General features: G+C 40.1%; 1 protein-coding gene across 1 annotated transcript; it reads right to left on the minus strand.

Annotated features, from left to right (window-relative positions):
* Positions 1–16125: 16125 nt before the first annotated feature.
* Positions 16126–77907, minus strand: AGPAT5 (1-acylglycerol-3-phosphate O-acyltransferase 5). The gene is made up of 8 exons (XM_032413719.1): positions 77689–77907; positions 62043–62112; positions 56810–56925; positions 54580–54669; positions 42688–42778; positions 27783–27944; positions 20819–20942; positions 16126–18704 (listed from the first exon to the last, which is right to left on the minus strand). Exons 1-8 carry the CDS (start codon positions 77905–77907, stop codon positions 18479–18481), a joined length of 1098 nt encoding a protein of 365 aa, XP_032269610.1. The 3' UTR covers positions 16126–18478.
* Between the last annotated feature and the right edge of the window lie 66272 nt (positions 77908–144179).

Consider the following 144179-nt stretch of genomic DNA (forward strand, 5'->3'; position numbering starts at 1 on the left):
CTTTAGGAAACACAGTAACTCCTCCTGTATCCCACCGATGATGTTGCAGGGTTCTGACCTATCTTATCGGATAAGTGGAATCGTTTGACATATACTCACAAATGTTCTTCAAATTTGTTCTCATGGTTTCCGTAATCCTTTTGCAAATCTGAACCTTACCAACATGCTAGCCCTTCCCCTCCCACATTATATCACAAAACTTCACATTCCTGGGTTTTATTTTTCACCTGCTAACCCTGTTAGTTTCTATTACCTCAACTTGCAGATGAATACACTGACGCTGAAAAGGAAGAATGCATCAAGATCACACAGTTTGGGAATAACCGTTAGGGTAGCATGTTGCCCATGCAAAGGCTAGCTCCTGTTCATCCTCCGAGCAGCGGCCGCGGCACCAAGAGACATCACACTACCATCAGTGTGCTTTCTAACTTGAGTCAAATGGCTGTGGCTGGGGAAAAATTCGAGTTCTAGCAGATGGACTTTCATGTTTCCAACAGGGTCAAGCCTTCTGTGGTCAGACTCCGGGGAAATGAGCTAGGAAATGCTTCCGGCATCATGACGGGCAGAGGACTCCAGGGCTGTGATCTCTCCCAGTAGATGCGTTTTTTCCATGTGGAAAGAAAGCAGTCACCTAGCCACTGGGCTCAGATTGGTCAGCGGCCAGTGGGAACCATCCTCACAGCATGGTAGAAGTCACACGTGGAAAATCGGCCTGCATCATTTTGTCCAGTCCCAGGAAGGGCATTCTTGAATGACTTGGTGGGCTGGAGCGATGGAACAATGGGCTTCCACCCTGTCCCAAGGGAGGCCTTGCGATTTAATGACTACCCACAACTGTAAATTTCCTTTAGTTCATTTGCTAGTTTACGTTTGGGAAGAGAGCTTTTTTTTTTTTTTTAATGGAAAACCAAGCCAAAAGGAAAATAATTTTTTTTTTTTTTTTTAGCCTAAAGATGATAGTTTCCTATTCATAGAAAAACATACTAGCTTAGAATTTGCATTGATTTCCTCGGACTTCTTTCAATGAGTTCTACTGTCTTCAGGTAATAATAGCAAATATTTGCCAAGCACTGTTATGTGTCAGCTGGAATGTAGAGCTTCGCCTGATCCCCCCAATAATCCAATGGGAAGGGAACTGTTACCTTTCCCCATGCTGCAAATGAGGGAACCCAAACTCAGAGAGACTCGTACCCAGAGCCAACCAGTAGTGGCCAGAAGCCCATGTTCATGTGACCACAGGACATGGGAGAGAAGGTCCACCCTTCATAACCTTCCTGTCCATTCCAGCTTCACTTAAGCTGGACACAGCCATGTCTTAATAGGAACCCTAAGAATTATGGATTGTTGCAGGTTATACATGGGCCCCAACCCAGTTTTCGTAACATTCCGTAGCATTTTCCTTCCCATGTGCTTTTGGGGACAGGACTCTCCCCTGCTCTGGGAAAACAAAGGGGTGACTGGACAGGCTGAGGCCGAGGCTTCTTTCCTCTGAGTCTCCGGCCTCCGAAATGCCCATCCACCCCAGGACTCCAAGGCCAGGCTCTCTGTGATTCCCCTCTTTGCAGCTCTCGGAAATGGTCCCTTTGCTTTCAATTTCTGACCAGTATCTTTCCCCTGGTGTCCAGAGAGAAAGCAGAACTATCTATTTCTAGGTATTTTGCACAGAACGAAAACCTGCCCATCCCCCACATGTCAGCGGACCCCAACCAGTTGTCCCTGCAACGACCAGGCTCCTGCTGAGAGATCAAAGCCCTGTGCCACCCGAAGGGCAACCCTCCTACCCTCCATGGAAGAGCTGGTGCCAGGTCGCTGGGTGCGAGACAAGGGATGTGGGTGGCTGGGGCAGAAAGTGTGGGGTGGACATACACAAGCCAAACCCTGTTTACCCTGTGGTCTGCCGTTGGGGGCCATTTCCCTCCTCCACAGCACCTGTGTCGGGATCACCTGGCAGGAGTTTCTGGGATCCTCCCAGACCGACCGATGCAGCCTTTGCAGGATGGACCTGGGACATTCAGTGACCAGACGGGGATCAACGCCTACTTTATTACTCCCAGCTCAGCTTCGGCCTCAAGCAGCCGAAAGCCCAAAGTGAAAGGGGCGCCTCTCACAGGCCACCGGGTGGGGCCTGTTCCCCGAGGTGCGTGACCCCCATCTGGAGAGGGTTGTGGGTGAGAAACAAGAAGGGACATCACATCTAGAAGCGATTTTCAGCAGGAACAAGGGGAAAAGGGACAAATACAAATGCAATGAATCTGGAGGCCAGTCTGGGAAACAGTAAGGAGCCCAAATAATGAGTGGGTCACAGAAGTGGGAATGCTTTCCGTTGAAGGTCAGCACAGGCTTAACCACCCCCCCTCCCCACCCTGCAAAGTGCACAAGAACCGGGGCGCCCCCAGCCCAGGCCCTGGGAACCGGCTCCTTTCTGTCCAAGGGCCGCACTGGGAGTCGCGCCACTGGTTTTTGTTTTTCTCTGGGCCTGGCCTCTGGGGCACCACGTCCCCCGCAGGAAACCCCGAGCTGTTTATGCCTCTGGGTCCACGGGAGGAGCTTTTTCCCACCGGACAGGCTCGGGCACTGTGTTTATGAGGCTGGTTGTAAATCCTTCAGAGCCAGCAGGCCAGGCCCTTGCAGGGCAGAAGCCTGCCACCGTTTTCATGCGCCCCATGTGCCCTGTCCTTCCGGGCATGCTGCTGTGCTTTCCCCCTGGGCCAGTGCCCGGGCCTAGAGGCTGTGACTCCACATCCTGCAGGAGGCCTGTGGGCCCAGGAGAAACAGGAAGGCCTGGGGAGAGGTATAAAGTAACATCGTTCAGCTACCCTGACCTTTACTCTGATCCCCTTTGATAACGGTCTTCTTATCAAATAAAGGATAGAGGCTTTTCCTCGCCCCCTAGAATACCACCAGTTTGTTCTCGGCGGCCGCTGAAGTGAAACGAGCTGACACAGTAGCACACACAGTTTAAATAACATAGCCCCTAGGTTGCTTCAGGCCTGTGGGGTGGCCGATCGCGGGCATCCTGGCAGCTCGGTCACCCCCCTCCTGCTAGGTGCCGAGTTCCGCCCAGTGCTGCCCGCAGAGCCGAAACCCCGCTCCCCTCCGCGGGTCCCTCCTCACGGGACAGCGAGGAGCCGGTGTCTCAGTCCGCTCCAGCCGCTATCACAAAATGCCACAGACCGGAGGCCTGACCAGCAGACATGTGTTTCTCTAGTTCTGGAGGCTGGGAGTCTGAGGTCAAGGTGCCGGCAGATCCCGTGTCTGGGGAAGGCCTGCATCCTGGTTCAGACACTGTGTCTTCTTGCTGTGTGTCTTCACAGGTGGGAGAAAGCCAGCTCTGGTCTCTTCTTCTTCTGATCAGGAAGCTAATTCCATCACTTGAGCCCTGTCCTCATGCCGTCTTCTAACCTAATCACCTTCCAAGGGCCCCACCTCCAAATACCATCACCCTGGGGTTGAGGGCTTTAACATTAATTTGAGGGGGACACATCCAGTCCATAGCAACCTGGTCATGAGGTTGTTTAACAAAGAGTGATCCTGTTAAGGAGGGGCTGGTCAGCTCAGCCTGGGGAAGACAAACCTCCTGAATTGGGTTTTGAGACATGTGTAGGAGTTTGTTAAGGATGAAGTACATTACAGACCAAGGGAAAGGGGATCCCACCTTTAGGTAGTAGCAGTTATTCTTAATTGTTCAAAGAGTAAAACAATGAACAAATCCCTCCAATAAATCACTCTTCCTCAAAGCATTTAACTTACTCAAATGGTGGTCCCTCAGTGAACAGCACTGAGAAGTGAGTCCTTGGACACTTGCCAGAGTGACCATTCTGCTATAAGGGACCTTCAGAGATCTCCAGACAGATGGACAAGTATTGAGTTGTTTTTAGAATGTCAACACTACAAGGTATATAGGTCTCAGTGATTTTAGGATGGCAGGGAGATTTAAAAGCCTCATGGCCATCTCAAGTCACCTCCGTCTGGCACAGGCTCAATGCATATGTGCTCTGCCTGCAGGGATGTCCTGAACTGGGAATTAAATACAGGTGTGGAGGGAGCACGGCGGGGGAGGCACGGAGAGGGGCAGGCCGGTCCCGCAGGGGCCCCACCAGTGTTCAGAGATGACGGGGGCAGTCCACAGGGAAAGCATGGTACTTTTCTGATGGAACACATACATTTAGGCGTGAGTCCCACCTGCCAGATTGTGAGTCCTCTGAGCCCGGGATGATTTCTCATTGATCTAAAATACCACAGACCAGCAGCTTCAACAATGGGAATTTATTTCCTCCCAGTTCTGGAGGCTGGAGGTCCGAGGTCAAGGTGTTGGATCTCCGGAGGCCACTCTCCTTGATGTGTAGATGCCACCTTTTTGCTGTGTTCTTGCTGCGTGCCCGCTCCCCGCCCCCCCCTCCCTCCCCCGCCGCCGGTCCACATGCATCCCTGGGCTCTTTTCTAGTACTTACAAGGACATCAGTCAGGCAGGATTAAGGCCCAACTCTGATGACCTCATTTTACTCCCGTCACCTCTTTTAAGACCCTATCTCCAAGTATAGTCACATTCTGAGATCCTTGGGGTTAAGACTTCGATATATGAATTTGGGAGGACACAGTTCAGTCCATCACAATCCCAATGATTCCAATGCCAAGCACAAGCACCTGGCACGTAGGTGGGGGGAGGGCTGACACGTATTGATTCACTCAACTAAAACATCTTTTTGCTTCCACTGGACTCCCCTAGTCTCTAGAAAAATGGTCTAACTTGTCAACGGTGGATTCACAGAGACTACACAATAATAGACACTTTGAGAGCAGGAGGATCTACGAATTAGGCTGGCCTGGGCTGAGAATTTGGGCAGGTCTGAGTGCCACGGAAGGAGGTAGTCAGGAGCTCTTCTGCAAACAGCTCCTTCCTGAAGAAAAGCCTGCCTAGCGTCCCACCCGTGGGCTTCACCTTGACCGTGCACACAGAATAAGACCGCCCAGCGGACGGATGCCCCAACCGGAGCAGGTACGGATGGACTCACTGTCCCCCAAATCAGTCTTTGCCCCTAGTGTCACCTGTGGCAAATAGACAGAGCCAGCTGTCTGCTCGTTGTCCACACTGGCTCTCTTCCTTATACACACAACCCCCCGCCCGCCACGGGAGCCTGCCTGAAGAAGCCGAAGCCATGGAAAGCGCAGAAGCACTGGAGGAGAATGTGAACGGCACAACCTGTCCTTTCTGGGTTGCTAGTTGAGCTGGGACAATGAGGTCATGCTTGTCCCAGTCACAGCTTCCCCGAAAGAAGACACTTTGTAAACAGGAAGAACAAGTAGAAAGCAGGATGAACCGGCACCAGGAAGAATCCGCTGTTCTTGGGGGCCAATTTCGGTCCTGCCCCGCAGGTCCACTCTGTAGAAAGGAGAAGGCGAGGCTGTGCTTCTCCACCAGGTGTGTGTGGGTGATAATGCAGGTCACCTTGCCCACACTTACTCTGTGGGCCGAGCACAAGCTCACATGTCCAGACAGCTTCTCAGTTACGTGTTGGTTGCTTTTACAGCCGAAGGAGAGCTTGCAGGGTAACTGAGCTATGTATTTTGCATAGATGCAGGAACTGACCCAGTGCAGGGGGTGCCTTCCAAGGTGAACCAAGGTGGGGGTAGATCGGCCTCTCCTCACGTCCAGGAGGTGGTGCTTCTTGAGGCCCCATCAGAGGCCCTGGGGAGCACGGGGAAAAGCCCTGGTTGTGGGGTCAGGCAAACAGATGTGGGCCGTGCCCCCCCCACCCCCCCAGACTCTTTCAGTGACTCTCCTACATTATTAACCTGTGCAGGTCCATCCACCTCCGCGGTAAGACTAGGATGCCCTTCTGTCCCCTTGGGGTCTGGTGAGGGATGAGCAGGAGAGTGCCCATCAAGCGCTAGCCCAGGGCCGGGCATATGCCAGGCATGAACGTCATTTCCTTCTATTTTCTCTGCCCCATGCTCCCAGCGGCCCTCTCCTCCCCCACACCCCTACCTGCTGTGACTGTCATGGGCATGCTCTCGCCTTTCCTCCCGTATGCCCCGGCCTGAACCTGCCTTCCCACTCTGCTCTCTGCCTCCTGAGACTCTGCAGAAGGCACGCGTGTCGTCACGGGCCGCAGCTCTCCCAGCGGCTGGTTGGGCGGCAGGGGGGGCGTCTTGGGCCCGCTCTGGGGCTCACTAGTCTTGGTTCCGCAGCGGGAGCCATCCTGCCTGCTTTGTAAAGTCGTGCGGATGAAATAGGCAGAGCACCTGCCATGCCGGGGGCACTCAGGATACCATGACCGTCCGCTGGTGCTGGGACTGCTCAGGCTCAGCTCAAGCTCCACGTGCTCTGCGGAGCCTGATTCTTCCCTGGGAGTTAGCAGCCCTTAGATGCAGCTTGACACTTACCCGGTCTCGGGTCCTGCGCTCGGCTGGTCACGTGTCACCCGCTGGGCTGTGCTCTGTGTGCAGAGATGGTGGCCGTGCTTTGGAAACGTGAGGACGTCGCTCCTCTGGGTCACGACATGCGAGATTAACCGTAGCCCTCGGCAGCTGGGCTGTCCCAGCCAGCCCCACGGGACAACGCCAATGGCGCGTTCTTCCGAGAGCCTCACTTGCAGCATCACCGTCCTTTCAGGTGGGCTTCAAATCTGGTGAGGGGGCGTCGGTGCTGTGTTCCTCCTATTACTCAGGAAGACGCCGGACACTGACCTCCAAGTTGACAGGAGTGTGGCTGAGGTTGTCCCTCAGGGAGGACACGGGCAAGGTCCAAAGCTTCGGATGTAAAGGGCTAAGCATGACGTGGTGATGTCCCTGTGCCTTCCCCTCAAGTTTAACACAAATATCCGTGTAAGCCTTGGGGGAAACCAGCCGGGGGACAGCCTGGAGAAGGAGGACAGTGTGGAGGTGGGGAGGGGAGCTGTAGCCGTGGCCTACGAGGCCCGGGCCTGGATGCCCCAGCACCCTCTGCGGACCGCCTCCCGGACAGTCGTTCCAGCTCCCAGCGGCTCGGAGCCGGGCAGCGGGCTCGCTAGCTCCTGGCTGGACGATGGGCGAGGAGGCGGGAGGCCGAGGCAAGTGTGAGGCAGAAAGGGCCTGGGCTCTGCCCTCACGACCGCCCACCGCTCCTGCGGGCCTGACCTGCGGCGCACCGTGTCTCGGGCCGCGCCTGGCCACCCGCGAACAGTTGGACAAGGCTGTCCCGGCCGAGGCGGGCAGCTTGGCATGTGTGCGGGGGCCTGGGGCTGCTCCTCGGAGGCCACGGGGCGGGAGGCCCGACTGGGGCGGCGCCACGTCCACGGCCCGGCCCTGTGCCCGGGACGCACCGCCCGCTCCGTTCTAGCGGCCGTGTCAGGGCCGGCCTGGCGCCGTCCCACACGGGTGTGCAGAGCCCCCCGGAGCCTGCGGGTGGAAGCCATGAGGACGTGTCGGGCCCGGGATGGGGGAGACAGAGCCGAGGGGGGCAACGCGCTGGGGCGTCAGCCTGCTCAGCATGCCGCCACTGCCACTAACGGGGACCCTGGTTCCAGTCCCCTGAGAGGAGGGGACCCAGGCCAGGCTCTTCTCCACTCTGGCCTCGGCCTGCCCGGCTCCGAGACGTGGGGCTCCCCCCTCGGCAGCAAGGCCTGCCTGTCACGGAGGCGCGGCTGGGTGGCGGGGACAGAACAGGCCGTGCCGGCTCCACGGGAACGTCCAGGACCCCCGTGGGTACCGGGGTACCGACTGGCCTCAGGAGGCGGCAGCCTCCCCCCACTGGGGGACCGAAAGCTCATCTGACCGAGGCACTGATCAGAGCCCCTCTGGCCAGCTCGCTCCCCAGCCAGAGCTGACTAGGATATGGGGACTGCCGCTCCCAAGGGCTCCAAGGGCGTCTGCAGCTGCGATTGGGCTCCCAGTGCCTCAGGTGACCTACGAGAGAACGCGGCCCGGCGTCAGGGACGCGCACTGGGCAAGAACGGGCACGCCCCGAGCTGAGCCGTGGCTGTGGGCTTGCCGTTTGCCGGCAGGCGGCACAGCCTGCCCCGTGTGAGGTCATGTTTATGGCCCCATGACAATGAAAGAGGCTGACAGGTACATGTGGCTGCAGATGAGGCCCTGCAGGTGGGGACCAGGGAAGAGAAGATGCCGGCAACCTTTCCTGTGGCTCCCGGGATCCTCGGGTTGCAGGACGTGTGCGGTTTTCCACGGGCCGGCCTGATTTCTCCCCAGAGGTCTGTTCCTCTTCCTGAAGCACTTTGCTGCCATGAAGTGGCCACCAGGGGGTGGCAGACAATTGTGGCAAAGACTTGGACCCACACTTGATTTACTGCAACCACACCACTCCCCACGCGGCCCATCGAGACAGGCTTCAAAGCATGAAAACCTAAGATGTGTTTGATCCCACCTGTTAGCCAGGCCTTTTCCGCTGATGCATGTTTATGGTGTCAAAGGTTTGTGGTTTATGGTCTCGGTGGCATCTTTTACTCTTTAAAGTCCTAAGCCTCCCAGCAGCAGGGGAGGGGTCCTTCCGTCCGTGGCCTCAGCAGACATGTTTCATCCTCTGTGTGGCAGAAGAGCAAATGTCAGGCATCTCTTAGGACTCGGCTCTGCTTTGGGATATTTTTAAAACAAAGTAGATATTCACTGAAGGACATTTGGGGATCCGTCTCTACTTCATGAGGTTATCAAGAGAAAGTAGAATATGTGAAGCACTTTGCACGTTGTCTTAGGTAGTAAGTAACATAGGATGGCTCTTCTATTACGATGGAGCTTTTATTTGAACACGGATATGGCTGATACTTTGAGAATTTGTCAACTTTAAAACTACATTATCCATCACACATTGCTACATAAAGACCCATTGCTGCCCTAGTTCAGCAGAGACAGATGAACATGGCATGAATATGCATATAAATGTAATATGTTGTAGTAAGTAAAGATTTCTACAAGGTACTAAGAGAGATGGTAATTGGGCATGTGTGGAAATTAAGGAACGCAGGGTAAGTCACATGTCAAAGTCAGCTGTCTGCAAATTGACTGAGGCTTCAGGGCAGAGGGTGGTTAAAGACTTCACCGTGCCCTTGAATAGAGTAGCAGGTCACCCACCTACAAAGCATGGAGGGACTCTCTTCAGAGGTCACCTAGACCCTGGATTCAAAATAAAAATGTGAAGACAGGTAATTCAGCAGTCTGAAAAATCCTTATCAATGGGAAACATTTTCTATACCTATGTATACATATGGACACACATGTATATTTCATATATTTGAAAGCATATTTATATATCATGTATCTTCTCTTATACACATTATATTCCTGATAATAAAGTCACATCGATACTTGGTGATTACAGTTCAAACTGGTGAGCACCAGGAAGAGCAGGTTCTGTCTCTACCACTTACTCCCTCCACCTGTGAGATCTTAATCAAGTTGCCATACTTCCTTCTGTTTGATGGTCGTTTCTGCATCTGGAAAGTGAACCAGCTGTGCTTGATGCCCCTCTACTTCTTTTCCCTCAACTCTTCAAGTTTCCCAACTGTATCACGGCATTGAGCTATTATAAACTGATTTTATATGTCACTACCAGTCTTAACCTACAGTGCCAAAATTATTTACCAGATAAAAAGAGCATTCTTTTAGCAATGCAAGGGGAATCATCTGGTTTCCTATGCACTTCTCGGAGTTACTAGCTGCTGCCTTGTTAAAACTCTCATTCTTTTGCTGTCACCATTTTTAATGTGTCTTCAGAGGCCACTATAAACACTCTGTTTTTCAACACAATTCATCCCAAGTAATTTCCTTTGGGAAGAATAAAAGGAGCAGACAGAAGTAACAAATTTTAGCTCTTTATTATAAGCAGATGCAACTGCAAACAAATATTTCCATTAATTATTTGGTATCATAGTACCAGGTAACATTAACTGATTACATCATTTAAATACGGCAGAGGAATTTTCAATTATTTGCAGATTGTTACAGTTTACTGATTCCATTCATACTTGGACTAGCGATCAAAGAAAAGTGGTAACTTATTTAACTAGTGATCAGGATACAATATGGAATCACCTTCAGATAATATTGCTTAAACAAAATAACCTATGCCTAGATTGAACATTTTTCAATTTGGTAAAATTTAAGGATACAAAAACAACAAAGAATAGTATGACATAGTGTCCATTGTAAGCCCAATCCATAATGACACGACTCAGTGTTGTCCTATTTCTTCTGATTTTGTTTCTTGGTTGTGCTTTATTGTCCTGAACACCAATAATTCCTAGATGATGCTTCCAAAGCATGACTTCCATATCACTTATTAAATATTTATTGCATATACCATTTACTTTTAAAAGGAATTTGTTGGCTTCAGGCTGTAAAGTTAAAACATAACTGCTTTAGAGAATCTTCAACTTTTAATCATTGAATCTGATAATGCAATTAATCTAATCATAAAATGTCTAGCTTCCATTTTTATCTATTGAATAAACAAACCCTGTTGAGTGCCTAATATGAGCTGGGAATTATGGTCGAGTCTCAGGATAGAAAAGTCCAGTAGAAATATAATGCCAGATGTCTATGTAATTTTTAATTTTCCAGTAGCCACATTAGAAAACGTGAAATTTTATTTTATTTTTTTTAAAGATTTTATTTATTTATTTGACAGAGACACAGCGAGAGAGGGAACACAAGCAGGGGGAGTGAGAGAGGGAGAAGCAGGCTTCCCGCAGAGCAGGGAGCCTGATACGGGGCTTGATCCTAGGACCCTGGGATTGTGACCTGAGCCGAAGGCAGACGCTTAATGACTGAGCCACCCAGGCGCCCCAAAGGTGAAATTTTAATATATTTTATTGAACACCATATATCCAATGTTATTACAATATGTAATCAATATAAGTATTAATGAACTACATTTTTTTAAAGTAATTAAAAAACAATCTGGTATGCATTTTACCCTTACAGCACAGCTCACATGTTGAGGGCTCTGGGGGACATGGGACTATGGTCACCACCTGGGAAAGAGTAGGTGTGGAGGTGGGGTGTGACCCCCGCGTTGTCAGAGGGGAACTGGGAAACTGTGTCCGGGCCTGGGATTTAAGGGGCCGTGGTGCGGGGGGTGGCGGGGGGAGGGCGAAGAGAGAGGAAGCTGCTGGAGGCAGGAGGGAGAAACCAGCAGGTAGACTGGCCCCAGGAGACAGGTGGAAGGTGGCCCATGCATCAGGCGCAGTGGGCTGGGAGGCCGCCCGGGTATGAGCGAATGACAGACAGGAAGATGGAAAGTCTCCGGCAACTGGACTCCGGTCGTGGAAGTGACCCACTGTCACAGATTTGGGACCTGGCTGCCTACATCTCCAGGTCTCCTGACTCTCAGACTAACATTTTTGTGCACTGCCTTGAAGCCAAGTCCAGTTTGGGCCTGTTGCTGCTTCAGGTTTTATCAGAGCTTGAGTCAGTGATAAAATAGATCGGGAAACAAAGCGACACGCTAGGGAAAGTTAGAAGACCAGCAGACAACCAGAGTGGGCGCGGGACAACCAGAGCCAGGAATTACTGGACACATAGACACGTGGAGGGATGCTCTGCACCGGATTTACTTCTGGTCTAAAATCCCTTTTTTATCTCAACTTCTAGAAAAAGAGAGAGGAGAGGAAATACAGAGAAAAGCCTGAAGATGTTGGCACATGAGAACAGAGGGAAACAGTGTTCGGGCTTGATGTAAACATACTTGATCTCACTTCACAGTGTCCAGCGTGCGTCTGTCCCCTGCCCGCGTGGAGAACATACCCCAGACCCGCAGCAGAAACGTGAGCAGCCCTAGGGGAAGGCAGAACGCGCGGACGGCGGGCACGACCCAGGGCCGCACGCGGGCCGGTCCAGGCCGGTCCAGGCCGGTCCAGGCCGGTCCAGGTCGGCCTCGCGCGGCCCGCTGACGCCGGCAACCTTGCCCTCGTCTGTGCTTTGTGCCTAAGGGATCAGAGACGGGGGACGAGCCCGAGTCCCCTCAGCCAGCGGGCGGCAGGAGAGGGCCTCGGACCCCAGGGGCCTGACACAGTAGGAGAGAAAACGAATTCTACAGACCCTGGTTTCCGCCCAGGACAACAGAAGCCACGCCTGCAGGACACACGGGCTGTGTGACCACCAGCAGGGCCGGTGGTGCGACCGAAGCGCCTCCGGCGTCGGGCTCACGTCGATCAGAGCAGCCGTGTCTGCTCGTCCCGAGGCGCCTAGAAAGCGGCAGCCAGCGGGCCGCGGCGCGAGCAGCTCTCGTCCGCATGGGTCCCTCGGGCGCCGTGCCAGAACTGGGGGGACGGCAGGGCGACAGGTCCGTCCGAGCGTAGAGCCAGCCCCTCCTCCGTTCCCCGCCCGGCTCTTCAGCTCACTTCCCGGGCGCCCCGCGGACGGCGGCGGAGAGCACCTGCCGCCCCGGCCGGCCCCGCACGCACGGTTTGCGCCTCGGGGCGCCGCGCAGGCTGTGCTTCCCCCGGGGCGGCCCGGAAGCCCGCACGTGCGCAGAAGGGACCAGGGCGCTGCTGCCAGCCCCTCCGCCGGACTTCTGCTGGAAGGTCGGACTTCAGCTCCCGCCATTCGGAACAAAATCAAATCAGCCAGAGCAAACCCCTCCGTCCCCACCCCCCAGGTGTTCCACGGACGCGCTTCCTCCCGTGTCCCCCTCACGGCCGCTGCACTGGGACTGCACAGCTTCTCCTTTAGGTATGGTTCTCTTCGATGGATACTTAAGTCCAACGTGCTCTGCCTTCTGAACTAGGCTCTTCCTTCATCCCTGTTTCCGTTACACAGACAAGAGATGACCTCCCAGAGTGGTCCCCGGCCTGCCCCATTGTGGCCCGTGACAAGCAGTGGGACGGGGTGTTGATGAGAAGAGCCAGTCTCCTCTGCCATCTTTCCAGAGACCTTCCTCAAGGTGGGGCACGAGAGAGAAAAGACGGAAGGCGCTCACGGACTCGCGAGCACTGGTGCGGTGTCCGGAAATCATTCAGAAAGTGACCTGGGACCCCAGCAGACAGTAACTCAAGTACGCAAGGCCAGGACGCTGAACGACTGTGAACACATTCAGTAATAAATACTGCTAACAATCGGGTGTTTGAATCCCAAAATGCACCAGGCGTAACAGACTATTACTTATTCACACGTCCTAGTCAGGAAGTAGAGCTGAAATGATTTAGGAAGAATTAGGATAATCTCTCACATTTATATTCAACTCTATATAAAAATGCATTTTTACAACTGTCATGTCCTCTGACTCTCACTAATCTCTGTGAGGCAAAGAAGTGGTCTCCTTATTTTATTGATAAAGGAGGGCTCAAACAGGGACATGGTGTGCTTACGGTTATACGGTGTAGTGATACAGCACGGACCATTGATGGTTTGGGGCTTCCCACAGTAAGTGAACTCCAGCGGGATCATTTCAAGTAGGACTGTGGTCTGTGCCACCACAAAGAAAGACCTTTGAATCTGCCATTCCACATCACCCTTTGCCAATGTGGGGACTCCGTGCTACCAACATAAGGGACAGACACCCCCTCAGCCCTCAAGCCCACCATGGAGTCAGTTTGGAGACCATGACATTTTCTCATGAAAGATGGAGAATCTTTCCTTTTGTAATTCTTTGTTGTTTTAGATTTTAAACAAAACATCTTTAAGCGACTACGATTACAGTTATGACCATCTACTTGTAAAGGCACTGAGGTAGTAGGAAATACTGCATTACATCTTTGTTAAGCAGAAAAGAATGGGCACACGTTTTTCTCCTGGAAGTATTAGTGTGACTTTGGTACTGTCTTCAAACTCGCTGAGTCTCCGTTTCCTCCTCTGTAAAACTGGGAGCAAGAGAAGTTGAAGAACAAGATTTACTCAGCACCTGCCACACCCCATGTGCCACAGCCAGGGCTCTGATAACCTACTGAGTCACCAACAACCCTCTGAGGTAAATACAGCTACCATCTGTAATGTACAGGTGAGAACACTTCAACAGAAACATCAAAGAACTTGTCCAAGGTGGAATACCAAGTGGTAGCACCAGGACTCACTACCTGGCGGTCGGCCCGCAGCTGTTAAGTGTCCAGGCTGAGCGACGCTGCGGCCCGGGGTCCACGTGTGAGGAGATGGGACACCACGCTGAGGAGGTCAGCACACTGCCTGGCACGCAGTAAGCACCCAACCAACCTTAGCAAGTATCAGAAAAAACATGATCATAAAATAATGTATTCTGTAGCTACTATTTGGCAATAAAACATACACATATATAAAATATACATACCCATTATCATAAACATGTGAAATAACCATCACCCAGTAGATATTTTATCACCATGTATCCCCAAGTAAATTTTGAGATTTATATTTTCCTTTTTTTTTTTTTTTGCTGGATTAATGAAGCACCAATAAACTCAAGATAAATCAGAATTTATTCTGAACATACCATAAGGAGACAAGACAGTCAAATATTCTTTCCTCCTGAACAAAGAACATCAGTGGCATCTTTTTTTTTTTTTTTTTAAGGTGCAACGATTTATAAAAATGAAGATAAAATTAGAATAGGCCTTTCTTACATATTCACATATAAAATCATGAACCACTAATAATTTGGATGGAATAACTGACCATCAATAAACATTTACTGAGAGTTTGTTCAACAGATCATATTTTTTTTTAATACAGAAATAACTGAGCTTTCTATTTGGAGAGGCTTTCTGAAAAATAACTTTTTTCTCCCCCTGCTCGGGGTAAGGTATTTATCTGATCTCATGCATGACTACACTGAGAATAACTCCCCAGTTGGCAAAAGTAATGGATTTACTTTCTTGTCCACAAATTGGAGAAGGTGTCAAATGAAATCTTGGGGATAATGTTGAGTCATAACTACTCTAAACTGAAATAAGTCAGTAATTGTATATCTAGCTCTTCAAAATATCTGAGTGAACTTTTAAATTCAATTACATGGATATTTTACCCATATAATATCAAACACCTGAATGTTTCCAAATTACCATTTTGACTAAGTACTAATTTTCATTCTAATGTTTGACTGTTAGGTTAAATTAGTCTGTGTATAATGCCAAAATGCTAAATGGTAACATAACATTCCAAATTAGCCAATCTTTAAAAGTATGTGTAACTCATAATAAAAAACAAGTCTAGGGGCACCTAGGTGGCTCAGTCGTTAAGCATCTGCCTTCAGCTCGGGTCATGGGATTGAGCCCATCGGGCTCCCTGCTCCGTGGGAAGCTTGCTTCTCCCTCTCCCACTCCCCCTGCTTGTGTTCCCTCTCTTGCTGTGTCTCTCTCTGTCAAATAAATAAATAAAATCTTAAAACAAAAACAAAAACAAAACAAAACAAAAAAACTAGTCTAACTCCTCCCTCTCCCCCCCAAAAATCCTACTTACAAAGATATGTAACTTACTACAAGGAATATCTGCCAAGACAATCTTTTCTTCAATCTAATACATTAAGAACAAATACTATTGTGGTTCAAATGTACTATGCACTTGCAATTGTACACATGAAATATCACTATGACAGACATTTCTCTGTCTTCTTAAATGTGAGTCTGATAGGTATCTGGCAGTTACTTCGTGTCTCTACCTGATGGGCAAATTTTGTATATACTGTATTTTCATAATGGTCCATCTATTTAAAAGATCACTTTATTGACACAGATCTAATCAGTGAATGTAATAATAAACCACGTAACATTACAAAGGAAAAATAAAGCTTACGTCATCTGGATATAAAGGAAAATTGATTATCACTGTACAGGAAACAAAATCACATGGAAATGGAAGACATGAAAGAAATCATTAGTATGTACGATGCAGGGATTAGTCAGATTGGTACTTTACTGACTGACCTGGCTAATCTTAGGCACTGGACAAGGCTCAGTGAGGTACCCTAATGATCACAGAATTGTCAAGCAACTAATACTTGCTATATACATTGTATAAGATACATAGATGAGTTTATATAATGAAACTAATACATTGCTTCACAATTTTGAGTATTGTAATGTATTTTTAAAAACTTGCTCAATATTTGAGAAAAAATATTATAATTTTATAAGTTCAGAATGTAGGACCAGCCATAAAGCCTATTCAATGTAACTGAAGACCGTCGGGGAATTTCTGGGTCGCAAAATGTTAAATAGCACAGACATTAGAGACAGTGAAAGATTTTATTTTTTCTTTTACTTTCATCCAAACACACCCTTTTCTGGAAAACATAAAAGCATGCACTTTGATGGCATTCTTATAAAGAAAAACTAAGTAATAACTAAGCTGCAAATCAATAATAAGAATAACACAAACAAAGGCTTAAATGATATGTGAAAAGATTTACAGGTAGATACAGGGCTCTTAATTTTAGAAAATAATAATTCAAATCATATCAACGCATGTTAAAAAGAAGCTTCTAATTTTCCAAATATTTTGATACAAAATTTTTAAACTAACAAATATGTCTTATAGAACTTCTGTGAGAATATAAGTATGTTCATAAGAAACATGATGTTCAAAGTGATCTTATGCCGTTCACTGTGACTTCTTAAAATCAGTTATAATCAACATAATTCCAATGGTACTACTTCTTAAAATTTAAATTTAGAGCATATCCATGATATTCAAGGTAAGTTGCACAACTTACATTTACTTTGATCTAATTAGAAAAAGGTTCTAACTTTAGGGTTGTTAAAAAAAGTATTAACAAAGACATGGGATTGATTTAACCTTCACTTTACAAGAAAGAGAAAACGACAATTTGGCATGAGAACACTTTTCAGAAGTGTGACCTACGCCGCCGTGCACAGTTAGGCCGACCGTGTCCTGTGGGGATGTGCACACACATACTCACGCTAACGTACACGGACAACTCACACTGCCCAGCTGTGCCAACGTGCTGTCTGACATGGCCTGCTCTCTGGGTCTGGAGAACCGGTTAGACAAAGTTTCCCTTCTTTATTATTTTCATTTTGTTCATCATGATTCAGCTGGTGTGTTTCATCGGGGGCATGGGTACAATTTTACAACCAAAATCCATTAGGCAGAAATGTTATCTTAAAGGGCTGGTAGGCAATCAAGTTGAAGTTGTAACATAAAAATAGAGCAGATCCAAAAAGGTCATCCTCTTGCACAGGATAAATTTATTATTTCATGACTGCAAACTGAATCGTGCGATTTGGTTCCGGAAACACAGCTCTTGTTTTGAGGTGATATGGATTAATTGTGTAGCCCCATTAAAACCAATGAGAACTAAACAAATTCATTCAGGCCTGATGGATTAAATCTCCCTGGCTTGTGGAAGGTGAACTTGACATGAGACAAACGCAAAACGCCTTTCCCGCAGCTAGCGAGGCTGGCTCACAAGAGCTTAAACGAACAACTTTGCAGCAGGACAAACCCTGGCCGGCTACAGTTCTTCCCTGTGCACGTACGGTACCAGGCACCGAGCAGCACACTGCCAGTAAGCCAAAGGAAAAGAATCCAAACCCAGTGGAAATCGACCGTGATGACATAAAAAAAAATGACTTCTGAATTAAATGCTGTGCTAAACTCAATAGTAACAAGCAAAGGCACATGCTAGTAAATCTAGTCAGATGTGTGAAGGCTCCCATCACCTCAAATTATCTGTGGACTCAGGCCCAATAAAGGTTCACACTTAATTATTTTGATATAAAAAATAATAGCAAACCTGAAGGTTTTCAAGTAATTATGGCACAGATGCTGGGAAGTACTAAGAGCTTAGCATAACTCTTCAAAAAGCCGGGCAATGTAAAGTTCTGCTATAATGAATCAGGGTCACAATTCTAACTTAAACTTAATTCTCATATTTTGTACATTATTCTTTTGTATACAATACAGGGTGTGCAAATTAAGCTGTTTCAATAAATATTAGAAATGTTAATTACTTTGCAAATATAAAGTAAAATCGGCTAATAATGCAATACAATAAAAGCATGCGCTAACCAGAGCTTCCTCCCCACGGACAATTTCTTGCCCTTTTCCTTGGTATGCCTCTTGACACTTAAATACAATTTCTTTCACTCCCTTGGAGACATTAAGCAAAAAGCAAAATATTACATAGCTCCAAGATACTAAATACTTTAGTGATAAAGGTTGGACTAGTCAAGTTGTAAAAAATTAAAAATAACAAATACAGTGAAATATACTGCAAGTTAATGTTCATGAACGCAGCCATCTGAATTACAAAACAAGAACAAATTGTACAATCCTAAGAGTCTTCTGAAGATGACATTAGTTCATAGGAAATGCCAAGTATAGCATAAACTGTTTAGTTTTTCCCTTTCCAGCAGCTTCTGTTCTAAAGTTGTAAAACCATGTATGTTTGCCCAAGACCCACTGCATATCGGCTTTAATCAGAAATTCTATTTTATCCAATGTTCAATCAACAAGGCTTTATTTACACTTCTTACTAAAATCAGGAGACAATCTGACGTAAGGTGTGGCTGCCAGCACTGAACCACGGAGCACGTCCCGCTGTCTGCAGACAGCTACCTGCTCAAGCTTTTATACTGACCCACAAGCAGCCAATTAAGGTTCCATAAATCCACGTTCTTACATAGAGTTTCCTTCCAGCCTCGGTCATAAGCATACCAGCAGTCAAACCACTTAAGATCAATAATGATGGTAAAGTCTTCTTGAGACTTAATTTAGAATTAACACTTTCCCCAGGAAATTTGTTTCTTCTTTCTGGATCCAGTGAATCATAAAACTCTATAAGCAACCTATGGCCAGAATGGAAAAAAAAAAAAAAATTAAAGTTTCAGGTTTAGTCATTTAATAGTCTAATTTAATAAATAGCTCTGGATGCCTATTACATGCTGGAAAAGCTATAAGGTCCTTGGGGAAAAAAGATGAATGAGGAAATACCTAGAGACTTGATTTAATTGGAGTTTCTAGACTTTAAAAATATCTTTATATGCTCATGATTAGTGTAGATGAATTGTATTATATGTAATTTTTTAAAAAGATGGTTTTAAGTAGTTTCATGGGAAGATTTTTTTTAAACTTCAGATTTTTAATAATTTTGCAACAACCAGACTCGCTCACACATGGGTAATAACCCATCTCACTTCGTCTCCATCTTCCCCATCTTTACTCCTTCTTCCTACAGCTCCCATCCTATCAGAAGTCAAAGAGAAGATCAGCAGTTCTTATAACATATATGGAGTTTCCCCCCAAAAGCCCTCATTCACATGGGATTATAAAAAAAGGTACAAGAATGAAAAAATAGCATAGTTAATTCATTTTCCTATCTTATTTAAAAAATGTAAAGTTATAACAGCAGGACAGACTGAGCATAAAACTCTCAAACACAAGTACAAAGCAGAAAATCCTTCCATTACCTTAACACGTTCCCTAGCGATAAGCACTGTTTTAAAAGGTCCAGACTCATTCTAAGTATGTACTAGCACCTATGACACGAAATACATTGGATATTAAGCATATTGTTCAGGCATTTTTTTCTTTTCTGAGAACTGATTTATGTATTTTACTTTTGAAATTTCTTCCATAACCCAAGTGTGTGGCAGTGAATGGTTGGTGAAATAAATTATGTCATGTACAACTGATGGTCAATGAAATACGGAAATGTAACTACTTGTCTATAAATTTTAGAGTCTCATTTTCAATGCAGCACACTTCTAATAATTTTCACTTTTTAAAGTTAACTCAAAAGAGTTAATGAGGAAATAATTTTATTGTAATACAACAAAGAAAGGAACAGAGCAGTCTGCTGAGAAGCGTATCAGGAGAATAAAACACAGGTAAAATTTCTGAACACAAACCTAATTTTGGAAGTCTTACTTTTGAGTCTGTAAGAACGCCACACTTTTCAATGTGGTTTTAGTAAACAATGCATCCTATAATTAATGGATCTATTTTTTTTTCAAAAAGAAGATAAAAAGTAGAGATGTTTAAAACATATCTTTCAAGAAACAGGGCATGCATCAGAAAGGATAAAACTCTCATTGACAGCAAACAAACAGTAAATAATATACCCTGAAGTTTTCATCCAAGAGAATTCAGTTTCTAAGTATCATATCAAAACCTGACATCCACTTTTTATCTTCCTAAAAAGAGAAGAAAATTCTAATTTTTTTTCCTTTAGAAAACTGTATGAAATCCAAGGTGTCCTGTTACCCGCTATGGAGGGCACCTGCTCCCCCGGGTTCGCCCGTCAGTAAGTGGCACTTCACATTCCCTCCCTTAGTTCGACCTCACTAAGCTGTGCCTCACCTGGGAGGTATCTAAATACACCTGTAACTTACTGACAGGCAACGCTCAGCAAGGGTCAACACTGTTGTTTGCTCTGAAGTGATGTGATTAGCACGGATGAGCACAAGGTCAATCCCAGAAACTGTTTAGGCCCCAAAATACTAACAGCAAAAGACATTTTGGTCAGAACGTCACCTGCCCCTTCTTCTTCCAACAAACATACCCATGTCCTTTCCACACGTACATCAGACACAATGCTCTATCCCACAGCTTCGCTTTCTGGGCATCGTGGGCATGCCAGCTAGTTCTCAAACACACCACCTCTTTGTCTGACCCGGGAATGCACACCTGGGGCATCTCACAGTGGAAAGCTGGTGGGGGGGAGGTGTTTTCTAATTTTACATCCCACCACAGAGTGCCGTCTAGGAAATATTGTGAATGAAAACAGGGAGGCCTCCTATAACAAGTTCTTTCACAGACAATGTAACAGTAAGGTTTAAAACATGAACAGACTGGACCTGAGTTTACAAAAAAGCATTACATTAGTTTCAAATTGTTTATTTACTACAGTGAAATGTAGCTGAACCCAAGTTTTTGAAGTAGGAGAACTGCTGTTACTCACTTATCTTTAATTTCAAAACGCTCATGAAGCCATCTTCTCATAAATGCTTGTTCTTCTGGGACATCTTTTTTGTCTATACGATCAATGTGAATATGAATTTTTGGACATTCTTTGCAGAGAAATTCTAACAAGAAACAAAAAAATTTCATTTTTTGTTATTTTACAACTCACGGTTATATAAAACAACTGAAAACGAGGTAAAAAATATTTTTAAATGATGAAAAAGCAGATTCTTCAGCAAAAAAGAAAAAAGTTAAAAGAAAATAAGAATTCTACACTGATGGTTTTAGGTTTCAAGCTGAAGTAGAAGAGTGTGTTATAACATCCCAGTCTACCGCAATTACCTGAAGTCACTAAGCTAAATGGATAGTACCAAATGTTACTTTTCATAAAATAACCTTCAATTCCACAGGCGACCCAGGAGTAGAAGCTGGACTCCACTGCAAGTCCACACCCACCCTCTGAAGGGTGCCCAAATGCCAGCCACCCTCAGGCTCACGAATAACCTGCAGGAGACCAGTCTGCTGTTTCCAAGCATATCACTCATCACACACTGTCGCTTCTGTTCCCACGAGGCCATAAGTCCCCGAAGGGCTCAGATGAAGTCTGTCTGGTTCACTCTGCCAGAGCCCTGGGAGCATGAAGCACTTAAACCCCTGAATCCCTAGTGCCTCGGCCGGGCACATCAGCCTGTCACGGAGTGTCACACACCCAGGACAGATGTGGGAAAGGGAGCTCCACTCCTCTAGGACTTGCTACTGGTTTCCACTCACTGGTACTCCCAGCTCTCCTGGCCTTTGCCGTATTTTCACACATCATATTTGGTTTAGGAACCAAAATTCTTTCTGTGGAATAGCTATGAGCTTGTAAGTGACTACAGTTCCTAAGACAGGCTAATTTGAACAAAGCAGGCAGTCCTCTTTCAGCCTGGGTTGCACAAGCAATGAGGCCAGGATTTATTCCAAGACAAGAAGTAACTCTGAGCTGGGAAATTCCCCTTCTTGTGGATGGCTTTTGGTGAAAAGGTGAGATTATGAACAGATTGAAATTCCCTGGAGAACAAGATGTTCCTAAGAGATCTAAGAGGACACTATGTTCCCTAGGTGGATGCAAGGAGGAGGCTGAGACCTGTTATCTCAAGTTGAAATGTGTTCAAAGACAGCGTTCCAAGAACATGCTCTGTGGTGGAAGGAAGAGTTTCAGCTTCAAGAAATCTCTAGTCTTCGGACTCTGCACATGTTTGTTTTTTGTTAGGTATCTCTACAATTCTTCTTCTTTACCACTGGTGTCAAGCCTTAATAACACGCGGCATTTCCGTCATCAAAATTATCTTGCCGTTATATACTTTCAGGAGGGAACTGGCTTTGATGATAAAGGCACAAAAAGCACAGGGGGAAGACTGGACTCTTCAGAATTTTTGTCTTAGTTTTCTCAAGTTCTGTTGTCGGTTACGGAGCCGAGGAACTGCAGAAGGATTTTAGCCGCAGAACCATGCAGAGGTTCAGAGCACGGACAGTGAGTCAGGCAGCCTGGGTCTCGATCCCTGGTCAGCCCCGGGCAGACGGGCTCGCTCTCGGTGCCTGCCCCCCAGTCTGCAAGGCAGAGATAGGGGGGCAGCGCCAGCCTGACAGGGGCGCCGCGAGGGGTCCGGACTTCGAGCTCCGAGAGCAGCGCCAGCACACCGTATGCCCTACGGGTCGGCGATTCCAACTTTTTAGCCTCATGTAACTTCTCATCTCACCCTCTCATTTGTATTTCTGATCCATAAAAATGCAGATCCCAACACCAGTTCTCCTACTTTCATCTAATTATCAACATCCCCTGCTCAACATCGCCGTAATTAAACAGTAAGCCAGCTGACGCCGCAGGGACACGCACAGACACAGGCTGTGAGGAGGTAAAAGTGAGCAGACTTGAACTTGTAACCGCAGTGCCTGGGAAGTGAGTGTGTTTCATGAGACATCAGCTGAGGAGGGAAGAGGCACGTACACTGAGAAGGACTCCCAAATTCATATGGGAGTAAAATTTACATGGTACCCTGGTGTTTACAACACAGTTTTGTGTACATTATTTCATCCAACCTCCAGGAGTCCCTGTAGGCAAGTGCTACTACCCTTGTAGGGCTTGGAGAGGACCAAGAGCCAGCGTGGATGGCAGTGGAGCCCCATCAGCCCAGTCTCTGGGGTGAGGACCCAAATGAAAACCATGAGAGAATCATCAGATAAACACTAAATGACTTTCAGGAGACAAGAAAGAAGTGACATAAAGGGGGACGCCTGGGTGGCTCAGTCGGTTAGGCGTCTGCCTTCGGCTTGGGTCATGGTCCCGGGGTCCTGGGATCAAGTCCCGCATCAGGTTCCCTGCTCAGCAGGGAGCCTGCTTCTCCCTTTGCCCCTCCCCCTGCTCGTGCTCTCTCTCTTTCTCAAATAAATAAATAAAATTAAAAAAAAAGAAGTGACATAAAGGTTTTCTTCAATATTTAATAAAGCTTCATGTATCTATACTTGTAAAAAGTATGTTCATTGGAGCTTATTTCCTATTGCATGAACAAAAATTTTCCCATAATATTTAGAAATATACAGAAAAAGTATTCTAATTAAGGTATAATTTTTTTAAAAAGATCTATTTATTTGAGAGAGAGAGGGAGGGAGGGAGGGAGAACATGAGCGGGGGCTCGATTCCAGGACCCGCCACCCAGGCGCCCCGAGATATAATTTTTTTCTAATTAGAACTTCCCCTGTAGAGCCCTAGAGTGTATATATGCCAGGGTTACAGGAGTCTTTCAAGTATTCATACTTGTCACAGGACTAGTCTCTGGAGAAACTAAGTTCCATTTGCTCTGTGCCTGGGGAGCAGGCGAGATGGAGACAGGAGAGAAGAGCAGAGAACGTGCATGTGCTGAACTGGAACAACCTCCACCCTGGCACCTCACCCAGCTCCCACGTGCTGCCTTATAACCCGCCCCCTTTCCCTCTGGGAGGAAAAAGATGAAGTAAATCCAGGAGTAGAAAACTGGGTAGATAAACCATTGTATAGTCACATCAATGGATGTTATGTAGCATTTTTAAAACATTACAGAAGTGTATATACTGACGTATAAAGATGTTTATGATTAAAAGGATATAAAAGAAAACATATACAAATGACCTCACCTAAAAATATCCAAAGGCACAAACATACTCTATCACAATGACATTATAAAAAGGAAGATTTTGAGGAAAATATCCAAATTGTTAAATGCATCTGGACAGGTGAGCCTATGGAGTTTTCTTCCTTCTTTTGGGTTACCTGTAATTTTCCCCTCCAAATAAGTTTTCTTTTCATATAAGAAAATATTAAACAGGAAAAAGTAACCTAGCACCATATTAAATGGTTAAACAGAACATCAAATGTTATCCTTAACTTCACAATTTATTACGGTATACCACCCACTGTAGAAACGGAATTTAAATAAGTCTATAATCAGACTGGCCTGTCTCTCCTCTGCCCAATGGACATCGTCCAGAGAAGACAAAGACCCTGATGACAAGACCAGATGAACCACAAAGTGCATGCCCAGGTGGGCTTTGATCACTATTCACCTTATAACGAAAGACACCACGAAACAGGAAGCACAAGGGACACTACCCGCTGCCTAGCTCTCTAACATGAGGCCGCATTAAGGCCCAAACCGTAAGACTCCTGATCACAAGAGTTCAAGAGTTCATTCACACCCCCCCCCCCCCCGCCCCCGGCAGCTTCTGCCCCCACCTGCAGCCAATCCATGCTAGCAGCCTAGAGCGAGCTGAGGCCCTGCACGGTCAACAATCATCCCAGGTGACTCGAGAGAACTGTGATACTCCTACAACGCTTTGAGAAGACAGGCCTGCGGCATATAAATGCACAATCTAGCAACTATGGAAATGTTTTTTAATTGGGCTATCAAATATGAGTACTGAATGATAGTCCACTATGTATGGAGATAATATTTAATACTAATCACACTCAACCACCAAGTACTTATGATATTCTAAGTTATGGAATTTTATACCTAACTCAACTTACATCATAAATTTAAAGTGCATCTTAATCTACACCAGATTAAAGTAGAGCAGAATAGCAATCAATTTATATAATAACGAGAGTGGGGATTCTCAAGCTACAGGTCCTGGCCTCACGATTAAAATCAACTTGTAAATACCGAAAACCAGTTGTCGCCTCTCATGTGCACAGTGTACTGGTAAAATCTCTCAGCAGCGGTGATGTACGTGCATTTGTGGAGCTGGCAGACCCCGCCAGGGCGGCTTCCATGGAGGCTGTGCAGCGCTGCACCCCTAACAGCAAAGTACGGACGTGACTTTTATACTTGAATTTCACCCACGGGCCTGTTACCAAACCCGAAACTGGGATTTTTGCCAATCTGATAGTAAAACATGGTATCTTGCTAAAAATTTTAATTTGCACTTTTCTTATTATGAGTGAGATGGAGCATTTTTTTCTGTGAGCTACTACTGAGTTATTGATCATCTTCTCATCAATTTGTAGAAGCACTTTATATGTCAAGGAAATCCGGCTTTTTTTTCTGTGATCTAAGTTGCAAATATCTTCCCAGTTTGTCTTCGGTCTTTTGATTTTACTCTGGTGTATTTTTCCTTGTGGAAACATTCACCCTTAATTGATTGAAATGACAGATTTATTTTCCACATGGCTTCTGGGTGTGATTGTTAGAAAGGCCAACCTTCTCCAAGAGAGACAGTTTGTAAGGACAACACAAAGCCGCTGTCAGCTAATGTGTATGCAGTAGAGAAAGCAGAGCAGTGGGGCAGGGTGGGGGGGGCTGGGTTGGAATCTAGACAATGCAAGTCTAAAATGGTTTTCTTCCTCAAGGCTTCTCACCCTGTTGCCGGAAGGTAAAGAATTACCATATGCTGAGCACTAACCTTGTGGCTTAAGCACTTAGTACCACCAGGAGTGCCAAAGCAAGAGAAAGCAAATGAGCTAGGGAAGAGGAATGTTGTGGGAACAGCAAAGCTGGGGGAGGGCAACAGAGGGGAGGGGTTTCACTTGGAAAGGAGGCCTGGCCTACACACAGCCTTCCATTCCAGAAGGCAAGGGAGTGAAAGAGAGGGACAGCTAGGATACAGAGTCCTCAGAGGGCAGGCTAAAGAGGGTGGGACTTGGCCTGTGAGCACTGCCGAAGCCAGGAGCTCTTATGACCAGGACGTGGCATAATGAAAGCATTTTGCAAAGGTTATTATGGGAATTATATCTGTTTCTCATAAACAATTAAAACATGTTCAATAAATCTCATTTTTTAAACAACGATAAACTGGTGATAATATTGTTGAACAACCAAATGCATGTGTTTTCAAATGTAAAAATAGGTCAATGACTTCTTTGATGGTTAAAAAAAAGGAAGAAAAAATATTAACACATTGCCTTTTTTGATAACAAGGGGAGGATTTCTAGAGTAAGAATGTAGACTTAATTTTGCACACATGATACACAAACAATTAAGAAAAGTGGTTACCTCTGGGCAGGGAAAGTTGGACCCCGAGGGGAGGGGGACGTGGTGGAAAACAAGCCATTTCACTGTACACTTTATAGAGTTGTGGTTTTTAAACTGTTTGATGTATAATATATTCCAAAAAATTCCATTTAAAGTGAAAAAAATCTTCAGCTTCCAACGTGACAACTGCTCTGTGTCAAAGGCAATTGTGAGAGTAATCAGTCTTACTACTTCAGATTTGTTTTTTTTTTTTTAAAGATTTTTATTTATTTGACAGAGAGAGACACAGTGAGAGAGGGAACATAAGCAGGGGGAATGGGAGAGGGAGAAGCAGGCTTCCCGCAGGGCAGGGAGCCCGACGCGGGGCTCGATCCCAGGACCCTGGGATCATAACCTGAGCAGAAGGCAGATGCTTAACGACTGAGCTACCCAGGTGCCCCACTACTTCAGATTTGTATTTCCAGCCACTATGACCGATTTTCACCCCATTCACCCCCCCCATTAGTGCTTCATCCCTTGGTCCTCTCTCCCAACTTCCTGCTCCGGGGAGCTACTCTGTCTGTCTTCTGGACAATCTTCTGAACACCAGCCTTCAAGAGGTCCCACTGACACACACACTCTGACAGGCCTGGTATTTCGACCTTCAATAGCCACCGATGTGACATAAAAAGCTCGTGTTCTACCTCTCGATCACAGCTCGAATGGACATTTCAGAAAGGTGATGGCAACACTCTGCACTTCCTTGTTGGCCTAATCCCGTATTTAAATTTCTCTATCCGTCAAGAGTGTCTTTAGTCATGTTTAACTAAAATATTCTGCTCACTTAAAATTCTGTTTTTTCTTGTTATATCTGACATACGCAGAGGCAATAGCTAAAAAGTCTTTATAGGGGCGCCTGGGTGGCTCAGTCAGTTAAGCGTCCGGCTCTTGATCTCAGCTCAGGTCTCAATCTCAGGGTCGTGGGTTCAGGCCCTTTGTTGGGCTCCACGCTGGGCATGGAACAAAACAAAACAAAACAAAACAAAAACCCAGCACAGGTTTGAAAAAACAAAGAGTCGTATTTAACTGTTTCTTCTTGCCAAAGATACTAAATTTCACAAGTATTATATAAATGTCCATATAAAGGTGAACGCTGGCCATCAGTATACCTCAGTACCACTAGGTTAGCGCTCTCCTCCACATTCCCTTCCTTTGATTTATGTAGCCTTCCATTCTTATGTGTGAAGTCTGGGTAGAAAGAGGCTGAGTTAATGATATCGGGCAAGTCCAAAGGACTAATATGGCAACCAGGAAGTACCAAAATTAGCAGGACTCATGAAATTCAAACTGTTATGGATTAATAAAAAAATACCTGGAAAATAGATAAAGTATCTACCTAGAAAATATATCAAGTAAATGTTATGAAGTACATGTATCCATTAAAGAGAATAATTACACACTCACAAATATATGACATAATTGAAAATATAAACTCACCAGCCATGGACGGTGCTTCTTTCCGCTGCCCTTTATCATCAATAGTCCCTTCAAAAGCCACTGTCACATCATAAATTGCATCTAAATAATTCTTCATAGAATCAAAAGCAACGTGAGTTGCCTTTATTCTTGGTGTCAGCACATGTTTTAATACTGCAAAGCCTAAAAGAGAAGTTGATTCAGTGTGGCCATAAGTTAATTACAAAACACCTCAGCACAATATAATATCCAAATTGTCTTTAAATTTGCAGGAATAGACCAGGATATATTAAAGCCATAATCTCATATATACGGACAGGGCTTGAGGCTTAGAAAGCACTCTTATGACTTGATGTATTTAAATCAACATTCATTTAATACATACTTATTAAACTTCTACAGGTACAAGATGCTGGGGAGAACTGTCAGAACACTGGCCCTCAGGAAGCTTATGCCTTATCAGGAACCTGTCAATCTAAGCCCTGACACAGGCGGGACTACCATCCTTATCTCTGGCCACAGAATAAGGGTAGCAGCATCCTGCCCGTGGTCACTTCCAATTTAGGAGTACGATTTATAATTCTGACTCCTAGTCCACGATTTAATTTTATTTCTATTCAAATAGGGACGCAGGAGTGAGGGAGCACCTGAATGACCCCTGCTGTGTCGAGTGCCTGAAGGAAGAGCTGCTGTGGTCTAGCTCATGTGGAACACTGGGCTTGATACTTAGAAAACTGTTGTTGTTGTTTTTAATTAAACCGAGATTCAATTTACATACCATAAAATTAATCATTTCAAACTGTGCAACTCAGTGGTTTTTAGTAGATTCACAAAGCTGTGCAACCATCCCCACTATCAAATTCCAGACCATTTCCGTCTCTCCAGACAGACACCCTGGACCTTCTGCAGACACTGAGCATTCTCCTTCCCTGGATCTGCCTGTTCTAGACATTTCACATGAATGGAATCACAGTGTTGTGGACTTTTGTGTCTGGCTTCTTTCACTTAGCATAGCGTTTTTTTTTGTTGTTGTTGTTGTTGTTTTAAAGATTTTATTTATTTATTTGAGAGAGAGCTAGCAAGAGCAGGTGCACAAGCAGGGGGAGTAGGAGAGGGAGAAGCAGGCTTCCCGCCAAGCAGGGAGCCCGATGTGGGACTCGATCCCAAGACCCTGGGATCATGACCTGAGCCGAAGGCAGATGCGCAACGACTGAGCCACCCAGGCGCCCGCATAGCGTTTTTGAGGCTCATCCATGGTGAGGCAGGTATCAGAACTTCAGTACTTTTGGTGGCTGAGTAATACTCCACTGTATGGATCTACCACATTTGGTTTATCTATTGATCAGATGATAAACATGTGAGTTGTTTTCAACCTTTGGCTACTATAAATAATGCTGCTATGGACATTTATATAAAATGTATGTGAATGCTCAATAAGTTGCTATATGAACACAGAACTTCCATTCTCTTGGGTATATTTGAAATACACACACACACACACACACACACATATTGTATACACTGTACTTGAGAAAGCACTGCACTTTATACTGGATAATCAATCATATCCATGAGTGTTCCACTAATGTTTAGAATTTATTCTCCCCCCCTTCCTATTTCCCACTGCCTCCCTTTCGCTTGATTAGAATATTTACTGACAATTTAACAGAAAAGAGTAGCTTTCTGAAGTGACATGAAAATAGACTAGACAAAACTTGATTTGGATCTTCTCCTGCCTCTCTCCAGGGAAAATTAGCTGCATAAGGAAGAACAGCTATAGTATGTTGGGATCTTCCTGCAGAAGAATTTTTAAAATGTGAAGCGGTGTGGGAAAGAAAAAGATTCCCACAACCACATATCTGACTGAAGTCCCTAGGGTAGAAGCAGCTCAATTTATTCACAAACTTATAACACAAAGCTGAAGAGTATACCAGGCTGGGAAACATTCATTTGTTGATTAAATTAGTTAATACTTTCTTCTTTGCTATTGGAGCTCATCCAATTTTATTAAGTACAAAGTTCCACAGAATCACCCTGTGGTATTCACTGAGAACAATTACTAGAATCTATTAAGTTAGAAGATAGAAAGACAAAAAAATAGTATTAAAATAAAAAGTTATAATGAAAGTCTAAAAAAATCAGCTTTGTGACAGATGAATAAGAAATGCCCATCACTAATATGTAAGAAAAGTTAAGAAAAAGATCTTCTCGCTGAGGAATGTACCAGGAGCAGCTCAACCACCCTAAACACATTTTCTAGATCCATTCCACATCCTGCATCTTCCAGCTTTTATCTTCCAGCTCTTGAAAGAGAACAGTCAAGGAGGAAGCAGAAAAACAAGGAGACTGGGGTGACACCGAGGCCCTGAGAAGAAAACATCTCAAGAAGGAACTGGTCAGATATGCTCAATGGAAGACACGGAAAGATCCAGAACTGAGAAGTGACCACCTCGCCAAACAAAGGTCATGTGTTACCTGGACTGGTATTTTCCATGGAGTGGTAGGAACGGAAGCTTAGAGAACGGGTGAAGTGAGGCGAGAAAACACCAACAGCCCATTCTTTCCTGCATGTGTTTATTAACACACAGTCTATTGATTTTGTAAGGCTTAGAATAACATAGGCCACCCTTACTGTCACAACAAATAGAAGCCAGCCCTTCTTGGATGATTGGAAGGCACTTCACGATCCTAAATCCGAGCCCATGAGCTCCTCCGATCCATGTGGGGAATGATCTACCATCTCTGACCAAGTGGTCTTCAACTCTAAACAGTGAGGAGGGCGCTCACTATCCCCAAACACTGGGTCATTATTATAAAACCAATTTCGTAATAACAATATGGAGACCAATTACAATTTCAATTGAGAGTGCCAAAAAACAGGTACTTATAATGAACTGCTGGAGCTTGAGCCCACTGTATGGAGATCTAACTCTGCCTCCAGGAAACTATAGAAAAACCCACAGCCCCAGAGGAAAGTGGTAGTTAATTAAGTTAATTCTTCTTGGTCAATATCTAGTCTCTATTTTAGTCTTTGCTTTGCCCTGTTTCCATTTCCAGATCTCCTGAACTTCTACTTGGTACTACTAATAATCTACCTTGCCATCTGAACCAGCTTCTCCTTGAGGGCCATTATGGTGGTGGCTGACATAATGGACATTTTGCTGTATTACATTTTGGAAACATTATAAGTAAATGATAAACCTACTGGACAGAAAACCTTTATTGAGCCCTACAGGAAATTTTACATTATATGTATATATTATTGGCTCACTTGACTCCCAAGAATTAATTTAACTAAGGCACAAAGAGGTAAAATGACTTGCTCAAAATCACATAGCTAGGTAGCAAGACCTTATAATGTCCTGTTCAGTCCTTTTTCTATTTAATATATATTAATAATCTAAAACTATAAGCCTGTAGGTTAGAGATTAATGAGGCAATAAAATAAACTTAAATGGCCCTAGTATATGGTAAAATGTTCTAGAAGAGATATAAAATATTCTCAAAATATAAAAGAATTACTCATACTTAAAGATTTTTTTTTTTTAAGATTTTATTTATCAGAAAGAGTGAGAGAACATAAGCAGGGGGAGCAGGCCCAGGAAGAAGCAGGCTCCCGCTGAGCAGAGAGCCCGATGCGGGACTCGATGCGGGACTCGATCCCAGCACCTCGGGACCATGACGTGAGCCCAACGAAGGCAGATGCTTAACCGACTGAGCCACCCAGGCATCCCTTAAAGATTTTTTTCAATCACTCATACGTGATTGGTGAAAGCTTCAGGATAAAGAGGAGCCTGGAGAGAGGCCAGGAGGGAGGGAGGTAGCATACCAAGGGGGCAAAGACAGAGAAACCAGGTCAGAGTAGGGGCCGTAAGGTCTGTGGAGCACAGGTCAGAGCTCGTGAGGACAGGACTGAAAGGGACACTGGCATCACGTGACAGAAGCTTCACATCGACAGGCTGATGTACGTCTACCGGCCTGGGGGACTCCACGGATTTCAGACCAGAGGAGAGACATAATCCAGGTGCTGAGGAAAACATACAGGCTTCTGAAACCCCTTAGGGCAGTAAGTCATAGGCAATGAGCTACTGAAGTAGGACTGAAGTAGTGTAAACTTGAAAAGAGAAAATGTAGACAAGAGATGTTATGAAAGCCAAATACACATTGATTCAGCCACGCACTGAATGTGGTAAAGAAGGAGTAAAGCGTAAGCGGGCTTCTGGCCTGGAAGACACGGTCAGGGCGGTGCGGGAGACACAGAGACGGCCCGGGGGCAGAGCGGCGGGAATGTGTGCGTGCGCATGCGCGTGTGTGTGCGTGCATGCGTGCGCGCTAGTGCGTGCGGACACCCACCGGCCCGGAGTAGGAGCGCGCGAGCGGAGGCGGCTTAGGATTTCAAATTGGGCACTCTGAGACTGATGCTGGAAGGAACACTCTAGAAGTGTTGAGAAATATGGTCTGTAAAATGGCAGGAACCAGCCAGAGACCAACATTTGAGAATCATCTGCATGGACATGACAGCGGAAGTACTGGCTGTGCTGAGACCGGAAGACGGGAGGGAAAAAGGCCGCCATTAATAATGTCGACGCTGCACGTACGTGAACAAACACGAGGAGTGATCAAAACGCTGATTCTCTGGTAAGTCAGCGAGAGCTCACTGGGAAGCTGGAGGGGGACAGCTTCTGGGGAGTGGATGGAGTCAAACAGGAGAATGACGGGGGCCCAAACCTCTCCTTCAGGACGAAAGAGGGAGGAGCACAGGAACGCCACAGGCGGGCTGTGCGTGGACGCGCGAGCGCGCACAGACACACGCACACAGACACACGCACACATACAGACACGCGCACACACATACAGACACGCGCACACATACAGACACGCGCACACACACATACACGCACACGCACACATACAGACACGCACACATACAGACACGCACGCACACATACACGCACACACACAGACACGCACGCACACAGACACGCGCACACACACAAGACACACGCACGCACACATACAGACACGCACGCACACATACAGACACGCACACGCGCACAGACACACGCACACATACAGACACGCACACGCGCACATACAGACACGCACGCACACATACAGACATGCACACATACACACACACAGACACAAGACACACACAGACACACGCACACAGACACACGCACACATACAGACACGCGCACACACATACAGACACGCACACACACACAAGACACGCACGCACACATACACACACAGACACAAGACACACGCACACACACATACAGACACACACATACACACACAGACACAAGACACGCACGCACAGACACACGCACACATACAGACACACACAAGACGCACACGTGCACACACACACAGACACACGCACACACACACAAGACACACGCATGCACACATACAGACACGCACACATACACACACACAGACACAAGACACGCGCACACACACATACAGACACATACACACACACAGACACAAGACACGCACGGACAGACACACGCACACATACAGACACACACAAGACGCACACGTGCACACACACACAGACACACGCACACATACAGACACACACACAAGACACGCACACACACAGACACAGAGACACACACAGTTTGGCAAACTGGGGGAACCGAGTAGACAAGAGCGTGGGGGTGACATATGCAAAAGGAAGTTATTAGAGCAGTAACAGTACAATCTTGAAATAAAGAAGGATATGCGTGAGTGTAATACGCAGTCTTGTCAGAGAAACAAAACTCCTTCAAGGCAAAGACACCCTGAGATGTGAGGAGAAAAAATCTGGAAAAAAGAAGAGATAGTCCAAAAGGGAAAACAGAACTGCTCAACGTTGCCAACTGGTAAGAAGGGAGGAGGCAAAGCAGGTTAGGCCGGGCCGAGAACCGGCAGGGTCCAATCACAAACACAGGAGTGGGACTGAGTGGGCACCGCAGGGCAGTGGCAGCCTAGGGCCACTTAAGGCCTAGAGCCAGAGAAGGGCCAAGGAAAGAGAGGTTAGAATCAAGCCGAAAACAAGGCTCAGGGGAAGGAAGAGCAAGGAAAAGGCAGAAGCAGAACCATCGACATAATTTGCAAGGCCCAGTACAATTTCAAGACTGTGAAAGCAGAGCATCAAACCAAGCCCGGGATCCCGTGCAAGAAAACGGATATTCCCATAAGCCTCCAAAAAGGACCGCAGCCCTCCGCACACTTAGACTCTAGCCCAGTGAGACCCATGTCAGACTTCTGGCCTCCTGACCTGTTAAAGAGCACATGTGTAGTGCTGTAAGACACCAAGTCTCTGGACGTGCTTCAGCAGCCACGGGGAGCAAACATGCCACCTCAGCTCCTCGCTGAAGGAGAAGTGTGTCTGTTCCACCAAATCTGGGTCAACACTGGGCAGTAACTTCCTTTTTTAACGTTTGCCAGGTTGACCTTCGGGGAGGAAGAACATTTGTTCAAGTGTGGATCATTTGTATCTCTTTAATTTCCTATTCATGTGCTTTCCCCATGTTTCTAGTTTATATCTTTCTCTTAACTAGCAAGTGCTCTTTTTATACTAAGTTTATTAATACGCCATATATTGCAAATACTAGTTTAGCCTGCCATTTGCCACCTAAATTTGTTAATATGGCATTGCAAGGTATAATAATAATTTTTATTTAGGAGCGCCTGGTTGGCTCAGTCATTAAGCGTCTGCCTTCAGCTCAGGTCATGATCCCAGGGTCCTGGGATCGAGCCCCGCATCGGGCTCCCTGCTCAGCAGGAAGCCTGCTTCTCCCTCTCCTGCTCCCCCTGCTTGTGTTCCCTCTCTCGCTGTGTCTCTCTCTGTCAAATAAATAAATAAAAATCTTTAAAAAAAAAAATAATAATTTTTATTTAGTTTACAAAGGAACAAAATTCTTTTTTTATGTTTTAAAAGGACAAACCTACACAATAGCCAGTGTTACTCATAGATAAAAGCTAAAGTCCATTAATCCTAAGGAGTTTTGAAACTATAAGGATCTTTTTACTTGCTCAATAATATGAAAATTCAAGGTATTCGGTTTGCCATTATAGATGTGTCCCTAAATTCCTCTTTTCTATGACTAGGGTTACTGAGTCTAAATACGGCATCTTGCCAGCTGCCATAGTAAAAAAACAAAACACCATGGGACTCACTTTAATAGGTTTAGGAAGGTTAAGATACATTAGGTTCCAAATTCCTTAGTACACTGAAAAGTGATATATCTAAAATGACCCTAAAGGAGCTTAGTCGAAGTGAAACACTTGCATGAGGGGGAGAGGCGGAAGCTATTACGCAGCAGTGCCTGGCTGTTGGCAGAGCGTCCCAGTGCCCGCCTCCACGTCTCCTACAGTGGGTAGGTAACTGCCACCAAACTTGCCTGTTCCTTAGTGAGGCCTAAGCATAAAATGAAGGCTCACTCACCAATAAATATTAGATCCATATGTTCTAGAAAACACAAAAATCTGACCCAACTAACCTGCTGAGCACATGACTAATCTTATTTAAACGAGTGGTTCTAAAGCTTTAGAATGCATCAGAATCATGTGGAAGGCACAGCCCTACTCCTGGAATGTCTGATGTAGGAGGTCTGGGGTGGATCCTGAGAATCTGGACTTCGAGCAACTTCCAGGACAATGCTGATTCTGCTGGTTCGGGTATCACTTTGAGAACCACTGACTCAGAACTTAGGACATGGCTTGAACAGATCAAGGATTCACAAATGGGCTGGTGAAGGAGTGAAAAGGCTGGAGGAATAGGGGTAATATTTATTTTGGTAAAAAATTATAAGTAAATGGTATGGAAATGGCCTCAAAGGCATAACACCAAAGTCTGGAAAGTCACTGGACATATGCTATGTCCAAAGCCCTACAGAAGCATTACAGTGGTGACTTGATCCTCCCAACAGTACTCCCCTAAGTGCTCCCCGCTGTCGTCCCTAAGGCTGTGACCTGACCTAGGCACCAGGTGGAAACATGCTACAGAAACAGGGAGGAAGAGTAGGCCAAAGGATGAGAATGAGATACAGCTGTAATTCAAACGCTGATGGAGAGGTTGATACGCAAAATCAACCAACCAGTTTCTTGAGAATCACTATAAATATAATTTAAAGCTTTCTCACTCCCTTTATTCATCCCTACTCTTTTCCAAAAATGCCTAGTATACAAGGATAAAACATTCTAGACTGGGAATACAAGTCCGATGTGATTCTTTTCTGTTTTTATATCCTGAACCATCTGTGGTGTGATCCTTCATTTGATACTAATCGAGGCCCATGAGATTCATTCTGTGGCCTTCCTAGAAACAGGCAGAGTCCTACACCTTACAAATCACTGCAAAGATTAACAGAAACTGCAATAATAGCTCAAAAACTGACAAAGAAATGAACTGCCATGGGAAGTCAGAAGAGGAAGAAGTCATTTGTTGACCAGTTTGTTGGATTTAAATTAAAATGATCTCATTGGTCACTTAACAAACAAACATTTTAGAAACATAATTTTAGAATGATCACTTTTACCTATGATACCATTTTATTTATATTTATATGATACTATTATATAATATTGTTATATTTACATATTCTATTGCAGTTTTTCTTACTAAATGTTTCATCATTGATTTTTTTCTTTTATTTGAGAGAGAGAGCAGGAGCAGAGGGGAGGAGGGACAGAGGGAGAGGGAGAAGCAGACTCCCTGCTGAGCAGGGAGCCCAACGTGGGGCTGGATCCCAGGACCCCAAGATCATGACCTGAGTCGAAGGTAGCCACTTAACCGACTGAGCCACCCAGGTGCCCCTCACCATTGATTTTTTTAAATGGCAAGTTCAAAGCTAGCCTTTCTAAAAATAAAATTCTCTTTTCCCTAATTTACCATTACAAAATGGAGCAGCTTTCAATATATACCTTTCAATATATACTTGACATTTAGTAGTTTCTTGAAGACTCTATCTGTATTTCAGACCTCTCAAAATCTTAATTTTTGTCTTGGAGAGATTGTAAATAAAAACAAAATCTTGACTAATTTATTTAGAAATATGAATAAGTCTTCTTTAAAGAAATAACTAACGTTCAGTTGGAAGTGAGAAGGAAATTTAGAAAGCATTACAATGACAGTCTCTGAAGTGAACAATAGAACTCATGACACTATAACACAGGCATTATCTTAAATAACAACCCTAATACTGAATGGCCATAGTTTGTGGGTAACAAGTTTTTTTTTTTATATTTTATTTATTTATTTGTCAGAAAGAGAGAGAGAAAGAGCACAAGCAGGGGCAGTGGCAGGCAGAGGGAGAAGCAGGCTCCCCGCTGAGCAAGGAACCCGATGTGGGACTCGATCCCAGGACCCTGGGATCATGACCTGAGCCGAAGGCAGACGCTTAACCAACTGAGCCACCCAGGTGACTGGTAACATGTTTTTGAAGTAAAACACTTCTAGGAAATAGTAATAACCAGAACCTCAAGATACTACACACCCATATCCATCAGTCATACTTCTTAAGCCAGCCAACACCAATGCCAACGGAAAACTGAAGAGTAGAAGGTATAATTATTTAAACACATGAGCACATCACATTTAAAAAATCTAAATTAAAAAGGTTGGTTTTGGTCTTTCTATTTATTTTTTAAGTCAGATTCAAAGGAAGGTACTTTAGGAGCAACATTAATAATGTTTTGAGTATCACAGACTAACAAGTGCTATTTTCAACTTTCTTGAAGAAAAATTAGGTTAACAGATGGAGAAACAAGTCCTTTCATTTTTATTTTCAAGTAATCTCAATTAGTTGTGACCTAAGAAGAAAGAAAACAGGAAACACTTTTTCTAGATATATGGTTCACAAATCAATTTCTTTTGTGTATTGTGGGAAATAATTACCTTTATAGTCACAAGAAAATCCAGTTCTAATAGACAGCAATAGTTTTTCCAGTTGTAGAATTTAAAGAAAAGAACAATCAGCAATTAAAAATCATATCTATAAGACAAATTATTCATTTTTTCCCCTATTGGTAACTTTAAGAAAGATCTACAACTCAGAGAAAAAGGACAGACCAATAACTGATCAATTATGGGAGAGTGAGTTATTATTAGATTAAAAAGCTAGAGTATATATCATTATTATGCTATTTTAAGAATTACTTAAAAATACTTGATCTAGCATTACAAAATTAGTGTGGATTCTTAAAACTAAGTAACTTTTAGGAAATATATTAAACAGTCATCTCAGTGAGATTTTTTGACCCCTATGTGACTGTATTTGGAGATGGGGCCTTCAGGAGGTAGTTAAGGTTATGTGAGTTCGTAAACATTGGGCCCTAATCTAATAGGACTGGCATCCTTATAAAAAGAGAAAGAGAAACCAGAGACCTCTCTCTGTGAGCACAGAGAGAAAAGGCCATGTGAGGACACAGCAAGAAGGTGGCCCTCTGCAAGTCAGAGCAGTCTCACCAGAAACCAACCCTGCTGCCACCCTGATCTTGGACATCCAGGCTTTGGAACTGTGAGAAAATCAATGTCTCTTGTTTAAGCCCCCAGAGGGGTGTCCTGGTATGGCAGCCCAAGGTGATTAACACAGGCCCGAAAAGCCTGTACTGAAATTACAACTCTGAATAAATATCACATAGTAAATACACCTATTTGCATATAAATGCTTGTTTTACCCAACTGAAAAAAGTATGGCAATATTTATTTTTTTAAAGATTTATTTATTTGAGAGAGCGAGCGAGTGGAGAGAGGGGCAGAAGGAGAGAATCTCCAGCAGACTCTGCACTGAGCATGGAGCCCGATAACGGGGCTTGATCCTATGACCCATGAGATCGTGACCTGAGCCAAAACCAAGAGTCAGACACTCAACCGACTGAGCCAAAAGTATGGCAATATTTAAATAGGAACACACACACAAAGGTAAATTTTACAAAAGAAATCAGAAGTCATTGAATAAATACTAAAACACAGAGTAATTCTACGTTACTCTTCACATAAAGACAAAAATCTGGGACTATACTCATTCTGTAATGCAAATTTATTATACCTCAACAACTAACTTGTGATTTGCCCAGTGACAAAATATAATAAAATGTTCAGGTCTAATTTTGTCTTGCTTAACATATTTAAAATTAAGGAATTAGTCCATCACACATTATAACAGAATTGAAAGAGGCTAACTTGTTGAAAAATAGCATACTGAAGTTTCTGGAAATTGGATCACTACTGTGAAGCAGAATCTATACCTCAATCATTTGGACCCTCTTGCTGAGTCTTGCTCAGGACCTCTCTACTATTAACCAAAAATGATGAGACGTCACTTCCAAAATTAGGTTACAAGAAGACTGTGACTTCTGTCTTGCCCAACCGTCCTCTATGTTACAGCACCTCTTCCATGTTGTCTCCCCACCCCCTCTCTGCTCTGTAGATCTGGGGGAGCAAGCTGTTGTGTCTCGAGGAGCTCTATGGAGAGGCCCAAGTGGCAAGAAATAGACTCTCCAGACAAAAGCGAGTGAGGACCTGAGGCCTGTCAACAGCCCTGTGAGGGAGCTTCTAACAGATCTTCCCGGAGAGCCCTGAAATGACTACAGCCCCAGCAGACACCCTGATTGCATCCTGTGACAAGTCCCTAAGCAAGCAGCCCCCAGCTAAACCACACCAGGACTCCTGGCCCACATCAACAGTGAGACAGGAACTGTTTGTTTTAAGCCACTAGGGTTTGGGATAATTTGTTACACATTGATAGATGATGAATACAATCCTGTTTCATTTCTCCTATTGAATTATAAACTCCTAGAAAACATTAGAGTTAGTTCTTCCACCTTAGTGAAACATTTTATATATTAGAAATCTGATAAAGATTTGTTAATATTTAAAGGTAGAATATTGAACTATTTTAACATAAAATCAGCAGACTCTGAGGATCTGAGGCACTCTAGTAAACTTCTCCCAAGGCCAGCTCTCTGTTCAACTCATAAAAAACACACATGTCTCAAGATATAATTGATTATTTAATGATAATAAAATGTCTCAGATTCTACAATACACATGAAAAGTAGCAAAAAAAAAAAAATCCCCCACGTTTATTTCCTTTTCACCTTATTTAATCTCAAACTGTAATTTTAAAGTGGCTGTAAGAGCTAACACACAAGAGTAGTTGAAAATTTATATAGTTTAAGGTCTACACTCAAGTTTATCGAGAATTCCCCTCCACACACAAGAAAATCCCAAAACTGATTCATCTATAGACTATTTTAAGCTTCAGAGTAAAATACACATTTTGTTAAAGTCAGAGCTCAGCTATCTAGAATCTTTAGAGAGGAATAATTTTGGAGAGACATAATTTTCTGGAACCCTAAGGATTTACCCCCAAAACCCCCAAATTTTATTTAATAATTTTAGATCACTGTTTTCTAATATATATAAAATTAGAAAACAGCTCAACAAATAAAATCAGAGATCTTTACGACAGAACTTTTCTGAAACATACATAAATGTGAACTGTACCTCCCCAAGGGAAGAATATAAAATGCAACATTCTGTAAATACTTTTGGAGATAAGATAGTTTTTTTAAAAAGCCATTTTATGGTTTCTGTTGTAGAATATACTTTTATTTTTTTTTTAATTTTTAATTTTTTGCTTTCCCTTGAGATAGTTCATTTTAAGTTTTTATTTTAAGGGTGCCTGGGTGGTTCAGTTGGTTAAGCATCTGCCTTTGGCTCAGGTCATGATCCGGGGGTCCTGGGATCGAGCCCACATCGGGCTCTCTGCTCAGCGGGGAGTCTGCTTCTCCCTCTGCCTGCCGCTCCCCTCGCTTGTGCACTCTCTCCCTCCCCCTCTCTAATAAATAAATAAAATCTTTTAAAAAAAAGTTTTTATTTTAATTTCAGTTAGTTAACATACAGTGTGATATGAGTTTCAGGTGTACAATATAGTGTTTCAACACTTCCATACATCACCCAGTGCTTATCATGATGCACTTCTGAATCCCCATCACCTATTTCACTCATCCCCCACCCACCTCCCCTCTGGTAACCATCAGTGTGTTCTCTATAGTTAGTAGTCTGTTTTTTGGTTTGCCTCTCTTTCCTTTGCTCATTTGTTTTGTTTCTTAAATTCCACATATGAGTGAGATGATACGGTATCTTTCTCTGACTTATTTCACTTGGCATTATACTCTCTAGCTCCATTCACATCTTGCAAATGGCAAAATTTCATTCTTTTTATGGCTGAGTAATATTCCATTGTATATATAGACCACATCTTTATCCATTCATCTATCAATGGACACTTGGGCTGCTTCCATCATTTGGCAATTGTTGATAATGCTGTTATAAACACTGGGGTGTATGTATCCTTTTGAATTAGTGTTTTTGTATTCTTTGGGCAAATACCCAGTAGTGCAACTGCTGGATCATGGGGTAGTTCTATTTTTAACTTTTTGAGGAACCTCCATATTCCAGAGTGGCTGCACCAGTCTGCATTCCCACCAACAGAGCATGAGTGTTCCTCTTTCTCCACATCCTCACCAACACCTGTTGTTTCTTGTGGTATTGATTTTAGCCATTCTGACAGGTGCGAGGTGGTATTTCATTGTGGTTTTCATTTGTATTTCCCTGATGATGAGTGATGTTGAGCATTACTGGCCCTTGGGCCAATCAAGTGAAGCTCTCTCCCGGGCAGCTATACCTACAGGTCTAGAGTCAAACAGATACGGGTGGAAGAAAGCTTTTTGTGAGCCATCAGCAATCAAATAAATGGTGGCTAAAGCTATGGATCTGGATGAAGGCCACAAGGAAAAACATGAAAATGAAATGAAGGAAAGAGCAAAGTCAGACAATAGAAACAACATATGAAACAGGAGAGTATGAAGCAGAAGGAGGAGGCTAGAAAGGGGACTGACCAGGAATCACCAGAGAGGGAGGGGGAAATGGAGATAAGCCCTAAAGAAGTCTAGGGAAAGAATTCCAATAAGGGAAGTATCAAGAATTTTGTATCAGATCCCAATGAATTTATTAAAATTAACAAAATTAAAAATGCATTTCCCTTGAGGCACTATCACATGTGGGTAGGAGCTACCATGCTGGTCAGAGCAGATACAGACACTACTATTGCTCTAACAAGTTCTCCTAGACAGTACTGCATAGACCCTGCGATCACATCAACAACAAGGCATTTGCTCAGTAAGGGCCTGGAGATCAATGTATGGAGATCATGTACTAATTCATAGTCAGTCTTCAAGGGCAACTTTGAGAACACAGCATAGCCACTGTTTTCTGTTTATATCCCAAATTGGTGAAACTGAATAGCTTATAAGTGTATTAGTTATCCAACTCTCTAAAATACGGACACTAAGAACATTCCTGTTGTTGGGGACACTCATAACTTCCAAGTACTGTGAACCAACTTTGTGTCACATTCCCCGATACTTCACATACTTCTAATGTAATTCTTCCACAGAGGCAGGCATAGGTACCTATGAGGTACAAATGTCTTAAGAGATGAGTAGACAAGCTCAGTCTGTGAGGCACCTTGCACCCACACAGCTGACAGACATCAGAGTTTGGATTCCAGTCCAGGTCTGTCAGCCCACAGAATGGAGACTCTTTCCGTCACCCACAACCCATAATGGAGAAAAAGGCTCCACAATCCGGTACCTAGCCAGATTTTCACTAAATCCATGGCACTGGAATATGTATTTTAGCAAGCACTTGAATTTAACCTCTCAGATATATATAATAACATGCATATGAATTAATGAAGAAACTTCATTTCCTAAGAGATAATACATACATTCCCTGAAGATGAATACATTTACTCATTTCCACTACTGTAAAACATAAATATCCTCTCCAGGAACAAAAACTGAAAAGGTATTTATTTTTAAAAATTATTTTTTCAAGTACAGTCAAATTTTTACTTACCTTCTTGAGCAGCAAATGTTTGACTAGCTGAAATGACTTTCGTTAGTTCTGGATTATACCTTGTTCCCTCTGGAAAAATCACAAGATACATCTGTGAAACATAGAGAAATTTGGTTTGTTTTGTGTGAGCTTTTTTTGTTGTTCTTGTGAACTTACCAGTGCCAACCCTATTAATGCTAAGAGAGTATTTTCTATGGTGGGAAAAATGTTTATTCATTTTACATGTGACCTTCATTTCAAGCAGAGCAACCAAAATGCAAAAATGCAATTAAATCTTAACATGAATTATATTTAAAACGCAGTCATACATTCACTAGTAGGTCAATCATTAAGACTCTAACAACGTTTCTAATTACACACTAATATTCATTAATTAAAAATTTGCTCATAAAATTCTCCCTCATTTAAAGCCTCAATTAATTAAAGAGCTCTTTTCCCCTAAGATTCTGAAAAATGACATTTTTAAATGGTGCAAATTTTAGACATCAGTGTCCCTGAGTATCAATAATAAAAGCATATCTCATCTGAAGCAATATCTAAATTTCCACAATATAAAATGTAGTAAGTATTCACATTTTGAAAGATTCCCATAGTATTCTTATTTTACACAGCTCCCTTAATGCATTTAAATAATTCAATTTATAAGCAGCTTCATAAATTGAAATGATGCACTTATAAAGAAGAAAGCTGGATGTTTACTAAGTAATTAATTAGTCTAAGCTTTTACTTTTATCTGTTTGGGAATATAAAGACAGAAACAGTGAAACTATACAATGAGAAACTCCTAACTTTAGAGGTAAGTTACCCAAACTACACCAACATGGTTACTCGATAGCCAGAACACACAACTAAGGCATTCGTATCAAATCTTTTCAAATACAAACAGAATACAGGGAACATAGGGATAGGAGGATAGCAGGAAAGAAAATGATGTTCATTTTATCCAACCTCATCTGATCCCCGGTAATGCTGTCTATATATCTGGTACAGAATCATTCCCTTATCTGAATGATCTATGATTATAAAACTCCTACATAATAAATCTATGTGACAGTTCACATTTTTTCATTAGATAAACTCATGATTAATCTCTTCCAAAGCTTCACCTGAAAAACTTGTATTACTGGTTGGTCTACAATTCTGCATTTTCAGCTTCCCTGAAAATATATATACTTTTTATTCATCCATATAAATTGTCTTTAGAACCCACTATCTTTGCCTAACTTGGAAATTAATAGATTTCTATATATCCTAATGAAAGATTAACCACAGCTGCCATGAAAACGTAGAAAAATGGGTAAAATTAAGAAAAAAATTTAAAATTAGTTCCCAAACCCACAAATTCATTATCATGAGGACATATTTTAAATCAGCTTATGGGGCAACTAGCTGGCTCACTCGGTAGAGCACACGACTGCCCATTGTGGGGTCATGGGTTCCAGCCCCACACTGAGTGTAGAGATTACTTTAAAAAAATATTAAAAAAATAAAATCTTTAACATCAGTAAACTTTGTATTCAAAGCCATGAAAGTAATTACTGATGATTTTTAGCTTTTAGTTCAAGTATTCAAAAATAAAGTGATTCATGATTTGCAGGGTTATTAGTAATTCATGTGGTGTTATTTTCCCATCTCTTACACATTTCATTTAAAAGAACACTGATGGCCGACAAGAAAGCAAGAATGAACAATTCTTTCACGGTTCATTCAAGAAGTATTTCTTATATATCTATTATGTGCCAGGTGCTATGTAGGATAATGAAATAAATCTGGTCTTTAGAGACAAGTGAGAAAAAAGTACATTAAACAGATTTTACAAATATAATTACACTTCTATGACTGTGAAGAAAAAGAGCAAGATGTTATGAAGGAGAATAACAAGAGGGTAACTGGAGTGGATGATGGGCCTAAGACCTAAAGAATGGTAAAAGAATGAGTGCTTTCACCAACAGATGGGTAACAAGGCAAGGACGCCCACTCTCACCAGTGCTAGTCAGGGCTGTCCTAGAGGTTCTAGCCAGGGCACTTAGGCAAGATAAAGAAACAAAAGGCATCCAGATTAAAAGAAAGAAGTAAAACTGTATTTATAACACAAATGACATAACTGTCCGTGTAAGAAATCTAAGAAACATTACTATTTTTTAATGTTGCTAAATAAGTCTAGTAGGGTTACAGAACAAAAAATCAATATACTGAATGTTTAGATACAACAATCATAAATTTAAAAAATGCCATCTACAATAGCATCAAAAAACATGAAATTAAGAACTTATTTTGGCAAATGTGGATACCTTTGGCAAAGGATGTGTAAACCTGTACAGTTAAAAACCACAAAATGCTGCTGAGAGACATTAAAGAAGACCTAAATAAAGACTGTGTTTTTGGATCCAAAGATTCAATATTGTTATGATAGCAATTCTTCCCAGATTTATCTATAGATTCAATGCAATCCAAATAAAAAAAACCAGCAAGCTTTTATGCAGAAACTGACAAGCTGATTTTAGAATTTATATGGGAAATGCAAAGGACCTAAAACAGCCAAGTGACTTTGAAAAAGAACAAATATATAAGATTTAACTACACCAGATTTCAAAACTTGTAATAAAGCAAGAGTAATCAAGAGAATGTGGCATAGGCATGGGGATATCCAGGTAGATCAGTGGAACAGAATAAATGGTTCAGAAACAGACCCACACGTACGCAATCAATTTATTTCAAACGATGGGGAAAAGAATAACCTTCACAGTAAGTGGTGATCGACCTTGACCTTACACCGAATACAAAAGTTAACTCAAAATGGGCCACAAACTAAAACTATAAAACTTCCAAAAGAAAACGAGAAAATCTTAGTATCATTGAGTTTGGCAAAACCTTTTACAGTAGGACAGAAAAAGCAGAAATTTTAGGAAAGATCAATAAATCAGACGTAGGCAAAATTTTTAAAACTTTTGTTCTTTAAGACTCTGTTATGCTATGAAAAGGCAAGTCACTGATGCAAAGAAAGATTCGTACAGGAATATTCTGAGAAGTTACATTTTAACAGCCCCAAACTGGCCATTACTCCACAAAGCAGATGATCTTCTATAGGAAATCATATATACAAAGACTGTAACTAGAGAAAGAGTATAGAACAGTCTGAACACTTGGCTTCAAACCCCAGACTCCACTTACAGGCCCTGAGAGCTGGGATAAATTCCTTATCCTCTCTGCGCCTGGAGCTTCTTGTCTACAAAAGGGAAGGATGGTTGTACCTCCACCTGATAGAGATACTGTAATGATAAAGGTGATAATTTATGTAGTCTAATTAACATGGTGTTTGGCACAAAATAATACTGCAATTTGCTGTTGTTAAAATTAAAACAGATGTGCTTTCGAAATGTGAGATGACACACTGGGGGCAAAGAAGAGCGACAGGACCTGAGCAGTGGCCAAGAGCCTTCCCCAGAATCAGCTCTGCACGCTGCATTCACAAGGACAGCAGCCTCTAAAGGCTACACGGCCAAAGCAGGTCTCCTTGTTCTCTCTAACGACAGCTGAGCATGACACAGAGCACAGATGTAGAGTCAAGATTTTAAAGTAAAACTTTTTTCCTCCTTCAGCTGTTCGCACCTGATAACTTCCTCACCACTGCTTTCCCACTGCCGACCAAAAAGGCAGCTCTCTTCTCAGTTCCCACTGAGATGGAGAAGGTGGCAACAGAGGGAAAGGACTAAACATGGAGCATCAGGGCAAGAAAAGAATGACTCCGGGGCAGGGTGCCACCTCTGGACCCACTTCTCAATTAAGGAAAATCCCTGCTCGAGGACAGGGAAGCCCCAAGGATGACAGGAAATAACTGGCAAACAGTCACAAACAAACCAAATTACGTACAAGGTTATTGCTACTGTTCATAGAAATCTTTTATTCTGCTAAATTTTCATTTGGAAGGAACCAGAGATTCTGTTTTCTTTAATGAGGACTGACTTTGCATATAAGATCTCTACTCAAGATGTGAGGTACCATTTTAAGCTTAGATACTTCAGACTCTAGTGGAAATCAGCAAGCTATTTCATATTAAAGTTCCATTCAAAAAGAAAAGAGCTATTTAAGAGTTTAAAATATATTCACACTTCAACCAGTTATGGAACTGATGACTTTCTGCTAAAAACAGCCTTTTCTCCATGCTTTGGATAAGTTAATTTACTTTGTGTGTGTGTGTGGTTAACAGGTTGTATTTATTATTTTCTATAGTTTCTAAAAAGTAGAATATATTGTAAGACCATGTTAAAAATAATTCTTTACACAGTTTTTGGAAGGTTAGTGCAAACATGATTTACAAGTAAAAGATACAATTTTCAAACTAAAATCACTTAATGGTCTTGAATTTATAGAGGCAAGTTAAGGTTAAATTTAAATATCTGAAGCAGTTTCTATATTAAAGCATTTCCAAGAAATAGAAAACTAAGAAATTTAGATAAAGCACCAGCTGTCACCATGTCACCAAGTTAACACTAGTTCCTCATTGGTCCCCATCACATGATGAATGGGAAGGAACTTACAGAAAGAAACAGAACCCTGAAATTACATTTACTTAAGGGTTTCCCCCAAAGGTATCTTGATCAAGTTAATACATTTCTGAGGAGCAGAAATAGATTATAATAGTTAAGACTCAAGATCATGCATTCATAATAAAATACAGCTACTGACATTTAAGTGATATTGAATGCATTTAAAGTTTGCCATTTAAGTCAACAGTATACATATTTTCTTTCTGAATCCTTTAGGATTTTGTAGGCACACTGAAATCAATCTTCATACAAAGGGAACAAATATCAGAATCTTGTACTACATGGATGCAAGTGGCTGCATTTTTTTAAATTTTATTTTATTATGTTAATCACCATACATCACTAGTTTTTGATGTAGTGTTCCATGATTCATTGTTTGCTTATAACACCCAGTGCTCCATTCAATACGTGCCCTCCTTAATACCCATCACCAGGCTAACCCATTCCCCCACCCCCACCCCCCTGCCTCTAGAACCCTCAGTTTGTTTCTCAGAGTCCATAGTCTCTCCTGGTTCGTCTCCCCCTCCGATTTCCCCCCTTCATTCTTCCCTTCCTACTATCTTCTTCTTCTTCTTTTTTTTAACATATAATGTATTGTTTGTTTCAGAGATACAGGTCTGTGATTCAACAGTCTTACACAATTCACAGTGCTCACCATAGCACATACCCTCCCCAATGTCTATCACCCAGCCACCCCATCCCACCTACCCCCACCACTCCAGCAACCCTCAGATTGTTTCCTGAGATTAAGAACAACTCATATCAGTGAGATCATATGATACTTTGAGTCTCAGTTTCATTCCCAAATGAAGACTCAGGATAGCTGTGAGCATAAAAGGAAGTATATGAAAATACCAAGCACTGTGTGGCAGGCTCTTTATATTGTTTCCTTCCCCTCTGGTTTTTAAAAATTCTATCTAGCTCACTAAAGAGTTTCAAAGCAGGCATATTTATATGGAAATGATATCTCAGAACTTAATAAACTTTGATTAGCTAGACATCTTTTAATTACTGCTTTCTCTTTAAATAAAAAGCCATTTCATATTTAGATGTACAGAATATAAACAAGATAGTTCATCTCTGCTTTCTTTCCTCCAAATTAATCCAGTCTAGCAAACCACAACTGTTAGAAAGGGTTTTTCTAAAATTACAATCAGAAACTTTCAACTCATTAAAAATTCCATTATACATTTACAGAGGGAAAAAATGCAAAAAAGTGGTGGATACAAAGTAACAATCTCCTTCCTCAAAGAGCTTATTATTTAAGTATGGAAGTGCTACAGGTATGATCAGAAAACAATTACAAAATCACACAAATGCATACATGAATGTGGCAGGCAGAATAATGCCCCCTCCCCAAAATGTCCACATCCTAATCTTTAAGAATCTGTGAATACATTATAGAACATGGCAAGGGGGAGTGAAGACTGCTAGCAATGCACTGAGGGATAATGAGATCAGCCTAGAATGTCCAGGTGGGGCCAATGTCAACACAATGGTTCTAAAGATGAAAGAGGGAGGCAGAAGACTCAGTACCAGAATGATGGCTACAAAAAAAGACCAGCTATTGCTGGCTTTGAAGACAGAAGCCATGACCTAGGGAATGCAGGCAACCTTTAGAATCCAAAAGAGGCAAGAAAATGGATTCTCCCGTACAGTCTCCAGAAGGGACCTCAGCCCCAGTGACACCACGATTTTAGTCCAGTGAGACCCATTTTGCACTGCTGATCTCCAGAATGGTTAAGATAAATGTATGTTGTTATTTTTCCTAGCTTTTTAAGGGTATGATTGACAATAAAAACTGTATACATTTAAGGTATACAATGTGATATCTTAATACACACAGACATTGTAAAATGATTACCACAAAGTAATATACCTACCCATCACCTTGCATAGTTACCGTATTTTTTGTGTGTGGTAAGAACACTTAAAATCTATTCTTTTTAACAAATTTCAAGTATACAATATGGTATTACTGACTGCAGGCATCATGCTGTACCTACATCCTCAGAACTGACTCCTCTGATAACTGCAAGTTTGTACCCTTTGACCAGCACATCCCCACTTCCTCCACTCCCTAAGGCCCTGGTAAACCACTGCTCTACTCCCCAGTCCTGTGAATCCAACTTTTTAAAATTCCACATGCAGGTGAGACCATGCGGTATTTGTTGTTCTATGTCTGGTTTATTTCAGTTAGTGTAATGCCCTCGAGTTCATCCACATTGTCATAAATGACAGGACTTCCTTCTTTTTTAACATTGAAAAATATTCCGTTGTGTATACATACGTTTTTTTTTTTTACTCACTCATTTGTTGATGGACATTTAAGTTATTTCCATACCTTGTTCCTGTGAATAATGCTGCCGTGAACAGGAGTGTGGGAAATAATCCTGTTTCTTTTGAATATATACCCAGAAGTGGAATTGCTGGATATGATATTTCTATTTTTAATCTTTTGAGGAAACTCCATTCCATTTTTTGTAATGGCTGTACCAATTTATATCACCGCCAACAATGTCTAAGGGTTCTCTTTGCTCTAAATCCTCAACCAACCCCTAACTTCTGAAAACTGTTTGAGAACAGTCATTGTAACAGGGGTCAGGTATCAATCTCATTACCGCTGTGACCGGCATTTCCCTGCTGACAAGTGAGGTTGAGCACCTTTTCATATACCTGCCGGCCATTTAACTGTCGGTCTTCTTTGGAGAAATGTCCTTTCAAGTCCTTTGCCCATTGCTTAAATTGAGTTATTTGGGTTTTTTTGCTGGTGGGCTGCATGTTAATCTTGAAAATTAGCATTGGATATGTCATTTGCAAATATTTTCTCCCTTTCTGCAGGTTGTTTTTTCATTTTTGTCAATTACTCCCTTGGCTGTGCAGAAACGTTTTAGTTTGGTGTAGTCCTACTGACTTATCTTTGCTTCTGCTGCCTGTACTTTTGCGGTCGGTGAGTTTGTGGTAATCTGTTACAGCGCCATCAGAAGCTACTACAAGAAGCATAACTTTCAAACATGTTATTTAATCCTAGCTACCAAGTGAATTATTAATAGATTTAACATATAAAAAAAATAAGCTTAGAAAAGTTAAGTGACTTGTGCAAAGTAACAAAGTTTAAATGGCAGACCTGAGATATGAACCCAAATCTGATTTGGCCTCAAAGTGACAACCACTCATGGCACTGCCAGTCTGTAATTCAGCATTGTTGCATGAACATCCAAAAGCTACACTTCTGCCCTTGAAAAACAGAAAGTTCTCCGGTAGCCCAAAGTAAAAGACTAGGTTATTTGAACAAGCCTTTCTAATGAAAATTTAAAAAGCTGGATATAACGTCATTTTAAAATTATCAAGGAGCTGAAAAGATAAAAATCAAAGCCCCGTGGACCTTCTATTAAGAGTGAAAAGAAGTTGGGACGCCTGGGTGGCTCAGTCGGTTAAGCGCATGCCCTCGGCTCAGGTCATGATCCCGGGGTCCTGGATTGAGCCCCGCATCGGGATCCTTGCTCAGTGGGAAGCCTGCTTCTCCCTCTCCTTCTGCCTGCCACTCCCCTTGCATGTGCTCTCTCTTAATCTCTCTCTCAAAAAACGAAAAAAAAAAGAGTGAAAAGAGGTAAAGGGAACACCAAAGGCTATACTCTTAGGGCAAAAGTAAACCAGAAGTCAGTCAGTCTCACATGGATTTGCAACTTTGGTCCAGTTAACCTCAAGTTCAGAATTCGGTTGGGTGGACTCACACTGAAGAAGCTTTAAGGGGCACAGCTAAACAAATGCAAATATTCTCTGGAGGAAGGCACTTTCTACTCTTTGAGTTGATTTCTACAGATAATTTTCCAAATAGAATCGGGAGCAAATAAAGATAACCAAGCACATAAGGAAAGAAAGTACGATGAGCAAGAATTGGCAGAAAACGACAGGGCTTCACATACTGAGATCACTAAATACATATTTACTTAATACATCTTTTAAATGATGCCTTCAATATTTAAAGAAACAAAGTTTGAAGATTAAAACAAAAATAACAGATTTGATAATAACCATACAGTACAGCATACCATGAAAAACACCATATATTTAAAACACAGGCATTAAATGGATTTGTGGTACAGTGGATTGCATCTTGAAACAAAAAGGACATTAGTAGAAAAATTTGAGAGATCTGAATAGTCTGTAGTTCAATTAATAGTATGACACCAATGTTTCTTTCTTAGTTTTGACAAATGTACCATGGTTTTGAAAGATGTTAATATTAAATGTTAACCTTAAAACTAGGTGACGAATAAATGGGAAACTCTGGACTATCCATGCAATGTTTTTATAAATCTAAAATCATTCCAAGTTTTACAACACATTAACAAAAAAACAGGAGGAGGCTTCCACTTAGGACAAAGAATATTACAAGAGTAACGGGGAAAACAACAAACTGAACCCTTCAGAGTTGAGGTTGCATGGCAACAACTCACCTGAACATCTAAGGAGAGAGGAGATGCATGCACACATTTACCTGGGGCAAATGCCAACAGATGGCAATAACAAGATTTAATTAAAATTTTAACAAGCTGCAAAAGGCTGAGTGTGGGCTAGTTCAAGAGAACTCCCGGGGGCTACAGACACAGGATAATTTACCACAACTTTGTACAAACATACACACACACACCCCACATATACATGCAAACCAAAAAGAAGAAAAAGAGAAGTAGAAAAAGAAAAAAAGGCTGGGCCAGGGCAGTGTCTTGCGAACTCATCCTCATGATGATGATGATGATGGTGCAGGCTTGGGGGAGAACAGAGCCAGTGCTGGGAAGGCACAAAGCCCAGCAGAGATCCTTCCCCTCTATCTTTCCTGTGGAACAACATTCTTACACTCTCAAGTTGATGAAAATCCAATGCAGCTGGGGGAAATGAACAGAAGGTTAAAACTTTCTGCAGGGGATGAGCAAGAATACATCCTGGGCACAGATTTAGAGCTGGGAGCAAGGCAGGAGAGAAGCTGGGAGAAGCCTCCACCCCAAGACCCTTCCTGAGACTTAGACAACAAACCACACCTCCCCTCTCTGCCTCCCCACCAAACTGACAAGATTTCAGTAACAAGTACCAGAGGACGCTGTTGGGGGAGGTGCAAAAAGGAGACTCTAAGTGTAATGCAAAAAACTCAGTGTGGAACAGGCATTGAGAAAAACTCTCTAGCAAAACATCTCCCACCCTATACACAAAGTAAAGATTGCTACAGTAATTGGAAGTCTGTGAGAAAAATTATCGCAACAGTAAAACCCAAATCTGGTACAACTCCTGACTCAACTGACTCAAGCCCTCACTGAAGGTCTTGCAAAAAGACAGGCGTAGCCATTCTCAGGTATCAAAACTACTTCAGTCTCCACTGTCCTACTCAAGAGGCCCAACTTTCAACAAAATCGTAGCAGGTATAAAAAAGGCAAGATAAAGCAGTCTGAAGAGACAAAGCAACCAAAAATTTCAGAATCAGAGATGTTGTAATTACCAGATGGGGAATTTCAAACAACTACTAGCAACACAATAAAGGTTTTAGTAGAAAAGGTGGGCAATCCTCATGATCAGATGGATACGTTTAGCACAGACATGGAAACTAACAGAATCAAAGGGAAATACTGGGAATGAAAAACAGGAACAGAGATGAGGAATGCCTCTACCTGGCACCACCAGCAGACTAGGCAAAGCCAAGGGAACAATCAGTGAACAGGAAAATAGGTCAGTGGATATTACCTACACTGTAAGACAACAGGGAAAAAGAGAGTGAAAAAAACAAAGCAAAACAAAAAACAGAAAAAGACTGTGGAACAAATAGCCCCAAAGATGTGTAATTGGAGAAGAGAGAACAGGGTAGGAATAACATTTAAAGAAATAAGAGCAAGGGATGTTCCAAAATTAATGACAGACATGAAACCAAAAGTCCAAGTTCAGAGAAGACCAAGCAGGATAAAGAGGGAGGAAAAAGAAAAAGAGCACACTAAGATGTATAATACTGAAACTCCTGCAAACCAAAAACAAAGAGAAACTCATGAAGGCAGCCAGAGAGAAAAAACATGTAACACAGAGGAGGAGGGAGGGGGAGCCAGAGAGAAAAAGACATAACAGAGAAGCAAGGGGAAACTGTGTATAGAACACTGAAATCATGGAAAGAGGGGACTGAACACATCTGTTTGGCATAGACAATGTCTACAGAATACCCAAGAAACCTCAGGGCAGCTCCCCTACCTGGGATGACGCACAGCTAGAGGGGAGAAGCAGGATGGACTCTTTAATGTGTAAGTCAATGCTGAAATTTTAAATTATTTTTTGAAAAGACAGCAAATATACATATTGCCAATCTCTTCTATCTTATGGAGATCTATAAACGACGGCCCCCATTCTGCCCAGTATGCCAAATTTTTCAAAGTAAACAGACCTTTCAAAAAGCTACACTTTGTTCTCAAGGGTAAATAGTAACAGGATAAAGGGGCACTACATTCTACGCCAGGTCATCCCCAAACAGAACACAATTTCACAATGTCAAAACAACTAGACAAGGTTCATAAGCAAAAATCTTGAACGTTAGGGCACTTCATCAGCTGACTGCGGAAAACTCATCTTTAAATATGAGTTCTGGCTGCTACCTATGAGCCCTGGCGAGGAGAGGAAAAGAAAAAGGAAGGCAGAGAGAAAAGAGGGAGGAGGAGGAGAGAGAGGATGAGGGAGGAAAAAACCAAAACTTGTAGCCGTGAGCTAAGTTCCTGAGCACTGGTGACCAAAGCTCAAGTGGTCGCTGCGATCAGGGTGCTCTGCCCTCACGGGGAGCTGGGGGGAAAGCCCCTGGGCAGCAGTCAGCATTCTTCGAAGAGAATCCTGAGATTCCTTTTTTAGGGAACAAAGTTTTATCAGACAGTATTTACACTGAATGATTCTTCATTTGCAGATATTCATACTTTTTTTGACTTTTCAAATAACTGAATGTATACAAGCAATCCAAATTTATACTGACACAAAGAAAATTTGTTTCTTTTGAAACTACATGTGATCCTGAAGATGAGCAATTAGTAGCTGAAGTGCAAGTCGCAGGTGTGGTTTGGACTTCCATTCACAGACCACAGTCACCCACCGTTCTTGTTGCTCGTTCAGAGGACCTTACCACCAGCCAAGGACTGAAGAGTCTGCAGCCTATTCCTGATGGCCAAAAACAGCCGCTCACCTATATGTAGACGGTTTTTACTGCCTCAACTCTCAATTATTTATTACCCATGGAATAATACATTTTCAACACAATTCTTAAGTTCTAATTTAGTTCTTAAAAACTGAGAATTGATAAGGAAAATAATAAAAAGGAGCATGATCTTACTGGAGTTCCTGCGTTCATGTAGCTCTGCAGCTTGTTTCTCATGTCCTTTTCATTAAATTTGGCACTTCGCTTTACATAGATCCCTCCGTGCTGTCACATAAAAAAAAAAAAAAAAGGGAGGGGAAGTATTTACTATTAAAATATCAAATGGCCAGTCATCAAAAAGGTAACTTTACTCCCCAAAAGAATAAAATTACATTTTAGGAATTAAACTATATTTAATACATTCAAATATTAGCATCTAATAAACATTTAACTGAAAGCTCTCCTAGGTTTCAACATAATTGAAATAAAAACTGCATGCTACATGGTACAGGAAAATACATGAACATTTAGTTTTGTTGACAGTTAAAAACGCTTTCATTTTTTAAAATAAAAAACTCGATCAATAACATAGTTCTTAGCTCTCAATTTTTCCAATGACGTAGAATCACTAAAAGTATCCTTAAAATGACAATACTTATGATCTTCAGGGATTTTTAAGACTGACCCAACTACAGATGTTTAGGTAGCACTGTTATGAACTCAACTGTGTTCCCCCAAAATTTATATGTTGAAGCCCTAACCCCCAATACCTGATGATATCTGGAGATGGGGCATTTAAGAAGGTAATCAGGTTAAACAAGGTCATTTAGCGTGGGTCCTAATCCAGAAGAAGAGGAGATTAGAACACCAACAGGCATATGCACAGAGGAGAGACAGAGGGAGAAGGCAGCCGACTACAAGCCAAGAAGAGAGGCCTCGGCAAAAAGCAATCCTGGTAATACATTGATCTGGCACTTCCAGCCTCTAGAACTGTGGGGAAATAAATGTCTGTTATTTAAGATCCAGCCTGTGGTATTTTGTTAGGGCAGCCCTAGCCAACTAATCCAGGCACTGTCATACAAAGTAAGGGATCCTTCATGAGACTTCGTTAAGTGTACCTCACCAAAACTTTGCATCAAGTCACCATATTATTTGCACTCGCTTGTGCTAATTTGAACTCATCTGTAAAATAAACTGACTGGCTGAACTTGATTTTGTCTTAACCAAGAATATGAGTAAAAGGAAGTGCACAGATAGGAGCAAGGAGGGGACAGGATAAAGACTATAAAGAGGAGAGGAAGCAAGGTGGCCTTCCATCCTGGTGGTGGTTCCTTCCAGATAGAAACCGGCGTGCCTGAGTGCAGGGGAAAAACTCAAGGTGCTCTAGAGAAGGCCTGTCACTGTTTGCCCAAACAGGACTGATTCATTCTTTACTGGCTCTTTAGAATTAAAAGCCACAGCATGCACATAGCGCAACATAAAATTTCCCCAAGCTGTAGTGGACGTGATGCCTACTCTTGACATACTAGTTCTCACCTGTCATTTAACTTCTTAAAGTCTTTTTTAATTCAAAAACACCTGGGTTCTTTCCCAGGTATATGGAAGCTACAGAAGTGAAGACCAGGTACCTTTCCTTAAGGAACTTAAAAATTAGTGGGGAAGTGAAATATGTATACAAATAAGATATCAAGAGAATCTGGTAAGTGTAATAATAAAGACAGCCCAAGACAAAAGCAGGGTGGAGGGAACTGCCAGGCTCAGGAAGGGTTTCATAATCGCATCTAAACTGGGCCTTGGAGGCAGAGGAAAGCATATTGCCTTGAACTAAAGCAACAGCTCGAAGAAGGATAGGGAGGGAGAAACCGATTCAGGCTAGAAAAAGAAAGGTGGGTTGCAGGGAGGCAGGTCACGGTGGAGCATGAATGCCACGCATGGGAACTGGCACGTGGTACAGTTGAGAAACACACGCTTTGAGCAGATAAGCGGCTTGACCAAATGTATGCTGGAGAAGCAAATTAACAGCATTCTGGAAAATATCCTATACTAAATGTTTATTATGCGCCTGGCACTCATGCTCAACACTCTGCATTACAGCACACTATTTTTTAATATCCTACAGATGATAAATAAGTTTTAATATTAGTTTCTTAAGGTAATCATCTGTCAGATTCTATGCCTTTAAATTTTCCTAGTTGATTTTTGTACACTTGTATTTTTGCTATTTAACTACCTAGGTGATCAGACATGTACATAAATGCACACCATTAAAAATACCCAAGTAAAATTACTTCTGTTTGGAATAAATTATTAAACCCATAAAAATAAACAAAACAACCTATACATTTATATTAAGTGCATGCTAAATTTCCAAATCTAAAATTTTTATAAGCTACATATATAATGAAGAAAACATGGAAAAAGTTACCTGAGAAAAATAACACCCATACAGCGGAAGCCACTTTAACCCATCTTTCAGCACGTAGCGTACATGTCCAAGAGCATTCTGCCTAATGGCCAAAATATCAGCAATAATCCAGTCAACTGCAAAGACACAACCCAATTAGTGCATAAATGATCTGTATGTGAACTCCGGCATTCCTTTCCCAGAAACAGAAAAAGCCTCTTCACAAGATTATACTAGGAATATACTTTTGGATATATGAGAAGAATTTTAAAATTATATCAACTGTAGACATTTAAAAATTACAAATTCCATTTATAAAAATTCTTTGTTGTTTTTTTTTTCTTTTTGCATTCCTTGAAGGGCTTTTTATTTCAGAGGTAAAATGCAAAAAGTCACAAACCGCCGTATGATACAAAAGTAGCATGAACAAAGAATAAAGTACCTCTAATTCTTAGTCTAAAAAAAATAAAATTATAAGCAAAAAATGGTTAAATGAAACTGTCATATATATTGTGTATATACTAATATGTTCAGCACAAGGCAAGGACGCTTCATCTTCCCTGGTGCATTCCAGGACACGATCCTAGGTTACAAGGTCAGAGCAAAGATCGGAGGCCCACGGCTTGCTGCCAGATACATGCCCCTTACAGAAGCACAGCACAGGTACCCAGGGGGCCAGTAACGGGCGTACGTGGGGATGTTAGCACCAAAGGGTCGCAAAAGCAAAAATAAGACATGAGTGTGTTGATCATAACAACACTTCTAGGAAGAGAGAAGAAATCCCAAACAGAAGGACTAGCCTGTGCTGAAGCAAAGAACCAGAATCCGTGTGCAGAAGGTGGCAAACGGGAGATGGTCGCAAGAGTCAGGGGAAATGAAACAAAATGAAGCAGGAAAACAGTAAAAAGTCTTGAAGACCGGAGACTTGGGTTTGAAAGCAAATGGCTATAAACTACTCCATCTCTCTGATAACAATGAAAACTGAACTGGAGTTTGGGATCCTTGGGAAAAAAAAAAATGATAAGAATCCCTGAAAAAAAATGTAGTCTTACTATCGCGTGTGTATCCAGGGCCACAGAAGCCAGAACAAAAGGACTGAATTAGAGGGAAAAATGTTAAAATAAAATCTATGGCAAATAAAAGCCTGGAAATTAAAGCAGTTAACAACAGTTTAAACCAAAATGAACAGTTTCCCACAGGATTACAGCTGTGTGAGATCCTTTAGACAATACATCACACTGGAGAGATTATCCCAAAGACAACTTAGCCAGTTAAACACTAAAAATTATTCTTGTGAAAAATCACGTTATCAATTATTGAAATCTCTTCTTAATCTTTATCATTCACAAGTTCTTTCTTGATGACTTAAGTTATAATTACACAAATTCATTCTATGACAACTCCTTTTAAGTAGAGTGATGCAGATCCTCTCCTACACCAGGGATCCCTAGAAGCTGTGTCTGCCTGCTGGAGACACCAACGCCACAGAATGATCCACTGTCTCTTTACTCTCAAGTATGTGACTTCGGCTGGAAGCCATCTCCCTAGCTCCTTCATTCTCAATCACATCACCTCAACAATACTGATAAACACAGCTCTTTCTGATTATGTTTTGGAAGCCAAATGATCCACCTTATAATAACTGTACCTGATGTAAATAAATTGTGAGAACTAAATGTACATCTGGAACATATTTGGGGTACAAGGCTAAAAAGATATGGTATCTTTTCCTGGAACAATTATCTTTTTATAGTTTGGAAGAATTTTTAATAATACATTTTTATATTGAAACAAACATGGCTACGCATGGCCTAGAATGCATCTTCTAAAACTTTTAAGTGTAAAATGTGTCATGTTGGTATTAACTCTCCTGGGCCATGGCCTTAAACTTGCACAAATTTTAGTGGAAAAGCTTAACAACTAACTTAAGTAGTTAAAAGACCCAGACTTTGTGCCATCAATTTTTGCTACTCAATTACCTTTACTTTTCCTGTTTATTCTCAACTAGGTTTCTGCTAGGAGACGCTAGACTACAGCCGGGTTGCTGACAGCAGAGATGGGAATATGTACCTTTACAGTAACTATTCACACGGCCACAGCAGTGTCATTGTTCCTGTGACCTCTGAAGAGAGGAGAGCCAGCAAGAAAAGCGAGGCTTTTCTCATCTATGTTATTATGTAACAACAGTCCCTAAGTCACAAGGGTACTGCACAGTGTAACGGAGATCCGGGGCAGGAAGCACTTGTCTAGCATGGACCCATAACCGCCTGCTCCTGGTTAGCTGCCATCATCGTCACCACCACCACCCCTGCTGTTAAATGCCCCCCATAAACCAGGCACGCTGAGAGACTAGGAGCTGGCCTATGGAAATTGCCTAAAAACCCCGAGCAGTAGACATTCTCACACCTTATGAATAAGGCTAAGAGAAGCTAAGTGATTTGCCCACTGTCACACAGCCCACTGCCGAAGAGCAGATGAGCCAGGGTCTGACGGCAAAGCCCACACCTTTTTATGATAATCTACTCACCACATATTTTGTTAGTCGAGGCAAATATCACTGAAACCAAGAAAAGGGTGCATTTCCTGAGGTCAAGGTAAACAGTGTCAAAAGCAGGTATTTAAAAAGGCCGAGAGGAAGGAATAAGAGCCACTACAACCTCTCGGCAGAGAAATAAGTTAAGAGACTAAGAATACAGAGACAGCAAGGACACATCAAGTGAAAACACCAGAGAAGAGATACTAATTAAAACGTCAATTGTCTGGAACGTGAGGCCCAGAAGAGACTCGTATTCTGGCAGGCCTAGTAGAGGGCAAACCAGACAGTCCATGTTGAACAGCAGTCTTTGAAATATTCTTTCTGCTTATTACATTTTTAGATACTAATTTGTGGTTCTTAATATATCTCAGAAGGGTCTTAAGAAAAGGGTACCCAGACCCCACCGGCCAATGACCCATGACCATGGATAAGCTTCAGGGGTCTCTGGAACCTAAAACTATACACAAATTTGTATGTGCCCATATCTCTGGGCATAATCTATCATATTCTGACTAAAACCTGCAATTCTGAAGTAATTTAAAAATCACTATCTAGTTATGTTCCTAGGTTATGGGTTTTTTAAAAGGCATTCAAAAAAAGTAGCTTTCTCAAATCCCGAAGGCTAACTGGTACAGGACCTGGTAACAGAAGGTCTCAGGCCCTGAGGGGTCAGATAAAGGCACGAGGAAACGGCTCTCTGACCTGAGAAGTGGGACTTTTTTCAGGTCAGTTGTGGGCTGACTTTGGAGCTCATACTTCCCATATTACCTTCTAGTTCTAAACACACAAGTAGGAAACAAAACTGTTCTCTTCCAAATGTTTCCCGCCAAGTCCTCACTCTGAAGTAATGTATATAAAGGCCAACAGGTAGGAAGCACACCAGTGATGGCGGCGGGTCTCATTTTATTGCTGGTGTTACCACCACCGCCTCCAGGGGCGTGGGGAGTACTTACTCCACACGTTCACGCTAGTTCCACAGCTCTGTTAATACAACTATTTCACACTGAAACCTGGCAAAAAGAAAGTTGGCAGGGAACCCGAACAAGGAATTTTAAGAGCGAATCCTCTTTAAACACATAAAAAAAACTTTAATAAAATGAACCAATGGGTCAATATAAAGGAAATTCGGGTTGTCATGAGCCACTCCCTACCCTGGACCCATAAATCCTTTACATTTGGATACTGGGAGCCTGGTAGAAATACGCCGTCAGCAACAGAACAAGCAGCAGGACTCTGTTAGTAAAGACCCGGTGTGTCTGCAGGAACAGTCAAAATCCAGAAGAAGGGGGCGCCTGGGGGGCTCAGTCGGTTAAGCGACTGCCTTCGGCTCAGGTCATGATCCCAGGGTCCTGGGATCGAGCCCCGCATCGGGCTCCCTGCTCCGCGGGGAGCCTGCTTCTCCCTCTCTCACTCCCCCTGCTTGTGTTCCCTCTCTCGCTGTGTCTCTCTGTCAAATAAATAATAAAAATAAAATCTTTAAAAAAAAAGAAAAAAATCCAGAAGAAGAAAGGCTGCTCTACCGGCCAGCGCTGGAAGCAGACACGCCCAATCAGGCCGCTTGCTTTGCCGAAGTCAAATGTAATTAAATCGTCCAAGCCAGTCACATTCATCAAGTCAGGGAAATACACAGATACATCAAAATTCCTATCAACCCTTTGTAAAATCAACTCTTGTGCCATAAAACTGAATGTAATCATTAATAAGCTAAATTGAGAAAAATGCATTTCAACTTCTTTTACTTTCTTTACCTTACCCATGGTACAGGTAGTAGTAAAAGCAACAAAATCATGAAGAGACACAGTTGACAGGAGGAAGATAAAGGACAGCCATAGGCTTAAGTGATTTTTCCAGTATCCTATAATCCCTCAGGTTGTTTTGAGCTTTGAACTTCTGGGTAGTACATTTCTTAAAGTCAGAAAAATGGAATTTAGGAAATGTGCATCAAAGGCAGTTATAGGTTTGAAAAAATATGAAGTAGGATTTTCCTCTGGACTGAATTATTTGTAGAACTAAAAAGTACCTTAACCACTGTCAATTTCTTGGGCTTTGACACTGTACAACAGCTATATAACATGTCATCATCGGGGGAAAACTGACTAAGGTCACGGGACTCCATATACTATTTTTGCAAATTCTCGAGGATCTATAATTATTTCAAAATAAAAAGTTTTTTTTAAAAGTGCTTTAAAGTATATACTGCACTGTAATTGAAGACCAGAGTCTTCTGACAGAACAGCAAGCTATAATTAAACTAAAACATTTGATGAGGCCAAAGGAACTGCAGACATTAGAAATTAATACTGCCTTTAGGGAAGGAGTAGTCACTTATTAGCATCACCTTTCTGCTTAACAATCAAAAACGTAAAATGTGTACATACTTTGACCCAATTTTACTTCCAGGAACAGAACTTACAAAAGGAAGAATGCATAATTTATTTAAAAAACTATTCAAAGAAACAAAATAAATGAAAGAAAATGCCTCATTTACACCCATCAGAGGGAGAAAGGTAAATTTGGGAAAATTCATAGTTTTCCTACGCCTGACTTTCCAAAAAGGTAAAATCACAAAAACACAAGGTCAGGATATAATATCTGCATTGAAAATTCATGTTTTAACAAAAACCAAAAAATTTTTCATTTAAATAAATAAAAACATGATTTTGAATGCCCATCTACTTTCTGTAGAAAACCTAAATTTCATGCAAATGAAATACAAACCTGTGCTTTGATGATTTGCTAAATATATTATATTTTCTTTATTTTTTGGCAAATCTCCATATAGCAATATCTAAAAGATAAAACAAAAGGAAACATTAATATTTCAAAACATGCACTACTGTAACAAAACAGGACACTGTCAAAAAATCGACAAAGTCATGAATATTTCCACCCATGATTAACAAAAATTAGATTTCTCTTAGCAGCATCAGAGACCATAAATGGCACATGTGTATAAAGTAGTTAAGTGGAGGGCAGGTTAATGGTTATAAAGTGAAACAGAATGATCAACACCCTCATGAGAAAAACACAACAAGCATTTATTTACTGCTTGTAGTATCTGAAGCTTTTTCTGTAAGATACATCTTCCTTCAAAAAGCCCGCAGTGTAGTGGAAGAGACAGCCGTGTAATACAGTGACAGGAAGACGTAACACAAACATTATGAAAAGACGGCACATTTTAGATCAGAGAACTGTCGACTGAAGAGCAGAAGCAGCATCGTTAGGTGTGGTTTCGGCAGATGAGATGAAGGAAGGACATTCACGAAAAGGTGGATGAAGAAATGGAGTGGTGGCGTCTGAGGTGTCCGGGGCCCGTGGAGGCGCCCCCCGCACTTTCGAGTCAAACGGCTGCATGCAGGACTGGTGAGCTGGAGCAAGGACCCCAGGGAGATCTGGACCAGAATGGGAAAAGTCTTTTGAATACCAAACTGAAGATTAAAACTTTATTTTGTAAGTAACAGGGAAACCTGGCTCACGATTAGGACTCTCTATATCTCTGTAAAGAATAGAGAAAGTTCACTGGGGCACCCGGCTGGCTTAGTCGGTGGAGCGCGTGACTCTTGATCTCAGGGTCATGAATTCAAGCCCCATGCTGGGCATAGGGCTTCCTTAAAAAAATAAATAAAATTAGAAAAAAAAAACCCAAAAAACTAGAGAAAGTTCAGGATATAGGTGACTTCCAGGACTGGGGCGGCGGGCGGGATGCAACATGCGAGCTGCACATGGCAGTTCCAACTCTAGCAGTCATTTTTTTTTTAATTAATTTTTTTTTATTATTATGTTATGTTAGTCACCATACAGTACATGATTAGTTTTTGATGTAGTGTTCCATGATTCATTGTTTGCATATAACACCCAGTGCTCCATGCAGAACGTGCCCTCCTTAACACCCGTCACCAAGCTAACCCATCCTCCCACCCCCCTCCCCTCTAGAACCCTGTTTGTTTTTCAGAGTCCATCGTCTCTCATGGTTCATCTCCCCCTCTGATTTCCACCCCTTCATTCTTCCCCTCCTGCTATCTTCTTCTTTTTTTTTTTTTAACATATAATGTATTATTTGTTTCAGAGGTACAGATCTGAGATTCAACAGTCTTGCACAATTCACTGCGTTCAGCAGTCATGTTTTATTTCTTAAACGGGATGGCGGGTGCACAGGTGTTCATTATGAGTCTGTAGTTCTTAAATATTTCACAAAATTGAGAAATTAAAAGTATATTTTTAAAGACTTTAAAGGAAAGGACTGCTAAGTGTTTTTTTTTTTTATATTATTCAGGGCATTTTTGTCTCTCAGTATCTTGTCATCATGGGTTATGCAAGATTATGAATTAACTAAGGGTTTTTAGATCTATGTTTTTAGATGTCCACACAGATCTTTTGGTCACAACACTCTTCGTTAACATCTTCACAACAGAAGAAAATGACGTCAACTCAGCATCTCTGTAGAAAAGTGGAACTAGAGCACATAACATTGCAGAGATCAGGGACGCAGACTGAGGTTTCTATGCTCTTCCCCAGAAAACTATACCGTGCTATACATGTAATATGTGTTTACATATTTGCTCACTTTTTATTAATAAAGTCTACCAGTGCCAAAAAACAAAACAAAACCCTAAACCAACAGTTTGATCTATGCAGGGCTAAAAGAGGACTTCTTGCCTGTGAACGAGCCCCATTCTCCGGCCAATGAGCAGGAATTGCTTCACAGCACGGGTACCAGGCACTGCGCCGACAGTACTGCGGCCACCCGACCTTCTGTTTTTTGGCTTAAGTTCCCTGGATGGGGCATCACATTTAAAGGCTTCAATTTAATTGATTCAACCTGATTAGCACTCTTTGGAGACCTGCCTGCCCCCAAGCTGTCCAAGAAGAGGCTCTCCCTTTCCTTTCCTGCTCTGAGCTTGATTAATAGACTGTCAGGCCGCAGCCTGTGAAGGTAGATAACAGACAAGTTATTAAAAGGCATTTTTTTTTTTTTTTTTTAGTTTGATTGTGGTAATTCTGGCCTGTTCCGACTGGATGGGGCCAGCAGCACAGGTTGTGAAAAAAATCACCCAAGGCAGAATGAAGGAAACAGAAGTTTACTGAATACACTGCAAGACAGGAGCAGGAAGGATGGCCAGGAGAGACTGTCTACCTAGGCAGGGGTGAGGGGCTGTAGTAACAGGGATGGGAACATACGGAATTCGCCTGGTTGTAAGCAGCCCACTGATAGGTGATGGCCTATAGCCATTTCCAGGTGGGTCGCTTAATGAGCCTGTTGGCATTCAGCTCAGGGGTCCCTGTGGGCCCTTTTCCCTTGCTCACGTTTCCACTGCTGAAGCCTGCTGCCTAAAAGTGGCCTCTGTGGTATCTAGAGAAAGTAAGTAGTGAATTTAATTGGGCAAAACAGAAGGAGAAAACATAGTTCTACTGTTAAATCACTCTGAAGGAAAAAAACCTAATTCATAGCCACTGAAGGGAAAATATATACCTACATCTTTCATACTTCTAAAGTTATTCTTCAATATGCATAGTATCTCGCTGAAATAAAAGGTATTTCCAAATAAAATGCAAGAAGATGGGGAAAAAAAGAGGGTACGCCTTTCACAAAACATAATTTAGTTATCTTAAAGTAAATATTTGGGCTGACTGCCTATTTAAATTTTTTCATTTGCCACTATAAATTGGTTGGAATTCCACAGAAATAAGTTAGAAAAGAGTAGCTTTTCATAGTTAAAACCTGAAAAGATCTAAAAGCAAAGTACATGAAATTATGAACTACAAATCTTACTGTAATAGTTGCAAATCATTAAGTACTTTGAATTAATGTTGATTAACCAAAGAAAGGAATGCATAATTACAATTTTAGGTATCAAATATATGCAGTTTTAAGGCCCTTCACTTGGTTTATTTCCAAGATTTCAAAGAAAAAAGCATTTCGGGGCGCCTAGGTGGCTCAGTCGTTAAGCGTCTGCCTTCGGCTCAGGTCATGGTCCCGGGGTCCTGGGATCGAGCCCCGCATCGGGCTCCCTGCTCAGAGGAGAGCCTGCTTCTCCCTCTCCCACTCCCCCTGCTTGTGTTCCCTCTCTCGCTGTCTGTCAAATAAATAAATAAATAAATCTTTAAAAAAAAAAAACATTTCATTCTAATTTAAAACTGTCAGATTTCTTTCATTCATTTAAGTGGAAAGTTTTTAAATTTACTAACAAGGAGGGGAAGAAATGCAGATTCTGAAAATACTTAACAGTTAAGTATTTAACAGTTATTAACAGTTATTACTACCTTATTGACAAATATATGGTTAGATAGCTGTAGTATCTAAATTAAAAAAAAAGTTCCTAAGAACTTACAAAATACCTATACATATAAATTATTAAATGATTATGTAGGGACCAAGGGCAGGCTGCCCCTAGACGGGCCACTTTGGTATAAAGATTAAGTTAAAAGTAATCAAAACCCAGCAGATGCAGGAAAAGCTATCTGCCTGGCTCTCAAAGGCCTAAATTTGCACAGAAAAGGAGAGCCTGTTCCAGGAAGAGAGCTCTAAATAGACTCCCCTTTACCTAAGAAACTGATCTGCATAATAGGGCACCTCCTTTCACCTTCTTGCCAACAGCCTTCTTCTTGTATCCTAAACCCCTCTCCCCCTCTTTAGCTCAGGTAAGCTTTCCATTGACTCACTATCTTTGGAATCTCATGTGTGTGTGCCGTCCCCATACATACACCTATTAAATTTGGTTATCTCCTGTTAATCTGCCTCATGGCAATTCGATTCTAGGTCCAGCTAGAAGGACCACAGGGCAGAGGAAGGTCTTCCTCCCCGACAATTATATGATGACCTATAAGCCTACCAGCACTGTCTCATTGTAATCATCTTAAATCCGCTCATCCTCAGCATGCATTTACCTCTTCTCCAAAGTCTTCCCGCCTTCTAACCCAGAGCCCAAGATTAATCACACCCCCCTTTTGCCCTGGAACAAACCCCGTTCACACTCCTATGGGAGCCTCAACCACAAATTGTACATATTTATTTGTAAGTCACCTGTGTGTGTGTGTGTGGGGGGGGCTCATAAGCTCTTCTGTGGCAGGGTCTTCATCATTTTTCTACCCCCAGAGCCCAGCACTCAGATGGTTTTCAGCACAAGTTTACTGAATCATTAAGCTGCACTTTTATTTTTCACAAGTAGATAAAGCTAGATCTCAATTTCAGCAGTAAAAGGTTTTGGAATAAACATAAGTAAAACACTTTAAATGCACCAGTGACTTAAGGCATTCTGTGAATCTTCTAGTACATGTATTTTGAATCACTTAATCAGGTCTTTTGCAGGTAATTTGTTCCTTCAAAACAAGGCACATGAAAAACATGGCTTTTTTTGTTCTTCCTAATTCTTTAATTTTAGGTTCATCGTAACTGTTTGATTTTTGCTCATCCATTTTTTAAAAGCTCATCTAAAGTCTCTATAGAGGGGCGCCTGGGTGGCTCAGTCAGTTAGGTGTCTGCCTTCGGCTCAGGTCATGATCCCAGGGTCCTGGGATGGAGCCGCATGTCGGGCTCCCTGCTCAGTGGGGAGCCTGCTTCTCCTTCTCCCTCTACCTGCCACTCCCCCTGCTTGTGCATGCGTGCTCTGTCAAATAAATAAATAAAATCTTGAAAAAAAAATAAAGTCCCTATAGAAAAAAGAACAATTTTTCCTTTTCATTAATTCAGAAGGGGACAATAAAAATGCTCTTTGAATAATTATCTTCATTGCAACTGATCCTCTAGTTACTATTCTGCTTTAGTCAAACAAACTTGTTTAACTTGCACAAACCGGCTATCAGAAGGTGGCCTGGATGTAGATGTAGACTTCTTTCACCTCACCTTGACCGTATCTTTATATTGTTTTTAATTTTCTCCCATGATATGTAAACAACCTAAAGACTCTTTTGTATCCTGAAAAGAGGGAGTAAAATGGAATCTACAGTGATCACATGTTTAACATAGTAGAGTATCTAATAATACCACCAGGACAAAAATGTACACCATTCTTTTTTTGTGGAAAAAAAAAAAACACAGATTCTTCATTTATCTCAATAATATCCATTTTCTTTCAGTATGCAAAATGAAATATTTTTTTAAAAACTTTTTCACTGCCCTTAATACAGACTCTGTTGAGGGCGACCAGAGTATGCTACCCCAAAATATGCCACATTGGCATAAGGATATTTTGAGGTGAAGACAAGTGAGAAACATCAGACACAGGAAGACCTTTCTGGCCTCCCCCTTTCTGCCGAAGTCATAAGCTTCCCTTTGTAAGGGTGATGTTAATACCCATTCCTAAAGGTGTTCCCTTCTAGAGTGCCAGAAAGACCAGCGATAGCACGAGAAGAGTCTGCACAGCAAACCTTACTAAACCACCCTTACCTATCACACATTCCCTAGTGACATGCCCACAATTTACCAGCCCTAACGGCACAAAGCCCTTTCTCTGTCTAGTCATGTTTCCAGAAGTTACTGCCCTTTTTTAAAATGATGTATAAACCCCTCAAACTGAGTCTATTCACTTCTTTTGATTTTCACTTCTTTTCTGTGAGGCACCAATGCATGTAAAAATATTAACATCAGTAAAATATGTATGTCTTTTCTGCTGTTAATCTGACTCTTGTCAGTTTAATTTGCAGACCTCAGCTATGAACCTAAGAGAGTAGAGGAAAAGTTTTTCTTCCTCTACACTGCAACATAATAGTCACTAAGAGCACAGGTTAAAGTATTTGATTTGAATTAAGACTTGGATTTGAATCCTAGTCTATCACCTTAGTAATTGTGTGAAATTGAGCAAAGTCCCTTACTTCTCCACATCTATTTCTTTACATGTAAAATGAATGTCCTAACAGCAACTACTCCTAATTAATGAGATGAGGTAAACTACTTCACACAATGCCTTGAACATAGTCAGCAGCCCCCCAAAAGTTAGCTGCTGTTATTATTATTGTCCAATAAAGTGAAATTTTTTGTTCACAACTGTGTTAAGTGATTAATGGGTAAGAGGAAAAAAAAGTCTGATTACACAGAAATGCAGCTATAAATTGTTTTAATAAGATTACATATATAATTTACACTTCATGATGTTTATAATCATTTGAAATGAATTTTTAAATGTATTTTTAGGCCAGTGAAATATATCACGAGTTAACCAGTAAAAGATTTCTACTGTACTGCATACAAACACGATGGTCTTTTTCTGCCCAATCTCAAGCAACACTTCATTGAATAGGAAAATTACAATGCCCTCTGAACCAAGATCAAAGTAGAAACATAGTCATGTCTAATAAGCAGTATGCTAAAATAATGATCATGCAACATTTAAAAGGAACCTTACAAATCACAAAGCTTTCTTATACATTCTTCACGTGTGTCCCTTGGTATTGTCCTTATTCTACAGGGTGTTTTGCTGAGCACCTACGACATGCCAGTCACTGAGCGCAGTTTCGCATGGTATCTCATTTAGTCTTCAAAACAGCATGACAGTAAGTATTCCACTGAAGGAGGAGAATACTGAGCTGAGAAGCTTATTCAAGTTGACACATACTATGGCAGAGAGCTAGGAATTACACTCCGGTTTCTCACACCAAGATCCGAAACTCTTTCGAATGCTATAAAACTATTCTCTGCAAAACTTCGAAATAAGAACTTTGAATGAGAAACCTTCCCATATATTAGAAGTTTGTGTGGGGGCGCCTGGGTGGCTCAGTCATTAAGCATCTGCCTTCGGCTCAGGTCATGATCCCAGGGTCCTGGGATCGATCCCCATGTCGGGCTCCCTGTTCCACGGGAAGCCTGCTTCTCCCTCTCCCACTCCCCCTGCTTGTGTTCCTGCTCTTGTTATCTCTCTGTGTCAAAAAAAAAAAAAAAAAAAAAACTAAAAAAAAGAAGCTTATGTGATTTTTTGTCTGAAGACTAAGGAGATAAGAAACTCATGAGAAAAAATTAAGTAGACATAAAAAATTTTCCTCCAGAAATGCAAATGCAGACAGGGAACAAAGCAATACCTAAGCCAGGAAGAGCAACTGACATTCACTACCCGGGCTCTACCTTCCACAAACCCGTGCTGAGCCGCACAAGCTCCCTACAGTGAAGCAAGGCTAGGATTCAGCTGCATTGCTCCTGTATTCCCATGACTCTTGATTCTTTTCTTTCTTTTATAACTTACTTCATACACGCTTTTTTAAACTGACTTCTTTCTACACTGCTAAGCTGTGTGTTGAGAGACTATTTTCACATTCTAAAACATGAGTGCCTAGGGGCACCTGGGTGGCTGTCGGTTAAGCATCTGCCTTCGGCTCAGTTCATGATCTTGGGGTCCTGGGATTGAGCCCTGAGTTGGGCTCCCTGCTCAGCGTGGAGTCTGCTTCGCCTTCTGCCTCCTCCCCCTTGCTTACGCTCATGCTCTGTCTCTCTCTCAAATAAATAAAATCTTTAAAAAAAATAAATAAATAAAATAAAACATGAGTACCTAGCATGTGGTTAGCACTTTAGGTGATGCTCCTTTCCAGGTATAAACCCCTGGTTTCTTTTTGGTTCTGAAATCCCCACCTGGAGGCCAGGCAGAATAAAGTTGTCTTCCAAATACCACTTCCACACACATACAGTCCTCTAAAATACCCAAGCAACACTTCCTTATTTGGGGTTTCCATTGCTAGTTCCCACAGAGAAAGGGGGAACAAAATAAGCCTTAGAGAGCTACGTAGGTTCAAAAGTAGCAAAAAGTACAGGTTTTTATTGACAAGCAAACAAAGGTTTCTCTATATCGCTGGCTGTTGCAGAATGTCCCCTTTATAAGGTCTCTGACCTTATTCTTTCTCACTCTTACTTCTGAGCGTACAGTTCATGTTTCTTTCCCCTTTATCTATTTAAGTAAAGAATACAATTAGACTCACTAGACCGGTAGTCCCCATTAAATCAAAATCTGTCAACCAGTAAGCTCATTCAAGGACCCACCCCAGTTAAAAGTGAGATTCATCTACATTTCCACAGACACCAGATCAGTATCCCCTGTACTCTGCCCTTTTATTAAAAGGGGAAAATTAAGTTATTCTCCCCTTCATTGCTATCTCCACAAGGTTACAATCTTGTAGAGGGGTCAATACAGGCATTAAAAGATGCTAATGTTATGTTAATATTTCCTGTGTTAGTTACATGTGTGATGCTGACACCGAGAGGGGGTGAGGGAAAGATGAGGCTTCAGCTGGAAGAAAGCATACAGAGAAGAGTCCAAAGGTACATGCTTGAAAATACCCTGGTGATTTGGGAGACTGGGGAGGAAGCAGCAGTTGGGCTACAGTGAAACCAATAAATGGAAAAATTGGCCAGGGCAAAATTTAGACAGCTTTGAAGGCCACACTTAGGAGTCTTCATTTTCATTCAGTTATCCACTGAGGGCCTCTTTTTCCTAAACATACCACAGTACTCACTCCCGTTTGAAGTAAAGATTCGAAGCACCTCATACAGCCTTCTTAAAGAACCCAGGCAAACTTATTTTATCTTTGTGTCACAAAGCTAACAAACACAAACACTCCAATTTCAGTATTATCCTCTACTGGAATTGTTTGTCCGTATTTTTCCTAGTATGAATAAACTAAGAGCAGGGATCTCATTTCAACCAACATAACCACACCATCGAGCAAAGCATCTTCAGAAAACGGATCCTGAAGCCAGAGTGCCTTGTACTGAATCCTGCCTTACCTACTACAAGTGTGAACTACGGGTGCCTCAGTTCCCATCGGTAAAATGGAAGAAGGGTGCCTACGTGGTCAGAGTGACAGGACTGACATGCTAGAACACCTGGCACAGTCAGCTCGCACTCAACGCCAAGTTTGTTACGGAACCCTTCCTCTCCTTTCTCTTCCACATCCTGTCACAAAGCCCTATCAGCTACTTCGAAAATAGATCTGGGAATCTTTACATCCTCTCCATGTCCACTCTGTCCACAAGTCTGACCACCATCTCTTGCCTGGATTACTACAAATCCTCCCCGACTGGCCCCTTTTCAGAGCTCCATGCAAATGTCACTGGTTTGGGCAAAGTTCCTCAACCACTAGTCTAACAATTTCACAGAGCACAGTACAGGTTAATTTTCTTGTTCCCATCTGTGTCTCACTAAAGGGTGAGCTCCATAAGGGCAGGGATCTTGCCCACGGTTTTCTTCACTGTATCCCTTAGCGTCCACCTAAGGATCTGGAACAAGGTGCACACTCCAATACGGCACGAATGAAGGAGTGAAGAGTAGTTTTTAGGGATTCCTTAGAAGTTACTACTTAGTTTTGGATTGCATTATCAACCCGTGTTTAAGAAACCATAATAAAATGAGAAAATATTAAAGGAAAAATTAACTTCTAAGTCCATTTAGGAAGAGTCAACTCTCGGTTCATTCAGCTCTACAAATTCAGACAAATTCACGAAAGAGGGAAATTAAATTATGTCTATAGACTCAAATTTTCCTTTCCTCAACAGCACAGATGTGTCCCCATAGGTTACAGACATATTGGGTACAACTATAAAACCCATCCGAGAAGTTAATGTATTGGAGGAGTCTTCCCACAATTTACATTTATTTAAAAGCTCTTAGAAGAAATCTAAAGTTACACACCAAATTGTTGCATACCTGGGAAAGGTGTGTGTAGGCAGAGGGAACTTTAACTTTCTCAAAATATTTTGGCAGTGTTTGAGTGTTTTTTTGCATCTGTGATTTAAAATAGAAAAATAAGACATTAAAAGGAATCTTACACCAATGCAAACAAACAAAAAAATTGCTTGCTCAATCAGGGATTTTTATTTATAGAAAGTATAAAAACAAGGTTCTTTTTTTTTTTTCTTTTAAAGATTTTATTTATTTGACAGAGAGAGACACAGCGAGAGAGGGAACACAAGCAGGGGGAGTGGGAGAGGGAGAAGCAGGCTTCCCGCGGAGCAGGGAGCCCGATGCGGGGCTGGATCCCAGCACCCTGGGATCATGACCTGAGCCGAAGGCAGACACTTAACGACTGAGCCACCCAGGTGCCCTAAAAACAAGGTTCTAATTACAGTTTTCTAAAATTTTCCTATAAGTCTATTCCCTGGCCAGACTTAAAATGTGTTAGACTGGAACCCTATTTGATTTGGGAAATGTTTAATTTCCTCTATGAAAGGCTGTTGTCATTCTTTTTTTTTTTTTTTTAATTTTTTTATTGTTATGTTAATCCCCATACATTACATCATTAGTTTTAGATATAGTGTTCCATGATTCATTGTTTGTGCATAACACCCAATGCTCCATGCAGAACGTGCCCTCCTCAATACCCATCACCAGGCTAACCTATCCTCCCACCCCCCTCCCCTCTAGAACCCACACATGCAGAAGCACAACCAAACCTGCCTGGCTCTGTCTTGCCCCAGCTAAACTGAAGGAAGTAATCTCAGGTCTTTTAAGGTCTTCACATGGATGATAAATAAGCAGAGAAAAAGGAAATTAAGGATACAAAGTATTTATATTCTCTTTAGGACTACTGATATTCAAGAAGACTCTGGGCAACGTTTTAGCAGAAATGCAGACAGAATCCAGATGTGGTAAAAAGGAGGTGGACCTGTAAGGTCCCTTCTCCCATTCTAAATAAACATGTTTTATTTGAATAGTTTAGCTGCCCTCACCACAAGATACAGAATACAAATTTAACTGAAAGTCTAGGACTATGTTTGATGAAATAGTGCTATAGAAAGAACCAGTTATAAATGGTCTCCAGATATGAATGCCTTGGTTGTTCCTAAGGAACTTGAAACAATGTTTCAATTAAAAGTATGAATTATTAGAGAAGTTAAGAGTATTCTAACTGAACATATTAAAAAAATCAAAATCTTAGGCTTAAATTCTGTTATCTTGTTTCCAGTATTTTTTGAACTATTTTATACTTGAAGTAGGTCAGCTGAAAAACTAAATTTATCTTCTCTCAAAGTCCACATTTTGTTGTTCTATCATGTTAGCATTTGAGAAAGAGCAAATTAGAAGATAGGGCCATTAATGTAAAATACATTTTAAAGTAAATTCCAAGTGTTACAGAAGGATTTAAGCAGGAAAAAAATTTGATTAAAATATTTATTACATGTTAATAAGGAGGCATGTATTATATCCCTAGATATTTTTGCCCTGCTAATATCAATGATCAGTTTTTAGTTCATTCCTTTGGAAGGAGGAAAAAGAGAATTTTTTTTTTTTTAAATAATGAGAAAGGAATTCTGATATTTAGAAAAAAAATACATTAACTTTTAACAGCTTCCAAAACAACATGTTAAGATTTTTCATTACCTATCGTAACTATTACAATTACTGTTTATGCAGAAATCTCAACATTCGGGACAGCATCCTAGGATAGAAATTATGGTAAATCTGATTTCCCCTCACCTCGAGGTTATAGTAACTGCATCACCGTCCATCCTGCAGGAATCCTCACTGCTGCCTCTGCCAGTTAATGCCCCTCTTTCTTTTTACCTTCCCACAAGTTTTCCTGAAACTCCAGCTCCAAGAATAAGCAGGACTAAGTTACGACTAGGTTGAATGGTGACCCCCACAAAAGACTGTCCATGTCTTAAGCCTGTAACCTATGAATGTGACCTTACTTGGGAAAAGGGTCTTTGGCTAAGGATTCTGATTTGGGGAGCTCATCCTGGATTATCTGAGTGGGCCCTAAACCCAATGACAAGTGTCCTTATAAAAGAAAGGCAGAGGGAGATCCGACACAGGCAGAAGAGGAGGAGGAAGTGAGATCACGGAGGCAGACTGTGGATTACATAGCTACAAGTCAAGGAATGCCCACAGCCCCTGGAAGCTGAAAGAGCCAAAGACAAGACTGCCCTAGAGCCTCAAGACGGAGGATAGGCCAACAAACACCTTGATTTCAGACATTTGGCCTCTAGAACTGTAAGAATAAATTTCTCTTGTTTTAAGCCACTAAATTTGAGGTGATTTGTTATGGCAGCGACAGAAAAGAAATACAGTTATTTGAATCCGTGTGCCCCAAAATAATAAAGAGGTTTGTGTTGATTTTCAATGGATCTCAAATTAAGTGAGATAAATGAGACTTTTAAAATCCTTATTGCTTATTCCAAAGTAAATGGTGAAGGTACCCTTTTTTGTTTCAGTACTAATAAAATTCTAGAACCTAAAAGAATAAATTATAAACGAAAATTTTAGCAACAGCGATTGAAATGCTCTCCTGTGTCAAAAATGCGTGTGAAAATAAAGTAGTGGAAATAGGAAAGAACAGATATTTAGCTAGAATCCAATGGAACATTCAAGTATACATGCTGAACTGGCTTACCTGCCAAACACAGATCACCAACTTCATGGACCTACTTCTCTTCAGCTTAAAAATTCTATACATAAAAAAATATTCTGTTACACTACTATGAGCCATTTCTTTTTTAAAACCAGAATTAAAAAGCATTAAAAATTCCATTTAAAAAAATTCTAATTTATGTTCAACATCACTAATCAGCAGGCAAATGCAAATCAAAACCATAAGTTATCACCTTACACCTGTCAGAATGGTGAGTATCAGAAAGACGTTTAGCAAGGATGTGGAGAAAAGGGAAACCTCATGCACTGCTGGTGGAAACGTAAATTGGTGCAGCCCCTGCGGAGGTTCCTCAAAAAACTGAAAACAGAAATGCTGCCTGATCCAGTAATTCCACTATTGGGTATTTTCCCCAAGAAAACAAAAACACCAATCAAAAAGATATACATGTACCCCTGTGTTTATTGCAGCATTGTTCACAATAGCTGAGATATGGAAGCAACTTAAGTGTCCACTGATAGATGAAGACGACGTGCTACACACACACACACACACACACACACGCACGCACACACGCACACACACACACGCACTGGAATATCACCCAGTCGTAGAAAGGAATGATTTTGGCATCAGAGACAACATGGTTGGATCTAGAAGGTATTATGCTAAGTGAAATAAGTCAGACAAATACCGTTCGGTTTCACTTTATATGTGTTATCTAAAAAACAAAACAAACAAAAAAGAAACAAACCCATAAATACAGAGATCAAACTGTTGGTCACCAAATGGAAGGGGGTGGAAAAAACGATAATTTAAATATAACTCTACAATGTATATAATTTAATGGTGAACTTCCTTTCGTCCAAAAACTTAAATTACTAACACTTCTTCAGAAATTAATCAACATTCTTTTATACAGAACAAAGATGAGGATCATCTCTGTTCTTTGCCAATTAGAGGTGAAAAACAATTCAAGGAAAAAAAAAGTCCCCTAGCAAAATAAGAAAAACAAGACAAAATGTTAATCAAAACTTTACAATGACAAAGTCACTGATGAAAACTAGTAAGTAAAACTAAGAATAAGGTGACAGAATGTCCTTATAGATAAATTCCCTTTCCTTTACTATCCTGGATATTGTCATTCATGGATTTATAAAAGGATATCTGATGGCCCTCAAGTGTAATTCAAAGTTTTATTTAATGTGTGTTCTTTAAAGTTTGTTAGGAATTCTGGAACTGACTGTCCACTGATGATCAACAGATTCATTTTTTTTTTTTAAGATTTTTTATTTATTTATTTGACAGAGAGAGAGACAGTGAGAGAGGGGACACACGCAGGGGGAGTGGGAGAGGGAGAAGCAGGCTTCCCGCGGAGCAGGGAGCCCGATGCGGGGCTCGATCCCAGGACCCTGGGATCATGACCTGAGCCGAAGGCAGACGCTTAACGACTGAGCCACCCAGGCGCCCCAACAGATTCAATTTTTTTTAAAAACCATGTGCTGAGAACTCAAAAATTAAACTGGAGGTCTACACTGAACAGGGTATAAGGTAAGACATATAATTTAGAAACACTGAAATTTTACAATCATTTTTAAAATAAGAAACTTGCTAAACACATAGTACTTCACTGGTATATTATACATTATATTGCATGGAACACGCTATATTCTTTGAACAAAAATGAAATAATCCACCAGAGGTAGTACTATTTTCCTAAAAGGTAAGTGACTTTGTCCTATGTTCTGTCTATATCCTAGTCCAGGTCAGTTGTCATCTGATGTGAAATTAAATATTTAATCATGACAAAACCATACATTTAGACAAAGGTGGTGAAATAAGAGCAAAGGGGGGAAAACGATTGGTCTGAATTAGTGAAAATTTTAAATGAAGCCCATTTTAAAAGTCAATTAACAGGAAACCATGATCTGGAAAAGCAATCTTTCTTTTCTAGGAAGCACTTACAGATACCGGTTTAAATGTAGGCCCTGGCTTCTCCTACTTCCCTTCCCCCAAACAACCTCCAACTGGGGCAAACTCAGAGTCATCAGGGATCCACAGCAGTGCAACTGCAACCTGAAAATAGTAGCTGGTTGACAACAGGGTGAAAACAGCTGCTCCAGGAAAAAAAAAAAAAAAAAAAAAAAGACAAAAAGACAAAACCAATGCCATCCCATTCCCTTCAACCCAACCCCGACTAAGAAAAGAAAAGAAAAAAAGAAAAAAAAGAAAAAAAGAGGACTCACTGGATATAAGGAATAACCAAGAGTCAAGCTCTTTCATTCAAATTGGGAAATAAAAGGAAAATTCGCAATTGTTATTTTTGTAAAAGAGACTTCAAATAACTAAAGGGGGTCTTCTACATTTTTTCTTTTTCTTTTTTTTTACAAATTTAATCTGCAGATCCAATCTCCACAGAAAAAGTAACAGAAAGTCATCAGACAAAAAATTAGCCACACATTTGAGCCTAGTATAAGTTGGCAAGAATTTTATCTACGGTAAGGCTTCTACAGTAACAAATGTATTAATTTCCTCATCCAGCTTTCACTTATACTGGGGAAGGATGCAAAACAAAGTTGTACTTATTGTCCAAATAGTAACAGTCATCTGTTTCAAGAGGTCCCCGATTTTTAAAAGCGCCCTTTTGACTTCAAACATTACCAATCTTCTGAGACCAAACGCCAAAAACTTGTCAACTGCTTGCCCTACTTAAGTGTTCATGTGCACCTACTTAGCAAAGCACCGAGACAGGTAGTTACAAAAGATGGGGGGGGGGGGGGGGATGATCCAACTTGTGGCCTCAGAACAACATAACCACAGCTTCCTAGCGATCTGGGGGTACCTGCTGCAAGGAGGTATCGGACCAAACCCTACCTAAGAACGTGAAACTTCCCTCGCCGTGGGAGGACAGGGTGATGGCACGTGCTCTTGGGGCCGGATCTGCCAGGCAGAGCTGAACGATCCTCAAGTACCCTGGGGTGGGGGGCGGGGCGCGGGGTGAAAGGTTCCCAGCGGGGACCCGGGTGAGGAGCGGGCAGGCAGGTGCGGCACACGGGAGCGGAGGGCGGGCAGTGCCCCTCACCTGCACGCCGGTGTAGTTCTCGAAGAAGAAGAGCACCATGCTCTGATAGATGCAGTAGAGCCGGTCGTCCACCGCCTGGTAGAAGCGGGAGGGCAGGAAGGCGGAGAGCAGCCGCCAGGCCCCCCAGGCCAGCACGTAGGTGGGGGCAGTGCCCAGGAGCACGGCGGCCGGCAGCACGCAGCGCATCGAGTACATGTGGAGCACCAGGGACAGCAGCATCTCGCCGGGGCCGCGCGCGGAAGGCTCCGCTGGCCGCTCCCCGCCCGGGACGCCTCCAGGCCGCTCCGCTGCCCTCAGCCAGCGGCCAATCACGGGGCCGGGCCGGGCCCCGCCGCCGCCCCCTCACCTCTCCGGGCAGCCAGCTGCACCTGAGACGCCCAGCCCGTGCCCGCTCCGGCCTCCGCCCCCAGCCGCATGGGCCGCGCGGCCGCCTGACGCTGGGCGGGCCCGGGAGCGTGGGGCCGGGCGCGCTGCTCGCGGCCGCGGGGCAAGGGGATGCCGCGGCCCTCCGAGGCTCAGTAGCTCAGAAGCGTTTACACCCCTTGACCCTCGCCCGTCACCCAGCGCCCCTGACGGGGGCGGGGCTCCGCGGCAACAACACGCCGCCTGATTGGCCTTCTGTTGCCATAGTCCCCCGTAGGGGGCGGGATTCCATGAACTTAACACATCCTCTGATTGGTCGAATGCGCTGACAGTTGAAGCGCAACTGCCGACCGGACGCGCGGCCAGCCAGGGTCTGTCCGCTACGCATGCGCCAAAGCTTAGTCTCGGGGCAGACGCGGGAAGGAAGGTGGCGGCTGACGGGCCCCGTAGGTGAAGGTGCGTGCGGGCCGGAGGAGGGGGCCCGGGCGGTCTTGGGTCCCGTCAGGTGGATTCTGGGCCCGGGTTGGTTGGAGGGCAGGCCCCACGTTCTGCTCGCACGCTCTGTGGGCCCCTGGTCCCCGGGATGCCCTGTGTCTCAGATGTGCTGCAGACCTTGCTATGTCCAGTCAGGACTCACGCATCCAGCAAATATTTGCCAAGCTTAGTTTGGGAAGGCAAAACGACAAACTGGCCCGGTACGATAGGGTGTGGTAAGCGCTATCAGAGCTCCGCCCCGGGTTATCTACCCAGGGCTGGGCTCGGCGGGATGCCTGCCCTCCTTCTCTGGGTGGCTCCCACCCGGTCCGCCTTCCCCGCTTCTTCCCCTTCTCCCCAGCGAGTGCGCAGGACTCCCTCCCTCCCTTCCCCCGCCACCTGGGTGGTTCGGAATCGGGCCGCTTCTTCCATCACGGTGGTGACGGGACTTGCATGTGAGCGCTCAGCGGGACGGCCTCTTCACGAGGCGCTGCGCACACTGTCAGACCTTTCAGGTTCACTCTTGCTTCACTTCCTCGGCGCCTGGGTCTCTGTCTTCCCATTTTGTTTTCATAAGGAGCCTCACTTTGGGGTAGTACCTAAAAGTACCTGGACTGTACGTATAGAATATGTAAAGTACTGACATACTTTTGTGACCTTCACAAAAATCTAGGAAGGGGGGGCAGTTGTTTTATTGATGTAAAAACAGATCCAGAGACCTTCTGGATCCTTCTACTGCCCTTTGGCTTCAGTAAAAGTGGTTTAATGTGTGACCTTTTCTGGGGACAATTGCACTTCCAAAGAATGCCAAATGCTTTAAGTGAAAAAAAATTTTTTTTCATTAAAAATATTTTTTTTTTTCTTAACGGAAGCCTGTGGGGTAGCTTTATGCAGGGAGCCGCTTTAATGGAAAATCCTAACAAGGGCCAGGACAGTGGCCACGTTGGCATCACGTAACATGATTGGTAGGCGGCTATGTTAGGAGACAAAGCCAGGTGAGCAGAGTTCCCAAGGAACAAGTATTTGGGCAGTAAGTATATTGCCAACAGGAAGCATTACACAAAAGAAAGACTTTGAACGGGGTTTCCCCTCTCTTTCGTGGAAAGGAATGGCCTGTGAGAAAAACTAGATTTCTTTCTGGAGGGCAGGAGTCATGGGTGTGGATAGTGTGCGTCTCCACCCCGCTCGTGCTTCCTTGGGCTGAGACCAGACATCCCTGCAGTCAGGAGAAAATGTATGAAGAGATGAAGCAGGCTCCGTGTTCACGTTACGATCTGTATGCATGACGTCAGTAAATATGTGTGCTGTATGGAAATACGTTGCTTTCCGTGAATTACGCCCCAGTGACTGTGCGTCACCAAGTGGTAAAGTTCTATGGCGTGGAGACACGGAGAGCTTGTTTCTCTTGTCCCCATTTTGTCCAGACCCAGCCCTGCCTACCTGGTGAGTCCTGTGCTCTTCTCTCTTCCCGGTAACGGTGGCAGGTTCGCTCTCCCCTCTGCGCGCTCACTCCCTTCTTAAGCTCTCATCAGCCCTCGTTCTCTGCTTCTGCCTCCTTGCCTCCTACATTGTTTTAATCCCTTGCAGGCTGGCTTCCTTTTCTACCACTCTGGAGAAATGGTTCTTTAGGGAAGTACAGCTACCGTGGCCCGCGTGCGCCGGCCCTGGGATAGAAGAGTGGAAAGACCGGTTCTCTCTGCCTTTCTGCTGCTTAGGTGTGGTGAGGGGCTGTGCGTGGGGTCAGCTTTACATGAAGAGGAGATGCGTAGTACTGTGGGAACATGTATTGGGATTTCATTTAGTCTGGGTACAAAGAACGCTTCTCAAGCAGAGTGACACTTAAAGTGAAACTTAATGGTGGAGTTAGCTAGGCGACAGCTAGAAATAAGAGGAAGAGGAAGAACCTCCCCCGTGAGAACTTCGTATCCTGAGGACGGAAGCTGAGAGTGCAGTGTACCCAAGCACTGAAAAGCCCTGTGTGGAACACTGGAATGGGCCACGCTTTTTTTTTTTTTTTTTAATTTTATTGAGAGAGTGCGCTTACAAGCTAGGGATGGGGGGAGGGCAGAGGGAGAGGGAGCAGCAGACTCCCTGCTGGGCAGCTCCATCCCGGGACCCCGAGATCATGACCTGAGCCAAAGGCAGACACTTAACCTAATGAGCCACCCAGGAGCCCCATGGAATGGGCCACACTTAAAAAAAAAAAAAAAAATTGGATGCCCCCTAAAAGAACTGTATTTCCCTCACACATTTTTAAGTTAATAGCTAAAATTGTTCTTATTGTAAGTTTAGTTAGTTACAAAAGTAAGTTCTGATGAGTTATGACATTTTAAAATAAAGTGATTACAGAAATCTTTTAAATGGTCTGAATGGATTATGAATACCATGGCAATTTATTACCCATCATCATCTGTTTAAATACTTAAGGTTTTTACCAATTAGAAGTTTACATTGATCCTTTCTTTTTCTCCTTGAAAACATATTTCATTCCGCTTGTACCACAGAATTTAACTTAATGGAATATCCTTTTATGATTCAAAGTCTCTTATTGCTCAGACTATATCATCAAGTATCGAAAAGTAAAAATTTCTCCTGGATTAGGTATTGCTGTTGTTAGCAATATACAGTGAATCAGTGTGTATACAAAATCTGATAATTATTGTAAATAAAGTTTTATTGACAACGCCTGTCTTAATGATGCCTTAATTAAAATAAATTTTAAATTATCTTTTGGTGTCCTCAAGTTCATTAAACCTTTCCACCTCCGCAGTGCAGTACAATGTAGTTAAGATTTGAGGTGAATCAAGTGGGTGGGGACCATTGTGAAATGCAAGGTGGGTCTGGACTCCCAGGAGTCTTCATAGGCAGATCAGTTTCAGGAAAGTTAAGCATCTGAAAGTCAGGTCCTTAGAACTACTCATGACCACATCTTTACATATTTTCAGGGATTCCCCATGGAATAGTTCTTGAAAACTATCGGTGGAGAAAGTAAGTGGGGCAAGGGAAGGAGACAAAGATGGTAGGGGTTGAGTCAGGAAAGGAAAGATCGGGAAGAACCACATGACGGTGGGACTTACGATACATGTAAATGATTTTAGACCTTATCCCAAAGGATCTGGAAAACTACTGAAAGGTCTAAAGGAGGAATTTTTTTTTTTTTTTAATTGTTCTAGGTAGTGTAAATTGACTGTCCAGGTGGTAACAGGGTGCTGATCTGGACGTGATGCCCTTAGAAACAAAGGGAAACACTTGTGTCAGTGTGAGTGCAGGAAAGATCCCAAACAAGAATACCTTCTATTCACCAACAACCTAAAATTGTAGCCCAGTACTCTGCCTCTATTGGTCAGCTACCATGCAAGCCTTTATTTTTTACTTGTAAAACTAAAACAGGCACCCTTGTTCCAAAAGACCTAAATAATACTTTTAAAAAAATATATTGGATGAAATCTGAACGTCTCTTTCCAACTTTCTCGCCTAGAGGTTAGAGTTGTAATAACATTCTAGTTCTTCACCTGTGCTTCTGTTAGTGGATGTTTGTACATCCATGGCCCTGTTCGCCTCTTGACCTGAGGATTTTCGTTCGGATCAGATGTCCATCCCTCCCCAGCCAAGGCCCTATTTCGGGGAAGTTGGCTTTAATCCGGGCTCTGGGGCTGGGCCATGATTAGCATCAGACAGTGGTGTCTGAAGTGTGGACCTTGAACCCCTGAAGGTCCCCTAAGACGTCCAGGTGCCCCAAGATGAAATGTTTCTTAATGTCCGTGAATTGTGATTTGCCTTTCTGACTGTGTTGAAGTTTCAGTGGTGATGTTGGGTAACTCTGCTAGCACCCTAGCATGCATCAAAGCCAAAATCCAAAGCGCCCTAGTGCCCACGTGTTCATCACCACATACTCGCGGCAAAAACACACTCGTTTCAGTCAATATCCTTGGTGAAGCAACAAAAAAAGACCAAGTTTATTAAATCCTTACTCTTTAACATTGGGTGTGAGTAAATGGGGAGTATCTATGAAGCACGTGTGATTTCACCAAAGTACAGTAGTTCTCTGGAGGAAAACTTTCATTTTTCAGGCTGAACTAGCTACTTTTTTTTCTTTTTTCTTTTTTTTTTGAAAGGAACATCCTTTTTACGTGAAAGAGTAACATACGTTATGGTTATTCTGGCAGATATTTTCTCAAAAATGAACAAAATGTCACTTCAAGGAAAATAACGCATAGTTGCTGGTAATAAAACTTGAGCTTTCAAATGAAAATGAGAATGTTGGAAAGCTTAAATTTGCTCCCAGGGGTCTGACCTGTTCCCAATACTTCAGACTCTTACAAATTCTGTGGTAATAACCATTGTGACTTTTCAGTATTGTATGTCAATATTTTAGAAGATTTGCAAAAATAAGTGAACCACTAATTTGTAAGCCAGTGCTTCATGTCCAAATCATTGCATGGGTAATGGGTTCTTCCAAAGTGCAAGAGAGACCTGTGGATTTGAATATAATAGGGTACAAAACTTTCCTATATTAAGCTCCAAAATGCTAATAACCTCTAAGAAATTACCAGTTGCTGAGTTTTACTCTAGTAATGTGCATAATCTTTCTTATCTGGAAAGGCTAATACACTCCTTCCTTTTTTCCAATCATGTATCTGATGGAGGCTGGGTTCTCTTCATTTGCCTCCACCAAAAAAAACTTGTGAATGCAGGCAGGGAATCTAGCTGTATGTAATTAAGCCACACAGTAAAGAGACCTGCAAGACCATGTGTAACTAGCCACTCTTCTTACTAAATTTACTTTTGGAAGTCTATTTTTTCATGAAAATATTGTTAGAATGCAATGAGTTTTAGAGTGTTTTTAAAGGAACTAAATATTTTTAAATTTCTTGTTTTAATTTCCAAAACAGTGAATACCAATAGGTAGAACTCTTTTTTTTTTTTTTTTAAAGCTTTGTTTAATGGTTTCTTGAACCATTGGTCTATTATAAAGTAGCCCTACTTGCGTTGCTACAAAAATTGGTTTAGGGATGAACCCCTAAGGGCTTCTGAGACCCAAAGATGATTGGGGTGTTCTGGAAAACAATCCTGTCCACTCTGCTAAACGAGCTACCAGAAGAGATGCTCCTCTCTCTTCCACTTAGTGACTTGACTGGGCTGACAGCTGGATCTGCATAGCCACTTTGCCATCTCATGGAAAGTCAGTTTTAGGATGGCGCTGACACCCAGCGGAGAAATAGATAAGGACTTAATTTGGATTTTACTCTGAGATGGGAGTATCTTGGACAGAGTAGTAACAAAAGGATCACCTTGGCTGCCGCATTCATTTGCTGGGGCTGACATAAGAAAGCATCACAGGCCGGGTAGCTGTTGAATCAAACCAGCTATGAAAGCCACTCTCAACCCTGTGGTTATAGGAGCAAACAAATCTCCATGAAAGCCAGGTTGATGTGGGTTTCTCTCTTATCTGTTATCTGCCCAGTCCTCCACACTAGAAACCTATAGGTTACTCTACATTTCTCTGTTGCTCACTGTTAGCACTAGGTCACTGTTCATTCACTCCATCAGTTACTGAATGCTTGTGTGCAAGGCCCTGTTGTAGGACCTGGTAATACAGCCATGACCAAGGCAGATAAGATCCCTGTCTTGGTGTTACCTCCATGTCCGTGGTAAGAGATGTGTAATAGCTTGTCAAGGAATTATAAGGGCAAGCAGTGAGCTAAGATAACGTGATGTGATTGTTGTGAAGTGACACCTTTACATGGTAAGGCCAGGAAATGCCTCCCCAAGGAGGCGATCTTTAAGTTACAATTGGAATTATAAGATCTAAGATGAGGGCATTTCAGGCTGAGGGAAAAGCAAGTGCAAAGGTCCTGAGGCAGGAAGGGGTTGAGTAAGCAGCAGTTTTAATTTCTCACTGGCTAAATCCTCACACCCCTTCTTGATTCTTCTTCCCTATCCTGCATGCAATCTATCAGTAAACTGTATTGGCATCACCATTAAAATACATCCGGAACCCATCCCCTCTCTCCACCTCTCATTGGCTACCCTCATCGGAGGTGCCACCCTCTTACCTATAAAACTGTGATAGCCTTCATTTAGTCTCCCCGCTAATACTCTTGCCCCTCACAATCCTATTCACTATATTTGAATTGTGTCCACAAAATTCATACAATGAAGTCCTAACCCTCAGAATCTCAGAATAGGACCTTATTTGGAGATAGGGTCTTTACAGAGATAGTCAAGTTTAAATGAGGCCCTTGAGGGGGCCTTAATTCATTATGACTGGTGTCCATATAAGAAGGGGAAATTGAGGTCCATGCACAGAGGGAACATGAAAAGACAGGTAGGTAAAGATGGTCCTCTCAAGAACGAGAGTGGCCTGGGTCCGATCCTCCCTTACGGCCCTCTGAAGGAACCCGCCGACTTCAGCCTCCAGAACTGTGCCACAACAAACTTCTGTGTAAGTTACCTGGCCTGTGATGTTTTGTTTTGACGGCCCCAGCAAAAGAATGCGGCAGCCAAGGTGATCCTTTAGTTACTACTCTGTCCAAGATACTCCATCTCGAAGTAAAATTCAAATAAGTCCTGCCTGTGGCCCACCAACTGCCAGGAGCCGTCTCCTGACCGCATGGAGAATGGCTGTGCCTCAGACTCCGAGTGTCAGCTGTGACTGACCTAACTAAACCCTCCTCAATATGACCTTATTCTTTGCTCCAGGAAATTCTTTCCAAGAAGATAAGGCTGTAAACCGCTAAGTAACTTTTTTGTTTGCTTCACGAATCCCTGCATTTCCCTTGACACCAACAATAGGCTGCTCAGCCAAACCCTTCTCGGGACAGCCAAGAGCTCATCTGCGTAGACTGCCTTCTCTGGACAGACTACTCCACTGGGTGCTTAGCGAAGAACATTGGTGTGTCAGACTTGCTCAGAAGCCCTTGCCTAGCTGTGTCTACCAGTTGTGAACTGTTACATCACTAACTTTGTCCAAAACCAGTTAGGTCCCAACATTGAAAGACCTTCCTAAAACTATTCAAGCCCAGACCCTAAAACTCCATAAATGCACTCTCTTTTGGGACTCTTAAGACTATCTAGATGATGATCTTCCTTACTGCGGTAAATAAGCAGTGGTCTTGCTTGATCAGGAAGTTACTCTTTTTGGAGAGCCAACCATCCCGATCTTTTGCTATCCTTCCTGTGCATTGAGCAGGAGAGTCTTCCCAGAATTTGACATGTTCTTCCCTCACCTAGGAGCATGTTTTCCCTCTTTCCCAGGCTCCTTCAAATGTGACCAGAGAGATTGTCCCATAACCACCCTGCATGACCTCTGTGCCCCCTTTGTGTTATTACTGACCTTATAGCAGATGCTAATTTCCACCAATATTCACACTCCCCTTCTTTTATAGTAATTACATCCCTAGTTTTCCTAGGCACATGCCTGCATAAAATAAAACCCACTTTCTGGCTTTTCTTGGACCTAGATGATCGATGAGCCAGTGAAATGTAAAAGGAAGTAGCCTATGTGTGGTATGGGTTGTGTTAGGTAGCCTTCTCTTTTTAGATGAAGTTGTAGGTTGTGGGGGGAGTTCCAGCAGCCAAACTGGTAGGCACACATGGCAGACCAATCCCAAAAGGAATGTGAATTCCTGACACCACGGAGTATCCTACCAGCATTGGACTTACCACCTCCAGTTATTATGAAAGCAAAAAAAAACCCCTTTAACTTGTTTAAGCTTGTTTTGGTTTTTTGTTATTTGAAGCCAAACCTAATCCTAACTAATATAATACCCCTTATCCTGCTTTACATTACATTTCTTTTCTTTTTAAAAAAAGATTTTATTTGAGAGAACAAGTGGAGGGGAGAGGCAGAGTGAGAGGGAGAAGCAGGAGAGCCCGATGCGGGTGTCAATCCCAGGACCCTGGGATCATGACCTGAGACAAAGGCAGACGCTTAACTGACTGAGCCACGTAGGCACCCCCAACAATACATTTATTTCTATGTGACGTGGATTTTTGTCTTTTCCTAACTAGAATGTATTCTCCTTGAGCCTTGAGACTATTTTCTCTTTGCTGTATTTCTACAGCCTGGACCAATGCGTAGCAAACAATAAGTCAATAAAAACTTGTTGAATTAAAGAGGAAACTTGCACTCCAAGAAGATGTGCCATGGTTACCCCCACCCAGGGCATATTGAATACCCCTGGTACACTGTCACTATATAGATACATATGAGGTGCTTTCTTAATGCATGCCCCCTTCTTCAGCGGTGCTCCCCAGAGTCCCTGCTAAATGAGATCTGTAGAATCAGGGTCGTACAAGGGAATCTATCTTTTCAGCCCCTGGTGTTGGATCCATGATAAATATGTCCCAGACAATCAGAGACTGAGATTCTGAGCTCAACAGAACTGAGCAGTTGGACATAGAAATCATATAGAATTACAGGCATAATTGGCATCATGGAAACCCCAAGTGAGCGCATGTTGCTGCTTTGGGAGAACTGGAGTGAATGAACCTGCAGGGATAAAAATGCAGCATGCACACAGCCCACATACCCCACAAAAAAGGGAGTGAGAAGGGAAGAATCCTTGACTCTTCATCATAGATTCCCTTTTACCTAATCTGCTTTGAATAGGTTTGTATTCCCTGTATCGGAACAATCCAGGCTAAGACCTCCTTGGATGTCTTTGGGGCATGTGCTCTTCAGGATAAGGCTGAAGCCCTTCCCAGTCTTGTCCCGACCTACCTTTCTGACATCCTGTTTCGTTGTTTGCCTCCTCCCAACCTGAGCTCCTTCACAGAAGCTCCTTTCAGTTCTCTAAGACACCTGTGCTGTCTGGTACTTCAGTATTTTGTAAGTGTTCTCCCTTCTGCTAGAATGTTCTTCCTCCCTAACTCATGCATTGGGACCTAGCTCAAGCTTTCTCCCTGCCAAAAATATCCCCAGACCTCGTCCCCTCTTCTTCCCCAGACAGTGGGGCACTCCCTTGTCCCTCAGCAGTCCCTTGAGCACTTCTCTGTTACAGGACTTACCCTAAGTTATCGAAATTTGTTGAAATGCTTATTGGTGTTTCTCTTAGCAGAGAATGCGCTTCAAAGCCATCTCTCCCTCTTTGCAGCCTCTACCCAGACCATTGTCTTGTATATGTCAGATGCTCAGTCCCACACCCAACATTTTTCTAGCTGGCTGTGATCCGCCTTTGCCTACCCAAAGTGTCTTGGCTACACAGCCACTCCAGTTCCCCAGATGTTCTCGAACGAGTCCATTTCCCTCTTCGTGTTTGGCTAATCCACTCTTTGCTAATCTCCCTTGAATCTACAGATTGCTTCTGAGCTGCAGGCCCTTTTTTAAAATCTGCCTCGTTGACATCTGAGCTTGGGAATGCTACAAGAATTTTAAGTGTTCTTAGCAGGAAGTGTCTGCACCATCACCACCCTGCTCTTCCCTGAATCCTCTCCATTTGATTACTAAGACTCAAAATAGCCCTCCACTTTTCCCTCGGCTTCATCCATGCACACCACACCCTGGATGTTATACAATTGGCTAGTGGGGTTCCTTTATTCCAATTCCTTTTTTTAAGAAATGCCTTTTGACTTACCCTGTCTTTTCCACTGAAACCTTGACATTATTTCTGCTTGACTACTGTGCCCATGCTGTCACCCATGCTTTCCACACTGCCACCAGCACCACTTTTCTAAAATGAATATGACCTTACCCTTCTCTCTCTGAGAACTCTTCAATGACTTCTCTTTTCTAAGGATAGAGTCACACCTCTTTATGGCTTCCAGCGCCTTTCATGACTTCACCCAGCTGGCCTGGGGGTGGTGCCAGGCACCACTCAAGTGGAGCAATGATGGCTCCGTACTGAGACACTGGCCTGACCTACATCCACTTTCATCCTGTCCCACAAGTGGCAATCCTTCCCACTGACAATAATATCCAGCCACCTGTTTCTCCTGGCCACCTGTTCAGACATGACTCATGCTTTTGGCTTCATGCTTCAGAAGCAACTCTTCCTTTCTAATTCTGTCTCTTCCCAAAATATTTAAACTTGATATATGGTAATAACTTGTGTGTATTTCACTTTGTTGCAAATGAACCATATGGTAACTTACAATGATGCATTCAGAATAAAACAAGTAATGAAATGAGAAAACAAAATCAGAGATCTGTAGGTACTCCACTGGCAAGAGGAGGTTGGTGCCATGCAGACTTCTCTGGTGAGGTGAGGACACAGCCTTGTCCTGAAGGAGGCTTCTACTTTTGGAGTCAAGTGTCCATAAAAGTTGCTCAAGAGAAGTACAAGTAATATTTATATTCCATATCAGAAAATAAGATCATCAATAATTGCCTTTAGTATACATAGCTCAAGGTTACCTCTACTGATAAGGGTGGATGTCCATTCAACCATTCTTCGTGGTAAGAACCGAGAATTGAAGCTGGGAAGATGGCCATGCAGCTAAAGGGTTTCCCTAACTTCCCTTGTAGCAAAGCATGGCCACGTGACTACATTGACTACAGTCAATGGGATGTGAGCACAGGTGTTGTCTGAGACCTATGGGAAACATCTTAAAAAGGAGTGCTCCCTTCATTTCTACTTATCTCTTCTGGTTGGTAGAATGCAGAAATGACAGCCAAAGCTTGAAGAGCTCTTTTGGGCTATGTGGCAGAAGAGGAAGCTGGAAGTAGTTGGGATCTTGGAACTTCTGGGGCCATTGCCAAGGGGATGTGTGTGTGTGTGTGTGCATATGTGTGTGTGTGCATATGTGTGTGTGTGTGTGTATGAAAATTGCAGCTGAAGTTAATCCTGAGAGAAAAGGATGGTTAGAAGTTAGAGTCCATGGCCTTCCAATGGGTAAGCATGAGAAGATCAAGGATGATGGAGGGGCAGTTTAGCATCTATTTTCCATCTGGCATTTTGGAATAGGTTGAGTTCTTAGAGTCTTTAGAAGTTAAAAGAACCATTTTAATAAGAGAATGAATGAACTCTGGGCCAATTCAGAGGTCCTTTGGTTCTTGAGAGATGGTGCTGAAGATTTAGGAGAGAACCCTCCTCTGCACTCCTTCTCTGAACTAACAGATTGGGAGTGGCCAGAGAAGAAAGCCATAGGGATATTATTGCTCTCCTGATGGGAATGTTCTCATTCTACAAATCAGTTCTATCATGTAGTAATCTATTACAAGAACAGACTACAATTTACCTATTCTGTTGATGGGCATATAATTTATCTTTTATTCTATTAATATAATGTACCACAATCACTGATTTGTGTATGTAGAACTATGCTTGCATCCCAGGGATGAAATCTCCTTGCTCATGGTGTATGATCCTTTTAATGTGCTGCCGAGTTTGGTTTGCTAGTATGTTGTTGAGAATTTTTCATCTGTATTCATCAGGGATATTGGATTGTAGTTGGCTTTTCTTGTGGTGCCCTTATCTGGCTTTGGTATCAGAGTAATGCTGACCTACTCCAAATATTTCTTTTATAAGAGAAGAAATGATTCATGATTAGTAGCAACTATATGCTGACTCTCTTCTGATAATGTATCCAATATCATTTCTACTTTTTCCCAGGATGAAATTGTGGGATGAAGCTGCATGGGTTTTTGAAAGGTAAATATAACAATCACTATAAAATGTAGAGGGGTTAATCCTCTCTAGCTTCTGGCCTTTATCACATTTTGAGTGTATTTAGAGTTCAAACAGTACTGGAGATAAGTAAATAATCAAATGACCCAAATATGATTTACTCCAGAAATAAGGGGGTAGAAGGTGGCGAGCAATAAGAATCAGTGGCATGGGTGGTACAGAGTTAGAGCTTGAATATCATGGCTTTCTTCATGGGTAGAGACGCTGACATGCCCCCCACCCCACCACAAGATGCTTATTTCTTCTTTACACTTATACAAATGACAGCCACCAGCCACCTATTGGGATTGTTTTTCTATGTCTATGAAGAATGCCATTAGTATTTCAATGGGGTTTGCACTGAGTGTGTAGATGACTTTGGGTAGTATGGATATTTTAACAATGTTAATTCCAATTCATGAGCATGGGATGTCTTGCCATTAGTTTGTGTTTTCTTTGATGTCTTTAAGGAAAGGTTCGTAGTGTTCATTGTACAGATCTTTAACTTGTTTAAAAGTATTTCTAAGTATTTTATTGTTTTTAATGCTGTTGGAATGGCATAGTTTTTGTCTTTCAGATGTTTTGTCATTCATGTGTAGAAATGCAACTGATTTCTGTTTGTTGATTTTTGTATTCTGCAACTTATCAAAATTGCTGATTAATTACAATACTTTTTTTCGTTCGTTTCCTTTGAGGTTTTTCTATATGTAAAATCATATCCTCTGCAAAAAGTGGGTTTTTCTTCTTTTCTGATTTGGGTGACTTTTATTTCTTTGTATCGCCTAATTGCTCTAGCTAGGACTTCCAGCACTGTATTGAGTAGGAGTAGTATGTGCAATCTTGTTTGTTCCTGATTTTTGAAGAAAAGCTTTCAAATTTTCTCATTGAGTATAATGTTCACTGTGGGCTGTCATATCTGACCTTAATTATGATAAGGTATGTTCTTTCTATACCCCATCTAAAAGAGTTTTTATCATAAGAGTATGTTGTATTTTGTCAGATGCATTTTCTGCACCCCTTGGGATGATCATGTGATTTTTTAAACTAATGTGATATATTACATTTATCAGTTTTCTTATGTTGAACCATTCTTGCATCCCATGGGTAAAATCCACTCAGTCATAGTATATTACTCTTTTATTGAATTCTTGAATTTGGTTTGCTATTATTTTGAGAATTTTTGCATCCATATTCATGAGGGATATTGGTCTATAGTTTCCTTAAGGTGTCATTATCTGACTTTGGTATCAGGGTAAGACTGACTTCATATAATAGTTTGGTAGTGTTCCCTGCTCCTCAATTTTTTGAAAGAGTTTGAGAAAATTGGTATTAATTCTTTAAAATTTTTTCAGAATTTGCTAGTGAAACTGGTCCTTGCATTTTCTGCTTCAGAGATTTTCAATTACTGATTTAATCTCTTTATTCATTACTGGTTTGTTCAGATTTTCTACTTCTTCCTGATTTAGTCTTGGTAGATAGTGTGTTTCTAGAAATAGATCCATTCTCTAATTTGTTGATGAAATTGTTCATAATAGTCTTATGATCCTATGTATTTCTGTAGTATCAGTTGTAGAGTCTCTTTTCATTTCTAATTTTGAATCTTTTCTCTTCCTTAATCTAGCTAAAAGTTCATCAATTTTATCTTTTTAAAATACTGCTCTTAGTTTCATTAATCCTCTCCATTTTTCTGGTCTCTATTTCATTTATTTCTGCTCTGATCTTTATTTCTTTACTTCTAACTTGATGCTTAGTGTGTTCTTCTCTCCTTCCTTGATGTGTAAAGTTAGGTGGTTTGAGAGCTTTGTAATTTATTAATGCATGTATTTTTGTCATATCCCATATGTTTTAATATGTTGTATCTCCATTTTCATGGTTTCATTATATTTTTTATGTTTTTATTTCTTTGACACATTGGTTCAGAGTATGTTAATTTCCACATATTTAAACATTTTCTAGCTTGTTGAATTCTAGTTTCATACCACTGAGCTCAGAAAATATAGTTGGTATGATTTCAATCTTAAATTTACTTAGATTTGTTTTGTGTTGCATTGTATGATCTATCCTGAATAATTTTCTTTGGGCACTCAAAGATGTGTATTTTTTAATTAAGATACTGAGTTTATTTCACATGTATATTTTTGTCTTCCCACCATTTCCATTGGTCTGAACACCACTACTACTATGTCTTATCATAACATCCCATACACACTTAAAACCAAGCAAAGGGTGGAGTTCTAGCATTAAAAACAGGCATTTTGCATTTAAATTTTTTTATTGTTATGTTAATCCCCATACATTACATCATTAGTTTTAGATATAGTGTTCCATGATTCATTGTTTGTGCATAACACCCAGTGCTCCATGCAGAACGTGCCCTCCTCAATACCCATCACCAGGCTAACCCATCCTCCCACCCCCCTCCCCTCTAGAACCCTCAGTTTGTTTTAAAAATAGGCATTTTGGACAGCACATTCTTCATGGTGGAACCTGGACAACATTTATCAGACATAATAGTGAAAGTTCTCACTCTGCATTATAAAAAGGACAGCCAGATATCAACAGTTACAGAAATGAAATAAGATGGAAAATTTTAATAAACTGCTTAAACTATTTTCCAAAAGAGACCTCCTCCACTGCCGGAGATCTTGAATAGCCTTTTGGTCATTCATCTGGAAACAATTCTTCATACAGTTGATGAACTTGGCTCCCACTTTGGGAAGAGAACCACCTTTTTCTATACTTGCTTGCATTTTCACTTTAATGTCTTTTAGGTCCTTTCAGTGTTTTGGGAGTCTTTTCCTGTTATTTGAAGAATTCTTGACCTTTGATCTTGGTATTGATGGTTTTTAATCTTTTCCATTCTGGTTTGATTTTTATACATATTTGACTGGAGTATCTCATTATAGATTTCTTTACTGGAGTTTTTTCTTTAGCTTCCTCGTCAAAATCATTATCATCAACATCATCTTCATCAGCAGCAAGTTTTAGTTTTTTCTGTGGATCCTTGCTACCACTTCCAGGGGCAGAATGCTTTTCAGATATGCTAAGGAGTTTCACAAAGGATATTTTTCTGTCTTTGGATGGAATGTTCTATAGAGGTCTGTTCTAATTTCAGAGGTCTGTTCTTTAGGGGTGGTTCAATTTCAGCATTTTCTGTCTGCATGACTTATCCTTTGCTGATAGAGAGGGATTAAAGTCCCCTACTATTATTGTATTGTTGTCTATTTTTCCCTTTATATCTGTTAGTATTTATTTAAAATATTTCAGTTCTCTGATGTTGGGTGCATATATACTTCTTGATGTATTGACCCCTTTATCATCTATAATGGTCTTCTTTGTTACTATTTTGGCTTGAAGTTGATATTCTCTGATAAAAGTATGGCTAGTCCCACTTCCTTTTGGTTTCTACTTTCATGGAATGTCTTCCATCTCTTCATTTTGAGTTTTAGAAAAGAAATGAGTCTTGTAGGCAGCATATCATTGGACCCCGGGGTTTTTAAAAATTTTTTTAAATCCAGCCACGCTGATGTTTTATTTATGAGTTGAATTAATTGACATTTAGAATGTTTATAGGTATGTAAGGACTTACTACTCCCATTTTATCTTTTGCCTTTGGGTTGCTTTGTATTACCATTGTTTCTGTATTCCTCTGTTCCGCCTTCGGAAATTGGTGATTTTCCACAGTGATTTGCTCCATCTCCATCCCCTTTTATGCTTTGCAACTCTAAGTTTTTGCTTTATGGTTACCATGACATTTACATTAAAACATATATAAAATAGTCCTTTTTTCTGCTGAAAGCAACTTATCTTAGTTTGCCTATGAAGTTTTCAGCCTTTTAATGCTTTTTCAGATATCTGATGTCACAATTTACCTATCCATACTGTCCATTTGTTACTTATTACACTAGTTATAGTTTTTTTTTTTTTTAAGATTTTATCTATTTATTTGAGAGCGAGAGAGAGAGAGAGCACACAAGCAGGGGGATCAGCAGAGGGAGAAGGAGAAGCAGCCTGACACGGGGCTCGATTCCAGGACCCCAGGATCATGACCTGAGACAAAGGCAGATGCTTAACCAACTGAGCCATCCAGGCTCTTTTCCTTTAACCTTTATGCTATGAGGTAATTAACATACTGTTCTAATATAGAGTTTTTTTGATTCTGCCTATTTTACGTCTTTATCAAGCATTGCATACTTTCATGTTTTTAAATATTACTGATTAGCATCTATTTCAACTTAAAGAACTCCTTTAAGCATTTTTTTTGCAAGACAGGTCTAGTGGTGGCGAACTCAGTCAGCTTTTCTCTGTCTGGGCAAGGTTTTCTGGCTCCTACACATTTGAAGAATAATTATGCTAGATAGAATATTCTTGGCTGCAATTCTTAATTTTTCAACTCTTTGAGTATGTTCTTATACTTTCTCTCCAGGCCTGTAGATTTTCTGCTAAGAAATCTGCTGAAAGGCTAATGGAGTTTCTTTGTGGATAACGTTGTCTTTTCCCTGGCTGCCTTTAGATTTCTTTTGTTGCCATTGACTTTGACATTTCATTATAATGTGTCTTGGAGATGGTCTTTTAAAAATTTTTAAGATATTTTCTTTTTATTTCACAACACTTTTAAATTTCTATTGAGGTCTAATTGACATAAAACATACTAGTTTCAGGTGTCCAACATAATGATTTGCTATTTGTATGTATTGTAAACTAACTACCCCAATAGGTCTAGTTAACATCCATCACCACAAATTAATTTTTGTGTTGATGATTTTTAAGATTTATGGTCAACTTTGAAACATGCAATACAGTATTATCAACAATAGTCCGCATGATGTACTTTACATTCTCAATACTTATAACTGGAAGTTTGTATCTTTTGACACCCTTCACCCAGTTCATTCATACCCCAACCCCTGCCTCTGGCAACCACCCATCTCTTCTCTATATCTGCAAGTTTAGGGTTTTGCATGCGTGTGTGTGTGTGTGTGTGTGTGTGTGTGTGTATTCCACAAATAAATGAGATCATACAGTATTTGTTTTATTCTGACCTATTTCACTTAGCATAATGCCCTCAAAGTCCATCCATGTTGTCACAATGGCAACATTTCATTCTTTTTTGTTACTACGTGATATTCCTGTGTGTGTGTATGTGTGTGTATCATGTTTTCTTTATCTGTTCATTCATTGATGGACACATAGGTTGCATCTGTGTTTTGGCTATTGTAAATAATGCTTCAGTGAACATGGGGTTGCAGATAACATTTTGAGTTAGTGTTTTTGTTTCTTTTGGATAAATACACAGAAGTGGAATTGCTGGATGATACAGTAATTCTATTTTTAGTTGTGTGAAGAGCATCCACATTGTTTTCCCTAGTGGCTATACCAACCAGAATGCCCACAAGCAAACATGCAAAAGGATCCACTTTTTCCACATCCTTGCCAGCACTTAGATCTTACATCATTATTACATTTCAGCAATAGCCATTCTAACACGTGTGAGGTGATTCCTAATTGTGGTTTTTATTTGCATTCTCTGATTATTAGTGACATTGAGCATCTTTTCATGTACCTGTTTGCCATCTGTATGTCTTCTTTGGAAAAATGTCTTTTCATATCCTTTGCCCATTTTTTATTCAGTTTGTTTTCTTGCTATTGAGTTGTAGGAGTTCTTTATATATTTTGGATATTAGCATCTTACCAGACATATGATTCAGGACATTGCCTTTTCATTTTGTTGATGGTGTCCTTTGCTCTGCAGAAGCTTTGTGGTTTGATGTAGTGGTTTATTTACTTTTACTTTTGCTGTGCTTTTGGTGTCAATCCAAAAAAATCATGGCCAAGACTTATGTCCGGAAGTTTATCCCTTATAAACTCCTTCTAGGAGTTTTATGGTTTCTGGTCTTACAGTTAAGTCTTTAATCCAATTGGAGTTAGCTTTGGGTAATGGTATAAGATACTGGTTGAGTTTTATTTATTTTTTGCTTTGGCTGTTCAGTTTGCCACACACCATTTATTAAAGAAACTTTTCCCCCATTTTATGTTCTTGGCTCCTTTTCATAAATTAATTGACCATACATGCATGAGTTTATTTGTGATTTTTGTATCCTGCAACATTAATCAATACCTTTATTCTAAAGGGTTTTTTTTGTTTTTTGGTTTTTTTTGGTGAAGTCTTTGGGCTTTTCATATATAAGATGTAATCTGCAGATAGTGACAGTTTTATTACTTCCTTTCCAATTTGGATGCCTTTTATTTCTTTTCCTTGCTTAATTGTTTTGGCTAGAACTTCCAACACTATGTTAAATAAAAGTGTCAAGAGTGGACATTCTGATCTTAGAGGAAAAGCTTTTAGCTTTTCACCATTGAGTATGATGTTAGCTATGGATTGTCATATATGGCCTTTATTGTGTTAGGGTTCCTCAATATTCCCTTTGTTGAGTCTTCTTACTGTGAATGGACGTTTAATTTTGTCAAATCCTTTTCTGCAGCTATTGAGATGGTCATATGGTGTTTATCCTTCATTTTATTAATGTGGTATATCACATTCATTGATTTGTGAATGTTGAATAATTCTTGCATTCCTTGAATATATCCCACTTCATCATAGAGTGTGATTCTTTTAGTGTATTGTTGAATTTGCCTTGAATGGGGTTCCAGCGAAGTGACCCACAATGCTGGGAAACTGGATGCCCACCTTGGGCCCTCTTTTTCCCACTGGGCCCGGGGATCTCTCTCAGTGCAGCATTGCAATTGCTGGGGGGTGGAGCAGATTATAACTGCTCCCCTTGCTCTTCTAATCTCCTCCTTCTTAGACTCTTTGGTTTGGGGAGGACGAAATTAGCCTACTCCTATGTTCCAGAATTTTTACAATGATGTTTTTTTATATGGATAGTTGCTAGTTTGTTATCTTGTAAGGGGGATTGAAGTCAGGAATAACTTATATCACTATCTTGATATCATTCCAATTTTTTATTTTATTGTTTCCGTTGCAGAGTAGAAACATTTTAGGTTGATGTAGTGCCACTAGTTTTTTTTGCTTTTATATATATTTGCTTTCAGTATCAACTACAAAAGACCATTGCCAAGACTAATATCAAGGAGATTTCTTCGATGTTTTCCTCTAGGAGTATTGTGGTTTCAATATTTTAATCTACTTTGTGTTAAATATATTTGATACGTATTTAATATGTTTAAGTATTTAATTCATTTTGAGTTGATTTTTGTATATGCTATAATGTAAGGGTCCAATTTCTTTGGCATGTGGTATCCATTTATTGAACAACATCATTTATTAAAAAGAGTGTCCTTATTGTATATTCTAGGCACAGTTCTCGAGTTATTTGTATTGCTTTAATTCTACATTCTCTTTTCTGTTTCACTGGTGTATGTGTGTGTGAGTGTACGCTTGTATCACACTGTTTTTGATTATTACAGCTTTATAGTATAGTTTGAACTCAGGAAAATCACAGCTTTACCTTTCTTAGTCAAGATTGCTTTATTAAGGGTCTCTTGTCCTTCCAGAAAAATTTTAGGATTTTTTTTCTATTTTCAGTGCTAGTGGTATTACAGTAGGGATTGCATTGGATCTGTAGATCACTTGGGGTGGAATGGACATTTTAACAAAATTCTTTCAGTTCATGAGCATTACTTATCTTTTGATTGATTTGTGTTATCTTTGGTATCTTTTATCAATGTTTTACGGTTTTCAGTGTATAGATCTTTGACATCCTTGGTTAAATTTATTTTTAATTATTCTTTTTGCTGCTATCATAAATAGAATTTTTCTTAATGTCTCTTTTGGATAGTTTTTTATTAGTGTCTATGAATGCTGCTTATTTTTGTATGTTGATTTTGTTTCCTGCAATTTTACTGAACTCATTAGTTTTAATGATATTTTGGTAGAGCCTTTAAGATTTTCTATATATAAGATTATGTCACCTGTGTCTTACTTCTGATCTTAGCTTTCACCCTTTCACTGTTAAATATGATATGGGCTTGTCATATATGGCTTTTATAATGAGCTACATTTCTTTTATACCTAATTTTTTGTTTTTATCATGATCCTATGTTTGGTTTTTGTCATGTGCTTTTTCTGCATCTTTTGAGATAATCATATGTTTATCACTCTGTTAATGCTGTGTATACCATTTATTGATTTGCAGATGTTAAAACATCCTTGCATCTCTAGAATAAATCCCACTCAATTATGGTGTATAGTCATTTCAATATGCTGTTGAATTCCATTTGCCAATATTTTGTTGAGGACTTTTTGCATGTATGTTCATCAGAGATGCAGGCCTGTAATTTTCTTTTCATGTAATGCCTTTGGTTTTAGTATCAGGGTACTGCTAGCCTTTTAAAATCAGTTTGGAAGTGTTCCCTCCCCTCCTTGTCAGTTTTTGGGAAGAGGATGAGAAAAATTGGCATTAATTCTTCCTTAAATGCATGGTATTATTCAACAGTGAATCTATCTGGCCTTGGTCTTCATTGGGAAGTTTTTGATGACGGATTCTTCTCCTTACTCATTATTGGTCTATTCAAGTATTTTATTTCTTTATGATTCAGTTTCAGTATAATATATGTTTCTAGGAATTAATCCATTTCTTCTAGGTTATTGATTGTTGTACAGTTATTCATAGCAGTCCTTTATGATTCTTTGTATTTCTGTGCTATCAATGTAATGTCTCTTCTTTATTTTCTCACTTTATTTATTTGAGACTTTTCTCTTTTTTGCTTAGTCTACCTCTTGGTTTGTCAATTTTGTTTATCTTTTTAAAAACCCAGCTTTTAGTTTCATTAATATGTTAATTTGGTTTTTTGGGGGGGGAGTGGTTCTAGATTTCATTTATTCCTGCTCTGATCTTCATTTCCTTTCTGCTAACTTTGGATTTCACTTGTTCTTTTCTAGTCTCTTAAGCTGTAGAGTCCAGTTTATCTGAATTTGTTTTATTTTAATATGGGCTTTTATCGCTATATGTTTCCCAGTTGAAACTGTTTTTGTAGCATCCCATAAGTCTTGTTATGTTGCCATTCCATTTTATGTGTTTCAGGTACATTTTTGTTTCTCTTTTGATTTCTTCTTTTTTGACCCATGGGTTGTTCAGGACCAGTTTGTTCAGTATGCATATATTGGGAGATTTTCTAGCTTTTCTCTTTTTACTAATTTGTAGTTTCATAACACATTGTGGTTGGGAAAGATACTGGATATGATTTCAATCCTCAGTTTATTGAATCTTGTTTTATGGTCTACTGTATGTATGATTTATCCTGGAGAATGTCCTTGCATAGTTGAGAAGGTTGTGTATTTGGCTACTGTTAGAATATTCTGTATGTGCCATTTAGGTCAATTTAGTCTTGTAGTTCAGGTCCAGTGTTTCCTTATTTATCTTGTGTGGATGATCTGTCCATTATTGAAAGTGGGGTATTGAATTCAGCTATTTTGTATTGCTGTCTATTTCTTCTGTCAGGTATGTTAATATTTGCTTTATATTTTTAGGTGCTCTGATGATGGGTGCATATATATTTATTATTGTTATTTCTTCTTGATGAATTGACTCCCTTATACAGTGACATTTTTTGTCTCCTATTACAGTTTTTGACTGAAAAGCTATTTTGTCTGATGCAGGTATAGCAACTCCTGTTCTCTCTTGACTTCTATTAACATGGAATATCATTTGCCATCTCTTCACTTTGAGACTATGTGTGTCCATATAGTGGTAGCGAGTCTTTTTTAGGCAGCATGTTGTTGGGTCTTGTTACCCATTCATCTACCACTCCGTCTTTTAATTGAAGAATTTGGTTCATTTATATTTAATTATTGATAGGTAAAGGATTTGCTCATGCTATCTTCTTGATTGTTTTCTAGCTGTTGTATAGTTTCTTTGCTCTTTTGCCCCTCTCTTCCTGTCTTCCTTTGTGTTTTGATCATTTTCTGTAGTGGTATGCTTTGTTTCCATTCCTTTGTCTGTTGTGTAACTACTATAGTTTTGTGCTTTGTGATTGCCATGGGGCTTATGCAAAACATTTTATAGTTGCAATAATCTATTTTAAGCCCTTAACAACTTAACATTGTTCACATAAAACCCCTCAACACTTTACTTCCCTTCCCCACATTTTATGTTTTTGATGTCACAATTTTTCTTTTTTCAGATCGTATCCATTAACAAATGATAGTAGTATAGTTATTTTTAATTCTTTACTCTTTCAACCTCTATGCTAGTGTTATTAGTGATTTACAAGCCATCTTTACAATATTACTGTATTAGGAATGTGACTATATGTTTACCTTCACGAGTGAGTTTATACTTTCATCTTACTAGTTAGTGTCTTTTTTTTTTTTTTTCCAGTTTGAAGAACACCCTTTAGCATTTTAAGTTAGGTCTAGTGATGGTGAGCTCCTTCAGCTTTTGTTTGTCTGGGAATGTTTATCTCCCCTTCAATTCTTACAACTGTAAGAGCTAACTGTGGGCACACATGACAGTGCAAGTCAGTGACAAGATCCCAAGCTGCATCCAGGTGCACAGGCAGTTGCTGGGGCCGGGCTATCAGTACTCACTCAGCTTCAGGGCTAGCTCTGGGTGTATGCACCAGAGTGGGTGCTTGTGACAGTCAGTGCTGTTGTCTTATAAATCAGTGACTGCATGAACTTGCTATGTGCATGTATACATGGTGCAGTTTGGAGATAGGAGTACAGGTTGACTTGGGGTATTCAACCAGCCGTGGATGTGTGTATGGCAGTAAGTGTTGGCCACAAGAGACTAGACTGGTGTGCATCCAAGGCTGCCTGCTGGCTTGGATTCAGGAACCAAATGTCCTTAGTGGATCTAGCCAGGTCAGCTCTGGCAGGAAGGACTCAGACGGCTGGAGTGACCTCTGAAGCCCACAACAGTGAAATATTCAGGAGGTCCATAACAGTTGAGCTAGCCATTGGTTACCTCACTGGTAAAGGCTACTGAGGTTCATTGCAGAGCAGTACATTTGGAACCAGTAGATCATAGCACATTGCTGATGATGATAGCCCCCTTTCTTCTTCCTTGCTCCTAGCCATCTCTAGACATCTTAGACATGCCAGTCTATGGGTGGTGACCCTGAAGCAGCTCCATGCCAGTCTATGGGTGGTGACCCTGAAGCAGCTCTTTGGGAAAGGGAAAGCTGGACCCTGGAGTCCAGCTTTCCCTTTCCCAAAAGGGGGAAATGTTTTGTGCTGGTAGATTGCTTTTTGGCATTGAGAAATGACAGCCTGAGGGATAGGATGATGCAGGCAAAATGAAACTATTCTTCCTGCCCTTTTTGTGCAGTTATTCTCAAGATTTTTACTCTACTATATTGATTGAAGCTTCAAAAATGGATTCTCAAGTTCTACCAGAGCTATTTTTATTTGTAGTTATTGTCTAATTGCTCTTTGTGGGAGGACAAAGGTTGGAGTCTTGTACTTTGCCATCTTTGTGATGTCACTCCTCACCAAGGGTAATTTGGAGTTTTTACTTAGTTTTCAAACATTTAGAATTTTCTAGCTATTTTCTTTAGTTGACTTCAAATTTAAATACCATATCACATAAAATATTCTATATATCTTTTGAATTTGTTATGGTTTGCTTTGTGGTATAACACGTCATCTATTTAGATAAGTATTCCAAGTAATGACAAATATAATGTATTTCTTGTAGTTGTTGAGTATAATGTTTGTATATGTTGATTAGATTAAGTAGGCTATCCAGTCAGTTATTTTACATCCATACTGATTCTTTTGCATCCTTAATCTAGTTTTTACTAAAAGATGTGTGTTAAAATCTCCAATTATGGAGACAGGAAGGTACCTGTCAGTGTAGAAGGACCCGAGGCTCACCTTGTCCCATGAATACAACTAGATAACTATCAAATCATCCTAAATATCCAAAAAATTGACCTGAAGCCTGAAAGAACAAACTCCACAACTAAAAGGAGAAAAGTGGCCACATTGAAGAAGGCAGGAAGTGCGGAGATGTGGTTTAGATGAGAAACGGATGATGGCTGCTGTGGAAAGGAGGGAGCCATGGATGTTGGAGAAGGGTGAGAGAGAGAGAGAGAGAGACTGGAGCACACAGGGGAATGCACAAGGAGAAGCACAAGGAGAACATTTCTCCAAAGCCATAGGCTTGGAAATCAAGAGGGGCTGAATTTCATGAGTTCTTGCAACCAGCAGTGCTTAAAGCCTAGAGTTTTAAAGGTCAGTGGGCCTGGCTTGGATAGAGCCCAGAGGGCACTGCACTGTTCCTAGACCGAAGGCAGATAAACAACCACTGGGTAGATAGCATGGAAACAACAAACCAAAGAGTACCTAGGGCACACAGTGGGGAGAGTATTTGCTCTTCTTGGAGCATGTGCCTGAGAGGCAGCATCCACTGAGATAGGAACAAAGGAGCTGGCTGGTGCCATTTCCCTCCCCTTCCCCCCACCACTTCAGCAAAAACATAGAGCCACCTGCAGGAAGCCGTACAGCTCCTACACTGGCTGCCTAATTTGCTTATACCAAACCCCACACCCCTGCATTCCAATGCAACTGCCGTTTCAATCATGCTTACCTCAGTCTCAACATGGTGGGGCTCTCCCCCAGAAGACCAGCACAAACCCCTGCCCACACCAGGTCTCCCAATCAGAGTTTTGCAGGGCCTCACTTCTGGTAGAGTTGGTGTCAGGTCTCATTTCATAAACAGACCAGAGCATACCCAGTTAAAACTTGCCACATTTCAGGCCACGGACCAAACACTGGCTACAGCAGCCAAAGAGAGCCTCTACACATGAGTCATCTGAAGGACAGAGCAGCCAGAACACAACAGCAGATTGCACACAGCACACACCAGAGACACTCCCTGAAGTACCAAGCCCTGGGCACAACATGACCTCTTCTAAGGCCATTACTTTCAGGAGCAGGAGACATAACAGGCTTTTCTAACAAACAGACAAAGGCAGAGACTTAGACAAAAATGACAAGATGGAGAAATTTATCCCAAATGAAAGAACATAATAAGGCCACAGCTAGGATCTAAGCAAAACTAATATGAGTAACATACCTCATGGAGAATTTAAAGCAACATTTAAAAGGATACTCACTGGGCTTGAGAAAAGAATAGAAGACCTCATTGAGACTCTTACTATAGAGATAAAAAAAATTAATCAGAGATGAAGAATGCAATAAATGACATTAGAAACATACTGATGCAATGAACAGTGGCTGGAAGAAGCCAAGGAATTAATTAATGACCCAGAAGAAAAAATAATGGAACCAATGAAGCTGAACAAAAGAAACAGTTATGCAAAGTGAGAATAGACTTAAGGAATTCAGTGACTCCATCAAACATAATAACATTCACATTATAGAAGTTCCAGAAGGAGAAGAAGAGAGGAAAGGGGCAGAAAATTTATTTGAAGAAATAATAGCTGAGGGGTGCCTGGGTGGCTCAGTCAGTTAAGCGTCCGACTCTTGATCTCAGCTCAGGTCTTGATCTCAGGGTTGTGAGTTAAAGCCCCATGTTGGGCTCCATACTAGGCATGGAGCCTATTTATAAGAAATTAAAAATATATAAAAGTAATAGTAATTGAAAACTTTCCTAATCTGGGGAAAGGAACAGTCCTCTAGATCCAGGAGACACAGAGAACTCCCATCAAAATCAACAAAAGTCAGCCAATACCTGCTTTTGTAATTGAGTTTTCAAAATATAGTGATAAAGAAAAAATCTTAAAGGCAGCAAGACAAAAGAAGTCCTTAACTTACAAGGGAAAACCCATAAGCCTAGCTCGAGACTGCTCAACAGAAATTTGGCAAGCCAAAAGAGAGTGGCATGATACATCCAAAGAGTTGAATGAAAAAAATCAGCAGCCAAGAATTCTCTAGCAAGGCTATCAGATTCATAATACAAGGACAGATAAAGAGTTTCCCAAACAAAAAACTGAAGGATTTTGTTACCACTAAACCCACCCTGAGAGAAATATTAGAGACTGTTTGAGTGGAAAGGAGATCAAAAGTGAGAGTATAAAGAAAGGAAACATAAAAGAAGTAAAACTGAAGATTTCTGTAAAAATCAGCCAAGGAACTCACAGCAAAAAGATATAAAATATAATAACATATATAACACATGGGAAAGATAGGAGAAAAGAATGGGTTTAAACTTGAATGACCATCAACTTAATACAGACTATTTGCAGAAGAGGTTATATACAAACCTAATGCTAATCCTACATAAAAAATCACTAATAAACATGCAAAAACTTAAGAAACCCAAATATATCACTAAAGAAAATCAGCAAAACATTAAAGAGGGAAAGACAAAGGATCAGAGAAAATCTCCATAAAGAGTCATAACACAAGCAACAAAATTGCAGTAACTACATACCTATCAATAATTAAATTGAATGTAAATGGACTAAACACTCCAATCAAAAGACACAGGGTGACAGAATGGATTAAAAAAAAAAAAAAGGAGACCCATGTATATGCTACCTACAAGAGACTCATTTTATTTTATTTATTTTTTTTAAGATTTTATTTATTTATTTGACAGAGAGAGAGAGAGAGGGAGTACAAGCAGAGGGAGTGGCAGGCAGAGGGAGAAGCAGGCTCCTTGCTAAGCAAGGAGCCCGATGTGGACTCAATCCCAGGACCCTGAGATCATGACCTGAGCCGAAGGCAGATGCTTAACAATCTGAGCCACCCAGGTGCCCCAAGAGACTCATTTTATTTTTATTTTTATTTATTTATTTTTTTTCCTTGAGTATGTTTTTTTTTTTTTTTTTTTTTTTTTAAGATTTATTTGACACAGAGAGAGAGAGACAGCTAGAGAGGGAACACAAGCAGGGGGAGTGGGAGAGGGAGAAGCAGGCTCCTGGCTGAGCAGGGAGCCCGATGCGGGGCTCGATCCCAGGACCCTGGGATCATGACCTGAGCCAAAGGCAGACGCTTAACGACTGAGCCACCCAGGCGCCCGAGACTCATTTTAGATCCAAAGACACCTGCAGGCTGAAAGTGAGAGGATAGAGAAATATTTATCATGCAAATGGATGTCAAAAGAAAGCCAGAGTAACTATACTTATATTGGACAAACTAGACTTTAAAATAAAGACTGTAATAGACAAAGAAAGGCACTATATAATAATAAAGGGGACAATTCAACAAGAAGATACAATAATTGTAAATGTTTATACACCCAACATGGGAGCACCCAAATATATAAAAGAATAACAAATATAAAGGAACTAATTGATAACAATAGTAGTGACCTTTAAAACCCCAATTATATCAATGGACAGATCATCTAAACAGAAAATAAACAAGGAAACAATGACTGAATGACACACAGTTGGACTTATCAGATATATTCAGAATATTCCATCCCAAAAGAGCAGAATACACATTCTTTCAAGCGCACACTGACCATTCTCCGGAAGAGATCACATATTGGGTCACGAAACAGGCCTCAGCAAATAAAAAAAGACTGAAATCATACCATGCACCTTTTCTGACCACAACACTATGAAACTGGAAGTGAAGCACGAGAAGAAATCTGGAAAGATCACAAATACATGGAGGTTAAACAACATGCTATAAAACAATGAATGGGCCAACCAGAAAATCCAAAGAAGAAACAAACAAACAAAACACATGGAAACAAATGAAAATGAAAACACAACACTCCAAAACATTCTCTAAGAGGGAAGTATGTAGCAATACAGGCCTACCTCAAGTAGCAAGAAAAATCTGAACCAAGCATTACACCTAAAGGAGCTAGAAAAAGAACAACAGATGAATCTAAAGCCAGCAGAAGGAAAGAAATCATAAACATTAGAGCAGAAATAAATGATACAGAAACTAAAAGAATAATGGAACAGATGAATAAAACTAGGAGCTGGTTCTTTGAAAAAATTAATAAAATTGATAAACCTGTAGCCAGACTTATCAAAAAGAAAGAAAAAGGACCAAAATAATCACAAATGAGAGAGGAGTAATAACAACCTCACAGAAATACAAATAATTATAAGAGATTATTTTGAAAAAGTACATGCCTACAAATTGGACAACCTGGAAGAAATGGATAAATTCCTAGAAACATAAACTACTGAAACAGGAATAAATAGAAAACTTGAACAGAATGATAACCAGCAAAGACATTGGATCAGTAATCAAACTCCCAACAAACAAAAGTCCAGGACTAGGTGGTTTCAACAGGCAAGCTCTACCAAACAACTAAAGAAAAGTTAATACCTGTTCTTCTCAAACTATTCCAAAAATAGAGAAGGAAAATTTCCAAATTCATTCTGTGAGGCCAGTATTACCCTGATACCAAATATGATCAAGATACCACTAAAAAATAGAACTGCAGGCCAATGATGAACATGGATGGAAAAATTCTCAATGAAGTACTAGCAGACGGAATCCCACAATACATTAAAAAATCAATCACCGCACTCAAGTGAGATTTATTCCTGGGTTTCAAGGGTGGTTCAAAATTTGCAAACCAGTCAATGTGATATATCACAGTAAGAAAAGAAAGGATAAGAACCATATAATATTTGAATAGATGTAGGAAAAAATTTGACAAAGTACAATATCCATTCATCTACACATTTAATGCAATCCCTATCAAAATACCAACAGCATTTTCACAGAACTAGAACAAACAATCCTAAAATTTGTATGGAACCACTAAAGACCCCAAATAGACAAAGCAATATTAAAAAAAGACAAAACTGGAAGCTTCACAATTCCTGACTTCAAGCTATATTACAAAGCTGTAGTGATCAAAACAGTATGGTAGAGGCTCAAAAATAGACACATAGATCAATGGAACAGATTAGAAATCTCAGAAATGAACCCACAACTATATGGTCAATTAATTTTTGACAAATCAGGAAAGAATATCCAGTGAGATATATTTGTTATCTCTTCAATAAATGGTGTTGGGAAGACTGGGCAGCTACATGCAAAAGAATGAAACTGGACCACTTTCATTGCCATACACAAAAATAAATTCAAAATGGATCAAAGACCTATATGTGAGACAGGAAACCATAAAAATCTTAGAGGAGAACACAGGCAGTAGCATCATTGATATCAGCCATAGCAACTTCTTTCTAAATATGTCTCCTGAGGCAAGAGAAACAAAAGCAAAAATAAATGATTGGGACTTTATCATGATAAAAAGCTCCTGCACAGCAAAGGAAACAATCAACAAAACTAAAAGGCAACCTACAGAATGGGAGAAGTTACTGCAGATGACATATCTGATAATGGGTTAGTACCCAGAATATATAAAGAACTTATAAAACCCAACACCCCAAAAATGAATAGTCCAATTAAAATGGGCAGCAGACATGAATGGACATTTCTCCCAATGACCAATAAGACACATGAAAAGATGCTCAGCATCACTGATCGACAAGGAAATGCAAATCAGAAATACAATGAGATTATTTCACACCTGTCATAATGCCTAAAATCAACAACAGAAGAAATAACAGGTGTTGGCGAGGATGTGGAGAAAAGGGAGCCCTTTTGCATGTTGGTAGGAATGCAAATTGGTGCAGCCACTCTGGAAAACAGTATGGAGATTTCTCCAAAAGTTAAAAATAGAACTACCTTCCAATCCCGTAATCACACTACTAAATATTTACCAAAGAATACAAAAATACTAATTCAAGGGGATACATGCACCCTGATGTTTATAGCAGCATAATTTACAATAGCCAAACTATGGAAACAGCCCAAGGGTCCGTCAACTGATGGATGGATAAAGAAGATATGGTGTGTGTGTGTGTGTGTGTGTGTGTGTATATATATATACATATATATATATACATATATAAATAAATATAAATATATATTTATATATATATTTTTATATATATATTTTTTATATTATATATATATTTTATATATTTTATATATTTTATATATTTTATATATATTTTATATATTTTTATATATATTTTATATATATATTTTATATATATATTTATATATATATTTATATATATATTTATATATTTATATATTTATATATATATATATGCAATGGAATATTACTCATTGATAAAAAAGAATGAAATTTTGCCATTTGCAACAACATGGATGGAGCTAGAGAGTATTATGCTAAGTGAAATAAGTCAGAGAAAAATACTATATGATTTCACTCATATGTGGAATTTAAGAAATAAAGGGGTAAAGGGGGTAAAAAAGAGAGAGGCAAACCAAGAAACAGATTCTTAGCTATAGAGAACAAATTGACAGTTACCAGACAGGAGGGTATGGGGGGGATGGGTGAAATCGGTGATGAGGATTAAGGAGTACACCTGTTGTGATGAATACTCGGTGTTGTATGGAATTGTTGAATCACTATATTGTACACCCAAAACTAACATTACACTGTATGTTAACTAACTGTAATACAAATAAATACTTTTTTAAAAAGGAAGGGGCGAAAAAAAAGAAAGGCACTTCCCTGGATTAAAGGATCTCTTTTGATCAAGGTAGTTTGTTGGTTTGTTTTTTAAATCTGCATATACTTCCAAAAAGCTTGTATTCAAGAAAGCTAATAAAAGGCAATATAGAGAACAAACTGAGGGTTGATGGAGGGAGGAGGGTGAGGGATAGGCTAAATGAGTGCTGGGTATTAAGGAGGGCACTTGTGATGAAAACTGAGTGTTACAAGTAAGTGATGAATCACTAAGTTCTCCTGAAACCAATATTACACTCTATGTTAACTAACTAGAATTTAAATAAAAAATTGAAAAAAAAAAACGAAATGTAAAAAAAAGGCAATAGAGATAATATCCAATTATGATTGCAGATGTATCTATCTTTTCTTTGATTTTATTACTTCTTGATTCATTTTTTTTAAGCTGTATTATTGCATTAGTTACATTTAAACTGTTGTATTTTCCCATTGAATTTACTTATTATGACACATCTGTATCTCTAGGAATGCTTGACTTAAAGTCTACTTCGTCTGATATTAATAAAACCATGGCAGTTTGTTTTTTTGTTTATTATTTTTTTGCTTCATGTTTGCTGATCTTCTATCTTTTCATTTCAAACTGTAACCTTACATTTAGAGTAAATAACACAGTTGGGTCTTAAAAATTTCCCCTCTAACAGCTGTCTTTGAATTGGGGTGTTTAGTCTTCCATCTTGCAATTTTTTTTTTTTTGAGAAGACACATTACCTACTTATTTGAAATCCTTGATTGTAGAAACACACCAGGCCTTACAATATGGATAAAAGGCTCAAGTGATTCTAATAAAATCAACACAGAAAGAAAACTAGCTCTAAATCAAAGATAACATCTGAATTTAATTTTCAGTTATCACTTGGTATGTGGTATCATTGCTTTAAAATATGTGTACCTAACAGCCATGAGCTAAGGTCCTATCAGGTTACTGATAAAGAGGCTGTCTGAGTGTACCTGGGTTTGGGTGATTGGCAATCTAAGTGACAATGTATCTGGAACATATATATTCTCCTATTTATCATTATTTATACATTATTTAATGCCTGGATAGTCATCTGATAAGGTACGATGGAAGAACCACTCCTCCCTGCCCCTGCTCCGTGCAGATAGATACCCAAATACACTGGTGGAAATTAATTTTCTGCCACATGTCATAAAGTCACTATAGGAATAATACATTAAGCACATATTTACCACCCCCACAGGTGAGAATGAAACTCAGTTATATAACGAGCATCAGGAAAGTCCATGGTTCACATTACAGATTAACAAAGTTCATGAGTTCAAAACTATTCTATCTAAAGTCAGACTCTCATTCCACTAACTACTGGAATTTCCTATAAAGGTTTAAAGTAGGACCTTATATGCAAATAGAGAAAGTCAAGAAATCTTTTTCAGATCTGTGTGGGCTGGAGGGGCAAACATTTAGTTTACTAATGTAATTACAACGAGGAATGTATTTTTTTTTAATATTTATTTGAGAGAGAAAGAGCAAGCTAGAGGTGGAGGGAGGGACAGAGACACCCAGCCCGGAGACTGATACAGGGTTCCATCTCATGACCCTGAGATCATGACCTGAGCCGAAATCAAGAGTCAGACACTCAGCAGACTGATCCACTCAGGCACCCGAGGAATGTATTTTTAAGGGGAAAAAGTTTGTAACAATAACAGTTCTCACCAATTCACAAATTATTACTTGAAAAAGAAATAGTAGGAAATAAAGGTGGGGTGCATTTGAAAGGCACTAGATTCACTGACCCCAGGGCCATTCTGGAGATACCATGCAGGAAATCTGGAGTTATGTAATATTTCTTTTATCTTCTTTATTGAAGTATGACTGACATATAACATTAGTTGCAGATATACAATATAATAATTTGATATTTGTATATATTGAAAACTATCACAGTAAGTCTAGTTAACGTCTGTCGGCATACATAGAAATTTTTTTTTTTAGTCTGATAAATCTTAAGATTAACCCTCTTCGCAGCTTTCAAATATGTAGTACATTATTAATTATAGTCACCAAGATTGTACCTTTTAACCCCTTTCACACATTTTATCCAAACCCCACTATGTGCCTCAAGCAGTCACCAATCTGTTTTCTGTATCTGAGTTTGTCTTTGTTTGTTGTATTTTTTAGATTCTGTATATAGGTAAGATCATACAGTATTTGTCTAATTCTGACTTATTTCACTTAGCGTAATGCCCTCAAAATCCATCTAGGAGAAATTCCTTTTTTATGGCTGAATAATATTACATTGTGCATACATCCTACATTTTCTGTAACCATTCATCCATCAATGGATGCAGGTTGTTTTCATATCTTGGCTACTTATTAATGCTACAATGAACATGGGGGCACATACATCTTTTTTGAGTTAGTGTTTCCTTTTTCTTTGGAGAAATACCCAGAAGTGGAATAGCTGGATAATTATGGTAGTTCTATTTTTATTTTATTTTTTTTGAGGAACCTCCATACTGTTTTCCAAGGTGGCTGCACCAATTTACAGTCCCACCAAGAGTGCACAAGGGATTCTTGATTCCATATCCTCACCAACATTTGTTATTTCTTCTTTTTGATAATAACCATTCTAACAGTTGTGAGATAATATTTCAATGTGGCTTTGATTTGTATTTCCCTGATGATTATGGTGGTGAACATCTGTTCATGTTACCTGTTGGCCATTTGCACATCTTCTGTGAAAAAAAATGTTTATTCACATATTCTGCCCATTTTAATCAGATTTTTTTTTTTTTGGCTGCTGAGTTGTAGGAGTTTATTATGTATTTTGGATATTAACCCCTAATGAGATATGGTTTGCAAATATTTTCTCCCATTCAGTAGGTTGCTTTTTCATTTTGTTGATTTTTTTTCACAGTGTAGAAGCTTTTTCATTTGCTATAGTCCCACCGCTTAGTTTTGCTTTTGTTGCTTTTGATGTCACGTCTGAAAAATCATTGACAAGGTTTATGTCCAGTTGCTTAGCCTTATATTTTCTTCTAGGAGTTTCATAGTTTCAGGTCTTACATTCAAGCTATTAATCCATTTTGAATTAATTTGAATTAAAGCAATATAGTGGTCCAGATTTATTTTTTTGCATATGGCTGTCCAGTTTTCCCAACATCATTTATTGGAGACTATCCTTTCCCCATTGTATATTTTTGACTCCTTGGTCATAACTTAATGATATATGCATGGGTTTATTTCTGGACTCTGTATATTCTCTTCCATTGATAGATCCATTTTTATACCAAGACCACACCATTTTGATTATTATAACTTTGCAGTTTCAAATCAAGGAACATGATGCCTCCAGCTTTGCTCTTTTTTCATAAGACTACTTCAGCTGTTTGGGGTCTTTTGTGATTTCACACAAATTTTAGGATTGTTCATTATACTTCTGTGAAAAATGTCATTGAAATTTTGATAAGGATTGCACTGAGTCTGTAAATGGCTTTGGGTAGTAAGTGCATTTACCAGTACAAATTCTTCCAATCTATGAGCATTGTATTTATTCCATTTATTTGTGTCATCTTCAGTTTTTTCACATCAATGTATTGTGGTTTTTAGAATACAGGTCTTTCACCTCCTTGGTTAAATTTATTCCCAGGTATTTCAAGTGTACAATATAATGATTTGATATTTGTACACATTGTAAAATCGCCACCACAATAAGTCCATTTAACATCTATCACCTTACATAATTAAGTTTTTTCTCGTGCCGAGGACTTAAAGCTCTCCTCACTTAGCAGCATTCAAGTTTGCAATACAATGCTATTAACTATAGTCCTCGTGTTGTCCATTAAATCCCCATAACTTACTTTAATAACTCCAAGTTTATACCACTTCACCTGTTTCTCCCACCATCTGCTCTCCATTTCTGACAACCACCAATCTGTTCTGAGTTGAATTCTTTTTGTTTTTAGATACCACATATAAGTGTCCTCATACAGAATCTGTCTCTGTCTGACTTACTTCATGTGTGTAGTGCCCTCAAGGTCATCCATATTGTCACACATGGCAAGATTTAATTCCATTTTATGACTGAATAATATCCATTATACACACACACACACACACACACACACACACACACACACACCACTTTGTCCATTCATCAGTCAGTGGATGTAGTCTTTCCTCCCATATCATGGCTATTATAAATGCTGCAATGAACATGAAAGTGCATATATTTTTTCAAGTTAGTGTTTTCATTTTCATTGGGTAAATAACCCAGAATTGGAATTGCTAGATCATATTGTAGTTCAATTTGTAATTTGTTGAGAAATTTCAATGCTATTTTTCATTGGGGCTACAACAATTTACATTTCCACCAACAGTGCAAAACATTCCCTTTACTCCACATCCTTGCCTACACTTGTTATCTCTTGTTTGTTTTTAATAATCATTCTAACAGGTGATTAGCTGTTGGTTTTCAATAATATCCATTAATGAGGTGATAGCTTATTGTGGTTTTGGTTTGCATTTCCCTGATGGTTAGTGATGTTGTGCATCTTTTCATGTTTGTTGGTCTTCTGTATATTTTAGAAAAAATATCTATTTAGTTCCTCTGCACATTTTCATAATCATATTGTTTGATTTTTTTGCTATTGAGTTGTGCAAATTCTTTATATATCTTAAATATTAACCTCTTATGTGATATGACTTGCAAATATTTCTCTCATTCTGTAGAGTGCTTTCTCACTTTGTCAATAGTTTCCTTTACTGTGCAGAAGATTTTTAGTTTGATACAGGTTTTTCCTTTTGTTGCCTTTGCTTTTGTTGTCAACTCCAAAAAATTCATTGCCAAGAATGATGTTACGGAGCTTACCCCCATGTTTTCTTTTAGGAGTTTTATGGTTTCAAGCCTTATATTCAAGCCATCAATCCATTTTGAATTTTTGTTTATAAACTAATATCGTGGTCTAGTTTTATTCTTTTGTATGTGGCTATTCAGTTTTCCCAGCACCATTTATTGAAAAGATTGTTTTCCCATTTATATTGTTGGCTCCTTTGTTGTAAGTTAATTGCCTGCACATGTGTGAGTTTATTTCTTGGCTCTCAATTATTTCATTGATCTTTGCGTGTCTTCTTATGCCAACACCATACTGTTTTGATTACTATAGCTTTGTAATAGTGTTTGAAATCAGGGCATGTAATGCCTCCAGCTTTGTTTTTTGTCAAGATTGTTTTGGCTGTTTAGGGTTGTTTGTGCTTTCATACAAATTTTAGGATTTTTTTCTATTTCTGTGAAAATTGCCTTTGGAATTCTGATAGGAATTAGATAGACCTATATCTGTTGATTGTTAATTCTTCCAATTCACGAGTAAGGAATATCTTTACATTTATTTGTGTCTTTAATTTCTTTCATTAATATTATATAGTTATCAATGTACAGGTCTTTCACTCCCTTGATTAAATTTATTCTTAGTTATTTTATTCTTCTTGATGCACTTAGAAGTGGGATTGTTTTCTCAGTTTCTTTCTGATAGTATGTTATTAGTGTATATAAATGCAAGGCAGTTTTGTTGATTTAGTATCCTGCAACTCTACTGAATTTGTTTTTTCATTCAAGCATTTATTTGGCAAAGTACTTAGTTTTCTATATATAATATCATGTCATCGGAAAATGCTGACAATTTTACTTCTTCCATTCTAATTTGAGTGTATTTTATTTATATTTTTTGCCCAATTGCTCTGGCTATGACTTCTAGTAATACACTGAATAAAAATGGCAAGAGGTGGTCCTTGTCCTGTAACTGATCTCGGGGGAAAACTTTCAACTTTTCACCATTCAGTATAATGTTAGCTATGTGCCTGTCATACATGGCCTTTCTATGTTGAAATATGTCCCCTCTATACCCACTTAGTTGGGAGTTTTTATTGTGAATGGGTATTGAATTGCTCAAATTTTTTTTCTGCAGATATTGAGGTGATAATATATTTTTTATTGAAGTATGGTTGGCATGCACCATATTAATTTAAGGTATACAACATAGTGATTTGACATTCATATACCTTATGAAATGATCACAGTCACAGTAAGTCCAGTTCCCATCTGTCACTATACATCACTATTACAATCCTATTGACTATATTCCCTGTAGTGTACATTCCTGTGGCTTATTTATTTTATAACTAAAATTTTGTACCTCTCAATCCCCTTGAAATATTTTGACCAAGCTCCTGTCTCCATCCACTTTGGCAACCACCAGTTTATTCTCTTTGTTTATGAGTCTATTCCTATTTTTGTTGTATTTGTTTGTTTTGTTTTTAGATTCCACATATATGTGAAATCACAAGGTATTTCTGTCTGACTTATTTCACTTACATTATACCCTCTAGGTCCATCCATGTTGCTGCAAATAACAAAATTACATTCTTTTTATGTCTGAGTAAAATTCAATTGTATGTATATACCACATCTTTATCCATTCATCTATCAATGGATACTTAAGTTGCTTTCATATTTTGGTTATTATAAAAAACGATTCAATGAACATAGGGTCATATATATCTTTTTTAATTAATGTTTTCATTTTCTTTCTATACCTGGAAGTAGAACTTCTAGGTGGTATGGTATTTCTATTTTTAATTTTTTGAGGAACAGTGATACTGTTTTCCATAGTGATTGCACTAATTTGCAATCCCACCAACAGTGCATGATGGTTTTCTTTTCTCAGCATCCTGGGCAACACTTGTTAATTCTTATCACTTTGATGATACTAGTCATTCTGGCAGGTGTGAGGTGATATCTTGTGGTTTTGATTTGCATTTCCTTGATGATTAGTGATGTTGAACATCTTTTCATGTGTCTGTTTGCTATCTATATGTCATCTTTGGAGAAATGTCTATTCAAGTTTTCTGCCCATTTTTAAATTGGATTTTTGCTCTTTTGGTGTTGAGTTGTATGAATCCTTCATATATTTTTCATATTAACCCCTTATCACATATATCATTTGCAAATACATTCTCTCATTCAGTAGATTGCCTTTTCATTTGGTTAATGGTTTCCTCTCTGCAAAAGCTTTTCTTTTGGTGTAATACAAATTGCTTATTTTTGTCTTTGTTGTCCTTGCCTCAAAGACATCCAAACAATTGCTAAGACAGAAGTCCATGCATCATTTACTGCCTGTGTTTTCTTTTGGGAGTTTTATGGTTTCAGGTCTTATGTTTAGGTCTTCAATCCGTTATGATTTCATTTTTGCATGTGGTGTAAGAAGGTGGTCCACCTTCATTCTTTCACATGTAGCTGTCCAGTTCCTGCACCATTTATTGAGGAGTCTGTCTTTCCCCATTGTACATTATTACCTTCGTCACTGTAGATTAACTGACTCTACAAGTGTGGGGTATTTCTTGGCTCTCAAGTCTGTTCAATTAATTAATGTTCCTGTTTTTGTGCCAGTATATACTATTTTGATTACTATAGGTTGGTAGTATAGTTGAAATCTGGACCATGATACCTCCAGCTTTGTTATTCTTAAGATTCCTTCAGCTATATTCAGGGTCTTTCATGGATCCATGCAAATTTTATTTTATTTTATTTTTTAAAGATTTTATTTATTTATTTGACAGAGAGAGAGAGAGAGCACAAGTAGGCAGAGTGGCAGGCAGAGGGAGAGGGAGAAGCAGGCTCTCCACTGAGCAGGGAGCCAGACGTGGGGCTCGATCCCAAGACCCTAGGATCATGACCTGAGCCAAAGGCAGCCGCTTAACTGACTGAGCCACCCAGGCGTCCTGGATCCATGCAAATTTTAGAATTGTTAGTTCTACTTCTGTAAAAAATGTTATTGGTATTTTACAGAGATTGCATTCAATCTGTAGATTGCTTTGGGTAACATGGACATTTTAACATTAATTCTTCCAATCCATGAGCATCGCATATTTTCCATTTGTTTGCATCATCTTCAGCTTCTTTCATCAATGCATTGTCATTTTCAGAGTACAGGTCTTTTACTCCTTTGGTTAAATATATTTCTAGGTATTTTATTCTTTTTGATGCAGTTGTAAATGGGATAGTTTTCTTAGTTTCTCTTTCTGACACTTGGTCATTAGCATATAAAAACACAACTGATTTTTGTATATTAATTTTGTGTTCTCCAACTTTATTGAATTTATTAGTTCTAACAGTTATCTGGTGGAGTCTTTAGGGTGCCTATACATATAGTATCATATCAACTGCAAATAGTGAAGTTTTACTTGTTCCTTATCATTTGGGATGTCTTTATTTCTTGTCTTACTGCTGTGGTTAGCACTTCCAGTACTATGTTGAATAAAAATGGAGATAGTGAAATTTTTACATTGTTCCTGATCTTAGAGGGAAAGCTCCAGTTTTTCACCATTGAGTATGATGTTAGCTGTGGGGATTTCATATATGGCCTTTATTGTGTTGAGATACATTCCCTCTAAACCCACATTGTTGAGGGTTTTTATCAAGAATGAATGTCTTATTTTGTCAAATGTTTTCTCTGCATCTATTGAGATGAATATATGGGAATACAAACTTTCAGAAAGCAGGGATACCCATAGTTATTTGCATAGTATTGACATTTTAACAATATTAACTCTTCCATGGGTGCCTGGGTGGCTCAGTTGGTTAAACCACTGCCTTCAGCTCAGGTTGTGATCCTGGAGTCCCGGGATCGAGTCCCGCATCGGACTCCCAGGGCGTCTGCTTCTCCCTCTGACCCTGCCCCATCTCATGCTCTCTCTCTCTCTATCTCATTCTCTCTCTCAAATAAATAAATAAATAAAATCTTTAAAAAAAAAAAAAATATTAACTCTTCCATTTTGTGACCATGGACTGTCTTTCTGTTTATTTTTATTTGCTTCAATTTCTTTCATCAGTGTCTTGTACATTTTGGTATACAGGTCTTTAACTTCCTTTGTTAAATTTATTTCTAGGTATTTTATTCTTTCTGATGCAATTGTAAATGGGATTGTTCACTTAATTTCTGTTTTTGATAATTTATTATTAGTATATAGAAATGCAACAGATTTCTATATATTAATTTTGAATCCTGAAAATTTACTTATTTATTCTAAAAGTTTTTTTGTGGAGTCTTTAGGGTTTTTTGTTTTTTTTTTGTATAGTTTCATTCAATCTGAAAATAGTGACAAATTTACTTCTTCCTCACCAATTCAGATGTAGTTATGTCTTAATCTTGCCTGACTGCTGTTGGTAGGACTCCTGGTACTATGTTGAATTGCAACAGCAGGCATTCTTGTATTGTTCCAGGTTTTAGAGGAAAAGCTTTCAACTCTTTACTATGAAGTATTATGTTAGCTGCAGGTTTGTTACATATGGCCTTTTGTGTTGGGTATATTCTCTTTGTATGCCCCTGTATATATCCCTTTATATATATGTTGAGAGTTTTATCATGAATGGATGCTGAATTTTGTCAAATGCTTTTTCTGCATATATTGGAATGATGATATGATTTTATCCTTCATTTTGTTAATCCAATGTATCATGCTGATTTGTGGATATTGAACCATCTTTGTTCCCCTGGATTAAAGGTCACTTGATTGTGGTGTGTGATCCTTTTAGTATATTGTTGAATTCAGTTTGCTAATATTTTGTAAAGATTTTTGTATCTATGTTCATGATGGATATTGGAATGTAACTTTTTTGTAGTTTTAATGGCTGGTTTTGGTATCAGGGCTGGTCTTGTAGAATGAAATTGGGAGTGTTTGTTCTCTTCATTTCTTTTTTGGAATAATTTGAGAAAAATAGGTATTAACTCTTCTTAAAATGTTTAGTATAATTTATCTATGATGATGTCTGGTCCTAGACTTTGGTTTATTGGGAGTTTTTTGGTTCCTGATTCAACTTTATTATAAGTAATCAGTCTGTTTAGATTTTTTTCCCTGATTCAGTCTTGGAAGATTGTATGTTTATAGAAATGTATCCAATTCCTTTTTGTTGACTAATTTCTTATTTGTTTGTTGTAGTCTCTTATAATCCTTTGTATTTTCTTGGTGTTGGTTGTAACTTCTCTTATTTCTGATTTTGAGTCCTCTCTTTTTTTTCTAGGTAAAGTTTTATCAGTTTTGTTTGTTTTTCAAAGAATGAGTTTAGTTTTTGTTGTCTTTTATGTTGTCTTTTTACTCACTATGTTATTGATTTCCACTCTGATCTTTATTATTTCTTTCCTTCTACTAACTTTGGACTTTGCTGCTTTTTCTAATTCCTTTAGGTATAAGGTTAGATTGTTGGAGGGCTTTTTTGTTTTATTTTGTTTTTTGTTTGTTTGTTTTTCTTCTTTAGATAGGGCTGTATTGCTATATAGCTCACTCTTGTAACTGCTATATTATGTTCCAAAGATTTTAGAATAATGTTTCCATTTTTATTTGTCTGAAGGTATTTTTGGATTTTTCTTTGTTTTTTTTTTTTTTTTTTCATTGACATATTGGTTGTTCAGTAACATGTTGTTAAGTAATCTCTTTGTGGGGCACCTGGGTGGCTCAGTCAGTTAGGCATCTTCCTTTGGCTCGGGTCATGATCCCAGAGTCCTGGGATCAAGCCCCGCATCGGGCTCCCTGCTCAGTGGGGAGTCTGCTTCTCCCTCTCCCTCTGCCTCTTCCCCTGCTCTAGTACCCTTGCTCTCTCACGCACTCTCTCTTTCTCAAATAAATAAAACAAATCTTTAAAAAAAAAGTAGTCTTTTTATGTTTTTCCAGTTTTTTCCCCAGTAATTGATTTCTAGTTTCATACCATTTTGGTCAGAAAAGATGCTTGGTATCACTTAAATTTCTTTAATTATTGAGACCTGTTTGGTGGCCTAACATGTGGTCTATCCTGGAGAATGTTCTATGTATACTTGAAATGTATATATATTCTGCATTGTTTGGATGGAATGTTCTGTGTATATCTGTTAATTCCATGTAGTCTAGTGTGTTGTTTAAGGCCAATGCTTTCTTATTGCCTTTTTTTTTTTTTTTGGTGGATCAACTATCCATTGAAGTAAGTGGAATGTTGAAGTTCCCTACTATTACTGGATTACTGTAAATTTATTTGTTAATATTTGCTTTACATATTTAGTTGCTCCTATGTTGGGTAAATAGATATTCACAATTGCTATATATTCTTGTGGAATTGATCCCTTTATTATGTAATGCCCTTTTTGTCTCTTGCTACACTTTTTGTTCTAAAGTCTTTTCCCTGATATAAGTATTGCTACCTCAGCTTTTAAAAATTTCATCTGCATGTAATCTTAGTCGATTTTTCACTTCCAAACTAGATGTGTTTTTAGTTCTTATGTGAGTTTCTTGTAGGTAATATATGGATGGGACTTGTTTTTTATCCATTCGGTCTCCTTATATCTTTGATTGGAGCATTTAGTTGATTTACCTTTAAAGTAATTATTGATAGGTATGTACTCATTACTATTTTGACACAGTTTTTTGGTTGTTTTTGCAGTTCTTCTCTGTTCCTTTCTTGTCTTCCTCTCTTATTTTGTGATTTGAGAAATTTAGTGTTAGTATTCCTCTCTCTTTGAGTATCTATTATAGGGTTTTTGTTTGTGGTTACCATGAGGATTAAATATAATACACAATGTAGAGAGCAGTCTACTTTAAGTTGATAACAGCTTAATGTCAAATATATTCTAAAAGCACTTTCTTTTGCTACCTTCCCATATATTTAGTATTATAATGATTTATCACCTATTTTATATACTAAGGGAAGGTATTTTTCTTTTATAATTTTCTTCTACTTATGGCCTTTTCTGCTAAAGAAGACTCTAGCATTTCTTGTAAGAAAACCAGTTTAGTGGTGATGAACTCACTTAACTTTTGTTTGGGAAAATCTTTATCTCTCTTTTTTTTTTTGGAGGTTTTATTTTTTATTTATTTTTCATTATTATGTTCAGTTAGCCAATATCAATTCTGAATGATAACCTTGCCAAGTAGAGAATTCTTGGTTTTAGGTATTTTCCTTTTAACTCTTTGAATATATTTTGCCATTCCCTTCTGGCCTGAAGTTTTATGGGTATTACCTTGTATAGTTGTTTTTCTTTTGCTATTTTTAAGATTCTCTATCTTTAATTTTTGAAATTTTAGTTTCTATATGTCTTAGTGTGGATTTCTTTGGGTTTCTTTTGTTTGGGGATCTCTCAGTTTCCTGGACCTGAATGTCTGTTTTATTCCCCAGGTTAGAGAAGTTTTCAGAAATTATTTCTTTAAGTTTTCTTCCCCTATTTCTTTTTTAGCCTTCTGAAATTCCTATAATGCAAATATTAGTATTCTTGATGTTATCCCAAGGGTCCCTTAAATTGTTACCATTTAAATTTTTTTTTCTTTTTGCTGTTCAGTTTGGATGATTTCTACCACCATGTCTTTGAGATTGCATTTTTCATTACTGTTATTCTTCAACACTGATTGTTTCTTTTTTTATATTTTCTATCTTTTTGTCAAAGTTCTCACTGTATTCATCCATTCTCAGGTTCAGTGAGCACCTTTATGACCTTTGCTTTGAACCCTTTATCAGGTCCATTGTTTATCTCCATTTCATTTAGCTCTTTTTCTGAGTTTCTATCTTCTTCTTTCATTTGGAATATATTTCTCTGTCTCCCCATTTTGTCTATCTGATTTTGTTTCTATGTGTTAGGTAGATCAGCTATGTTGCCCATTCTTAAAAAAGTGGTCTTATGTCAAATGTATCCTGTGGCACCCAGAAGCACAATCTTCCCTAGTTACCAGAACCAGGCACCCCACAAGCATCCCCTGTGGGCACCTTTCTCTTATAGCTGCAGTGTGACTGCTCAGGCAAACTGGTGGATGGGGCTGGCTCCTGGAGTGCTGGCTGAGAGGACTGTCTGCATCTGCTGGAGCTATACTGGTGGGCAGGCCTCGCCTAAGTCTGGCTGGCTGTTAGACCCAGTTGTGAATGTTTGCAGGCATGCTGGTAGGTGAGGGTTGTCCTGTGAATGGCAAGGGCCCCTCTGGAGGGACTTAGTTTACAACTGAGTCTGCTTACTGGATGTGGCACAACAGTAGCCACTTTGTGGGGTGCTGGTCCTATCTGAGTCCATGCATCAGGTTTGGCAGAGAGGATCCAAAGTGGGAGGGGAAGGGGCTGTCAGTACTGGCTGAGGCCACCATTAGGGACTCAGTTTGGCAGGGCTCCTTCTGGAGTGGGCAGGTTGGGTGGGGTGTGTACACAGAGGAATATAGTGGTAGGGTAAGAGTTGCTAGCAATGTAGATGGAGGTGTCAGAACTGGTACCCACCAGCATCAGGCCAGCTAGCCAGAAGGAGGTCAAGAAAAATGGCACCTGCCTGCACTTTCATCTCTGGATAAAGTTCCTACAGATTTCTGTTCCTCTAGCACACAACCTAAAATTATCAATAATCTTCACATATGTCCCAGGTGCTTTTCAAACTGCTGCCTCTGTGCTAAGTCTAGGAGTGAGTTCATACACATGCACTTTAAGAGCAGAGTCTCCATTTCTATAGCACTCTGGCTCCCCTGGTGTTGAGCCATGTTGCTTTTTGGAGCTCCTTGAGGTGACTATCACTGATTTTTCAAAGCCAGTGAAATCATATGGTATTTGTCTTTCTCTTATTTATTTTGCTTAGCATAATACTCTCTAGCCCCAATCATGTTGCTGCAAATGGCAAGATTTCATTCTTTTTTAAATCAATGAATAATATTCTATTGTGTGGGATATATAAATATATATCTCACATCTTCTTTATCCATTTATCAGCCAGTGGATACTAGGGCTGCTTCTATAGTTTGACTTTTATAGATAATGCTGCTATAAACATTGGGTTGTATGTATCCCCCGAATTAGTATTTTTGTATTCTTTGGGTAAATACCCAGTAGTGTAATTGCTGGATCATAGGGTAGCTCTATTTTTAACTTTTTGAGGAACCCACAGTCTGTTTTCCACAGTGACTGCACCAGTATGCATTCCCACCAACATACAAGAGTGTTCCCCTTTCTCCACATCCTCGCCAACACCTGTTGTTTCTTGTGTTGATTTTAGCCATTCTGACAGGTGTGAGATGATATCTCATTGTAGTTTTGATTTGTATTTTCCTGATGATCAGTGATGTTGAGCATCATTTCATGTGTCTGTTAACCATCTGGATGTCTTCTTTGGGAGAGTATCTATTCATGTTTCTGCTTATTTTTAATTGGATTATTTTGGGGGGTGTTGAGTTTTATAAGTGCTATTTTGGATACTCTTTATCAGATATGTCATTTGCAAATATCTTCTCCCATTCTGTAGGTTGCCTTTTAATTTTGTTGATTGTTTCCTTTGCTGTGCAGAAGCTTTTTATTTTGATGTAGTCCCAATAGTTTATTTTTGTTTTTGTTTCCTTTCCTTCAGGAGACATATGTAGAAAAGTTCTTATGGCCAATGTCAAAGAGACTACTGCCTATGTTCTCCTCTAGGATTTTTATGGTTTCCTGTCTTGCATTTAGATCTTTGATCCATTTTGAATTTATTTTTGTGTATGGCATATGAAAGTGGTTCAGTTTCATTCTTTTGCATGTAGCTGTCCAGTCTTCCCAACACCATTTTTTGAAGAGACTGTCTTTTTCCCACTGGGTATTCTTTCCTACTTTGTTGAAGATTATTTGACCATACAGTTGTGGATTCATTGCTGGGTTTTCTATTTTGTTCTATTGATCTATGTGTCTATTTTTGTGCAAGTACCAAACTGTTTTGATCACAACAGCTTTGTAATATAACTTGAAGTCAGGAATTGTGATGCCTCCAGCTTTGTTTCTCTTTTTTAAAGTTGCTTTGTCTGTTTGGGATCTTTTATATTTCCATACAAATTTTAGGATTGTTCTATCTCTGTGAAAAATGCTGTTGGTATTTTGATAGGGATTTAATTAAATATGTAGACTGTTTTGAGTAGCATAGACATTTTAATAATATTTGTTCTTCCAATCCATGAGCATAGAATATTTTTCCATTTGTTGTGTCGTCTTTAATTTCTTTCTTCAGTGTTTTATAGTTTTCAGAGTACAGGTCTTTCACCCCTCTGGTTAGGTTTATTCCAAGGTTTTTTGGTTTTTTTTGTTTTTGTTTTTTTTTTGGTGTAATTGTAGATAGGATTGGTTCCTTAATTTCTCTTTCTGCTGCTTCATTATTTGTGTATAGAAATGCAACAGATTTCTGTATGTTGATTTTGTATCTTGCAATTGTACTGAATTTGTTTATCAGTTCTAGCAGTTTCCTGGTGGAGTCTTTCAGTTTTATATAGAGTATCATGTCATCTGTGAATAGTGAAAGTTTGACTTCTTCCTTACCAATTTGGATGTCTTTAATTTTTTTGTTGTTGTTGACTGATTTCTATGAAAAACTATATGCCAACAAATTGGACAACCTGGAAGAAACGGATAAATTCCTAGAAACATATAAACTACTGAAATGGGAAGAAGTAGAAAACTTGAACAGAATGATAATCAGCAAAGACATTGAATCAGTAATCAAAAAACTACCAAAAAACAAAAGTCAAGGACCAGATGGCTTCACAGATGAATTCTACCAAACATTTAAAAAAAGTTAATACCTATTCTTCTCAAACTATTCCAAAAATAGAAATAGAAAGAAAATTTCCAAATTCATTCTATAAGGCCAGCATCACTCTGATACCAAAACCAAAGACTCCACTAAAAAAGAACTACAGGCCAATCTCCCTGATGAACATGGATGGAAAAATTCTCAATAAAATATAGCAAACTGAATCCAACAATACATTAAAAAAAAATCATTCACTACAATCAAGTGGGTTTTATTTCTGGGTTGCAAGGTGGCTCAATATTTGCAAATCAATCAACAAGATAAACCACATTAATAAAAGAAAGGTTAGGAATCATATGATCGTTTCAATAGACGCAGAAAAAGCACATGAAAAGTACAACATCCATTTATGATGAAAAAAACCCTTCAATATAGTAGGTTTAGAGGGAACACACCTCAACATAATAAAGGCCATATATGAAAAACCCACAGCTAATAGCATTCTTAATGGGGAAAAAGTGAGAGCTTTTCCTCTATGGTCAGGAGCAAGACAGGGATGTCTACTCTCACCACTGTTATTTAACAGTACAGGCAGCAGCTTTTAAAGTATGAAAATATATGCAGTTCTTTGGCAGTACAACTTTAAATCCTTGTGGCCTCTAGACCAGGTGATCTAGAGGTATCCCCTGGCTAACAGTTGCAAAAATTGGGGCTCTGGTTGAGTGTATAAGCCCCCTTCAGGGAGATACCAGAAATCTGTGGTGAGGGAGATGGAAGGCACAAAGATGGTATCCCCTAGCTTATGCTCCCTGATAAGAACTCTAGACTCTAGACATATGGCAGACGTGAAGCCTGTCCCCTTAGCTGAAGCTCCAAGATAAGAAAAGAGGTGTCCTTGGTGGGATAGTCTGCCAAGAACCGTCTCTGATTGTTACAGTTCCGTGTGTCTCAGGAACACAAACTACCCCAGCCCCATTGGGCTCCAGAGCCAGGTAATCAGTGGGTGTCTCCTGGGCTGCAGCTGCAAGAACAATGGCACCAGATGTAAGAACTGTCACCTGATAAAATCACACTTGTCAGCATTAGCAAGGCAGAGGGAGAGCGTAAAAACGGTGCTCATCATTTGGAAGGTAAAGATTGCAAGAAAAAGAAAGTGTTGTTGTAGCAAGGGAGAGGGCAAAGATAGCGCCTGCCCGCACCTTCATCCCTGGTGACTATCCTAATAGGCCCCTGCTCCTCCGGCTGATGCTTTAAGTTGAGCAAAATAATCTCTTCCAGATGTATTCTGGGGGCTTTTCAAATGTCTGCTTTTGTACTGAGTCCAGGGATAAGTGAGTCTGAGTAAAGCCCTGTAAAAAGAGTTTCTCAGTTCATTAGAGCCTTTGAGTTTCATGGATGGAAGACTCATTGGTTTTCAAAGGCAGATTTTATGGGGGCCTCTCTCAGGGGCAGGTCTTATAAGTTGAGGTGTCTGATGTGGGGTAAAACACTTTTTCTCCTTAGGGAGGAGCTCTCGGTTTGTGAGTTCCCTCCTGATTGTGGATCACCATACCAGGGTTGGGGCTTATGGGGTTCATGGTGGGGTTTAAGATTTCAGCTTCTTCAACCACCATGATGTGACCTTTTTGAGGTTGCCAATGTGAAGGATCTGCTCCACCTCTTTTCAAGTGTTTTTCAGGTAAGAATCATTCCATATGTAACTATAGATTCGATGTGCTTATGGGAAGAGGAAGTTCAGGATATTCTTATATCAGCATGTTGGACTGCCTCCAATATGAACTTCTTTTATAAATTTTTTTTTTCTCAAGACTTCTTAAAAAATAAGTGCTTTCATTTTGGAATAATTTTGGATTTTTAAAATTGTAAATATAATACAAATCACCCTTGTATACACTTGACCAAGTTTCACCTTTTATGATCATGGTACATTTGTCAAAATTAATAAATTAACTCTAGTGCATTGCTCTGAACTAAAATCTAGACTTTAGGAGTAACTGGCAATTGTTTACAGTTTATTACTGTTGTCACCAGGGGTTCATCTACCTCTTCACTTTTTCCACTCTGGACCTATTTTTCTTTATGTCTATAACCCGATAATGCTCAAATTTGCCAGAATTGGTGACAGTATTGTTATATTCAGTTTTTGAGGACTTTCATGTTTTAAAACAAACGTTGAAAATAAATTATTTTTCAGACGTTTTTCCTTGTAAATCACTTTAAAAGTTCTGAAATAAGACTTTTAAAGAGTGCCATTTCTCTAATCTCTAGTCCAATAATTTCTGTCATTTAAACACATTGTTCTTTTTCTGTCAAATGATATGCATTTTGGTAGTGTTCCTTTCATTTCTGTAATGAACACACTGTCACTGGAGATGGAGCTTTTGAACGAGCTATGGCTATTTGTGACTGAACATCAATCAGTCTTCTGTTCTACTAGAGAATCCCCATGATAATTCCCCTCCTCATCTGCCAAGAGATGTCAACAGCCATTCTATATAATGCCATTCCTTCTGTACTGATGACTCTAGATAAGTGTCACTTGCCTTGACCTATGACCATTTTATTATCCTGCTTCTGAGTGTCTTTCTGGTAGCTTCATTTGCACAAATACTGATCCCTTATGGAACAGTTAGAAAGGATAGTTCCCATTGTCTCTGGCTTTCAAGCCTTTCATTATGTATTGTTCAGAGGGAAAAATAAGCTTCCTTTCTTCTTTCTTTTTCTATACCACAGAGTATTACTATTTTTCTTATCAAAACTCAAAGCGTAGATTGTTAAATGGTTGTGTTTTTTTTCTCTTTTGGAAATCCACGCCAATTTCTATTGTTTTCTGAATAATATATTACTTTCAGACTTGTTCTCTCTGCCAAGAACCTTATTACTGTATTTATTATTTAATATTACAACTGCAAACTTCCTTCATTTATATCTTCCCAAACCTGGCATTTCTACAGTCTTGCCATTAATCTCATCTTTTAGGCAGAAGATACATCATTCTTACAACATCATCTCACATTTAAATGCCCTATATATATTCTAGGTTAAATTCTCTTTTTGTTAATCACTTCAATATTTTCTTGTTCATTCTTTGCCAATATCATTGAATTGAATAATTATTTTTTTAGATTTTCTTTTTTTTGTATTAGAATTTATTTTTTATTATGTTATGTTAATACCATACATTACATCATTAGTTTTTGATGTAGTGTTCCATGATTCATTGTTTGCATATAACACCCAGTGCTCCATTTAATACGTGCCCTCTTTAATACCCATCATCAGGCTAACCCATCCCCCCACCCCCCTCCCCTCTAGAACCCTCAGTTTGTTTCTCAGAGTCCATAGTTATTTTGACCTTAACATATACCACACTGGACAAGACACCAGTAACATCACACTGGAGAAGACAGACACACAATCCATGTCTTCATGAAGCTGACATCCCAGGAAGAGAGACAGACCAGACTTAATTTTTCATTCAATAAGCATTTGTTAACATCTGTCTCGTGGATTATAGCTAACATCTCTGAAGAGGAAACAAATAACAACCAAACACTGAAAAGTAAACAACAGTAGGAAAATGGGGAGAGAAATAAAAACTTCAAACCACTATAAGTGAGTGTCCAGGAATTTTTTTTTAATCTCCTGACTTTCACCTAAGAGTGGTCTGGCAACCCATGTTGCAGAAATACACGGTGGATGCAAAAGAGCAAAATCTCTACGAGAAACCCTGCTTTTCTGGCCAGAGAACCAAGAAAAGTTACCCCTGTAAGCTAAAGAGTGCAGGGGATTGGAAATCTGTCATTTTCTTAGATCTCTTTTTCCTCTCCTGGCCCAGGCATGTGGGCAGGTCACTTGCAGAAACACAGTCTTGCAGTGATGACATAAGCACCTAAAATCCAAGAGAAATTATCTTTATGGTCAGGAGAAGTGAGGGAGAAAAAGCCCTGGAGAGTCCAACAACTTTAGGGAAATCCAAGAGAAAAGAGACTGGAAAAAGGTATCTCTTAAATATGAGTGTGAATTTGCACAAGTCTAAAGTTCATTGAGATCTGTGAATGCATAAAAACAGACCCCAAGAATAGAAAAGTCTTAGAAAACTAAATTTTGTGGTAGGAAACATGACCCAGAAGGCAAAGGAACTTGAAGTCTCAACCTGAACAATCTGATTGCCTGCTGAAAGAGACAATAAGAAATTAGCATCCTAAAAGACTTTAACAGTACCCAGAGCTTCATAACACAATTCTTAATATGTCCAGGATATAATAAAGAATTACTTTATAATAAAAGAACCAGAAAAATATGACCATTTCTCAAGGGAAGGACAATCAACAAAAGGCAACAATGAGATGACTCAGATATTGGCATTAACAGGCAAAATCTTTAAGGAGCTATTATAACTATGCTTGAAATACACAAAAAGAATTAAGTCTCAGAAGAGAAATAGTTTCTATGTTAAAACTGAATAAAATATTTTAGGACTGAAAAATACAATGTAATACAAAAAATATTTAAGAACTAACTGGATGGGCTCCATAGCAGAACGGAGACAGCAGAAAACTATAGGAAATGATCAATAAAAATCATCCAACATGAATTATAGAAAGAACAAAGATTTGAAACAAAATTAACAGAACCTCAGGGATCTATGGGATGATGTCAGAAGTTCTAACCCTTATGTCGTCAGAGTTCCAGAAGAAGAGGAAGATTAGTGCAGAAAAACTTTTGAGGGAAAAAAAGATGGCATGCTTAAAACTTACCAACTGGGGGGAAAACATAAACCTCAGTAAAGTTCAATCAGGATAAACTCAAAGAAAACCATGCCAAGGCACATAATCAAGCTGCAAAAGGAAGAAGGAGGAGAGGGGAGGAGAGGAAGAATGAGGTGGGGGGGGGGAGGAAAAGAGAGATAGAAACAGGCAGACTGAGAAAGAATATAAGATAAAAAAGACTTTGAAAGCAGTAAATAAAGGCAACATGTTACAGAAGAAAAATGTGAATTATTGAAGATTTCTCATCTAAAACCATCATGGCCAAAAGACAGTGGAACATCTTTAAAGTACTGAAAGAAAAACAAAACTATCAACAAAGAATTCTATATGCATCAAAAATGTCCTTCAGAAATAAAGACAAAATATACTTTTAAATGAAAGAAAACTGAGAATTTCACACCAGCACACCTGCTCTAGAAGACAGGCTAAGAGAGATTGTTCAAACTAAGAGAAACTTAGAACTTTAGAAATAAAGAGCAGGAGAAATTATAAATATCTGGATAAATATAAACTACTTTTCTCCTTTTAGCTGCTTAAAAATACATATGATGGTTGAAAGCAAACAATATACCATTATATAGTGAGGTTATCAATATGTATGTACTTGTAATACATATGCCAATGTAGAAATAAAGGGAGCCATTCAGGAAACTGAATGGTTGTAAATCTTTCATGTTTTGCTTAAAAGGAGAAATTAACTGTAACAGGACTATAAAGGAACATATAATGTAATACTTCAAGCTACCAGTAAAAATAAATTCAATGAAAGATAGAGAAAAAATTAAATAGAAGGGTAATGAATATTCAAGTAAAACATTTTTAAAAGTCAGGAAAAACAACAAAAATAACAAACAGGACAAATAGAAACAAAATGGTCAGCCTAAAATCAACCATATCAATAGCATTAAATGTGAGTAGTCTAAGCATACCCAGCAAAAGACAAATTTTCAGACTGGATTTTTTATTTTTTTCCATGTTTTTATTAGTTTCAGAGTAGAATTTTGTGATTAATCAGTTGCATATAACACTCAGTGCTCATTATATCATGTGCCCTCCTTAATGCCCATCACCCAGTTACCCCATCCCTCACACCCTCCAGCAACCTTCAGTTTGTTCCCTAGAATTCAGCGTCTCTTATACTTTGCCTCCCTCTTAATTTTCATCTTATTTTTATTTTTTCCTCCCTTCCCCCATGTTCTTCTGTTTTGCTTCTTAACGTCCACATATGAGTGAAATCATATGGTATTTGTCTTTCTTTGAATGACTTATTTCGCTTAGCATAATACCTTCTAGTTCCAACCATGTCATTGCAAATGGCAAGAGCTCCTTCTTTTTTGATGGCTGAGTAATATTCCATTATATAGCTCAGACTGGATTTTATTTTTAAAATTTTTTTAAATTTAATTTTATTATGTTATGTTAGTTCCCATATGGTTAGCCCGGTGATCAGAATTAAGGAGGGCACGTATTGCATGGAGCACTGGGTGTCATATGAAAACAATGAATCACGGAACCCTACATCAAAAACTAATGATGTGCTATATGGTAGCTCAGACTGGATTTGAAAACAAGACTTTATTATGAGCTGTCTACAAGAAACTCAATTTAAATATAGTGGTAGTGGTAAATTAAATATATGGGAAATGTAATATGCAAGCACTAATCGAAAAAAAGCTTGAGTGGCCTTATTAATCTATAAAAAGTAGACTTCAGAAGTGGAAAACTTACCGCAACTAAAAATGAGTTACATAATGATAAATGGTCAATTCAAGGAGACCTAACAGAGTATCAAAGTATATGAAGCAAAATCTGATAGAATTACACGAAAGAGTCAACAAAAAAATACTTAGAGCTAATAAATTCAGCAAAGTAGCAGGATATGTCAACAACATATAAAAAATTGGTTGTATTTTTATACACTAAAAGTGAAAAAAAGGAAATTAAGAAAACAATTCCATTTATGATAGAATAAAAATACCTAATAAATTTAAGCAGTAAAGCAAAGAACTTGTACACTGAAACAAAAAAAGAAAATTAAAGACACGAATAAATGGAAAGAGAGCACATGTTCATGAATTGGAAGACTGAATATTGCTAAGATGACAATACTTCCCAAAGTGATCTATATATTCAATGTAACATTTCTCAAAATCCAATGACATCTAAAAACAAATGGAAAAACAGAAAAGCCCATCCTAAAATTCATGGGGAATCTCAAGGACCCTGAATAGCCAAAGCAATTTCAAAAAAAAACAAAGTTGGGGGACTTAAAGTTCCTGATTCGAAAGCTCCAGTAACCAAAACAGTGTGGTACTGGCAGACATTTAAACAAACGGAATACAATAGAAATCCCAGAAATAAGCTGTTGTATATATGGAGAACTCTTCATACCTTTTTGACAAGGATGCCAAGACTATTTATTTAACAGGGAAAGGCCAGTCTTTTCATTAAAACTGCCATTAAAACCGGATATCCTTATGCAAAAAAAAATGACATTGGACACTTACCTTACACTATATACAAATATGAACTCAAAACAGGTCAAAGACCTATGTGTAAATTTTGTTTGATCACTTGTTTTTTTAGATTCCACATTTAAGTGAAATCATGTAGTATTTGTCTTTTTCTTTTTTTTTAATTTATTTTTATTTATTTATTTATTTATTTTTAAAGATTTTATTTATTTATTTGAGAGAGAGAATGAGATAGAGCATGAGAAGGGGGAGGGTCAGAGGGAGAAGCAGACTCCCTGCTGAGCAGGGAGCCCGATGCGGGACTCAATCCCGGGACTCCAGGATCATGACCTGAGCCGAAGGCAGTCGCTTAACCAACTGAGCCACCCAGGCACCCAGTATTTGTCTTTTTCTGACTTATTTCTCTTCTCAGAATATCCTGTAGGACCATCCATTTTGTCACAAATGGCAAGATCTTAATCTTTTTTTATGGCTGACTAATACACATGTGTATGTATAAAACAAATTTTGTTTATCCATTCATCTATCAATAGTTACTTGAATTGCTTCCATATCTTGGTCATTGTAAATATTCTGTAGCAAACATAGGAGTGCATATATCTTTTCAAATTACTGTTTTCATTTTCTTTGTGTAAATTCCCAGTAGTGGAATTACTGGATCATATGGTGTTTCTATTTTTAAGTTTTTGGGGAAGCTCCATACTGTTTTCCACAATAGTCACACAAATTTGCATTTCTATCAACAGTGCACAAGGGTTCCTTTTTCTCCACACCCTCTCCAGCACTTATTTCTTGTCTTTTTGATGGTAGCCATTCTGACAGGTGTGTAGTGATTTCTCATGGTTTTGATTTGCATTTCCCTGTTGACTAGTGGCATTGAGCATCTTTTCATATGTGTGTTAGCCATATGTAGGTTTTTTGGAAAAAAATGTCTACTCAGGTCTTCTGCCCATTTTTTTTTTTCAGACAGATTGTTCGGCTTTTTAGGTGTTGAGTTGTATATGTTCTTTATACATTTTGGATATTAGCCACTCATCAGATATATCCTTTGCAAATATCTTCTCCCATCCACTGCTTTGCCTTTTTGTTTTGCTGATGGATTTTTCTTTGCTATGAAAAATCTTTTTATTTTGGTGTAGTCCCAATAGTTTATTTTTGCTTTTGTCTTACCTGCCTGAGGAGGTTTATTCATAAATAAGTTGCTAAGCATGATGTCCAAGAAATTACTGCATGTGTTTTCTTGTCAGAGTTATATGGCTTCTGGTCTCACATTTAGGTCTTTAATCCATTTTGAATTTATTTTTGTGTACATTGTAAGAAAATGGTCCAGTTTCCTTCTTTTGCACATAGCTGTCCAGTTTTGCCTTCACCATGTACCAAAAAGACTCTTTTCCTCATTTTATATTCTTGCTCCTTTGTTGTAGATTAATTTACCATTTGGTGTGAGTTTATTTCTGAGTTCTCTATCCTGTTCCATTGATCTGTTTGTCTATTTTTGTGCCAGTACCATACTGTTTTGATTACTGTAGCTCTGTAGTAAGTCATGAAATCTGGGATTGTGATAGTCCAGCTTTGTTCTTCTTTCTCAAGATTGCTTTGGCTATTCAGGATCTTTTGTGGTGCCATAGAACTTTTATAATTACTTCTTTCAGTAATGGGGAAAACGCTGTTGGTATTTGATAGGGATTGTATTGAATCTGTGGATAGCTTTGGGTAGTATGGACATTTCAATAATATTCTTCCAATCCATGAGCATGGTATATCTTTTCATTTCTGTCATACTTAATTTGTTTTATCAATGTCCTATGGCTTTCAGAGTATAGGTCTTTCACTTCCTTGGTTCAATTTATTCCTATGAATTTTATTCTTTTTGATGCAATTGTAAGTGGGATTGTTTTCTTAATTTCTCTTTTTGCTACTTCATTATTAGTGTATAGAAATGCAGCAGATTTCTGTATATTAATTTTTGTATCCTACAACTTTAATGAATTCATTTATCAGTTCTAATAGTTTTCTTATGGAGTCTTTAAGGTTTTCTGTAAATAGCATCATGTGCTGTGCAAATAGTGACAGTTTTACTATTTCCTTAACAATTTGGATGTCTTTTATTTCTTGTCTGGTTGCTGAAGCTAGAACATCCAGTACTATGTTGAATAAAACTGGGGAGAGTCGATATCTTTGTCTTGTTGACCTTAGAGGAAAAGGTTTTAATTTTTCACTATTAAGCACGTTGTTAATTGTGGGGTTTTCCACATATGGCCTTTGTTATTTTGAGGTATGTTCCTTTAAATGTACTTTGTTGAGAGTTGTTATCATAAACAAATGTTGAATTTTATCAAATGCTTTTTCTGCGTCTCTTGATATGATCACATGATTTTTATCCTTCTTGTTAATGAGGTGATTGTGAATATTGAATGATCTTTGCATCCTTGGAATAAATTGCACTAATTGTAGTGAATGAACCCATTAATATATGTTGAATTTGGTTTGCTAATATTTTGCAGAGGACTTTTTACATTTATGTTTATCAGGAATAGTGGCCTGTAGTTTTCCTTTTATTGTAATATTTTTGTCTGGTTTTATTATCCAGGTAATGCTGATCTTATAAAATGAATTTGGAAGCTTTCTATCTTCTTTTCTTCCTCTTCTATGTTTTGAAATAGTTTGAGGAGAATAGGTATTAACTCTTCTTTAAATATTTGGTAGAATTCACCTGTGAAATCATTTGGTCTTAGACTTTTGTTTTTTTAGGGAAATTTTTGATTACCAATTCAATTGCATTACTAGTAATCAGTCAGATTTTCTACTTCCTGACTCAATTTTGGACAATTGTATGTTTGGAGAAATTTATTTCTTCTATGTTGTCCAATTTGTTGGCATGTAATTTTCTATAGTATTCTTTTATAATCATTTGTATTCTGTGGTGTCGGTTGTTATTTCTTTTCTTTCATATCTGATTTTGAGTCGTTTTTTTTGACGAATTTGGTGGAAAGTTTATCAATTTTATCTTTTTAAAGAACCAGCTCTTATTTTTTTATTGATCTTTCCATATTAGTCTCTATTTTGCTCTGATCTTTATTATTTTTTTCTTCTAACTTTGGGCTTTGTTCTTCTTCAAGTCATTTAGGTATAAGGTTAGGTTGTTTGAAGTTTTTCTTGTTTCTTGAGGTAAGCCTGTATCACTATAAACTTCCATCTTAAAACTGCTTTTGCTGTGTCCCAAAGATTTTTGGAACATTGTGTTTCCATACTTACTTATTTCCATGTATTTATTATTTCCTCATTGTATAAAATTTTAATTAAATTTTTTATAACCTCTCATTGCCCCCCCTTTAACCAAAATATAAAACAGGAACATAAGTTTTACTGACATTACCTCTTTTCATTGTTGTCTTACTTTATTTTCCTGCCATTTAGAAGACTGGTTATTTTGCTTTCTTCTCAGTCAAAAATAACCACCAGCAGAGGTTGCTAGAGTGCAAGCATCTCTCTCTAGAGAGATGAGGGAATTCTGCACTGCTCTGTCTTTGCTCTGTCACAGGCATGCGCCATGGGAAAGCATTTAATGGTAGGGATTTTTTCAAAGAATTTTGAATGTGTGTATTGTGTATTCTACAGGATGATTTGTGAAATTCTTGAAGGCAGAAGATAAATAGTCTGGACAACTGACCACTGAAGTGAATTCTTATCTGTTTTTCTGGATGTTAATGTGTGAGGAGAGTTAAAATAAATATATTTATTTCACTTTGTAGCCACCAGAGTTCCCAATCTAGCAAAGTTCTCAAGAAAATTAGAACAAATTTCATTTATGTTAAATAACAACTGTTAAGTAAGTGATCCAGGTTTTGGCTTAATTTTGTTTTTTTTTTTTCAAAGAAAATTTCCAGTAATGAAGAGAATAGATAAAGATATTTAAAACATCATTTAAAAATTACATTTCTCAGAAATATCTATTTAAATCAATTAATTTGTAAAATCATCTTATTTTCGGATTTTTCAGTATCTGAGGAATGTTTTGAGTTGCTAATAGGTTCATTAGGAGTTTTGTTAAACTCCCTCAGTTAAATTCTGAATGCGATTGTGCTTTATTCCCAGAGGTTATCCAAGAAAGGAAGTGGAGAATGTTCTTTTAGAAAGCATGAAGTGGGAAAATGTTTAAACTATTTATAGCAGCACTTAGCTGTGGAAATCCCAGACTTCACCATCTATTTATAGTTATTCTTTGGGTTAAAAGGGTGAAACCAGAAATCTTGAAAATGCTGTGTGCTTTTACCCAGCAGTTGAAACTAATAAGCTGTCTTTTGTGGTTATGATAACCAGATACTTATAAGAGTAATTCTGGAAATGGCCATAAATATTTCTTGGCTAAGGGAAAAAAACCAATTAAGTCTGAAAGACCAGTGTTTGTCCTGATTAAGTGATTCTTACTTGGTTTTCTTGGGTTTTCAGGTTAACTGCAAGTTGGATTCTGTTTGTAACATGTAAGCTATCTAATGAAAAGCGGGAAAGAGAGTAAGTTCACAAAAATTTGTGGTTGGGCTAACTGGTTGATTGAATCTGAATAAAAAGAAAGCCACGTAGAATTACCAGGCTTCTAAACAACAGACTTGAAACATCCCACTGAGAAATACCAATTTCTGAAAATTCCATCAGACTATAACAGAAATTTTCCTGTAGCCTTTAACATGTAACACAGGATTTGCACTTGAGAAGTATGGAATGTATAATCTATCGACCCTTAGGAATTTGTGTTATTTTCTTACTATGTTTTTCTGGAGGAAAAAAGACAAATTAGGAGGTTATTGCAATAGAAGTTCAGAGCTTAAGAGAACTTAGGGCAGTGGCCATGATACTGGAGGGAAGGGACATGCTGTGAGTCTTTAGGAGTATAATCAGTTGGCCTTGTTGAGGTGGTAATTGTTAAGAATGAACTCTTCCAACCAAAGGGAAAATTTTGCTATAGACATAATGTTAATAATAATTAAGAATGAATAAATGATGATGGATAAACAAAAATATTATGTTGCTGCCTCAACTTCCTTTGCATACGTCTCACACAAAATCTCACCTAACTGGAATTTAATAATCATCACTAATGCAAATCCAACATGCTTTTATGTCAATCAGCTTGGACAGAAAAATCAGGCCTCCACATGCAATTATGTATGCACAATGCAGTGAAGTACACGATCCACCACTGCCATTTCTTTTTTCTTTTTTTTTATTTTAAGATGTATTTTTAAAATTTTTTATTGTTATGTTAATCCCCATACATTACATCATTAGTTTTTGATGTAGTGTTCCATGATTCATTGTTTGCGAATAACACCCAGTGCTCCATGCAGAACGTGCCCTCCTTAATACCCATCACCAGGCTAACCCATCCTCCCACCCCCCTCCCTGCTAGAACCCTCAGTTTGTTTCTCAGAGTCCATCGTCTCTCATGGTTCGTTTCCCCATCCGATTTCCCCCCCTTCATTCTTCCCTTCTGCTATCTTCTTTTTTTTTTTCTTAACATTTCTTTTTATTAAGTCCCATTCTGTTGCCTGGGTAGCCTATCCTAGTATCACCTAAGGGCATAACCTAATCCTCCTGAACCTGACATATTCATGCCTTTTAAGCTGAAGGATAAAATTTAACCAATAACTTCCTTTCCATCCACCTATGCCAGTGAAGTCTTTTCAATTTCCAAAGCACTAGTTGCTGAGGGCATGCATTTATCACTTAATTACATCTGGCCTTACACCACCTCTGACGCCATTGTCCTTTCTATTTGTTCCTGTCACGGCCCCACTTGAGCACTTGTTTCCTGTGGCCTTTATGGTTCGTCTGCGTGCATCACTGGAACCTCTCCTCAATCCCCTGGTTTTCTCTTGTTGAGGACCTGGCTGATTTCTTTGGAAACCACATGTGCTGCATTCACCACAGGAAGCATGGGGTGACAGGTTAGAGCCCTAGAAATCTCACCCTATCTCTGCCATCAACATTCTGAGTAATTCTGGACAACCACCTAAGCTCTGTAAGACTCTAATTCCTCTGATCTGAAATGAAAGATTGGGCCAGGTCACCTCTAAGATCCTTCTGGCTCCACATGGCTTTATTCCCTCCCCTTCTGACCCCTGGCTAGTCTGTACTAAACTCCAAGGACCTGTAGGTCATCCCACTTAAAACCTGTCACCAGACTTGTAGGTAATATCTGCAACCCTACCCATCCCCACCACCAAAATCTAACAGTATTGTGAAGGGAGTCCAAGCAGGGTAATGAAAAGATGGCCACTCCTATTCCAAAGCTCCCTTACAGGCCTGAGGGTACCTGAGACTTTACAGAAACAGCCACTTCCACAGTGGATGTGGCCTTATTGTATATTGGAACTGTTTTCTGTATTTGCATGAGTAAATGGACATAATGCATTTAGCCTGAGGGTGTCACGGGACAGGAACTCAGTAGATGCAGCTGTGATGATGAGAACATGGAATACAACTCTCCCTTTCTGAGCCTGGTCCTTGAATATTGGCCACTCATGCCTGCTTGACTTTGCCTAGTCCTGTCAGGATGCAGGATGCCCTTCTGCAGGGCTGCTGGTGGGATGGTTCTCAGTAACAGTGGGGCTGAGTCCAGATTGCCAATTGGCAGGAATTGGAAGTGAAATTGGATTGGAGGCAGACTAGTGGCAGTCAGGGCAGGATCTGGGATCATCCGAGCTGAGATCCGAGAGCTGCTTCCCTTTCCTTCTGGACCCCAGCTGTGCTCACTGGTAATGGCCTAAGAGTCATAGCACTCAGCTATGAGGGCTTGCCAGCCAAGGTCATCATTGTCCATGACAGAACTTTGAGTGAGGAAAGAGATGGATACCTGATGACCAAACAGAGTCCTCTTTGTTACTGTTAATCCTTCCTGGCATTGTTGCACCCTCCCCTAACCTACTATAGTGACTCTAATCCCTAAGCTCAGGGTTGGGGATGTATACCTCCCACCTCCCTTTTTCCAGGCTGACTAGTGTCTTTGAGCAGATCTGGTAATATTTGTTGGGGAAAAGGGAGGATGGGCTAATATGTGTTTAAGTCACACGATCTAAGGCTGATCCCAAACGCAGAAACACTCAGGGAAATCTTGGGGAGTATGAGTTGTCTCTCAGAAACATGCTGGTAGATACTCTGAGCACACACCTTCTTGTACAGGCCTTATTCCACTCCCTCCAGTCCTGGTATACCCTGGGTATGCATACTTTGGCTAAATGAATGCACATTGATGGCCATTTTCAGTTTCTTCTGAAAGTTCATTAGTTTTTATGTGTCATGAATAAAAGACACACTAGAAGAATGAATTATTTAAAACTATACATGGAGGGCTATACTGAAACTCTGGGCCTAGGGCCCAGACACAGTGCTTTTGTGAAGGAAAAAATAATCCCCTCATGTGGCCCCAACCCACAGCTGGGGTTGAAATCCACTGCATCAGAATCATGAGAAGAAAACAAATGACTCAACTCTCTACCTTCCATCTTTGGCCTCATTTGTATTCAATCTCCCAGCAAATCTTGTTTCATACCGGATTGATTTTTTTTAATGTGTTCTACCCTGGTGGCTACTTTGGCAGAATCTTTGAAGGAATCACATTGCTTTATTATACCTCAGATCAAAGTGGTTTAACAGTACAATCAAAGCAATCATGAAACTAACCTCCCAATTTTATATGGGAAAATTAACTCTACATGGTGCTTAAATATTTGTGATAAACTCTTTGTGTTCTCAGATAAGAAAGTGGCTGTTTTTCCTGAGCTAACAACCAACCAGTATAGCTATGTGGTCATTGGCAGTGACAGTGGAAGCCTGGTATAGAGTTGGAATTGAACTCTTAGCTCGTACAGTGGATGATTTGCATGGCACATGGAATCTTCCTGTATTCCACCATGTATCATAGAAAGGAATACGGTTGAAGGCTGTGCAGCTGGAGGCTTTGAAGAATTGCCTGAGGAAATATACATGGTCAGCACATGAGAATAGAGGAGAGAAAGAGGGCATCTACTAAAAAAAATAGATAACTTATCCACTGTATTTTTCATTGAATCAGAAAGGACAACCTGTTGAAGAATAAACAAATTAGAGCACCTGCTGGGAAATCCATGGGAACCAACAATGGTAGTTGTTTTATGGGGTTCTTTTGTGGCCATCTCAGAGGTTCAGTACAGCTTTGATATAGTGGGAAAACCAAGGGCTGAATTATAAACACAACACAGCACACATCTTCAGGCTTCTCATTGAGTGTGACAAATGGCTTATGTGGCCTTTCTGTATTTATTCACAGACTCCAGGTTAAATGTCAAACATTTGTATTATTTAGTGTTAGTCATGAAGCTGCATGGATTAAGATGCTCTTGCTGGGATTCAATAATGCAAGGATCCATCCAACTGGCCCTCAGAGATTTTCATTTGGACATCCTACAAGCTCCTTGGATTTACTTAGTGTGTATTCAAATCTATGTTCATTCTTCTAAGACTCTTTATCCTTTTATTATCCCTATTTTATGGAAGTAAACTATCCTCCTATCTGCCTATAATCTCTGTAATCTAAGGCAATCAACAGGTCCTACTGATTCTACTTGAGAAAGACTCCCAAATCTTTCCCCTACTTTCCACACTCACTGTCATGGCCCTAGCCCAGATCCTCATAACCTTTCTCTGTCTTCTGCAATAACCTCACAGGTCCTTTTACCTCCAGTCTTGCCCCACCAAGTCATCCACTACACTTTCATCAGAATGACATTCCCCAACCACAAATTCCATCACACCTTTTTCCTGCTTAAAAACTTCTGGTGGCTTTCCAGTGCTTTCTAAATTAAGGCAAACTGTGTTAGCATGAAACTCCCTGCTTTTCTCTAACTTGTTCCAGTCTCCATTTCTGGCATCATAGCCACCCTCTCCACATCTCAAACCATATGCACTAGTCTATATAGATGGATAAATTACTGCTTTGTATAAGTGTCATATAGTTACATTTATATGTCTTTATCAGTACAGTTTCCTTCGTGAATGGCCTCTTCACCACCTTTCCTTTATCCAGAAATCCCATACACGTTTTTGGAGGCTAATTCAAGTGCCATCTTCCCTAACATTCTCCTCTTCCTTCCTCTGCATCCCTCAGCCAATTTAATTCTTATCTTCATGGTAGTGTAAATATAACTCTATGTGATAGACTCAAGTATATCTCTTTCTTTATCCTAGTCAATGGGCTTCCCAGATGCAAGGATTATAGCTATTTTTTTGAAACCACCATGTCAAACAGGTGCATGTTTGAAAAAAAAAAAAAGAGTGTATGTTTGATCAAACTGGGAAATTGGAAGCGACTTTATTTACTGAACTAGAACTCCCTGAAACTTCAAATAGATCCTTTGGCTTTACTTTGCACTCTTTCACTTGGAAGAGTTTACTTACAACTCCACGAATTCCTGTTAGGAATACTTTAAAGAGCAAAAGACTGTTTTTCCAGGGTTGTTACAAATTCAGCCCAGTCTCTTAGACTTTCCACAAATCTCACATGGTCAGTGATTCTGAGGTACTGGAATAAAGATTCTCTGGTGAGTACAGGGTACTTATTAGGACAAGAAAACAAACATTTTTGAAAGATTTTCAGAAAGAAAGATTGAACTCAAAAAGGGTTTCTGGTTAACCATACTAACCAGGGAATTCAGAGTAGTACCACATTCCTGTCTCTGAATATCATGGTTAGCTGAAGGATTATTAAATTTGAAAGCAGTAAATAATGTGACATATTGCTTAGCAGGCTGTAGAGTTCCATTTGTGAACCTAAAAGTCTAATCCCCACTGTCTTCACCAAGTCCCCACAGCTTAGTTTTACTGTATTAACATAATTCAATTAGATGACATATTTGATTCTTTACATCATTTTAGCTTATCTATGATTTTTTTGTTATTGACTGTACTCTTGACTTTGAGACTCTCATCCATTTCATGAGAAGTATGCTGCCATTGTACTGAACTCATTTGCTATTTTTATCCCCAGGGGACAATTTATCTTGTTGGGAGGAGGTAACATTGTATTATTGGTTAATTCTAAATAATCTCAAAATTAGTATTTTGGTTTGAGAACATTCACACGGTGTAACAACTAAATGTGTTGAATTGATTTAAATCCTCCCCTTTTCCTTTTTTCTTTAGAAGCTGTTGTTAGTTATTATGACTTAATTGTTACCTGCTGGCAAGTAAGTACTCCAAAAGGGAAATAGCATGCCATCCTTGTTGCGGCAACCACTCAGGCCTGGCACATTTGTGATTTGTGACTGTGTTTATCTTGTGCCAACCCACGTTCCCTCCTCCAGTAATGCCTCTGTTCTAACGATTTCCCCTGGGGGTGAGGGTGTCCTATGTGGCTGCAATAAGAATCCCATGCATTTATTTCACTGGAGAGGAGACGGAAAAGGAGGCAAAGCACTATGAACACAGAGTAACTGTTACATAAAGAGCCTTTCCAAGGAAAAATTTCTCACATTTTCAGTCTTTCGGAAATTTATTTGGAAAAAAAGGTTTTGGAATCAGATGGTTAGAATTTGAATCTCCTTCCTGCCACTTAGAAGTGGGTGACCTTGGGGCACCTGGGTGGCTCAGTCGTTAAGCATCTGCCTTCGGCTCAGGTCATGATCCCAGGGTCCTGGGATTGAGCCCAACATCGGGCTCCCTGCTCAGCGGGAAGCCTGCTTCTCCATCTCCCACTCCCCCCTGCTTGTGTTCCCTCTCTCACTGTGTCTCTCTCTGTCAAATAAATAAATAAAATCTTAAAAAAAAAAAGTGGGTGACCTTGGCAAGTGACTTAACCCTCAACAGTAGCCATTTCTTCTATAACATTAATCCCTTTAATCTGTGTTAGCAATATCTTAAAAGGCAGTTGACTTTTCAACCTTGCTCAGATCATTGTCAAGGAATGCAAGTTCTCAACTGGGAATAGAAATCTGGTTTCTTTATGGGCTGACTTAAGTCAGCCTACTTAAGTAGGGTGACAACTTTAGACCCCAGAGAGTTCTACAGGGCTGTCCAGGAATGGTGGCAGGAGGAGGGTCACAAAGGGAGATGAAGGGGGGACTGGAAAACAAGGCTGGCTTTGCAGTTTTGACTGGGCATGTACTTGCAGGTAGCGTCACCGGGTAAAGCAAGTGCTTAAGGCTGCCAGTAAGGTGGGAGGAGGACCAAAAATCTCCATGCAGCCAATTTCCCCCTCTCCAGATCTTCTTGATCCAAGCCTTACTTTTCTTCCAATGGGAGAGAGAAGATGAGAGGAGAGCCAAGTTTTTCCTTGCAGTTCCAATATCCCTCCTCCCCGTTTTATCTGTACAGTGCATTTCAGTGCACTGGGCACAGAGGATTTGCCTGCTTCTCTGACAAAAGCTGGTATAAAGCTAGGATGCAAGGCTGAGAACACTGTATGAAAAACACAGATGCTCACTCTGTGACCTTCTTCATTAACTTAAGCCTCAAAAAGAAAAAGGGCAAGGACTATTAATCTGAGCTGACATGGAGCCTCTCACCACTATCTTGGATTTCCTAAGTATTGGCAAATTGGGTGAAAATAACTAAACAAATGCACGTTAATGCCTCGACTGCATGAACAAACACATATGCAGAGAAAAGGATAGAGGCCCAAACTAGATGTTCAGACCGTAGTCCTGGAATCACAGAGTTGGGGGCGTATGGGACAGACCCGTCACTACTTTTCTGGGACTTACTAGAAGCAGAGGACTCGTTTTCCTTCTTTGCCCCCCCCACCCACTTGGAGCTACCCCAGAAGTCCTGGAGCTCTTTTCTGAGGAAGAAACTCCATAGTTGACAGAGCTGGAAGTTGGGGGTCTCAAAGCGAAGCTGACTGGAGGTTTGCCATGGACCATCATTGGCCCAGCAGTGGGGGTTCTTAGAGGCCCTGGATCAATAGCCCTGACACTTCTCTTCCCAGACCTGAGGCACTAGGGTCCCTCTGGGAGTCTTCTGTTAGCCTCAGATGGCCAGTTATGGAAGGGGATGTCCTGGCAGAGCTGAGCCTGGTACCACGCATCACAGCCATGTTGTTCCTTGGAACTCTTGGCCCCAGCACAATACAGTTGCCATGTAAGCCTCATTTGATCTATGGAAGGGATGGAGGGACTCTGAGGTACCTTCAGTCTAGCCTAGAAAACACTGTGAAGGTTTCCTGAAATCTACAAAGTAGGCCTGGGATCCTGAGGTCCACACCTCTCCCTAGCCAACATCAGCCTCATTATCCACAGCCTGCCATTGTCACCCAAGGACCAGGGACACCCCCAAGTCTGAAACGTTTTCCCACTTATATGGCTGCAGAAGTCCTGATTCTTCCACATGTGTGTTTTCCTCTGCCCTCTCCTTTTCCCATATTTGTCATGGCCTGACTTCATTTCTTCAACATTCCCCCCTCCCACGTCTTAATCCCCTTAAGCCATGTCACCCCAGTGGTGCCACAAATAGGAGTCCTCCTGACATAGGAAGTGTTTAAGCTAAAACTGAATACAAGTTTGAACCATAGACAAGGAGGGAAGAGTGATTGGACTGATTGAAATGTTAGGTTACTCCCAATCTTTAGATCCTTGGAGTTCTAGGAGTTGTCCTGTGGGAATTGACTTTATTCCTTCCTGATCCAGGAAATGAGGGCCCTGGCCCACTGCAGCTCCCTTTGTCTGCCCACTGGCTGGCTGCCCAGCAGGCCAATGGGGCTCCCCTTGCCCTTGTCCTCCTCCTTTTCCCACCCCCTTTTAAATGGTGGGGCAGAGCTCCAGAGATAAGCTTCCCTTCCTTGGGTGGAGACCACAGACCTCCTCC

This window comes from Phoca vitulina, unplaced genomic scaffold (assembly GCF_004348235.1).
Source record: "Phoca vitulina isolate PV1807 unplaced genomic scaffold, GSC_HSeal_1.0 scaffold15, whole genome shotgun sequence".
Classification (NCBI taxonomy): Eukaryota; Metazoa; Chordata; class Mammalia; order Carnivora; family Phocidae; genus Phoca; species Phoca vitulina.

Excerpts from the sequence above, each read along its gene's own strand:
- AGPAT5 (XM_032413719.1), bottom strand. The coding sequence starts at position 77,907 with ATGCTGCTGTCCCTGGTGCTCCACATGTACTCGATGCGCTGCGTGCTG. Across the intron at positions 56,926-62,042 it reads AGCAAATCATCAAAGCACAG|TTGACTGGATTATTGCTGAT; the intron begins GTTTGTATTTCA and ends GTGTCTTTGCAG. Across the intron at positions 20,943-27,782 it reads AGAAGCACCGTCCATGGCTG|AATTTCTCTGCAAAGAATGT; the intron begins GTGAGTTTATAT and ends GTTTCTTGTTAG.